This window comes from Symphodus melops (genome assembly GCF_947650265.1).
Source record: "Symphodus melops genome assembly, chromosome: 9".
NCBI lineage: Eukaryota > Metazoa > Chordata > Actinopteri > Labriformes > Labridae > Symphodus > Symphodus melops.
In genome coordinates, this window is record NC_136699.1 from 8993562 (window position 1) to 9137740 (window position 144179).

Genomic DNA, 144179 nt, shown 5'->3' on the forward strand with positions numbered 1-144179 from the left:
TTAAGTTAAATTAAATCTGTGCAAACATAGAAGTTTCATTGTACTGCCACACAAGAATAACAAAATTGTGCATTATTGAAAACCAGGACAAGGTGTAAAGCAGCAATCAGGTTTTTTCATCCAACTCAGTACCTCTGATTACTTGTTTACAATTACATAACTGGCGCTGCAGCCTGTTGACTTCTGTGTGCTTTAAGTGCCACAAGCAGATTTCATGCAATTTACCTCCTGAATAATTTCTAATTGATTGGGAATGAGGGAAAACTCGCCGTGATTGATTGTGAAATACGTTTTTCTTTTAGGCAGTGAATATATATGGAGTAAATGTCCTCCATATTTCATGTTGTCACTGCTTTATGCCAGTGGCTGTGTATCTGTGTACATTCCCAGAATCAGAAGGGGAACATAAAGCTGCGGCTATCTGTCACTTTAGAACCCGGCTGAAAATGGGAGGATGGAGGAGCAAGGGATCACAGTTTACCCACCTGGCCAATTAGAGGACAGAGAAACCTACAAGATGGAGTCTGCCTCCAGGAGCAGGTACTAGTCGCTGTTATGGCACTCGGCAGTTGCTAGGCAACACAGTCTATCTGTTATTGAGCAAACTTGTTGTGGGTATAGCTATTATATGTATAAATCACTGGTAATCTCTGCACTTCAGATAAGGCGGTGCACTTGTTTTTGAAGAAAAAAGAAAAAGAGAAAATGTGCGGTTTGATTTATTCTTGCACAGGTTGAAATTGATCACCTCAGACTCTGTAAGATCAAGTCCTGTAAATACATTTCCAATAAGAAGAAACGTGATAATATGAGAGTCTGCACATAAAACTGAAAGCTATGGGAAAACATCACATTTTAAGGGAGCACAGATTTATCAGCAGCTTCCAAATTGCCCAATGCCTCCAATTCAAGAGATTAATCTTATGTGAAATTCCAGGTAACAGTGCATAGTGTGTTGTAGTATACTACAGGAAAGATGAGCAATGGGTTTCTGTAAGGATTTGATGTATGCACCGCTTGGCAGAGGATGCGGTGTAAGCAGAAATGATGAGCGCGTTGACACGTTGGCATACATCACATGGAAAGTTGTAACAGCCCACAGAATCTATTTCAGATTAAATGGCTACTTTATAGCTATTATAGCAAATATTCAAATAAGGGGAATAACACTATTTAATACTATGGTTTAATGCATTTCTCTCTTAACTTTTAATACAAACAGGTCTTTGCATCCCTGTAACACACATTTCTATTTCTTACTAGAACCTACACTGAAAACTGAAAATTAGCTAAATCACTGTATGCATCAATATCTCAGCTTGAGCCAACTGGCGAAACCAAACTTTCAAATAAACATTATGTGATTTGATCATGTTTATTTTAGACCTGATATGGAACCAAGTTTTAAATTAAAAAGTTGAGTCTTCCATATCATTAATGTGACTGCAAACACACTGGGTTTAATGATTCCCCAGTAATGCTGCTGACAATGAGACTTTGCCCAAGGAAATAAAAAAATTACTGCTGGCACATATTGCCAACACTTTAAATTCTGGATTAATGCACAAATTTTAATATCAGAGTTGGGCTGGGTGTGCATTATACGGAAAGGGGAGGAGAGAGAGCAATAAGGGCAAGTAGCCAAATCATGTCTATTAGTAGCACATTCCCCCAGATCCCTAGCATGAAAGGTACACTCCCTAACCAATGCATTTCTCTCTGTATATGTAATTATTTCATTAAATATTATATCAGTCCTGCAGCCCAGAGCTGCTCGGTTCAAAGGAAGTTTGGTATCATGGCCTGGAGCCCGACTCACATACACACAGCAACATCCCTCTCCTCTCCTGTTTTCTCACTCTGTCTTGCTCTCTCCTCCTCTCTCACTCTCTCGCTCAGGCACAGTCCAGCAGTGCCAGTTTTGCCCCGGGCTGACTGATCACAGGAAGGGGCAACATTTTTGAATTCAGGGGAGGATTAAGTCACACAGTCCCAGCATCAGGCTCTACGTGCTATCCATGCATTGCTGTTTTTCACTCTTCCACACTGCGATGATTCAAATGGAGTTTTAATGGCCTACTCTGCTAAAATCGTATTATTGTCTTCTCCTGTTTGTCTCTGAATTTGTCTTTCGCTTGATAATGCTCTTTGTGTTCATTTTAGTGCTTGCAGTCGTTTCATGCCAGGTATGTTGGCTGGTGTGCTTTAAGAATATGAGAAAGATCCTTGTGGTAGTCCCACAAATCTTTTTTGTTTTTTTGGCTTTTGACCCATTAAAACTATGAGTAATATCTTCTGTTTGGAAGCTCCACATACCAGGCTGCACATGAGGGAGAGCCCAGCAGTACTGTCTATACCAAAGTGGTTATTTTTTCATTTAAGTTTGTTAGGTGGTTTGTTTGGGGGATACTAGGAGGTAGAGATGTTTCGTATTTTTTCTTCCGGATTTGACTGAGTAAAAAAAAAAAAAAAAAAAACCTGTGCTGATAATTTCTTGTACTTTGTAATTGTCACAAAATCTTTTTTTTTTCCAGGACCAACTTGTTAAGATATCAGATCGGGGCATCAACTGGCATTCACCCTGTTGCATCCTAAATTGCTTTCTTGGTAATCGGAAACAAATATCCAAACAGAAATCATAAAGCAGGTGGATCACACATGTAGTTTTAAACTTAAAACAAACAGCATCATATGAAAATGTCTTGGATCCCAATTAAAACTATTTAATTCAATGTTAAAAAAAACACCTTTAACAGCAACACAGTACTTCACATTATATGTGTAAAGTATGAGATTTTTTGAAGTGTTATTATTTAAGATGGCATATGCTGTAAAATTAGCCATATTCTTAAACTACACAGCTGCATATCAAGTTGCCCAAAATGTAGGTGAAAACTCCTGCCATGATAACCTTTAGAAAACCGAGGGAAATTACAATTCCTGTTTTATGCAGGTATTGACATTCTCAACCAGCTGCCAGGCATGGATGAGTTGTAATACCTTGAGGAGCTCACCTATTTATATTCATAGTCGTTCCCATACAGGAGGGGGCAGTGCAGTGAACCTCTGTGACTTCAGCCAGAGAAGGGATTCAGAGAGAGAAGCATGGATGAAGTGAAAGTTTAAATCCAGGGCTTATGCACACAGAGAACTGTAATCCCAACACAATCTCCCTCCACTATCCTTGACAATCAAGTTAAGGAGACGACCTTTGAATATAGTCTCGGTCACATACTCTTCTCTCAAGGACGTGTAAAACAAGCAACTTAATCAATAGGTAGAGGTCAAATCCAAAGGTTTAAAACCTGAGAAAAAGTCTCACAGAAAATAGTTGGTAACTGGCTTTAGTTATGCCCGCTTATATTTCACACAGTTCGGTTCAGTGAATGATTGACTCCTTACTTTCTTTGTCTGCTTGTTTTCCGTGTTGTTTTAATGCAAAGTTGGGAGGGAGTCTTGCAAATGAGTTTCACGCGTGTTATGCAAATGTTTTCATTTTGCATGAAAATAAATTCTCCTTTTCTTCTCTTCTCTCCCACCAGTGCAGACACATGACACCCAGAGATAGAAAATGGGGTTTGATTCCACCCACTGTTCCTCCTCTTTGCTACGAAGGCGGTCCATGTGTCTATAAATGAAGTGTTTCGGGGGCTCCCTGCTCCTAGATTCTCTCTCTCTTTTTCCACCCCCATTCAGCAAGTCCACAAAGACCAGACACTCATTTATTCTTGACAGTATTCAGCATTTAACAAAAAAAATGCACTGAACATTTTCTAACCATCTAACTGACACACAAAGTTAATGGAGAGCTATTTAATCACAGGAACAAACAAATTAACCTTTAAATACCAGTGGGGTGTTTAAGAGCCAGTTATTCTCATTTTACGTCTATTAGAACTCTGGTCTCTTGCTGTCTCACTGACAATCAACCCCCCACCCCAAACAGCCCTTTGCTGTTGGATGCAGCTGGAAAGCGAGGTGAGCCTGTATGTGGGACATCACAGAGCTCATTAATGTGACTGTGCAATCAAACCAGGTCAGATGGATACATCAGTGCCTAGAGGAGGGATTTGATAGCCAGCGCAGAAATGCCTTATAATAAGTTAATTAGACATTCACTTAATGGTCCTGCAGCAATCCTATCATAGATAGTTCCTTGATAGGGTTCCGGTCTTGAAAATTGAGTGTCACGGACGAGTGCCTTATCAGTCCAGTGAAGTAATAGGAGAGTCCTCATTAGGATTAGAAACAGCCTGCTTCTTAAAATCGAATTTGAGCGTCTTAGGTTGGCAATAAAACAAATGCAAATAAACTAATTTCAGTCTAATTTGGTAAAGAGTGAGAAATTAAATAATTAGGGTTTTTAGATTGGGGACTCTTTTGACCCTTGCATTGTGACCCGTATATGTGAAACTTGAAGTGAATAGCTGTTTTTGAAGCCAAGCACTGAAAATTGGTGTTTCCCTAGTTTCCTCGTTTGTTCTTTTATTTGAGTGGTGCAGTGTTAAGAAGCAGCTATTTCGATTCCAAGATACAATTGAGGATGAGTCTTTCAATGGAAGATATTTGAACACTGTATGATAGAATAAAAAAACCATTTTTTGGCTGTGGTTCCATTGATAGAGTTGTTGTCTTTCAACCGGAAGGTCGGGGGTTCAAGCAGCAGCTCCTGCAGCAACATGTCCTATGTGTCCTTGTTCAAGACACTTAGCCAAGAATTTCTCCATGAAATTGAACATAATAAATAAATAAAATGGATGTACGAATACAGTTATTGCAACAGTAACAACAGTCGGTCTCCCTCTCTGTCCTCCTCTCAATTGACTGCATTCCCAGAATAAGCATTCTCACTGAGCTGCTGCACTGTCACAGGGGTCCTAAACTCTGATACAGCATCAGTTCACAGGGGACCCAGTCCTTTTTCCCTAAGCTTTGGTTTCAGTCATGTAGGCCCAATCCCTCATGGTCGCTGTCTCTGGGGAAAATCCCAGACAAAGTGGCATCTGTGGAATTACAGGAAATCAAGGGTAACAAGATAACTTTGAAGAAATAAGAGCTGCTGGCTCAGTTGTCGCAATGGTAATTATGTAATTCCTTATGCAGAACACAGTACATTTGCAAAGGACCAGAGGCTCTCTAAATACTGAATGACAGTAAATGCAATCAATGAAAAATCAATATATGAGAACAGTAAATAAGGGCAATAAATTAAGAGTTCATCACCTATAGAAAAGACGCGTTGCACATTCTCTTCTTCATTTAAGGTAGAACCATGTCTTTTGCTGTAAATAACTTTAAAAAGCGGAACTAAATAACATAATATATTGAAGATATTGTGCTATTTTTACATGGACACATTTGCTCCATTCTTCCTAAAAAAAGGGTAAGCTGTAAAATGTAATTTATGTCACATTGTATTGCCACACTGTATTATGCCAATGTCTGGCAGTTGCTCTTTATTGATCTATGTTTTAAAGTCGCGTTCACTTCTTCTATGAACAGATGATAGAGGAGGTGACTGCAGGAGACACTGTCTTAATTACACAAATGCATTGGCAACATTTAATTGTAATACAATGAATCGGTAGTTAAGTGTACAAGACACAAGCATAGAATTGATTCATCACAATGGATAGACATCTGCTACTGACATCCATTCATGACACGTGGTTTGGCGATGGGCTGTTTTCTGTCAACAGGCCCTATACCACCTGATACCTATGCATTGGTCCATCCCAAATTGAAACCATCTGATTTTATTGGATTCCAATCTGTGTTTAAAGTTCTGGTATCTGTTGATGTAGCACTTTAACTATATGTCAAAAATGGAGGCTTTAAGTTCATAAAACAACATTACATGACAAACATATTACAACCCTATACCTAAAAATGAAGAAATTAATTCACACTCTTGGTTGCGTTTGATAACTGGCTGTAGTGCTAACAAATAATTCCAGATTATATTTATATCGTGAAGAATAAGGCAAACAGTATGGATGACTGTAAATTGCAGTGCAACAGGTGTGGTCATTATTTTGACATTAGAAAGAATTTATAATGACTTCAACAGCTTTACAAGCTTTAACAATGCTGTTGGTGTTTTTGCCTTTAGACATTTCCTTTAATCTGCTTCCCTTCTTTCAAGGCCCTTCAGATCACAGAGCAGCAAAAATATTCAGCTCACCTGGGACCAGTGGCAAGGTCATTGGAGATCAAGAACCCACCTGCTCCACTTTCTCTCTTCGGGTCACAGCAGGGTTTTGCCTCTGGCTGGCAAACGGCTGAGAGCTACTTTTGTTAGAACAGATGTGTCACTTGTAGAGAAACATTTTTTTTCAAAATGTATGGTCTACCATTTTCACTGATACTCTGAAAAATTTGTCACTGTCAGCTTTTAGGAAACACAGTCACCAAAAAGCTCAAAGAAGTTATTAAATCTAGTGATGCAGTTGCCAATTTAGGATCACTGCAGTGAGCAGCTCTGTTTTCTGTTTCTCAACAGTTCTGTGTTCAGACTGTGAGCATGTCACGTTGCTGTGTGGCAGTTAGTGGGTGATTTGAGTCCACAGATTGATGGCTGTAATGTCAGTGGTTTTGTTGCAGTAGGTGGGACACAGTGTGAAGCAAGTCTACAGCCTGTGATTGGCTGATGGTGCATGAAACTGCAGGTGTTTGACATTAATTTTTTTCTAACATGTGACAAAAAGTATTTGACACAGGCGAAGCTATGACACCCAAATGAAGCCACTTTATGAATTGCAATTCTGTCTTGAAAAGTCATGTATTGCTCATTTTACATATTAAAGTGTTGTTTCGGTTTTACATCAATTAGCAGATGTTGTTTTGGAGTCAATGCATTATGGGCTTTGTCAGAAAATTACCATAACCTTATTTTATTGTTTGTTTAGCAAGCATGTTTAGGGAATCATTTCAATGATCAATTGAGGAGTACAGCAAAACATTGCTTTTGCCCTCCTAATGTAAATTGAGGCGCTCATTAAGACTCATTGTAAATGCTTGCTGGTGTTACACTTTGATTTACTCTCATCAATAAATAAAACACAATCACTGCTGTGTGATTATACTGTGCCGGATACTCTGAAACGATGAGATAAAGCTGTGAGGAGGGTTTCTCGTGGTTTACTTAAAATTAATGTGAGACTGGATGGACATTTCTTAACAGCTGCATTGCAAGATTACATCTTTTATTTATTAGATGCCATACTGTATTGCTCAGCTCCAAGAATTGGCCTGGCATGGCGGATTCTAAAGCTTCAGCAACAGTGAAGTAAAAAAAAATCATTCTGGAAATGTTCTGCCGTGTAGAGTTTTTGTGTGTGGCCATTTTAGGGAACATAAAGAGCCAAAGGGAACATTTCTTAGAGCCACTTTCTTTTGTGTTGTATCAATTTCTTACGGCATGCTGTTGCTGCCCTCCTCAAGTGGTGCATAAAGCCCCTGAAAACATTCCACCAGGAGCCAACCTCAGGGGTTTTAAACATTGAGTTGTAAGTCAGCTGCAGTGGGATACTAAAGTTTATGGTGTTCTCTAATGCTTATTTATTATATTTTGTTTAGATGCTCATTTATATAGTTAAAGGGGAAATAATTTCATATGATTTGAAGGGGAAATAGCAGAGAAATGCTAACTATTCACATGCAAAACCCATGTGAATAGTTAGACTTTATTTGTCATGGACATCACAGTTACACTGTAGGAACCACATGCTAAAAGTGTTTTAGCATACAGTAGAAATATGCTAGTTCTCAACAACTGTCCACAAGAGGCTTTTGATAGAAAACCATTCAAGACAGGAAAAAAGACAGGGCGAAACATAAAGAGAAAATGACTCACACAATACAATGTGCAATATGACAGCGATAAAAGAGCAGCAACTCATTCAGAGTCAAATATACACATGAACTGTCGAGCAAAGGCAGAATAAGAAAAGAGAGAGTGGAAAAAAAATCCACTATACATGAATCTGCCCCCTCAAAAATGAGCCTATAAAGAAGAAAGAAGGTTCCAAACTAAGAATGATCATCTGAAAAAGTCAAACTCATCGAGCACGTCAGTCATGCATGAAGCCAAAGAAGTTGCTTTCTGTACAGAATACTATTTGTTTAGGGGGAATTATTGACTAACAAGGAAACAATCCTCACATACAGTATATGGTTTTGTTTCCCATATCTTCTAGGAACATTGATTATTAAGAAACCCACTTAAATCAGGATTTATTATATTTTCACTTTAAAATTGAAATGTTATTGTTAAAACAGGACCTATATGGTCTTTCTCAGTGGCGCCACATTGAATGAGAGCATTGCTGAGTAAATTGAACTGACGGTATCTAGCTTTAGCTAACAAAGTTATCTAATATTGATGAGGGACAATTACCCATAATGGCATACAGCAGTTTCTGCTCTGTGTCGCCTATTAGCTGTTTTAGAAGCCTGGATTATAGCGGAGTTTCACTGCTGGTAGCTCTAAATATTCATTCAGTTGGATCAGGGGTCAATAATCTATTTGAATTTGTCCTCACGGTAAACCATTGATCATGTAGCAGAGGCAGCAGTGGGAAGTGTTTCCTTTTGCTTCATCAAGTCTTTTAGAGCAGCTGACACATAATTCTTTTTTTCCATTTTTGTAGCACTTTTCTTTCACCTGGATGGAAACGCTACAAAGTCAAGGTGAGACGCAGAGCAGCATTCACGTGGAGTCGAAAAATGTTGGCCAAAGTGCTGAGAGAAACTAAACAGTCTGGGTGCAATGAAATCCATTCCTGCCTGCCAGAAATGTTTTCAGCGGAATCTTCATCAAGGACAAATAATGCCTAAAACAAACTATGTCACGAAACAAGATGCCGTTTCTTACCTAAAGACACTGTCTTAATCCTAAGTAAACCTGCCAAAGCCTTCTTTGGCTTTTGGTCGCATTTTTTTTTCTTTGAAAGGGAAAAAAATAGTCTATAACTGCAATTGCATAATAAAACTGTTAACAGTGGGGATAGAACCCCACTTTTTAGTTGTACAGCTGTTAAAAAGGGCCACTGCTATGGAACAACAATCTGGGGTAAATCTTTGTCTATAATCGGAATGTCAACATCGTGGCATTCCACTGTGAGAGACTGAAGCACTGAAACAACAGGATATGAAGCAAGGGCCGGTCCAGACAGTGAATTTCAGACAGTTTCCTCTTGACCAGTGACCAGAAGGTTTGGATAAGTTGGCTGAGCCAAAGGGCACGGAAGTAATCTTCTGCTAAGGTGGGACATAGTGGTGGCACAGTGTGAAGAAGTGTAAATATGTCGTGGCTGTGATGTAACCTTGAACCTCCCTCAGTGATAACAAAATGCTGAGCTTAATTATTATACATACATTCAGCTCCCTCCCATTGAAATATTCTGTCTTTTAAATCACTTAATTATCCCGTCCTATTATTTCCACACAGATATGGATATGGACGTTTCAGGCCTGAACTCTGATTCAGATTGTGGAGCATGCTAATTACTTGCTAACAAAAGGCTCCTGTGCAAGTTTTTAAATGAGTGTGATGTATGTTCAACTACAGGACAGCACTGATAAAATGAAAACAATCTGATTTGTTGTGGGCATTAAAAGTGGTGTCACTAGTGGCTACACGTTCAAAGTTTAGCTCCGCTTTTTGTTACCTCTCGAATTAAAAAACCTATACCTGAATCATAATAGCAGAAATCTTTATATTGCTCAGTTTTCATGGTTCATAACTTACATTTCACAAAGAGCCAATTTCCAGAACAGCCACTGAATGCATCACTGCCCTTGGACTTTGGGTCAAAAACTAAACGTTTGGTTTCTCTTCCAACAGTTGATTACCCTGAAAAAAAATGGAGCCTTGAATGAAAAGGTCTCAATTATTCTTAGTCAGGGTTGCTATTTATAAAAATCAATTTATATTATCCAAAAAAGAATTATGAACTCAACAAACCTGATCTAACAAAATCACACACAAAGAGGGGTATACATGCAGGTAACCTTTCACAAACATAAAGGACAAAAAATTAAACTTAACCTCGAGCTATTTCATAAACATCATGAACCCAACAGCAAACAATGAAAAAGAAGCATTAGAAATCGGTAGTTACAAATAGTGAAAATACTTATACTACCAAATCCTCAAAGAAATATTCACATGGTGCAAGTCTTCGGTAAAGTTTTTCTGATTCATAATTTCCAAATCAACGTTGTCAAAAGCTCCCTTAAACTCCAATTGATATTTTCAGCACTAGACTCAGTGGTGGCGATTTTTTCCGTTTTTAAGCAACATGTTTGTCCCCACATTGGAAAGTGGTAAAAGGTTAAAGGTTGGTCAATTATTTGGAGTACTAGATGTTTGGGAGCTTTTATAATTAAAAAGGCAATAATTGAATTTTGTATTTTGTAAAAAGAATTTAAATAGCTCAAAACTATAGTTCTTTTATATGTATTACCATTTCAAAATGTAAAGCAGTGACTTAAAACTTCTTGACTGAATCTGAATTTCTTTCAAGCCTATAGTCAGTAACCAAGGAAGTGAAGTTATACAGAGGCATGCAGGGCACAGGTCACCTTGATCCATAAAGGCAAACAAGTTTTGTATATACTGAAGCAGAGGAATTTCCATGACCAAAGGTCTGAGTAACTTTTTAGCCAAATGCTACGTTATTCAAACTGTCAGAGCTTGCATTAGGAGGAAAATTCATTAAAAGTCATGTCAGAAAAATATCCACTTGGGTTAGGGGAAACCCAGGCACAAAGAAATGTGCATGAATGTTTTTGCTTTATAAATGGAGTAGGGAACCTCAAGGAGATCTTCATTCTTATATGCATCACAAAGTGTGAAAATTAAACCTGCAGTAACTTGTGAAAAATGATATAACTAAAGAGTGAGTGAATGAAAGATAACAAAGCTCAAAGGAGACATTGCATTTTGATGTCAAACTTTACTGAATGGAAATAGTCAACAAAATAGCTGAAAGATAGATTTAATAGTAAACTGTGCTATTACAATAGAGTTGATGAGTGGCAACCAAGCATCAGACTGACAGTTTTGTCCTGGTAGGTGAGTCAAAAAGATCATTGACAATAATGACCGGGAAGACACAATCCCTCCCATTGGTCATTAAAAGCTATTGATTCATAACAGCCTCTATGAACGGCTTCAATCGAAAATGGCCACTGCAATTGATCCATCAGCCCCGTACAGTGCTGCATGCTGAGAGACCAATTCAATAGAAGTGAGAGATGTTTAAAGGTTCATGTATCAGCATGTATTAATGGATTTAACAGCAATTTGTTCTGATCGTATTGGAATCAAATAGGCACCTCTATTGTTTGAAAATCAAATAATCCTAATAGTCATTAGGATTACACTTTAAAGTGTTATTATCTGGATTAGGAAGTAGAAGCAAGCTGATATCATTTGTAATAATACATTAATGTGTTTGATTATTGACTGAATGTTGAAGCAGTTTTCCAAATAAACGCCAAACACTTGGCATTTAGAATTTGGTGCTCCTCTCGATTTCCACTGACTACAAACTGAATGTCTTTTCATATTGGACAGATGGTCTGACAAAAACTAAAGAACATTGTGATTTGTCAATTTTAACAATTAAAACGTCAACAATTTTATTTAATTTTTTTAATTATGAGCAGATTCGCAAATAAAAAATGAGCTAAAATTAGACCCAAAAGAACGACAACCCCTTCTGAGAGTCCAGCCGAGATAAAAGTATTGTTTATGTTTATACAAGCAACTCTAAGTCAATGCAAAGTATAGGCAGTCACTATAGGCATAAACATGAAACCCATATACTTTTGCAACATTTTAAGAAGCTATGTGTTTGTTAAATAAGAAAGTCTAACAATTGAGCTCTGTCAGCAGGTTCTCACTGTGTTTTTTCAAGAGACACCAATAGTAATGTGTTTGCTCATGAGGTGTCAACACTTTTGCCTGTTAATTTGTGTTTTGGTGGCTTGGGTTATCAAAGTTATGAGGACCAGAGAAGTGGAGACAAAGAGAGCAGGGCAGCAGGCAGGGGTCCTCGGGAAAGGGTGTGATTAGTGCATTAAGCATGCATCAGAGCCCCTCAGAGCTGTCTCAGCAGAGGCTCGGCGTCAGGATGAATAGCTTTAATATCCCTGTATTGCCATAGTAGAGCAACAGTTGTTTTCCATTGACGGCTTAAGGGTATGAGCGACGTAGACACCGACCTTTGGAAAGCTGTGTGACACCCCCCTGTCCCTTTTGACCCACAAGCCTGTGACCCGTTGAGACCCTGGGGACAAAGAACCAGCAGCACCAGTGGGAAAAGTCCATGTATGTCGGAGGAACAAAGGCGGGCTAATGCACTGTTTTCTCTTTTTATATCCTTGTGGGGGTAATCTGACCTTCTGCCTTTTGTATCAACATAGTGAAAGCAGCAGCAGTAAGATGCTGACCTCTGGAGCCGTGTCCCTTACGCAACCCCGCCTCATGGTCACACTTAAAGAACACCACTTTTGTTGTTCCTTCTAAGAAATATAGAAAAGAATCAGATATTATTGAAATGAAGAAAGAAGAAAAAAACAGAGGTTCAGTATGTTGAATACCCTCACATTTTAAAGGCAGAGCATGCCTTCGTTTTTGTTTTACTCGTGTTTGCTGTCAGTTTACCTAATTCAGTCAAGGGAAAGCTGCCTCTGTGTTATCAGCGTGTTGATATGCTTTATGAGAACAGACCATTTCTCTTCAAAGTGCCATGATGAGGCCCATCACTGTGTTTCTTTTGAGCACTAAGAATCCAACATGTGTAAAGGAAATGGAATGCATTGATTCCACATGCGGCCGCTTGTTCTCTAATACTTTTCCTTGAGTTCTTTGTACCGTATGTAGACATCATCGACCTGAATAGCTAGCTCTCTGATTTTAAAAATAAAACTTCCCTTTGAAGCCCAATTTACGTCGCTGCTGGGTAACTGCCATGTTGCTCACACCATCAAATGATTAACAGACAACCAAGCCAAGAAAGACCCAATCAATTTAAAATAGACACGTTTGAAGTCAGCAAAAAATAACATTTAACACAGTGGCACAGGCGGTTTTCTTCTCCTCCTTAAAATAGGCCGTCGTCATCCTAATTAGCTGATGTGACACCTTTGAAGTGATGTGCAAAGGTGTGTCTCGACAAATACTTTAAATTCACTATATTTTCAATCCTGCATAGTTTTAAAATGAGTTGTCCAGTGATAACTGATGATTGGAAAGCTTCCAGTCTTCACTCTTTCCAACTTCTGTCTCCAGATATTGACACTCGATAAAAAAAGGAAAGCAATCTTCGTCATCTTCCACTTTCTATATACCGTCTATCCTTTTCCTTTTTTTCCTTCACACAAGACAGATTTGAGTTGTTCAAGTGATGGCTTGAGTGATGGCCATCTTGGGAAATGAAATATTTGCTCAAACTCTGTGCCCTTGAAAGTTAATTCAGAAGAACACAGGAGGTATGGAGGAAACCGTGAACGATGGCAGTAATGGGTTTTCTGTTTTTCTTTTATCAACTTTGCTCTTGTTTCGTTCACTTCTAAGTACCTTTAATTTCATTTTCAGAATACAATTATCTTTTTTCTAAAACACTTATATTCCTTTACCTGCATCATCATGAAAAATACACCAGGATGCTCTCTATCCAAAACTAACCACAGCTTAAACTTGAATTCAATTTTTTCAGCTCATCTTGTTGTTTTATCTAGTTTTTTGCCTATCAGGAGTATTAACCAATTTAAAAATATGAAGACATCTATGAGGAGTTTGAAATGTGCATTGTTTACTATTTTTAGACAACATGACGTGCTGTTGAACTTAACTTTGACATTATTAAGATGGTGGTTGTTGTGTAATCTATTGTGTGACTGTTGAAAAAATGTATGTCTCTTACTGTCGTGTGGCATATTGGCGACAATCCATGAATTTGAGCGGAGAGAAAAACCCAGCAGCAGGGTTAGAATCAGAGGTTAAAGCCAGGATAATGAAGATTTGCACTTGTGCTGTCCACATGCTCTGGCTAGGTCAAATGTGTCATGTCTAAGATGGAGCTACATCTATGCTTTGTGTGTGGCATCCCAAAGCACGGCACACATGATCCTTTAAAAGCCCGCTAAGCATTTATGGATATGTCGGCTGTTTGATGTGTTATTCAAACCCCTTAAGCAGGCAAAAGAACACAGCATTTTTCAGGGCAGACACATTTTTTGACACAGAAGTGTCACAATATGCAGAGTGGGTTTTTTTTTTTTTTTTTTTTGAAGGAGTTTCCACTAACTGCTTTTGACAGGAGGGGGGAAGAGCTGATTTGACTGGTCATCAGTAACACCACACGATACTAACAATGGCACTCTTACACCAGCAAAGTAGCCTGCACTCACACTGCTCCAAGACTGACCGGGAGGTTTTCTCCATAATGAAGGTTGTCAACATTGTATACAAGCATGCTTGTGCATTAACTGTATATCATGCAGGAAAACCTCCCTTCCAAAGGGCAAGGGCCAAGGAAGTGTACCATGCTTGAGCATGGATCAGAGCACTCACACTAGTCTAACAAACTGGACTTCAGGCATGAAGCGTGCCTGGGCTTCTCCAGTGTGAGTAAATGGAGTTGGCGCCCAACACCAAGCAAACACCCAAGATCACAGGAGAGTAAAAGTAACATATTCTCCACCCGGAAGACTCACGCATGTTATGAGTCTACTGTTGCTCTCACTTTGACTAACCTCACTTTAACTTTCCCATTCCTTTGTACAGTATGTGCAAATGTACAAGGTAATAAAAAAGGATTCTGATTATTTTTTGCAGCAATCATCCATCATAAGTAACCAGCTGTTTTGCTCATCATCCAATCTGCTGAAACAAAAGTAATCACTGTCTACAGCTTGCCATTCGCCCAGGCTTTCTGTGAGACCTATTAGAATAAGAGGTGCACTTCAACACACGTCTCTTCCCTGACCCCCCTCACAACTGCAAGAACAAGCCCTCTCAGCTAGACTATAGAACTGTCAACACAAGCACTACAGGGAAAACGCACATATGTTTTCAAACCCTCTCCCCAAAGAACAAAGATCCAGACTTCTGTGACTCACCTACCACTCACAGATGCCCAATTTTGTTCCTATGCTACTCTGCATTGACATTGTCAACAACATGTCCATTTACTGCTATGAATGAAAATTGGGCTTTGCATTTTTATCTCTGTAGAGGTTTTATTCATCATAATTTAGTATTTCTGTACACTCTGCTACTGTGTACAAAGGGCTGAGTGCACTATAATGTTCACAGACTTGTATTAGATTAGACAAGGTTACGGTTATACACTCACTCTTGCTAATAATGTAATTGGAGTGTAAATGGCTAAAGCAAGCCTCCAGTATCTAACAGCTGAATCTGCACAATCACTTGGGATAAAAAAAAATAATTTTAATTTTGCATTCTGAACAAAACTGAGTGCCTTAACAACTAAAGTATAGATAACAGAGTCCATTTGAACCACCGTGGACTTACATTTACTTAAAACAACCACTGCAAATCTTTAAAAACCCTTTGTCTTCTGAATAAGTGCAGATTTTAATGAGTAAAAATACAATACATAAAAGAAAAAAGTGCTATTTTACTGCAACACTTTTTTTTGTTTGTTTGGTTAGAAATATTACATGAAACTATGAACCAGCACATGTTTGGTCTGGTGAGATATTCCAATCTGATTAATGTTTCAGGAGACGAAAACAAAGAATGTCTCTTAGAAAGGGATATGAGTTTTTTTCCCCCGATTTTTAAACCCCTGATTATCACAACATATCTAGGTAATAACTAAGTCTGCTTTAGACAGGCCCAAAGTAAACATGTGTCAGCAAAGATGGTATGGAGACAAAACAAACAAAATTTGATTTACTGTAGTTGGACCTCAATGATGTTTCACTTCAGACCCATTTTCTGTCTTCTAGACAGCCAATTGCAGACCACAGACATGAGTAATTGGCCAAAAGTGTCAGTGGTACATCTGAACTCCCTCTTTGTTTACACTTCTCTCCTGTCTTTACAGCCCTACAGATACAACAGGGGTGTGAAGTTCTCTGCAGTAATTGCGAGAGGTGAGCGGGCCATGGCTCTCTGTGAGGTACCTAGGTGGCTCAGAGGTGACTGCAGTCCCCGCAGTTGGAAGTGATGTCTGCTTGAAAGGGGAGTTGACCTTGACAAGACAGGAGCCTCTGTCTGCCTTGTGGGAAGAAACAGGGAGGTCAAAGGTTGCTTCTGTCTGACCACATTGCATTAAACCTAATGGCAAATTGTCACAATGGAACACACCTCAGCCGCAAAGACATGTTTCAGAACGGATGCAAAAGTCACCTCACCAAGGTTGGACAGTCATTGCCAAAGGGGAGCTTTGACTTGATTCCAACGGTAGTTAAGTTTATGATCTCAGGGCACAAACAATCTCAGCTGATGTGGTTATTTTCTCCCCCAGTAAATAAAAAGTGTAAAGAAAATGCCTGAAGCAGAGCCCTGGTGCTTCAGGTAATGCCAAGTACACAAACTCTAAAAAAAGCGTATTCAGGTTTAATGGGCTTAATGGTTGTTGACATAACAGGTCATTGAAAACACTGTCCTTAAAACAAGTTTGTCGTTTTTTTAAATTCTGTGTCATCCATTATGCCATCCATCCATTTAGTTTGTTTAAATTTGATGCTTCTTTTTTAAATTAGCCCAGGTCAGAGTTGTATTCCCCTAACAACATGTTGGTGAATTTAAAATAAAGCTATAAAAGGAAAGGCAGAGCTTTCACACAATTTCTGTGCCCCATATTAAAGCTCCTCTTTTTGCAATGGCAGTGAAATTACATGTGGCCAGTTGATATTTTTTTGTTCTTGCACTCTCAAATGAGTTTCTAAAGTGGTTGTTAGTGGTTGTCATCACTCGTCATTCTAGTGACATTCTGCATCAGTGGTAATACTGCCAGCATATTTCAAACAATAATTTGCTTCCCATAAATGTGACTTTTTAATTAGTGGCTTGGTTGAAATAAACTGTTGCTTGTGTGCCAGATTGAGAAAGAGAGGGGCTTGATTCGATCTCAGATGTGAATGAGCTCTGCATGGGAGCTTTAGCTTTTAATGTATGATTGTGATGTTTGCACTGTCTCTGTATCTGTACCTTGATGGTTTTTATTGTTTTTGTCTTGTGTGTAATGTCGCTTTGTCTGTTGTTTGTCCTATTGTTTTGTCTTTTTACACCAACTGTACAGTGTCTTTGAGTTTAATAAAAAGCACTTACAAATAAAATGTATCATTATCATTATTGTTATTATGTCCAGGAAATATATTTCTAACAGTGTGTCAACTTCTATCAAAGATGATAACATGATGGATTAATATGATGAGTATGGCCTATTGTTTTTGGATAACACTTCTGTGTATGTAGTCATGTGACACAATTAGAGGAACCTGTGGAGCTGAGACCTCCCGGTGCTCTCCTGATCACTCTGCCAAATATCTAATCTCTCCACTGTACAATCTGCTAAAACAAATGAAGTTCTTACGCAGGGTAATTTGCACTCACTCTTGCTACAATAAAAAGCGTATTCTCACTTTCTCTCAACCGCAATTCCACTGCAGTGAAATCCTCAGCAAGTCGAGCGTCGACAAAATGACATTGGCTGGACTTCCATTTCCGTTTGACCAAATGAACTGTGCTCTAAACGCACGCTTCCACTCCATTACAATGTGATTTACACTTTGCTGTTTATTTTGTAATTGAGGGTCCTTGTACTGTACTTCTCTTTAAACTGTACTAGTGCAACCCCTGCAGATGTGTGTAAGATGTTGTGTTTAACTGCTGTGTTAATTTAAGGAGCATTTAACCTTTAGCTGAGGAGTACTTCTGATAAGACTGCAGTTTGATGACATAATGCTTCTCGACGCATCCTAATTTCAGCATTTTGCACTTTTCTCACTGCCTGATCAGATGGCTTTACACAAGTCCCTTGTCAACACACCATGTCACCGTCATCTTTTGCAACTTTTCTCATTTTGTTTACCACCCTTCATCTGTCTTCACTCAGCTTTCACTTACAGAATCACCATGTTGTACTTTAGGGTCATGTATTTGCAAAAACTGATTACAGTCCAGCCTGCTTCTGACAGCTTGCTCAGATAAGCAGCTGCAGATTTTCTTCTGGTCTCTATTTTAATTTAGAACAGTCCCAAAATCAACTTATCAGAGTGCGAGAAACCAAAAGGATGATCAACACTGCAAGTTTCAAGCTGAATTGTGACTTAAAATATCAACTGTGACGTGTCAACAGCTATTAGAGTTATCAAGTTTAATGCATTAATAGCCTAAAAAGTCTTTCTCTCATAATTTTAAAGCATTTTTCAACACTCTTAGTCCACTCTGTCCGCAGCAGAGTATGAATAGTTCATCTACATTTTTATGTAAGCCTCTCAAATTTCCATCCACCTCTCCACTGTGTTGCAGAGTGGTTTGCACCACCCCCTCCACTGGTCAGGAGATCTAGCAGTTAGTGTAAGGTGTTTGGCCTTTAATATTTGTACATCATAAGCTAATGAAGTTAATAATAAGGTCACATTAACAAATAGGACACTCTTGAAAAATAGATTTTTATTCTCAATGAGTTGCTATTCCTGGTTAAATAAAGGTTAAATAAAAAAAATAACACACAGGACTTAGGTGGCACAGTTACCTTCCAGTTGAGTAACCATCTTGTCTTTGTTTTAAAACTGTATTCTTCTCCACAAGTGTTTGACAACTGCAGTGGAGGGCTCAATGCAATAATGATAATAATGGGTATATCTTTATCTTTTCACAGCCAGTTCAAAATCTGTAACAAAAGAATGATGGAGACAAGGAGTTACAGATGATCAATATATGTTTATTAACAAGACACCGATTTTCAATCAAAATAATACGGAGCATTGGGGAACAGCCTATCTCCCCATCAACTCCATGATCGATGAAACAAGTATAAAAATATGTCTTGCATCACTGTGGTTCCATTTGCTACATGCAAATTAAAAACAAGATTCAAAGATGAAAACGTTTGACACGACATTCAAACAACAAACAAATGTTCAGAGGCCTTCAACACACTGTGAGCTGGGATTCAGTTAATTTGAGGATTGAGTGGTTAGGTGTATAAAAGAGTGTTTCGCTCTGACCTTATTGAAACATGAGACCCTGTATCTCAGGTGTGACAGTAATATTTTCAAATTCTCTGTTCATAGCGTGGTTGGGGTCAATGGAGAATGCTGTTAGCCAGCCGTCGCATGTCTTTAAAGTAGGCGGATTCATAGTCTCTGGAGTGGTTTGCCTAAAATCTTTGATCATCTCAGACTATAATTGCACCATTAAAGGGTGTTATTGTTGCATCTGTAATTGTGACCCATGTATTCTCATATTCTGATTGCCTTGCCAATACCAAGCCCTCATATCCAATGTATTCACTTCAATGCAGATGCAAACTATTAAAAACTATTCAGCCAAAATGTTAAATGAGGTAAGAGCATGCACATCTAGCTAGTGTTAAGTTGCATGATTACATTTTGATGTGAAGCATTCTGAATAACAGCTACAGCCCACCACCACTTCAGCTTCTTTAAACTAAGCAGAGCTTCTCCACTTACTGCAACAATGATAACAGACTGTCAAAGAGCAATAGCACTGACCACGAGCACAACAACTGGCTGATATGTCAGTGTGAACTGCATCAAAACAATGTCACACGGAGATAACTCCATAGCAGAACTGATGTTCATTAAGCATCTGGAACAGCACAACCATGCCAAACAGAAACCAGACTTCATAAACACCTAATAACAAAGCTCTTAACATTGCTTGATAAACAAACATCTAACCACCAATCTGAATCACACTGCACAGTTAATGGAATAACTTACCTCAAGAGGAGTTTCTTTATTGTCCTTGTGAGTGCAAACTGATCCAATCCTCAAAGTTCATCGATCACACCAGGCTGGACTCTATAGCCAGCGCAGACAGCACACAGCCAGTCAGTTCTGCGCCTATGACAGAAATGCTTTGTCATTGCCAATACCTGCTGATGGTGATTAAATAAACAATTCTCCTGGTAGGCTTTCTTTAAAAGGCATGCAGACAAGGAAATGTCTTTTTTTAAGTCAGAGGTTTTTTTCCCCTTTACTCTCTACGAAAAAAGTCCTAAAGTATAACTTATTATTGTTACTAGTTAACACTGTTAGTATGTATTCTGATATCCTGGCCAAAAAAAACAGATGTGGTTGCCCAATTTTATACCCAATGTAGCTCTACTGTCTCCATATATCCTCTCTCTTGCATTGGGCTTCTGCTGGCCTATTTCTTCCTCGGGCTTGCCCCCTCTCATTTCTGCTTTATCTGTCCCACAGGAGCTGTCGTTCACAAGCCTTGCCAAGCAAACAGTACTTTTGTTGCTGATGACAGCCATGATGCTGGCGGCAGGACTAATGCGTCTACTCCAGCATTACCACTAGACTTGCTGCTGATGAAAGATTGTGGTGACTGTGTTGGCAGCGTGGCTAACTGATGAAAGCACCTGTTGCTCATGGTCCTGATTCAGAGGTAGTGTTTGGTCATAAAGTGTTTCTCCGACACTATGAAAACATTTCTGGAATTCTTTTTCTAGGAGTCCCTGATAAGGCACAACAGGATATTTGTCATGTCGTGGACTTTAGCTAAACTAGCATCCGGTGCTTATTAAGAAGTTAATTGTATGCACAGTTAAAATATGGACCCATTGAAAGGCAGGTGAACTCCTTTGAAATGTATATCAGGTGATTGCTTTCTATCAAAATGAGCACCTACACTATCAGAAAACAGGTCAATACTTACTTTCAATATAACCCAAATATGAAACATCACTCATTGACTGGAGAGTGCCTTGTCGACCAGTGCGCCTTCTGTTGTCAGAAGCAGAACATCAACAAATAATCAGTAGAAATGAATAATCTATTCCATTTTAGTACGCCAGCTCTAGGCAATGTCCATTGTCATAGTTTTAGGATACTGATGGCTTTCTTGAAAGGAATTAAAACTAAATTATATATTTCAAACATTGTTGGTGTTTTGGATTGCTTGGTCATTATATTACAGTCATTCCCCAATGCAATACAGTCTAGTAAAATTACACAATATATTGATATCTACTTATCTAAAATATCTTTATGTGTGTGTATTTGTATAATGAGTAGGCAGGCAGGCAGGCAGGTAGGCAGGTATAGGTAGATACAAACATGTCGTAATTTCTGGAAAGCTCATACACATTGTTTGGGTGCAATCAGATCATACAGCCCTTTTAAGGCTCTGACTGTGTCTCGCTCAATGAGACTCAAGGGACCTGCTTACCGTTGACTGAAAGTTTACAGTTGGCTTAAACAAGGTTTACAATCTGATTTGCTTTGGCTGAAAATACTTGTGTTGCCTGGGCTCTGTTTATGGTTATTGCACTCAATCCCTGAGCTCCAAAAACCTAGAGAAAACTCTAATTATCCATGGTTACACTACAATACTGATGCATCACAGAGACCAGGATTTTTTAATTAAGCAAAACACAACTGTTGCTCAGTTTGGTTAGGTGCATCACATTTTCGTTGTAAACGAGGGATGCTGTTTACATATTTTTGCTGTCTGAAATGTTTTGTACATGCACATGTCTCACTTGGATTACTTATGTGTTTTCTCTGTCCCTAGAAGGCCAAATATGATCTAATATACTGGAGAGGACTGAGCTCGATAGATCTCCTTTGAAAAAAGGACTCCAATGGTTCTTACCTTAGAAAAAGGTTTGGCTCATGGGAAAAGCTTTTTCAGAGTTTTTCAAAGACATACAAGATAAAGTTGTCATTAGCATCTCATTGGTGTGAGCTGTGACCAAGGATACTGTGCCTCTGAAAACAACACTTTCTCTGACATTCCACTGTTTGATTATCTGCAGTAACCTTGGCGATTGCTTCAATCACAGGGAATTAATTCCAGTCATGCCACTCCCTCCCCTACCTCAAGTTGTATTGGGCTCATGCATACATCATACTACTGGCCCTTGTTCACCCTGAACCTCATCCAAACCCAACGATTTGCAGGTCCCCAGGCCCCAATGGTATCTGTCTGCCTCCTCTCTGAGAATGGGCCAGTCTTTGTCTACACATGGTTTTAGCTGTCAGACAGTGGAAATGTCTGCCCTGTTTTAGTCAGGCTTTCTTTGAAAATGTTGCCTCCTTAATTATGTTTTGCATTTTAGTTCTTCCTGTAATGTTACCACATAATCCTTTCCATCAAAATATTGATAACAATTACAACAACAAAAAGGAAAACATATGCTGTTCTTCATCTTTAGAGAAAGCTCTAATGTAGATTGTGTTGTTTGTAGTTTACAGCAAAACAAGTAATAACTATTGTAAACCTTTTTTTTAATGCTTAAGCATGTTTAACTGACATAACAATAATGAGCTCTTCCATGCCCAATGCATTATAATTTCTTTACTTGCCAGTATCAGTTTAAGAGCAGTAAGGTAAACTTATGAAAACTTAAAGACATTTCTTTAAATGGAGTTACAAGAGGACTATTTCTCTGAAACTGAAAGTAATTGTATAGCAGCTGCCCTTTCCTTGTAATTGTACTTTCCTTGGCTAAGAAGGTTGGGCAATAGTTCAGACTCCAGTAGGCAAACAGCATCTGCTTACTCCCATTGTGCTGAGTGCAGCCATACTTTACCACGAAGCCAACCTATTCATGAGGACCATGATGTTCCCTCATCTGATGTAAGGGCTGCTGTGATGGCAGGCAGGTACCCGTATTTCCACTGCCTCAGCTTTGTAATGCACAATTAATGAGCCATCTCACAAAGGTTACACACGGCCTTTAAAATCCTGAGCTACTTTTAACAACACTCTTCCTCAGTCTTTTGCAATGCTAGACTGGCTAGGGTATCTGCTCTTTAATGGCAACCCTATTGGAAGCCATGATCCGAACCCTTTGCACGCTCTGCTGGGTAGGGTTTGGATTAATCATAATTGACTATTGAGGGCACGCAGCAAGAATGTCATGCCTTCAAACGGAACACAACCAACAAAATCCTTTATTGCTTTGAGTTCGTACGCATTGCTTGTGTCTCTGTGGGTCTTCAACAATAAAAAAAGTGGCAGAGTAAAGACACAGAACAATACATTAGAAAATAATATTTTGAATGAGTGGCCTTCAAAATTGACTCCACCCCTCAATGACCCTGAAAGGAGCGAATGTTGGTGGATGTACAATTGACAAATGAATCAAATAACTGATGCTTTTAAGATGAAGATATATACATGGACATTGAGTTTATGGTTTTAGCACTTGAGTTTTTCCCTTACATAAACCGTTTGTGTGGCTGTTTTCTCTGAAGAAACACATGCATTATGTATCTCCTGTATGGATTTGTGTCAGGATGAAATGATGTATGTATGCTCATGTACAGGAATGGTGACTGGAAGGAGGTGGGGGTTGAGTCTATGGTGGGAGGTTGTCTTGGACCAAAGGCATCCGTCTAGAAGTGGCTGTAATTGGCTGTAGTGTGGCGTTATCTCATTACTATGGAGCCCAGGGGAAGGAGACAGCCATCTCCCCCCTCTATGTTTGGTTGTTTGACTGTATCTCCATTGATGCTAAACGCAGTGCTCCTGGGGCACCCCATGCCTGTTGCCTGCTTCGTTAAAACCAAGAAAATGAATATTAATGTCATCCAGACTGGAAGGCAGGGTAGCGGAAGGGGGTCGTCAGTCTAAAGGCTGTTACTGCAATTTCTGGGTTTACTTAATAGGGTCTATTCTGGAGAGTCTGATCCTGCAGGAAGGGGTGCTCTATCAACATGCAAAGTGCTTTTGGTATCTTATTTCCCTGTCTACAGGGGATCATAACACACAGTGTCCCTAATCAAATACACAGGATAGATATGGAAAAAGTGGCAGACTAGGAAATTTGTGACATAAATATGTTAGGTATAGACCCCTTAATTCTCACTGGCTACATACACACTGCAGGAAGTTTGAGAGTGTAAATATATATTTATAGAACCCACTGGTGCAGAGTGAGGTAAATTGACAAAACTGTGAGTGCATGGGCAATTGGAGTAGCTCCACTCCTGGAGCCTTGATCTGGAGGAAGCAGTACATAGTGTCTGTAACCACCGCAGACACATTTATGACAGCTACTACTGCCTGTTTTCAATTTACATGACACAAGTAACACAAGAAAGTGGACGTGTCAATTCATCCATAGATATTGGGGAAACAGCAACAGACAGCAGCATCATACACTCTCTCTCCAACTGATGAATAAGCAGGACAGAAAACAGAGTGGCTCAGAAATCTGGAAATATATCAACACATTTCGAGTAGTTCTGATGTATCTACAAAAGACACTCAGACATAGAAGAACTGCTAAAAAAATATACATGCATTCAACACTTGAAGAATTTGGAAATATACTCATTTATTTTAGAAAGAAGGCTGAAAAGATGAACAGACTGACAAGATTTTCACTGAGAGTTGAATTTTGCTCTGAGGTCATACACTTGAAATCAAAAAATAGATCTGGTGAACTATGTTTCTCTGCTGCTCTTCTAAAGCAGACATAGGTTGCAAGAAGATGTGAAATTGCTTGCAATTTTACGTTATTGCAAACTTGAATTTAGTCCAGGTCTCTACAACTCCAACACAAAGTGATAACGGTAAAAAAAAAAAAAACAAGAAAAAAACAAAACAAGTATTTTTGTTCTAAAGTTATGACAAACTAAAATTCTATTAAAGGACAGTATTTGAATCTAAAAATAAAGATAATTTTGACAGTGGAAGAAAAAAACAACTCGGAAGTCAATGTTGACTTTAGTTCTGTTACATAATCAAGTATAAACACATCATTAATGATGAGTGAAGTGACTGTCCCTTACTAATGTGTCTGTCCCTCCTCCAGACTGCTGTCTGCCAGCAATGAGCTGCTGAATTATTAATTATGGAATACATAGAACTCTCACTAGGGAGCTACTCTGTATCCTTAGAGCAGACAACCGCAAAGGGACATCCAAGGTCAAATAAAATGGGCTTCGCTGCCAACAATGCATGGGTAAAGACACTAGAAAATACCCATAATTGGTTTAAAACACAGCGATGTGGAAAGCTCCCCACTAGCCCTGCGGTCCTGTCTGCTCTTTTTCCAGTTGAGTTTCAGCAGCATTAATAAAACTTCAATTAACCATCAGGGGTCCGTCTTCCGGCTCACCTTCCTAATCTAGTTTGATGGAAGCAGTTAAGGAATCAGCAGAGCCAATTTCTGCTGTTCCCACCAAAGAAGTGAGTGCAAGTATCAGATACTTGTAGTCAAAGCAGTGAACACCTTTCACTGTCAGGCAGTGTGCAGAGCTGCATCGTGTTGTGCCCATCTTTCTTCTCTTACTTCCCCCATCATTTGTGGCTCTATAAACGTTACCACAATGTAGACCTGATGTCACACTGGTTTATAGGATCTGACCCCTGATGGTTAAATTATTTAGCTACTTTGAAAAGAGAAACCATACAAGCCTCCCTAATTGATTCACTCACACACAACACACACACACCGCTGTGAAAGGGTGTGCAGATCCAACAGAAGTGCACGGGCCTTTTCGGGCTTATTGCCATTCTTCTCCCAGCAAATTGGAAGCTTTTAATGAGCGACCACCCTGTCTCTCCAACATTGTCTGCTGCACAGCAACAGCTGGACTTCAGGCTCTTAAAGACCTTCTTTATGTTTCCCCAGTAAATTAAATAAACTGCCGTAATGTTTTTTGTTTTGTTTTAGGCACAGTAAAAGACTTTAGTTTCAACGAATCAGTTGTATCAGTAAAAAAGAAAATCTTGAGGAATCTGTATTAATGTTTTGTTAATTATGTGTTAGACTGTGCATACATTCCTGAGATAGTCGATTCAAGTGCTTGTGTTTGAAATTGCTAAATCAATCAATCAATCAATCAACAATCAATGTCATTTTTAATGTGCAAATTGTACTGCTGTGTCCATCAATGTGACACTAATGCAAAATAACTAATGAAGTAGTGAAACATGCTGCAGACCTTTATTTTTTCCATGAGAAGCAGTGGAAGTTTGGGAAAAAGTAGTGCTGTGCTCTAAGTCTGCTTCCCTGTAGAAGTCCAAATGTGCTGAGCAAAATAATCATCTCATCAATAACATATCAATTTTGTTTTCCTGAGACATCATGCTGTAATTCCACTCCAATCTTTTTCCTCTGAGACTATCTTCAGAACATTTGAAGGACTTGTAGGACAAGTGGCCAGAGAGCAACAATGAGCAGAAAGCCATTTGTGAGCTCCATGGTGCGTAGGTAATAACATAACAGCATAATCGCTACACTTTCTTGAAAATAATCTTTATGTCTTTAAGGGGACAATTGCCCAGAAAATATCCTACATCAGCCAAAATTACAGTGAACACATTGTTGTTTGAGGTGTCATGACTTTTATGTTTTGTCTGGTTTAAGCAACAGGACTCAGATACGTTTTAAAAATAATGTTTCATATAGCAGGAATTGGTCATCTACTGTTGAATAGATGTATTTTGGTGGTGAATACAATACTTGTACACAAACACACCCTGAGAAAAACAAAACAAAAAAACAGATGAAATAAAAGGCTCAAAGAGTGTGTGTCTTGCTGTTTTTGATAAGAAGAACATTTGTATCTGTCAATTCTGGCTTAATTTATCCACGCAGCCTATATTTGTGTACTAGTCATACTTTATAAATGCTTGAAATGTTTCGTCATCTCTTTTGTAGAAAGTTTGAATGACTGTTTTTCTATTTGTTCAATACACCAGAAGTGTATAGGGATAACAGGGATCCCACCTGAAATTAATAAACCATCTCATAGAGCCACCAAATAATCCTTGAATATGATTGGCTGTCATCCAGGTGTTCAAATGAACTTTTTGGGCTGAATTGGAACTGTGTGAGGCTTGTCAGGGTAGCACACATTTTTATTTATGAGACTTTTGGAGCTTCTTTAAGAAAATCTTACAGAAGAATGTCGATGATTAAGATGTTGCAACGTTATGTTATTTTAAATGAAGAAATTGAAGCAAATAAAGTGAAGAAGAAATACTTTATTGGATCATTTATATGTTCATGCATACTTTGGCCCCTTAATAAATTAGGCCAGCCTAGTCCAAAAAGTGTAGACACAGACCTACAGAAATGAAACATACCGCTTCGTCTGTCTTTATCATTATAAATCATACTATTATTAATGTTGATTTGAATCTCTCCAACTGCTTCAAAACAGTGACTTGTGCCTTCTTTTTTATGCACTCTTTTTAATGCATTTTTACCCACACTGCTTTTCTCTTAGTCACTCCATCAAAGGCTAACTGCTTTAGCATTTCTATGCCAACGCCACAGCACCCATCTGCTGCTGACTTTCTACACAGGTTTAAATAAATGCTACATCGTCACCAAATACTTATTGCAAAAATGTGTCATTCGATTAAATGCATTAGCATCTGTCAATTTGATGTAATCTACATTACTAGCTTCTTCACAAACAGCTACAATGCGAATAATTTAGTCTGTAGGATATCCGTATTTCGCATAGCTGGAATGAGTAGTTGCTGTACGGTGTGAATTTATGATCATGAGAAGGGAACAATGAAGCATTTTATATTGATTCATGGTTTGTGTAATGCTAAGAGCTGTTCAGATGATGTGATGATGTTGACTAGCAGTCAAACCTTATTGCAGAGAGAAAATACAGCTGATCATCTCAGTGCTGAGAGGACTGAGGCGTCACTAAGAGATGCAGTTAATTCATTGTTAGTGTGGGTAATGGTCATGTTTTTGTTTAAGACAGTCAATCTTAATTTTTTGATTGGAAGCACTCTTGCCAACGCTTGCAAAGAGTGGTGATGGGGATATTGCAGCTGTCAGTTTGTCAAGCAAGGTAAGGGTGATTTAATGCTCTCTCCATATGCTTAATCATGTACAACAAACAAACATGGAGGTGATTTGTTGGTTGCCACTTTTCCCCACATCCAGGGTGAGCCAGTGGATGGATCAAGCCAGCTGGATATTCCAGGTCCACTTCCACTTTAAAGCTATTGATCCAGGCCTTTCTTTGTGCATTTGCTTAGTTCTTTGCGAGATATATGTACAGTATACATAAGAAATATTTCTGTCACCTGAATACTATACATTCTATTATGTGAATGAGGTCTTTAAACTAGCATTACAAATCCATAGTTCACTCAGTGGTTACCTTATTTACAATAAAAAAAGTGGGAATAATAACTTATATGCATGTTAAAAAAAAATATGTAAAAGCTGCACCGCAGTCGAGTAGCAAAAATACAGAACAATGGAGACTCTTGCTTTGTGGTCCATGTGCCCAACATGGACAAGAAGTAAAGTTATTTATTTAACCTGCAATCTTTTAAGACTGCAGGTTCATGTATGTATGCATATTTATGTCTTTCCTGTCTTTTCGGAAACCAAATCAGGTTAAACAAAATAAGTCAAGATGCTGAATGAGCCTACATAAATATGGTAGGTATGGTATTTTTATATTCTAGGTTCATGCCAAGTGTTAATATGCATGAGTTATGCACTCCAGCTCTATTGTTGTCCGTTTATGTAAAGTAGGGTGAAGAGCCAGGTTCAAGTGCCAGGTATATTTGAAACATATTTAGCTTTGGAGTATGGTCTAATATTTGGATCTCTCTTTGTCTTTATATGTCTGTATACACAACCATCTATACTATACAGGATTACATAAAATATAACTAATATACTAAGATGACAATAAAAGTGTAAATTTTTTAATTTTTAAATAAAAAAACCCAAAAAAAACATGCTGTTTTCATTTTAACATTTCTTGTCCATATTCACATGACTATGCTCAAAGTTCAGATAAGAGGTCAGTTCTTGTGGAAGATGTATAACTGTAACCAAAAATAACTGCCTTTATTAATCGCTGAAAAGTCTGGCAGCTGTAAATAGGATGTAAATATGAGGTCATATTTAGGCCGGGATCAATTGTAAATACCTAATCCCATGTTAATCTATTAATGTTTACTGGGAAAGTGAACATTTCTGGATGTGTAATCCAAGATTTGGAAAGGTTACACTTTGCTGCTGTGTGAGTGGAACAAATATCAAACATATTAAATGTCAAAGTTGGTACTCCTGAACAAATTAAATGTCAAGGACAATACCTCGGCCAAAGCACTCCCTCACCTGGAATATCATCTCTCAAGTAGTCATATTTGTCGTCCAACATGAGAGGGCAGACCAAATACTTTCCCCTTTACCTGACCTATTAGCTGCTTTTTATTTGAACTGCATGGTGAAAAGTGCCAGGGTCCCTTTAACCCTCCACTGAAAGTTAGGGTCACTGAGTAAAATCCTCTGCTACTTTCCCTCTGTCCTCTGGCTCCTGACTCTGCTTTCTCCTGTTTCCTCTGCTTGGCACGGAGCCCCAATTCCTCCCAGTGTGGACATTCTCCCATGCACCAACTCTGACTATCAAAACAACAGTCATTAGGCAAATTTGCTTTGGTGCAGGATTACGTTAATTATCATGGAATTATCACTTCATTAAAGCAGGCAGAGATAAATTATCTCTGATGAAATGAATGCAAAATGAGGAAATAATGATCAGGCCAGAAAAAAAGGGAGAAAAAATTAAGACTACGTATCAAAGAAAATCAAGTCATTGTTTTCCACAGAGTTGGTCCCTCAGAGGAATTACAGCAACCTGACAACGCTGTAGTGGCTTTCAATAGAGAAGTTCAAGGACCACCCACTCTTTTACCCAGTGCAGTAAAATTTTCCTCCCCAAGCCTCAAAAGAGCCCGTGCTTTTCCCTTCAATTGCAAGTATCATTAATCATGCCAAATACCAATTTTAATGAATGCCTGAATCAGCCCAGTGATGCCCTTTGTTTCTGGGCAAATAGCTCAGTTCTGCAGCACAACCAGGGTGTGATTTTTATATCTGTAGTGATGATTTTGTTTCCTACTCTATTGCGTTTTCACGGTCACAGTCCTTGCTCTGCTGACCTCTCTGCAACCATTTTGAAACGATGGCTATTCACATGACACTGGCCAACAAGGTCCATGTTATGTTTGTGAAAAGTGATTAAAATCTGAAAAGCTCATTGTGAGTGCATGGGTAAAAAGAAATCTGGCAAACCAGCACTGAGAGTAATTCATAATGCACTGAATTAATCTTTGAGTCAGCCTTATTAGTTCTTATTGTAAGTGAACACTGGAAAAAAGAAGCATGTTTACAGCATATTGTATTTTAAATGACATACATCTTGCCTATTTTATTGAAAATTTTGCATTGCACAACTTTTTTGCTCATTTCAGATCTTTTGAAAATGATACAAGAGAAAAATAAATTCATCAGCATCAGATTTATTCTCTTCTTTTTCCCTTTTTTTAAAATCCCACATGACTGCATCACAAGGACATTGGTCTTTGGTTGATTTACAATCACTAGAATAATCATATTTCTATGGAAACATTAAGCAGTAGCGAATGTAATTTTCTCTGCTAAGCAACAGCCACAGATAGCGTGTATGAAAGAAATATGCTCTTCCTAAGCTTTCGTTTGCACGTAATATTTTGGGAGAAACACAACTTTACATAAATATCTGAGTAAAATCTCACTCGTACAATTGTTGGTACTAACTAATGTTTTTTCCTCTTCCTTTATTATGTATTTTGCTGCTTATTCTCGAGACCTAGCACTGTAATCTGTAATGTCATGTTGACTGGCAGATTGTTACTCTGAAAAAGCCTTCGTCTGAATGGAGCATAACATTTTGTTGATATGAGGGGGCAAGAACAATTCTCGTCTCGTCTTGTCTCCTCATTTACTTAATCTAAATGCATAAAAGAATCATTTAGCAGAAAAATCCCAGTAAATAAAGAGGAAGCACATCTTTCTCAGACAAAAGATGTAGAGCTTTCTGTAAGTACAAATTACTGAATTGTCTTTTTCGATCGTTGTCTCAATACATATTTTTGTAAAAAAGGCAGATAATTATTTCTTAGGGTAGTGCAAGTTGGCTTATAGTGCGTTCCGTAAATTGGATGTCTGAGCTGGGAATGACATCAATACCAAATTTACCACGTCCCATTTTCCAGTTGGCAACAATTCGGACAAGCAACATGAACACCCAGGAGTACCTTTGTTTTGTTAACTAATATCTGCTAACAGTACAACAACACACTACATGATAGTTTATGTGTTAAAATAACATGACAACATGTCTGAGATCAAAAGCTTGTGTTTCAGTTCGTCTGGTAGATTGGTTATTATGTCCAACTGCATGATGTTCAAACATATTTCAATTTTCCCTGATAAGGTACTAGCTAATCAGAAGTATTAATCTTAAATTCTAAAATGAAATGCCTGACAGATGGACACTTTGAGGCATTTTTGTAAATAACCAATATGGCTGCTGCCAAAGTGGAATTTTCCAGATCATAAAAAGAAACTGCAAGTTAGTAACCTTTTAGCACAAACTGATAGTGCTGACAACTATTCACGTCAACAACTATGTATTTAAGTTAAACATGGGGTCATGGGGATTGGATATTGGAAGTTGCATCCTTGCCTAGAACACTAATTATAAACATGTTTTGACGCTATAATTGGTTAAGCATTCAGCATATTTTGGTCTCCATTCATAAGAATTAGGTTCAAGGTACTGGCCTCTTCACATTTTAAAATGTGTGTGACATTTCCTAAACTCTGTGGTTACACAGCTAAAGAGAGATCATTGATAGTAAAATAAAATGTAGGTCTATTATCATTGCTGCTACAATAACATTCCCTCTTCCATTGCAATTACCTACACCTGATGAACTGCACCACTGAAGCTGTAATGCACACTCCTCTACAGCCCCTGAGGACCTCTCTGTATAGGTGGCACACACTGTTCCATAAAAATGCTAGTTTGCTTTGTAAATTGAGGTGCGGGTTCATTAGGAGTATCCTGTTGAATTTCAAAAAAAAAAAAAAAAAAAAAAGGACTCCCAAGAGACAGTGGCAAAAAGAACAGGGGAGGGAAGCTCCTAACAAACATGGAATCTCCTTGTGGTTTTATGGCAGGTTTTTACCCTCTCTCCCTCTCCTGCAGTGTTGGTTGTATCACCTAGGCCTCCATTGTCTGAATATGGTGGGGGAGTGCCTCACACTGAGCTACTTATTCTTCATAAGGTCCCATTAAACAAAGACAAGTCCCACCCCACCACCCCCCGGGTTTTCTTTGACTTGTGGAAGCATTACATTGCAAGACTCAGCTGCATTGGCCAGGTGAGACACAATACAACTTTGCAAAGAGCATAGGAAATGTACTCGTCAGTTTAAAACCAGTCTTAAAAAAACAGCAGCTGGCACATTTAAACAAAGCCATTTGGAACACATGTATAGTGTTTAAAACCAATAAAAAAATATAATATACATAAACCACATGAAGATGTCTTGCAGGCAAACATGGCCACAAGTATTGGCAAATCTTCCACTATTGTATGCTGAACAAGAGGATTTTACAGCTACAATAGTCCCAGCATGGAGATATATACACTGCTGTGCTGACTATCCCGGTGTCGAGTAACAAATTATATAAACCACCCACAGGAAATCTGTGAAGATGTATTTGTGATGATACAGCTCCCCGCCACCATGGCCAGAGTGCACTCTTTCTGTTCGAACACTTTATTCCAGGCACTATTTCCTGTTCTTGTGTTGTGGAGAAAATCTGTATCCAACAATTTCTACAACTTAAACTCCAAAAAAAAAAAAAACATGTCCAATTTCTTCCACCAGCTTCAGCAGGAGCTACACACACCTGTAGTCAAAGCTCTAGGCAATCCATTTCCTTTTGTTCAGAGATTTAAATAACATAGAGAACAATAAGCAGCATGCACTCAACACACCGTTCCAATTTCAGCTCTCAGAGTAATCTCTCCTTCTTCTTAGCAGAATAGTGAAATCCATTCAGCCTTTTTTTGTGCCACTGCCTCTTAAAAGGAGTACAATGATATTTATTTGCTGCAATCTCTGTAAATATTGTGTATGGAAACATTTTGTTTGCATAAAGCTGACTTAATTAATTACACCATTTGAGAAGTATATTTGTATGTTTGCACATTTTTTATCTTCGTGTCTATGATGCATACAGACAGTGAAAGGACACTAAACGATTGATGAAGAAGTTCCCATGGGTTCTGAGATTGGGCCAGGATAATGTATTTTTTATATAAAAGTTGTTTTCTTTTATTCTCCCATTACATAGTACAAGACACACATTACGATACAGAACATTTGAAGCAGGATATAAGATGTTCCTTTCAGTATACAGTACATTATACAAATTCAAAGGGTTTGGTTACTTAATTGACATTTATAAAGATTTTGATATTTGCCTTAATGTAAGCAAATGTTTTTGCTGCATTAAATATGCAAACGGGGTTTGTTAGTTAAAGGTACCATTGGAGTTCAACGACATACAATACATGAGATCCAATTTGAGGGAAGCACAAAATTGTGCTAACTGAAAGCAAGTGTCATTGACAATGGCAACTGTATTTTTTCATTCATTAGATTCAGCATTAAGTTAAGATACGCAGCTTGAAAAATTATATTCACATGACAAAGGTATGTTTGCTTGCCTGTATTTGATTGGACAGGTTAACTCCTTACACAATGCACGAAAGCCAAACGTATGACTGGTTCAACATATTTACCCAATCCCTTTGCAATGGCACCCCTGGGGTGTCAACAGATTGGCTCCATTCAAATGAGGTTTTTCGTAAAGCTTTACTTACACTTAAGATTGTGATGCAAAACACAAAAAAAATGGATCAGTGCATCAATTATTTTTTTTCCAAACTATCTACTTGCCAAAACAAATGAATACAATTTATTAGAGGCTTTATAGGGACCAGGGTTGAATGCACAAGGACTGAAGCTAGATACAGCAACACAGTTTACTGTGTACCGCATCATTTTCATCTTACAGCATTGTCGAAGAATCAGTGTCGTCCCACATACATACTTCCTTCAAATTTCCTTTTTTTATAAAAATCCTTATATGATATATAGTGTTACTTGGAAGCTCCAGTAAAGCTTAAATCTCCACTGCTTCTGTTAGTCAAAGGATTACAGCTGAATCACCAAAGGCTGATAACACTGTCTGAAAGCAACATTTCATGTCAACAATAAAACAATGATGAATAATTTATCATAGCAAAAAAAAAGAAACCCTGTATATTTTGGATCAGATGTTAGTCATTTTTTCCTCCTCTGCTGCTCAGAAAAAAGCAGCCTTGTTCTGTCACAATGGGACATCACAGGGAAATTAATTAGGTGACATGCAGGACAAAACAAGTGTTTTTTATATTCCAGCTGCCTTCCTTTTATCTTTCTACAGTTTAAATCACTTTGTTTTCTCTGCCAGATGGAAAAAAAAACATGGTATATCTTTCTCAGCGCACCATATGCCTTTTGTACAATTGTCTTTTTTCTTCCCTCTTTGAGCTACATTACAGATCACGATAGGTATAAATGCAACCCATCAGTGCAGTGGGATTGGGTTTGAGGCAGTAGTGTGGAAGCTGAAAAGATAATGTGTTTTATGCTAATAGGTGATGTGTTTTTTTAAGACATTTAAATCACAGAGACAGAGGGAGGCTTTCCATCAATTCATTGCCAGCTCAGTTTATTTGTAGAAGTTATAACTGCAAAAAAAAAACCCTCAGAGAATAGCCAATGATCTTCAAAAATCTTCCCTCTGTTATATCTTTAAACTCATAGTAAAAAGAAGACAAACTAAATAATGTGCTTACCTCTGCTTGTCCAACATGCTTTGTCTGTTTTGTCAATTAAATTGTCAGTTAAATAGTGATCAGTATTGTTAGACTGTGATCTTTCACTTGCAGAAGGGGAGAGGAAAACACAGCAAAACGGTGCAGGGTGAGTCAAATCCCATGTTTACGAGGCTGCCTAGCCAGTCAGACAGCTTTCTCTCTCTCTCTCTCTCTCTCTCTCTCTCTCATTTACTGCCTCCACTGACAGTTCAATTCAGCCCGTTGAATCGGCCGAATGACTGCTGATGAGGGCAAAGAGGATCCGACAGTGCCGGACAGGCTGCAGAAACAGGTGTGCGATGGCTCTAAAGTGCTCATCCTTATTCACCATTAGCTCACAGAGCATTGAGCTTCACAGGCCTGCCTACCAAGCAGCTTATTCTCATTCTTCCCTACCTGCACACAATGGAAGCATTATTTCCGCTGGCACTCCACAGGCAAAAGGACGGCCGAGAAAACAAGCACTGAACCGTTTAAACTGTACCGCTTCCTTAAAAACATTATGCCATACAGTAGCAGAAAAGCAAAAAGGTTCAAATCAATATTTCATCAAATGCATAAAGTGGGTGATCAATAAAGGGGGTTAAATTGAATTATAGTTAAACCACCAGGTGCAGAGAAAACAAATAAACACTTGGAAAGCACTTTATGTTATGTCTTATAATCTTCACTCTACACAAGTTTACTATCAAAAGATCACACAAAGCAGGACAATAGACAGAGAAACTGAAAAAAAGACCTCTAACTCCTGCAGAGTTTCTGAAGATATTGCATATTTCAGGAAACTGCTCCCTTGTCTGCCTCAGTAACCATGAGAACTGACATTTGAAGTGACATGCTCCTTTGGTTTTAGCTTTTCACAGCACATTTTTGGTCCCACTCTGGACTGTAATCCATCTTTCTGGATTTCTGTGGAAGTGGAGCTATAAGTGATCCCAACTTTTTAAGTCCCCTGTATATTGCTTTAATGGGCTTAACTTCACAGAGAAAGAAGAACGTATTTTAGATGGACATGACAATTGGTTAGACGAAGTTAGAACTTAAAAAATGTCTCCAAGTTTTATGACTTGGTGTTTTCTGTCAATATGCTTGCTATCCAAAAGGGAGCAGGGGTCAGCTTTGCACCTGTACCAGTGTAAAATAAATCATTGGCAAACAGAGACTTTAGGTCAAATAATCAACCCTCGGATAATGCACGTCCATGAAGGGGACTGGCGAGATTCATTGCCGTGTTCCCGCTGACAATAATGGAGGCTTTCAAAGGCCACAGTCTTTAATTTCTCATCGCTGCTATCAGCGTTTTCATCCTCTGGAGATGGTGAGGGGGGGTTAACTTCCCCCGTTGCCCAGCCCTGAAGCCTGCATTCTGGGCATTAAGGGCTGAGAGAGGTGACTAAGGTCAGGCTGTGATTGCTGCTGGAGATGGTAGGGCAATGGGTCCTGGGGCTCATCGGACCCTTCTCTCAGACAAAGAGGCTTCACAAAGCAGCTCCCAGGTCAGTTTTATCAGGGCATCACTGATGGTTATGATATGATCTGTCTGGCATCGCTTCCAATTAAAGCCTGCTGGGGGAATGTGGCGGCCATTGCGTCCCAATCTCTCAGAGGACCGAGCAGTGGTCAGTGAATGTAGACTATTGTTTGAGCCGCTCATTTCAGTGCCGATCAAAGTTCCTTTGTGGCCACCACAAAGGGAAGTGGCCACTGGCCAGGCTTATTAGATATGTAGTTGTGGTGTGGAGATGGGGAGGGTAATCAGTCTTCTTACTGATAGCAATGACCAGCCCACTTCTCACTGTGACAAAGACTAACCTCTTCAACACAATGTGAGGCTGCAACAAAAGGTTATTCTTCTTGTCTGGACAGCTTTGCCTTCAGGCCAAGAAAAATACTTCTCAGGGAGTCTCCATAAAATCTACAAACTTTCAGTCTCCACTCTAAAGTCTGAACTAATTTCCTAGTCACAAAGCTTTTCACAGTCAAATTATTGGGACTGCAGCAAAGTCTCCACACAGTTTCTCCACAGTGCAGAGCACAAGCGTCCACAGAGGAGCTCAAATGTCAGTACAGGCCCAGACTGAGGACTGTGCAGATGTGGTGTGAGAATGCATGCAGGGCGAGGTGAACCCAGCTCTGGGACACTTTAATTTCTTTCCAGCAGGGATGATAATCATCCTGTTTAAAGGTGTGAGCCTGTAGAACAAACCATTAGCTGTTTGGCAAATCATGCTCAGAGAATTCTATACACTTTAGAAACAAAGACTCTCCACTTGAGGAACTTCACTTTTGGCTTGAATAGTTTTTAAGTTTTAGCAAAGTAACAAGTAAAAAAACAAATTTTTTCAATCAATTTTGTAACTCTGGAGTCCTGACAACTTCACCTGCCTTTCAGTGTATGACAATTAGAGAAGAGTTGTGTGCCTAAAGGGCCCTAAGTCAGTGTCTCATTTGCATAGCCGAAGTAAAATAAATTTGGCAAACCTCTGAACATGATTATTTGTAGATAGTGGGAGTGCAGTCATTGAAATAGATATACTATACAGTGTTATTGGAATTTACAGCACACAAATAAAAATCCTGAATCAGCCCATTTCTTCACAGCAAAAGGAAAAGAAAAAAAAACTTGACACAAAAATGTGGCTAAAATTGACTGTATTACTTTATCAACATTTTATCAAGCTTCTGATTCAAAGACTGTATGAAAAAAAAAATCTGTTATTTTGTGTCAAACATTTGTTGATTGACACTTAATCCCATCGTGAACCTCCACCAGAGGTTGTTGAATAGGAGTAGTTGGTCATAATGAGGCACGAGCAGCTGCAAGCCCTTTTGATAGAATGAGGTCACTGGAGCGACAGAGATCAGTGAACTGATTGGGGGTTGGTCAGGAGGAGGACCCAAAAGAACGGGCGACAAACTAGTTTGTATTGAAGGAATGCACACTGCAGGCGCCTCCTCCGTCTGTGTCAGAAATAAATCACTTTAATTGTTCTCTGATTCCCCCTCTCACCATTTTGCAAAATGATAATTGAAACATTAATAGGATGTTAATAGGATGTGTGTCCTGGTAACCTTTGATATAAATCTCGTCCTAATGGAGAATATTCTCCATGACCACCATGAATCAGAAGTCATTAAATATGCGTGGACAAGCACCATTTGGGGGATTTACAAATACGGCTCCTGCATTGCAAATAAGGTTTGACCCAAGGGGATAGTGTCGGTAGAAAAACTTTTACTTTCTTTCCACAAGAATTACTGCGATTTTGTGCTTCTGAGTCACTTTTCCCTGTTAATGATAATGAGTCTGGTTTCTTTAAAGTGGATTTTAAAATGCATGCTTTGCCCTTCAGTCGGAGGAAGGACTGTACCTTTAGCTCAGTCGGGTTTGTTATGGAGACCCAAGGGTCTAAACACAACGGAAAGGGCACGAGTAACTCGAACAAGGAGGGGGGAGGGCTGGAATATTGGTATTGCCCATGAGAAGAGAACTTAGCTGGAAGAAACAAGATCCTCCTTATAGACTAATGGATGTGTTAGCAAGTGCGCTTTCAGACCAGCTTTCATGTTGGCTCCACCAGAGGGTATAGAGGGAATGGCAAATTAATTATAGAAATGAAGCCAACCCTCCTTTTTTTTCTTATCATGGAGGGCAGCTGCGTCACTCCCTCCTCGCTCGTTTCCCCTCTTTCTCTGTCTCCTGTGGTGGAATGTGTTCTGTTCTACATCTTTTTTTCTGCTTCTCCTCGTCAATCCATACCAACTAACTCAAGAGAAAGATCCTCTGTGGCGGGAGGTGAAAAGTGGCGCCTTAAACTGAGTGAGAATGGCTTAGAAATTGTAGCAGACTTTTGTAGGCTCTGTCTTGCCTTTCAATTTCTGTCATAGCTTTTGAGCCTCCAACACAAGGCCACTAATAAATCAACGTTTCAAGTGGGATCTGGTCCTGCAGTGACATCATACTGTTGGTTGTGAAAACACAGTCTCAATGACAGGCTTTATGGCTCTGATCAGTGTCTGTATCGCAGTGTTTTCTGGAGAAGTTGAATGACTCAAAAAATGCCATGTGTAAGCCACTCAAGGAAATGAAAGAGTACCAGCATGAGAAACAGACACAAACACGCACTCACCTAACTTGTTGGACAATTCCCAAAGGTCTGCTTTGGAAATAATGGGAAGGAGCAACAGTGACTGCATGGAATATTAATGTGAAACTGGAGACAGCCTATAGACTGTTCATTTCCATTTTGTCATGACAAATAGAAGAGACATCACTCTATGTGTTATCATGCTGTTTTCAGTAACAGCCTTCAGTCTTTAACATCCTATTGCACATTGCAAACATGTTATTGCATACCTAGATTAAGTTCAAAATGGAAAACTTAATACATTCTGTGATAAGGCATATACACACACACATTTGTATCCATCTTAAAAATCAAATCCTTTTTTTTTTTACTTAGAAATAACTACACTCTGTCTTTGGTTTTTGTTTTGGCTTATATACTTAATACAATTCTAGACTTCCGACTAAAAACACAAAATGTAAGCTTAACTCTAAGCTTACAGAACATTACTATTACTACTGATAATCTGATTGGCCCAATATCTGCGTGTGTGGGCTAACACAAAAGCCCCCTTTAAATCACCTCCTTGGGCCACACAAGCAGGCCAGCTGGGGGGAACATGGTTACTCAATTACTTCATACATAAGTTGCGTGGGCTTGTCATACATACAGTTCATCACAAGAGGAGCTGAAGTTACACGCCTGTTGTTGATGTGATTTTTGATTGGGTCGATGGTTCTATTACAACATCAGGAAACAGTTATGGAATTAGCTTTACTGTCTGAGACGGTCGTGGTTTCAAACTGGATATCCTCACAAATATCAGTGGCATGTGCTCTTTTTTGTTCCACAAAGAAAATACATATTTAAGTGTTTAAGTTGTTTTCACTTTTTGGTTTTTGTTGTGCCAATGACAAAATTTTAAGTAGGTCAACCAACTTATATGCTTTTAATGCTCATTCTGTCAAAAAAAAAACAAAAAAACATCAGTAAAATAAAAAAATCAACAAGTACAGTATTGTTACTGTTGAAGAACAAGTGTGCACACAAGAACATGAAATACACTTGAGCAGCAGTTTGAAAACGAAACATGAACCATTTAGGAAAGACAGCTATGGCATTTGTGGAGTGCTGAGAATAACACTAAGTGCTAGCTTACGGTGACATAGCTTTAATTGGAAAAAAAACAACAACTCCATCAACATTAATTAGGCTAACTAGCTTCTGATTCCAAGTTGTAGCTAGCTAGACAGTCCTGCTTCAAGCATGCACGTGACTTGAACAACTTCATAAGACAGTGGTTGCTCTCAAATGCTAAATATTGAACATGATGATTTAAATAGCTGACAGTGATTAACCAACACTGTGATCTTGTAAAGTATAAAATATGTTGACATATGTAGGCCAACACAACACAAACGAATAAGTAAATCATTCATAAATTAACCAATCAAAGCAATGCAAGCCCTTAGGGAAAGAAAACCTAATTCCGGGCTAGCTCTAGCCAACCTAAAATTCCAAACAAAGATCTGACATTTACACAATTAAGTGTAAACATTTACTGGGAGTTAGATTGAAACTGTTTCAACTTCCAAACAGATTTGTGTTGAGTAAAGACAAGGAAACAGAAGAGATGACATTTAATAGTTTAATTATAAGCTGCTGTATACATTCAGTGATTATTCCAATTTTCATGTTGCCAGAAGCCATGGGTGAGACCAGCAAAACATTCAGCTACAAGATCTAGTTTGTTGTATGCAATTTGTCCATTGTCATTCATATTTTTCCACATTGTACATAGTTTACTGCAAAGCAACATTAAACCACATTGCTGATGTGCAACATGGTTCTTCCAAAACCTCAGTTCACTCAAATATGATTCCAGCCACTGTGCTGTGTGGTGTCGGTATAGGAGGGGAGAGCCCTGTTTGTACCACTCTGCTCTCTACTTTAGCTTTCAGATCAACTGAACACAGATGGCAAAGGGTGACAGCAGTGCTGAGCAAAAGCACATCTGCACGTCCAAATGCCCTCAGTTAAAGCAGAAAAGTCTCGTGATTGGGCCCAATATGAAGTCAGCTTCGACATAAAAAGGTGGATCCCCGTTTACCAGCTTGGGAACCGTTTGTTATCCTCCTTAGATACGAAGATTAAGCATCATCTCGCAATCTTTAAGGTTTAGTTTGCATCTTTTTTGGTATCTTTTGCTATCTCACTCTAAGCTTGTTGAACTGACACACTAATGTTGGTGCTGATATCGCTTTTTTTCTTGTTGATATACTTTTTTTTGTCTTTTCATACATTTTTTTAGTAGCCCACACAGAAACTTGATGGCACAAGAACTGACCAATAAGAAACTCTTTACAACAAGGTAGACTGCAACAGTAGCCAGGGGGGTCACACGTTTAAAAAAAATAATAATCCAAGTTTGTTTTGAAAACAAACAAAAACAAGGTTCAATATAAAAGCAAAAAGACAAATGAACAAAAAGCAAGTTAATTTCAAGTATAACTTACTCATAAAATAACTACACAGCATTAAATATTCTCATTATACATTTTTAAATTATTTATAAAATATATTTTGGCATATATGTTTTTTTTATTTTTCTGTTTGTGTAACAAACGCTACTGTAGCTTCAGTTGAACACCAATGTTTATTCATTTTTTCTCTTGAAACAAAACATTAAAGGGATTGTCACATAACAACAGGTTATTAAAAATGATAATAGTAAACCCTATGGAGAGTTTCACATAGCAAGACATGAGTGACGATCCCTTCTATCCTAGCCCCATAGTCAAAAGTCAAAAAAAGTACAAGACCAGAGCACAAAGTCCTAATTTGTGCTCCACTGGCTACAATCAAGATTGGGCACAGGAGATTTCAAAAGCAGGAAGTCTCTTTTTTTCATACAACTCAATTTGAACGCAAGGATGTGTCTGTCCCACTTCCAGTATTCACAGCGGCAGGGCAGATAGCGAGAGTTCATTTAGCTCCCTCCATGATAAAATATAAATACTGTAAAGACCTCACAGTCTGATGACACTAGGACGTCCTCAGGGATACGCAGAGAAAGTTTCTCTTATTAGCCAAGGAAAAAAGGGGCATGATGAGAGTGAAAGGCTTCCCATTGCTTCTCCTGAATGCACTGAAAACTGTTGGAGTAAAATGGAGGGTACTTTTAGATGAGTCCTGTGTGTGTCTGCAGAAGTTTATTACATTGATGAAGCTCACTATACAAAGGAACAAAGAGCGATTTTGGCAGCGAGAACAAACTGCAAAAACCAAAGAAGGCAAATTTCAGTTTGTGATACAAAAGTAGTTCAAAAGGCATAACTGTACTCAAGACTTGGCACCTCAGGTGTCCAAACACGTAGTGTCCTGCTTTGGCGCTGGAAAGGGCTGGAGAGCTCTGCCGGCGATGTCCATGCAGACAACAGTAACCTGCCTCCACACTCAATGCAGACTGAGAGAATGAAAACTGAACAAAAAGCAGACAAAGAAAAAGTACTGCGACTACAACAAAGCCACATCCACTACCTTGGCTTGAGCACACAACTAGCTGCAGCAAACTACAGTTCATCATTCTCAGCCCAGTCTGCTTCTTATTGTATACTGCAAATGGGTGTGCCAGTCTGACTCTCCTCTGTGTACACGCAGCTATTGCGGGGTACATATATGTGAGTTTACACTGTTTATGTGTGTGCATGTCTGTGTGTGTCAGAGAGAAGCTCGCTAAAGCACTATGTCCTTCAGACGCTTGCTGCTGGGGGACTCCTTGTCTCGCCCATCATGGAGAAGTGTGTTGAACTCCCTGACTGCTGGCTCACTGTCCTTGCCCTCTGGCTGCCGCAGCAGGCTGTGGTTGGCGATTCGCTCTGCGTCGCGACATTTCAGCGTGTTGTAGGCAGACTGTGGCTTAGACATGGGGCTCTTCAGGTGCACAGGGGAGGTGATGGGGCTGGCTGCCTCACGCCCGTTGCCAGCTTCACGGACAGCCCCTCCATTGGCCTTGGGGCTACACACCTGCGACTCCTGAGTCCGCTTTCCCTTTATCTCTCCCCGTTCCACATCCTCGGGCCCATCCTTGCCGAAGGTGGCAAAAGTCCTCTTGGTGGTGCCATCCTCGTAGTGCGGCACGTCCACTGTGGTGGCCTCAATGGACAAAGCGATGACGTTACGGGCATGTTCCGGTGACTTGGCGCGTGCCGGAATCGAGACGCGGGGCATCCAACAGCGGTCAGAGTGGCCAAGGATGCGACACTCGTCCTGGCAGTGGAAGCCTTCACCGGGATCTGTAGAGATGAGGAGGAAAAAAAAGATGGTTAGATTTTTCCAAACTGATCTTTTTCTTTTTCTTTTTTTCAATCATTTGGAGATTTTTTTTTTTTTTTATTACTAAAACTTTGCTTCACTTGCATTGGAATGGCTCCACAGATAGAAGTCCAGTTGGTTGGACACTGGGGCCACTCTTGATATGCCAATTAAATTATGTATTGTCAAATCAAAAGTCCATTTGCAGCTTTGGTATAATTGGGTATTCTGCAGTAACAGCAGATGAAAGGCAGGTTTAAACAGTGCAATCAGATATCTCACAGAGAGAGACAGCAGACGAGCTGCGGTATTGTTGCCTGGTTCATCGCTCACTCCCTCTCTGTCTCTGTCATCTGGCGCCGAGTTATAAATATGTAATGATGTTTAACGCTGGAGTGAAAGAAAGATTTGCCTGAGTCTGTATAACTGCACTCTTTTGTACTTTGTTGTGTTGGGGGGAATACTTAAAAAGAAATTGTAGTGTGTAACAACAAAACAAGTGTCATGCTCTCTTAATCAAACTGAAGTCATCCAATTTTGCTTTTCCTGTTTGTTTTATTCTATGTAAATGTACGTCCTAATTGCTGGAAGAGCAGCGTGCGAGACATCTTTTAAATACAAAACGCTGTCAATATTCATCAGCCCAAGAAACAGAGACATTAATTTCTCTTGCTTCTATGCCACTGTGCTGTTGTGTTTTCCACCTGCTCCAATCTCCAAAAAGAACCTGCCACAGATGACACATTTCTGCGCTTCCCTTCTGCTCGTTTCACTCCAAGCAAGAGCCATCCTGCGTTCCAGAGGCCCAAGGTGACAAGCACGGGATTGTGAGAGGGATTGCCATCGACCCAAATGCATACGCTTACATCTGGCAATCGCAGCTTGACAGATCACCTAATTAAAATCACTAATGATCTGTTTTTCTCCCTTCTTTCCTGCGCTTGTGAGAGGCACCTCCGCAAAGGCCCCAGGGATCGATATTTAAAGATCCAAGACAGGCTTTTCAGGGGCAGATGTGCTGGAGCTGTCCCTCATAAAGTATAATCTGATGAGAGTGACAGATAACATAGTGACTAAATGACTGGATGAATGAGTAAACGCTATCATGGGCTGTTCGGAACCCAATGTGGAGAGTTGAGTTGTGGAGGAATCATCACGCTCGAAGGCGGAAAACATGAACACCAGCTACAAGAATGCAGACACGTGACTGACCACTGAGAACATCCCAGTGAGTCAGAGGAGTCCTCGAACTACCTCCGTTTGACCCTGCTTGTTTCTGAGTGCACTGACACACGCACACAGACAAGCCATTACCTCCAATAAATGCATATGGAGACAACCTCTTTCTTACAAGGGACGACATTTTAATAAGAATGTAAATGGCTTCTTTTACTGTAAAAATATTAACTTTATGAAACATCTTTACATGCTATTACTCACTTTATCCATTTTACAGCATAAATCGGCAGTTTTGCACAATTTTAGTGCAGTCAAAAGGGTTTTATGGGGCCGAAAATGGGCAGATTGAATATATTTTTCACTCCTGTATGTATGTAAATTTGCATAAATGCTGATTGGTCGTAGACTCTGCACTGGCGGCAATCAAGGAGACAAAAGGCACAAAGCCGGAGGTTTTGTTTAAAGAGAAAGGATCCAATCAGAATGTAATAATGTAATCACAACAGGAAGTCTGCAGCCAGGTACGAGGGACATAATGGAGGGTGATGAATAATATAAAAAAAAAACATCCACACACATTAGATTACATTGTCCAGTGCAACATTTATTTCCAAGCCCCTTTATAAATCCCATGTTCTTTTCATAATCCTATGTAACAGCTTTGTCGCTAACCCTATTTGGAACCCCTTTTTCCTTCTCTTTGATAACTAGCAAAAACTAAAAACGCTGTAGGCAGTCAATGTTTCAGTTAAAGTAGCAGTGTCAAGATTATTTCTTTGAGCGTTGGATAAAGCCATATAATAAGTATTTAGAAGTTTGACCAGAAATGTTAAACTTGTACCAATGTGTTAGCCTTCAGCTCTATATTAAGTAATCAAAATGTCTCTGTCAATGTAGTTTGACATGTTCCACAAAGTAGATATTTTTTTCCAATGATTAAAGATTTACAAGCAACTTGCTAATGAATGCAATTTCCTCTAAACACTTTGGCTTTTTTCTATAGCCGCAAGCTCTTTCTAAAGCATGAAAAGCCTCGAGGCACAAAGAAATATACACAAGTTGTATGCTCTCCACTTAGCAGCGCATGCATATGCAGTGAATACGACTTTCTCTCTTTTCGTGAGGGGTCTATGGGAGAGCAACTGGGTTGTAAATGACATTGTTATGAAAGCCAAGTGCCATTAATGCTCTCACATCCTGCCTTTGCACAGAGCTTCATGAAACGCAGATGTTGCTTTAAAAAAGACACAAAAAAATGGAAGAGACTGATTTTAAATGTAAAAAGTGACAGGCCATCGACCTCTTACTAAACACAATCTCCTCCTTTTTCATAAAACTGCTACAGTGAAAGATCAATTAATGGCTTTTACAGCGGCGCTGGGATTTGAAAGTCAACAACTACGAAACACAAAGGCAGTGAAGGCATCTCCTGCTGTGAATGTGCATTCAAAGTCATCAAGAAAATAAGCTTGCCAATCAGATCCAGGACCAGGCTGAACGTTCAACACAGGATGTCATTGAGGAGATATTTCCTTTTTGCGGTTAAATCCAAATTAATCACTGAGGGCGTTCCACCGGGAGGTGGAGGCTGTCTGTATCTTTGAGTGATCCACGTTTAAAGAACAAACATTCACTTGGAGGCAAGGGTAGAAAATTCATGTATCAAGAACTACAGCACTACAAGGCCTATAAAATCAGTAATATTTTGCTTTACTTCTGGATAAAGGTTCAAAATCAGACAGAGGGACATGTTAGCACATTAAATATGTATGATGTGAACATTTTTTATTCAAAATTGAAGAAGCTTAATTCTCCTGATAATGGTGGCAATTTCTCAGCTTGTTCCATATCTGGAAAAGCATCTCTTTGCATCGGTAAAGGAATAAAACCCATGTTCCCAGACATTTCATTTTGAGTAACGCAAGCAGCAAGTTGTTGATTCAATCCTGTCTATTTTCCTCAATCAGATAAGAACGTCTTAACTACAACTTATAGCAGACAGATATTCAGCTGCAGCAAGGGGATCCCACAAACCGACAAGCTCATTTCTCAATCTCCCCTTGTGCACAGCGTATAATGATCCCTTCATGTCATACAGCTGGAGGTGCTATTTGTTTGTTGCTAATGTAGCAAAAACAGAGGAATCAGCAAAAGACTCAAATCCCCTGACACAAAAGGGAAGGGATGCGTTCACTGAAAGAGAGGCAACTCCCCGAAAAGCTCCCTGAGCCTTCGCCAGCTATTTTGTGCCCTGTTTGGCTAACACATGGAGCCTGGCTCGGAAAACAAAGGCGCTTTTCCCTCCAAAAGTAGCGCACAGCCTCGAGGTGGAATACAATGATGTAATCCTGCAAAATGAGCGTAAGCACTAACATGAAACAGGAGGGCAGACTGAAGGGCCGGAGACAAGACGAGGTGATCTGATCCCACGTCAGGTGACAAAATCTACATCGCGCATTTCTTAGTTTTACTGGGGCCACAAGGCGATGGGGAATTTCAGTTTGACACAATTCAGTCAGTTTGGTTTTACAGCAAGAAGAACTCGGAAAGAAAAAGCAGCAGTTTGGCATGATAAATCATCTCTCAAAGAACGTCTGCCACTTTGGGCTTAAATTTCTTCTTTTATGCTGACATTCTTGTCGTAGCTGAAACAATAAATGCGCTGATTCTGTTTGTCAGACAAAGAAACACGCGTCTTAACCGACAGCCAGACTCTTTAATGTAGATGTAGCTGTTATAAAAAGCAAATAATTTGGAGCAATTTAGATACACTTAACTCAGAGGCTGCATAGACTCCACTGATTGTGTTCAATCTATTTGTAATATCCTCTCTATCTGTGACATGAAACCAATGCTGCAACAACACCAACATGTAGCCTGTCTATAGTCTGAAAGGCAGTTATTTATCTGGAGTTCAAGGAGCAAAAAGACATATGATTTGTGTCTGTTTTCATTGCTGTATACGAGGACTGGTACAAAGTCCAGAAGAATTCAATCTACGGAAAGTTAATAAAAGTGACTGCAGTCCTAATGACCTTTTTTTTGAGGACAGCCTCGGAGAAAACGCTCCCTGCAATGTCTGAGCAGTGTACAAAAGGATTTTGTTTTCTGCGAAGATGCCGTCCACTCCTCTGCTCTCATCTCGGCCTATCTTTGACAGCGAGATGGCTGTTTTCTAATTGCTCTCCATATTAATTTTCCATCCTGGCAGTCACATGGCAAAGATTGATTAAATCTAAATTGTTACTACAGAGTCTTGATGGAGCCTGTGATGCAGAAGCTGAGAGGGATATCACAGTGGAGGGAGAAAAATCTGAAAATATGTCACCAGCAGAATGGAGGATGACTGTCTGGGGTTGTGGCTTAAAGTCCAAACTGTGCTTGAGAACTAACAGGCTTGGCCCCGTCTGATCCTAACACTAGGGACGGAGCTTAAACTCCACTCTGCCCCTAACTTCAGCAGAGGGCAGTTCGGCGGCCAGCTGAGGCCGAGGCTTGGCCGAGCAGCCTCCCACAGCACTCACCAGGGAAAGTCCAAGCACTGCTGTCATCCCAGCCAGCCAATTCAGTCTGCAGGCCATAAATCAGCCTGGAGGCCCGGCTCCTGCGGGAGCGGCAAGATGGAGTGTGATGGTCTTGTTTTTACAAACAGTAGAGGGGCACCCTTACTGCGCCACGCACAGCTATCACTCTCCACACAGCACAGAGTCCTCTCCTTCTCCCTGCAGCATCTGGTTCAGTAACATCAAGCTACCCACCCCCACCCCCCTCATCCACACTCAAACACCCCCAGAATCATCTTCCCTGTACAAGTCCCATCCTTTATACGTCTCCTCTTTCTGTCCTCCTCTTTCACCTCATCAGTGCTGCCTTCTCACGTACATTGGCGTAATTAAATTAATCCTTCACCCAAAAATCTCAGTCTTTCATTTCTGCCATTCTGGTGAGAATTCCTCCAACTCACTCATTCAAATATTAATTGTGGAGGAAATTAGAAGTACTGGGCAGCCTTGTTAGAGCTGTCGTACCACGCCAGGAGTTCACATGGCCCTGGTTCCTATTTCTGAACATTAGTACCAGCCAATTCATCAAGAGTGAATTCACTGTCTAATCCATCCATGACTGCATACACTGTCTAACAGCTTGTCACTTCCACCAGTCCAGCCTCTGTCCTCCCTAAAACTGATGCAAAATGAAACGTTATGTCTATGTCAACTAGACCCCAGTCTTACAGTCTTTATCATCACATGTCAATACATGTATATATATATATATATATATATATATATATATATATATATTTTATTTTTATTTATTTATTTTTTTTTTTTTTAAAGGAAGCAACAAGCAAATACTACAAATGTTTATTCTCACTCCGCTATCTCTTTACTGGTCCGTCCACCCAGCCGTCATATTCTACAGCCAGTCCGGGTATAAAGAATGAATTTCCAAACTGGTGTTGACAAACAAAGCACTAGCTTCTAAATTGGTACAAACAGCATCTGTTTAACAGCTGTGTAACAGCAGCAGGGGGAAAGAAAGCAATCGCTACGCTCTTTTATAAATCACTATGTCATCGCAATGCACTGTGCGGTTCAGGAGCAGGACTACTAGCCAATGGACTGCTTGATGTAGTGGAAACAATATGATGCTGGTTGTCATGAGGACATACATGAGTGGGCTGGTTTAAGAGCCCCGGCAACAAATAGTGTTTTCCCTGAGAGGATTCTCTCACCTTATTGTGCCCCCTCCTCTACCAGCAATGCTTCCAAGAGGTTGTAATGTTTCAGAAACAGTTTATTATATAGAAACGGTGAGTTATAAGATTTACAGTGTTCAGATTTTGTTTGATCTGGAGGTTTTTAAAAAAAAAAATGATGTCCTAGTTTTTCTACAGTAAATAAGCTAGTGATTGTTTAACACTCTCAGCAGGCACTCTGCACTAGATTTAACCCAGGCAGAAAGGTGAGAAGCCAGACTGCAGATATTAAAAAGCAACAATACAACAAACATATACATCAAAAAAAATATCAATAAGCTATTCTTTTCTATATTTTGGATTGCAGCTGGGTATGTTAGGCCAGAGGTTCCCAACGTGGTGGTCGAACACATAAAATACAAAAAAACAGATTTAAAATTGTTTAGAAATGTTTATTTGACTCATTGTTGTACAAATATATTCAAAAATGATTTAGTTTCAAGTAAAGCCATACCTTTTAGCCATTTAGTAAATGATAATGAAATGAATGCAAAAAATTCTCTACATTTTTTTAAATTGTTTTTAGGCTGTTTTCAGCACCTCCAAGGTCAGTGGCCGTCACTGGACTTGTGCAGCCATTTTTGGGGGTCACGAGCTGAAAAGTTTGGTAACCTCTGTGATAGGTCATTATGGAAAAAAATCACTTTTCTTTTCTTTTTAATTTAAACCACAAAAATATGAAGTTGGGCAAAATCAGACCTAAAAACTATAGAACTCTCTTCATGTAGCACCACGTGGAAAGGTTCATAATTAAGCATGAACTCGTTCTACTATATCTGATTATTCTATGTATTGTACTTTATTTCATCACAGCATTGAGACTGCAATAAAAAGTTATACTAAATGTCTTTGAATTTCAGTCTTTTTTTAAAAATTTTACTTATGTCTAACAATTGTTAAAGAACTTTTCAGAAGTCAGTCCTTCTGCTCTCCTAAAGAATAATGATGCCAACCATATCGCTGTCACTGGAACAAGAAATCAGTTTAATAACTTTGTGGTAGTAAATTAGATACTTCTGTGACCATATATAACATTACGGGAAGAAAACTAATCAGGGATGTAATTCAGTGAGAAAATTTGCCTTTGGGTTCTAAGTGTTTTAAAGGGATAATTATTTTAAAATATGAAAGACAGGATGAAAAAGTATGCAATTAAAGTCAGAAGAAACGGCAGTTTGAGCTCATCTTTCTCATTTAATTTGATGTATTTCAAGTTAAAATAGAATATCGTGGGGAAACATCATGCAAGGAGGAATCACTTTGATTGGAAAATCGGTAAGAGTGGTAATTTTACATGATTGATGAGGATTACTTTCTCAAATGACTTTCTATGGTGCTGTTTTATTTGCTTAACCAGTCACCACACTACCAACACAGATTTTGAGTAATCTACAGTTTTCGTACCTTTACTGGTATGTTGGTTCCCTGCCAAAAGTAATCTTACGACGAATAAGAATTATACAATTTGGTCACATGAGTCAGTGTATGTAGGTCAAATCTGGCACTTTCAAGCTTGGCATGTTTGTTTGTTTTTTTTTATCGTAACACGTTGTAAGTTTGTGTGTGGCAATGCACTGTGGTGTGATTTACTAGATAATGATGATGCACTCTAAGCATCCAATTTGCCCTTCTAATGACAGCATTCAAATTAACCTGTGCTCTGGCACTCCAGGCCCACAGCAGGAGTAAAATCCAACCACAAAAAAAACAGCGCAGCAGGCCGCTGGCGTCCTGTACACTCTGCCAGCCAGCAGACAGTCAGACTGCCTGCTTTGCCTGGCTGTCTGTCTGTCTCCGTCTACTTGGCTCATTTCCTCTACGATACATCGGCAGAGGAAATTTTTAAATACACTGGAACAAATACAGCAATTCTATGTTTAAGCTTGACCGATCTAGCACGCTAATTTGCTCCGAGACCCCTGAGCCTGGGAGAAATGAGGGGGACAGAAAAAGACTGTTAAATTACATCTGTGGTGGTGGTGTTGGTGGGATGGGGGGTGGGGGTAATAAAGTAGGGAGCAGGGATGGAAAGGAGAATTTAGCTGAGTGATGACAAGCCAAAGGAAAGAAGAGTGTTCCTGTCAAGTGACTAATTTGATTTTTCTTGTTCTTAACAAAGGGGTTAAATTTAGGCATTTCTAAGATCATGGGGTGCTTTTAGCTGGAATGTGTCCCTCATTACACAAGTGAGTTTTTATCAGTTTGAATGGTCTGGAAAGAGAAAACCATCTTCAAATGCCAGCAACATATAACATGGAAAGTATTGAGTGGCATGGTCTTAACAAATAAAAGGTCCATGAGAGATTAAAGATGCTTTACAGACACCAAGATTTCTATTTCTGAATCCTATTTTTCTTCCGTACAAGTAATAAACTCTGAGAAATTATATTTTAGAATTTAATGGTTTTGAGAGATCTATAACCCATAAATATCTTAGCTCAAGAAACCATTACATCCTCACATTTGCTATAAAGAGACATTTCTCTTGTTTTTCTTTTGAAAGTGCTATTTCTATTAGCCGTCTGAAATAAACACAATACTTCAGCACCTGTCAGCGTGTCCGGCTCTGAATAAGTGGAGACGGCACACTGGGCAGCATACCAATATCTAAGGACTCAGCTTTACCTCAAAAGAAGTGTCCTTACATAATTAATATAATGTGGCTTCTCATCCAGTCATGTTCACTTTGTGTCAGCCAGGACTGTGTGTTTTATATTCCATTTTATCTTCTCAGAGAAGCATCCACATGGTCCCTGTTCTCTCTCCCATTTCCGTCCCCTTTTTCTTTTTTTCCCTTTCTGTTAAAAAAAAAAGAAAAAAAAAATTGCCTCTTTTCCCGACAATTTTAACAACCTCTGGAAGTAGGACACAGTAACATGGAGAGTATGCAGAGTGATAGGCAGGTTCAGCTAAGTGTGCAGAAACATATACAGTAAGAGCAGGTGAACCAGATTGTGGATTTAAAAAACGGTGCCTCTGTTTCCCTATGAACCGGATTGACATTGTCACTCAGCAAAAAGAAAGCCACACACAAAAAGAGAAACACGGAGAGGCCCTGGCTGTGTGAAGATGCATTAGATTAACACCCACTGGGCAGAGGAAAAAAGCCAGAGGGAGGCCTTTCTTACACGTTTCATTTCCTTGTCACAAAGGCCATTCTGTTTGGCATCTGGGAGTCATGCTGCTTCTCTCCGAGCTTCTCCATTATTCACCTGAGTGAGGTCTGCACCGTGATACCACTTAATATCAGGCAGTCAGAGGCAATGTCCGTAGCATTAGCCACCCACTAGCGAGCGCTGCACTATATAGAGGATTGTCAATGGTGAGAAAGGTGCAGTATCTAAGACACACAGATTGAAATGGAGGTGGGAGACTGTGTCTGAGGAAAAGAGAAGGAGCTAACAGGCACATCTTCTCTGATTTGAGGAACATGACTATTGCATACATAAGGATGATGGCAGGGCTCTGACACAGAGGTAGTAATTGGATTTCTCAGGCCCTGTGCCCACTCAAGATAACATGCTGAGCTGTAACATGAAAAGTCCTTATGTGTGGCGAGGGAGCAAGGTGCAGCAGAGTGGAAGTGACAGGTGTCAAAGATCCAATTCCCTCGCTCCTCTCCATCCTCGAGTTCCCTTTTCTCCAGAGGAACAACCTACCCTGTGGTTAAGCCAAACACCGAGCTTGACATTCAGTTGCAAATCTGAGCTAGTTAAACCTATGTAGAAGGCAGCAGTGGAGGAGGTTGAAGAAGAAGAAGGAGGAAGGGTGGGGGGGGGCTGGCAGCAGTGTGGATATAAGAGGTCACGGCCTGATCGCTTGCTTTATTTATTTTCTGATGCTAATGTGAGCTGAATGCAGAAGGAGTGCAGGGTCGCCAGGATGTGCCGGAGAGCACACAAAGGAGCTGACGACCCCCGCTGTGGGTTCTTAGAGATGTTGTGAGGTATTGCAGAGACTGGCCACAGTACACCCCCCCCCCCCCACCCCACCCCCTCCTCTGTCCTCTGCATGCATCTTGGCTTCGTCTTTAACAAGGACTGCATGAGAACAGGCACATCATTAAAAAGAGCCATTCTGAGACTTTCCTGTCTGCCATTAAACTTAACAGCCAACCTCTCCCATTACCTTTTATCCTCCCCTTTAAAGAGGTGGGGGCCAGCAGGGTTTTGAAAAGTCACATTCTACTGCCAACATGCAGCCATTGAGTGAATCCTGCCCTCGAGTCAATCATGCATAAAGGGAACAACAGTAAAGTCTCCTTAAAAGTCACAAAAAGTTGTGTTTCCGCATACCAAATCAGATCAATGTAACTCTTACTGTGGTACTTTAATGCTTCACGCTGACCTGATTTAACATAATATACTAATGTGATATGATAATTACTCTAATGCTCACAAATACGTTGTAGCCTCAAGGAGGAGTTGTAAGCAGCACAACACAAGAAAAGAAAGGCTCTGGTGAATTTTGTGTTTAAGGTTGATATGAAGTTACTCTATATGATTTTCCACCACCGCCAGCTACGCCACACTGCAGAAACACCACTCTGCTTCCTGTTCAGCTGCTGACCTTTCTCACACATACATATGGCACGACCGAGGCAGAAATTCAAACATACAGTGTGTGCAGAACGCGTGCACGCACGAGTAAACTCAATCGTCGTGTTCAGGTTATGCACATATCACTTTGGATCTTCATTCCCCTAAAATAAGCTGGTTAGACATATCTTTAAAGCCTCCAGAAATGTATCTTGTAATGGTGAAACGGATTTATGATATCAAAGTTGAGAAGTGATTAAGCATAAGCCATATCTGAGAGAAGATAACCCACTTCAAAAACCCGCTCATGTTGACTTCTGCTCCTATTCTGCAGACATCAACGGCAAGTGACGATCATATGCGGCTCTTTAAATTCAAAGTCTTTCGTCACAAAATGGAAAGTTTAAGAATGCTCTGCTATCCATATCTCTGATTGCAGTGAGCATTTATGAATTGTGAATTTCAACCTTAATTTTAGCTTCATAGTGGGGCCTTATTCTCCAAGCTAAACTGTTGTGCAACCACAAATATAACATCCATGGCGCCAACTCTGACAGCCAAAAAGTAGACAACTGTGGTTAACATTTTAAACCGGCATGGCTTGTAAAAATCACCTGTGGATGGCTAAAGAATGATTCAACAGCAGTACAGTGCTGAATGACTGCTGAGTGTCTTTTCCAATGACACATTGTGGAATGATTTTTTTAAGACGAACAGCGACAAATTTCAACCACAAGGCAGAAAGGTTCACAGAATAGAAAGGCAATATTCAAAAACATATTTTACAAATGAGCACGGCTACATAGTAAGGAAGTGACTGTGGTATTTAATTTGAGATAAGAGTGTGCATTAAAAGGGGTTGACAGAGCACAGAGGTTTTAAAGACTCTTGAATATGAAGACGCGTTGAAAGACAAAATCCAAATAGGCGAGCCAGGAAAAGGTCGGGGGAGGCTCCACGGATCCACACACACCAACGCAAATTGATGAACACACACACATGAATCCTCTCTACGACACGTCTACACTAACCGATCAACGGCTTATAACCTGGGTCACTCGCAGCCATAACTTGAATCCCACTTTTTAGACCTTCTTAAAATGATCAAATTACAACACAGTGAGCTCATCCTCGCAAGGTCATCCAAAAGGGAGGCGGGGAAACACTGACACTAATTTGTGAATGAAAGATACTAATGATTTGGGTGATTTGGATGACTTCTCTTTAACCTCTGCAGAGTACAAATCCAACGAGTACATCCTGTCATGCTATGTTTTACAGTATTTACTCAGACTCTGTGTGCGAGAAATTCAGCATTTCACAAATAAAATGCTATAGAATAAATTATTCTCGCTGAATATACATGAAGGGAGCAGAATATGGAAATATTATCTCACCATGCCTGAGGTAATAACCTTATGTTGGTGCAACTGAGGAGGGCAATAGAACTTTACATATTCCTGCTACATATTCCATCCTCGTGATAATGTTGTCAGGAAAAACAAGGTGATGAAAGCCACGATAAAAATCACAGTCAGCGATGACAAAGGCATTGAAATGAAAGAAAAAGAGAATATCAGTTGCATTCTAAAAGGATGGGGCTTTTTTCTTTTGCACTCAGAAAGGGGAGTAATAGGGGTTAAAAAAAAAAGAAAGAAAAGAAATGCACATTGCTGCAGCACAGGAGACCCCCCTCTCTCCCCCACTCCTTCGTATTTTCTCTCTAGCTTCCTCCCTCACCCCAGCTGCAGTGATAAATGTCTCTTTGTATTCCGGACAGAAAACTGCGGGCTACAATGTACTTGTCAGAAGACAGCTGATTTTCCCCTTAAACAGAGCGGAGTATATTCTTAATCTTTCGCTTTCACCGAGGGAGAAGATAAAACAAATGCCTCATGCCAAGACACATAATGCCTGGAAAATCTCTCCCCGTTCACTACACATTTATGTTGCATGTCAGCAGCGCACCCCTGTGTGCGCAATGTATGCAGGTGTAGCATTAGTGTGTGCGACTGCATGCTATATGTGCTTTAAAAACTCCACAGCATCCTTAAGCCCCGCAGTACAGCCATGGCTCCACTATGGGGGCTCATAAATGGGAGTCAGTGCTACAGGTAATGGAGCTGATTATAGCTATCTGGGCTTCGGGCCAGCTGCCAGACTCGGCCCTGCCTGGAGGGAGCACAGGCCGCCTGGTGTCTGATATCCTGGGATCCCTGTAATACAAGCCTAGCTTTGGCAGTCACTCGGTGCCCACTTCCAAGCCACACACTGAGGCTCCTTTGAGTTAGTCTATGTGTATAGTATGTCTTCATAAGGGTGTTTACTCCACATGCTAGCAGTCTATAGTGGTAGCATTTCAGCAGCATGGTTGAGGTAAGGCGAGCTATTGTTAAAGGTGGAATAAAAAGTCTTGAGAGGAATTTAGTTGTCTCTGGAGGATCAAGATTAGGTCTGGGGCAGAGAGATCCTGGTTGCGGATTTGAGCACACAAATTGCATTCCTTACAGACAACAATGGCTAACCTGCCTGGGACACATTCCCAAAGAAGGATCAAATTTAAGTTTCTCTTATCTGACCGGCAGCCACAAGGGTAGCTTCAGTAGTCAAGCATTCTCATAACGGGCTAGAACCCCGAGGATTCGGCTGTCCAGACAATTGTTGGGAATGAAGAGTGCAAAGATACAATAATGTATCCAATTATAACCTTGACTGAATTGAAGGACCAATTGTCATTGGCAAAAGAAATCACTATTGAGTTGGAAAGAAACAGATAAACAAACCTTCTTTTCGAGCACAGTTTTGTCGTAACAACACATTTGAATTGAATGAACCATGATACAATAATTTGTCTTGGCGTTATATTCACTGCTGTAACTGTTTGTTACAAATCATTTTTTTTTATGTATAAGCCACAGTGTTCTCTCGTTTCTCAGATTTCTAAATGTCCGCAGTTTGTGTTGTTAAAAATAAACCTCATGTGCGCCTGTGCAAAAAAGATGCAGTAATCAGAGATGGGGATACTATTATTGATCATGTATACAGGGATCTGAATACCAGGTTTCTCTGTGAGCATGTAACCATCATATCCCAAATTATGATCAAAACCGGGATGAGGCTCATAACCATAATAAAGGCACTCACTGTAAATGTCATTGTTAGGATACAGTATTATGTTTGGTACAGCCTCTTTACTCACACGGTGTGTGTGTGTGTGTGTGTGTGTGTGTGTGTGTGTGTGTATGTGGAAAGGACAGTAAAGAAAAACATGGCAGAGCAGGCTTTGTTAACCCCTCATTACGCAAAGATACGATTATCTCTATTATACATGAATCAAGTTCAGTTCAAAACTATTGCAGCAATCCCACATCTATCAAGTGATAAGACAGCCTGGCCCATTAAAGGTACAGTAATAATAATAACTAATGAACATGTATATACTGTCTAAGAACATGAGATACCATATGTTTGCATGTGCGCATTGATGTAGTGACAGGCACTTCTATAAAATGACAGTTAATAAAACACAATAAAAACTAGCTTATTTTACAATTACAAAGTTATGACCCAAAGTAACCTGTTTCCATTAGGTAAGTTATGAAGGTAGAAATAGGACTGGAGATTGTTTGCTTTGTATTGCAGGGGAGACTGGGTTCGGGCTGTGCCTACACTTTAACCTCAAATAATTAAAAACACAATGGTGCGGTTAGGAATAAATAGCCAGTGCCTCTTCACCTCGGACTTGAACCAGAATCAATTGGAGTCACAAAAGGCGAGTACAGACCGAAAAGACAATGCTGCAGCTCTGACGCTTGAATTTCACACTATTTCCCTCCTACCAACAGTTCCTCTCTCTCTCTCTTGTGCCACCTCTTTATCTTTCTCCCTCCCTTTCTTCCCCCATGCTTTTCTGATTAACCCAGAGCCACACACACTCCACATACTGTGTACACACACTCTCAGGCAGATTTAAAATTCAGGTACTCTCCTCTCTCTTTAATACACACTCGGCCCCATCAACTCCTGCACATTACCTGTTCTTAATCTCCTTCCCTCTGTCTGGGCTCATCCTGATCCCCCTGTTTTCCCATCTGCTGTCGATTGGGGCCCAGCTTGGCTAGGTGTTCAACAAACAACTGTGATTCACTTGGTTTCTGTGGAGATTATTAACACACCTAGCATGCCACAGCGCCATGAATAAGCAATGGAGATCCGGAGCCTTATTTTCTCTCAGTCTCTGTGTTTCGTCTCTCTGTCTCTCTGTCTCTCTCTCTTGCCCTGCCGTGTTGTGAACTGAATGCCAGGATTGTCTAGAAAATGAGCTGTCAGTGGAGGGCCTGCAATGAGATACATCAGGCTCATTGTGAGCCCGAGAAAATAATGAACTATTCCCATTTCTCTCTGTGATATGTTCAATACGCTATCCATGACAAGTGCAGCGAGATAAGCAGTCCCCTCTTGAGCTGATTAAATACACTGGGTATATTCAGGAGAGCTTTGGCAGAATGAGGGTTCAAGGGATGCCATTATAGCATTATAACATTACTATATGTTTTCAGTCTGGGCTGGAAAAGAAAGAAACATTTTGGTTGCAGTTTTGTTTGTGTCTGTGCCGGCTGAGGAAGAGCAGCTAGAGGCGATGCTTGTAAAAACTTAACGGAGAATCAAAACATGTCAAGTTTGTTTAAGTCTTTCTTCACATCTCCTAACTTATTCCCTCCTGGGATTAACTAAAGAACTAAAAGGATGGGTGCGGGATGATTTCTCTAAAGAATCTGTTGGTTTACTTACTTGAGAACTGACAAACAAACACAGAGAGGCCACAGCCAGATTCTTTAAATTTAGAATAGACATTAAAGCAGTGAATTTTGTGCAGAAGCTGGCTTTCTCAACGTAAGATTTGTATAAAGAAAGAGTGCCAGAAAAAATGTTCTCTTATATGGCAATAGAGGACCCTCACTCATTATTCCAGGTGGGAAATCAGTATCTGGCAGCTTTGTTTTGTTACTTTAAGTGTAATTTCAATAAAACAGAGCCAGAGATCTCACTGCGTCGCTCAGTTTCATTCAGAGACGATAAAAGAGCCGAGCACAGATGGACACAGCTTGAAACAACGTTTTATGTCCTTTTTTTTTCAAACATCCTCAAGTCTCTACATTTCAGAGGCAAAATCTGCATCCTGGTTGTTCATCATTACAGACTCCACCACACCTGCTTGCAAGCTTCCTCTCGTGTGTTTGAGCTGGCAGTGTCTGTGTGTGTGCACTCTATCTTCCTTGTTGCTCGCATTGCACCAAGCTCTTTGTCACTGTCAGCCATTTTACCTCTACCCGAGGTTACACATTAGATTAGACAAATCCAAATCAAAATGGATGGTCCCAGCATGGAGCTTTTGTGTTAATCTAATCATAAAACATCATAACCCAACACATGTTGTTGCCAGTGTTGGATCAGAGTTCTGGTGTGTAATTCAATCAAATGTTGTCTGAGAATCAGTCAAATGCTCTGGCACATTCACACAAAAAGAGAAAACAGGGAGAAAAAAAAAAAAGTACCTGTCACAGAATTTGTTTCCTCTGTTTTGTATTTCCCCTCACTAAGACTGCTTACTCGACTCTCAGCTCATCTCTCCATCTCTGCCTCTCTCACACGCAGCCTCTCTCTCTCTCTCTCTCTCTCTCTCTCTCTCTCTCTCTCTCTCTCTCTCTCTCTCTCTCTCTCTCTGTGTGTCTCTCGTGTTGTCAGCAGCGCGGCCCTGTTGCCTTCCTCATTCTGACACCTGTCAGCATTTTCGTTAGTAGATCAGAGGACTGCAAACTAGAAATGTTCCCCGTGTTGAATTTAGGGCAAGTTTGCAGCAGAAACATGTGAGGTTGCTTTTACTCTTACTGCTTTAATTCAACGGGGAAGGGGGGAACTGCTTAACTGGCGTAAAGTTAGGGAATGTTTGCAGTCAGTGCATGGGAGCAGAGAAAGGTGACAAATGGAGGAAGAGGGAAAAGAAAGAGAGAAAAAAAAAGGTGGGGAAGGGGAGGGAGGGAGGAAATCAATTAGGAACAGTGAGACCCTACGGATCTGCTGATGGAAGAAGGGAATTTGGTGAAGTCTGCAGCCTGCATAGGGGGGCTTCCATTCCTGGGCTGCAGCTTCAGGCACACACCCACAGGGAGTGAGCAGATAGATGAGAGATATTCTCCAGAGGTGGAGGCCAAGGAATGTGTCAGAAATAAAAGAGGCCTGTTCCCTGCTCTGGCTAATTGAGCAGTCTTGAGTCCCTTCGAGTCTAATAAACCAAAAGGAAAGGCTTTTAGTTTTTAACACTTACATATTGACCTGGTAATAATCTTTAAAAACCAAGGGCACAAACCTCTAAACCCACAAATCAGACGTTGTTAGACGACATCACGCTCTCTCCCTTTCTGCGGCGATGACTTGAGCGATTTAACAATACATGAATCTTAATCCTTAAAAACCATGGCTCGTCCATATCCGGGAGGAATTAAAGTGTGAGTTATGACAATCAAAGGAAGTATAAAAAAAATAGATTTAGCTCTCTTTGTCACCAGCCTCCTTGGAGTCTTTTCTCTGGCTTCTCCCTTGACACTAATGGTTCTGCAGAGCCAAAGCCAGCATGTCACACATTTTAAACCCCCACCACCCATCCCCAAACTTCACAGACATGCCTATAAAGATAAAGAAGAATTCATTTTATATAGCTCTTCTTCCTCTCAGTTTTTACTTACAGCCATATCATCTATTTTTATTCTATTGGCAGATATGAGGGAGCTATTACATGTTTAAGATAGCCCGTCCTTTGTAGGTTTGAAGAGATTGAATGTAATTTACTCGTCAGATACTTCCTTAAATCTAATCCACTGGGTGAATAGATTTCAGGTTCGGTTTGAAAAAAAAAAAAAAAAAGTACACACACGCCTCTTTAGATTCCTGGAAGGGATTTCAACCCAGAAGAGGCAGTTTTATGCCGAAAAAAATCTCTTCATAATAATAATAATAATAATAATAATAATACATTTAATTTGAAGCGCCTTTCAGGTCACTCAAGGACACTGTACATTACTTCTGTTATAGTTACATTGAAGATGCACTGTTGTCTGAATTATGAATCACAGTATTGGAACCATTGAAGAGGACTAAATTATAGTGGACTTAGTTTAATAACAAGAACACTGATTCATACAGAAAATACCCTCTTTGTGGTTTCTTAGCAGCTGAGTCACGTCAAACAAATAGGTTCACAGCTAAAAGACCACAAAAGGACGTGGACGCAGAATCTTTTTGTAAAGGTAATGACTTGTCTCCTTGGTAAACAACACCTTTACACAACACTGGGAATGGTAAACATTTGCACTGTAAAAGCCTGAGAGTTTAACCCTTCCTCCTTTCCCCCACTCTTTCAGCCTTCCTTTGTTCTTGGCACTTATCAGCACAAGAAAACAGAACAATAAAAACGCGCGCACACAAACACAAGCCTCTTCTACCCTTGCCGTGTGTGTGTTTGTTGTCCTTTGGCAATTGCAGTCTCTCCTCTTCTTTTCTGCTTTAGCTGGCAGGAGAGGCGCACTGTACAACACAGTGACTCCCAGAAGACATCTTAGCAGCGGGGTGTTTAGCGAACATGCCTATTTGTTTTTCTGACAATTCCCTCTATCCGCCGAATAGAGCCAGAAGACAGTGTCCACTTTTTGTCAATTAAGACAGACGAGCTCAAAGTGAAACCGACGCTGTCACACGACTGTAACAACCACCGTTCTCGGATAATCCCAACCTCCACTATTCTATTTCTGCCTTTGTACTCAAAGCTCAGAGGAAAACTAGGCAGGGAAAAGAGGGGCTAGAGTTAAAAAAAGGAAAGAAAGATGATGTACAGTCCTCATGTGAGAGTAGAGACAGATTCAAGTGTGCGTCATGCTGAATCTGCCCATCTCTGTCAGCCCTTTAACCATGTAATTAGCTCGCCGAGATGGTAATAGAGGGATGATTTCATTTGCTATGTCGTTACATTTTTGCATGTCTCAGGCACTTCGGTCAATTCATTTAATAAGCATGAGCAGCTTCTCATTCCATTTTGGTGTGACCACTGCTGCTGACTGACTTCCTCCAAACAAAAGCAGGAAATATTCCAAAGGAGCCATTTTGTCAGGTTTATACAGAGGAAAAACTGCAGGCCAAAAGTGAGTCCAATACAAAGGAAAACCAATAACAAACCACCTAATTGTCATTCCAAACAGATCCTTTTGTTATCATCTATTCGTTCTGGTCAAAAGAGTGGACTGCACTGTGAAATAGCCTCTTGTTTCTGTTTACAGGCGCTGAGTTGCTGCATTACACATTCAGCAGGCGAGCGTCCATTTTGCTGAAACAGATACAATCATCGGTGGTGTTAATGAAAAAAGCTCAGGCCCAGAGCACTCTCTTCCCACTTGTAATATTCTTCATGTACATCATTTCTAATTGTCTCCAATAATGAGATGCCGCGACTGGAAGACCTGTCAGTGTGCATTTTTTAAAATTTATTGTAAAGACGCATGATTTTTCCACCGCTTGTAAGGTAATTTCAGCTGGCAACCAACAGTCAGCAAATTCTCTCTTCATTGTTCATTACCGTCTGTTGCCGGCGAGAGAACACATAGTTGATTCTAACGGTCGCCATACTTCCTGACCCCCATAAACGTCTCAGCTAATTCATTACAGTACGCGGGCGAGTGGCCATGAAGCCATATCGTGTGACTCCATCCTGGATTAACATAAAGTGCAGGTTGCCTAATGTTATTATCTCCCAGTCAAACAACATCAACGGCCAGATTGCTCCACGTGAAGCATCTGGTTAGTTAAATCTGCCAACCCAGAGCCTACACATGTCTGTTCCTCTTTCTTCAGCCACACCCACACACTTCACAGTCTGCTGATAAAAATAGACACACTTATTTGAAGAAGAAGAAAAGGATCCCATAATCTCCATTCCTTTTTTTTGCGTTTTTATAATGTGAGATTCCCTTTTCTTTATCTTTTGCTCATTAAAATTTCTCCCCTGTACAAGCCGAGAAGGAAAATAGTAGAGTCGGGAGAAATTCGACAGAATTACTGGGGCAATGCAAGGAAAAAAAGAATGGAAGTTTTGAAGTAAGAAGTTTCCAAAGAGCATCCAAAACGTTAAACTGAGAAAGTGTGAGTGATATCTATAAGTGCTGCCCTCCAGAGTGTGTTTTTTAAAATAAAATGTCCAGTGTTTTTCTCCAAACTCCATATCAAATTGCTAATGTGAGTCATCCTTGGAACGTCTGCAATTTTCACACAGCCTGCCTCTGCTCTGCTGAAGCTTTGCACCTGTGCATGCGGTGTTTCCTTTGAGCTGGGTAAATAACCTCCGGTGCATATAGTAACATTGTGGCCTGCTTTATCAGACAGTTTTATCCTGCTGCTTCCTCCTCTTTCTCTCTCTCTCTTACTGACCCGCTCTCTCCCATTGCTCTGACTGGCAGCAGTTAAGAACGAACACGACCCCGTGCGCTGACTTCTGCCAACAAAGTGGATGTCTTTTTAAACGGTAAGTCAGAAATGAAACATCAACATTAATTCCCCACTAAATGATCCTGCTGAATAATGGATGAGGGCACGTGGAGATATGTAGATTTCCACCTTCTACCTTTGTGAGCCTAATTGCTGCCATTCAGGCACATCTGAAGTCTGGCGCACTTCAGGAGTAGACATGGCTACTATCAGTCAATAATGTTGCCTAAGCCAGTATCAAAGGGGAGCCTTAGCTGTCAGAGATCCTGCACATTAGCGGCTCTGGCGGTACTTCAAAGACAAAAAAAACTATGCTGTTATTCATACTTGCACATCTGAAAGCAGTAATGCACCTTAAAAGATGCTCCGTTGGCATAAACACAGACTCGCAGACTCATGTTGGTCTTATCTTGAAAATGGCAAAACACACTCAAAAGGAAGGAGCACTTCACTGAACACACAAGGCACCCGCATAGATTTTCTTACCTTGGTCAGGCAGCTGGCAAACGTTAGGGGGCACGGTCATGTTCAACACGTCATTGACAGCCGTGTCAACATAGTGTCCTCTCTGGACGTCGTGTTCGCTGTCGGTCTGGTCGCTCTCCTCGTGCCCGCTGTCCTTCAGACTGTTCCCCTCCAGGTCCTTGAATGTCGATGTGCTACATGGGGGCCAGAAGGGGGGAGAGGGAAATGTTTATTAACTGTCACATCACCTTTTCTCACATGCACTCCTTTCATTTTGGTTTGACGGTCCTCTTTCTCTCCCCTGTCCTATATATGAATTTGTTGCCTTGTTGCATGATCCAACGAATTCAACAGGGCGAAACTTTTTATTTTCTTTCATGTTGTTTCAAGTCTTAATAAAATGCTATACTTTTACAAAGAACTAAGCCTTGCCCAAGCTTCTACACCTGCAGTAATCATGAAATAAGGAGGAAGTTTAGGAGAGCCTTTTTTTGGAAGTATACATTTTTAACTTCACAGATAGCCTGGGCTGTCTCAGATAGGGGACATTTGTGGATGGATGCACTGACTTCAAGGACATCGCATTGAGCAAACAGGAGGCGCTCACTCACTACAATCAAACAAAATACTGCAGTAATCAGGAATTCCTGGAAGGAAGATGGATGTAGGAAACACTGGAAGCATACAAACTGAGCATCTGTCTTGTTTGGGGCTCATAGTCAATAAAGAGGGTGGGGATGGGGAGGGTTGGGGGGGTTACAATCAACAGCTGCACACTAACAGCGTGATTTCCCTTCATTTGATTTTTATCCCACTGGAACAAATTCTGCTTTACAAACAACACTAAATAGGGGTGGATATATGAACATGTGTTCCTGCAGGAAGGGGATAATGTATGAATGAGGTCGTATGGGGAGAAAGGAGGTGAGATGGAGAGGAAAGGAGGAAATGAGAGTAAACAAATTTGTGCAACCAAAAAAAAAAAAAGGAAAAGTAAAGGAAGTGAAGTGAAGGACAGTACAAGGTAGCTGCATTCTCCAGCCAAAGCCTCACATTCTGCAGCCTGGGAGAGAGGACTGCAGGTAATGCTCGCTCTCTGATGTTATCACTGTAATTGCACCTGTCCCAGACCATAGGCTCCCTGGCTCCTGAGGGGATTTCTTTGTAGTGTGCTGCAGAAGGCCCCACACTTGAATGCTCTTTGTTTACATTAATGCAAGGGAATCTTTTGGGGGGAAATTGCCATAATGGGTTTTCAAAAGGGTTGGGATAGCCTCAAACAAAAGAAAAAAGGCTGGAATGATCCATGGCTGCAGGTAAAAAGGGAGTGATTGTAGTTTTGCTCTAAGTGAGCCTTGTGAAGAAAATCTCAATGGCTGGAGGCAATTATTATATGACCCCTATCCTGACCCCCATGCAACCTTGCATTCCTACGACCCTCTGATATCCCGGCGCAGGATTGAAACATTCATTTTGGAATCATTATTGGGAATCATTCTTGAAACTGCTCTGTTGGATAATGGTGCTCACGAAATCTCTCGAACGTTGTATTTCATTGAGTAATTGTTTTAACCTGATCACGCCCCAAATCTGCTAATGAACCAAGTTATAGAAAAGTAATGAGGTTATCTGCAAATGTGCAAATCATTACTCGCTCATACATTCTGCTTCTCTGTGCAATCAAATAATCTATCTAAGGAGAATATGAGTTTGCGCCTCATTTCAACAAGTGTCTACTAAACACATTATGGAGGAATTCAAATCATCCCCAAAAATCTTTATCCTCCCATTGCAATTACACTGAATGGAAAAACACGCAGGAACAAATGCTGCACCAGGAGCTGCGCGCTCATTAGATAAAACAATTACAGATAACAATGGTAACGAGGTGCTGGTAACAGTTCCTAATCAACACATACCTTTTAATGAGGTGGGCTCTGCTGTTCACGTAACTGGAGTCAATGGAGTAATTCTCCGTCTGTAAGAGAGGGTAGGGGTTGGGGGAGGTGAGCGAGTGGGGGTTGAGGGATGATGGGGGGGGGGGGGGGCAAACAGAGAGAGAGAGAGAGAGAGGTACTTTTAATAATGGAAGCAACCAAAATAATGTTAGCTTGTAATTGGCTTTCAGTAGAAATGTTATTTTACACAAAGGTCCCGGTGAGCAGCCCAGGCTTTCAAAGGGCTGAATCCTATTCTCTTTCAAAGCACACACACACACACACACACACACACACACACACAGGCTGACTGGGAGTCAAGAGCCGAGGAAGAAGAGGAGTGCAGCAGCGAGCGCGTGCAGCCTCTCTTCTCCTCTTCACCCTCTCACTCGCTCCCTCCCTCGGCTGCCGGTCAGCCCAACTTCTTTAAAATGGAGTCATTAGGGCAGACAGGCGATCATGCAGACTGAGGGAAAAGAAAAGTTTCCCTTTATTCTTCCCTGAACTCTTCACTTTTTTCCATGTTTGAAAAGACATTAATGTGGAACATATTAAATAAATAACTGCAAGAAAGAGTAGATGAAATTAAGAGTGTAGCGAGGGATTCTTAACTCCGCAATTGCAGATAAAAGGCTCTCAGAATATGCATACGATAGATCTCTGACCCACATTAGAGAACACAGTTCAAAGGCATCCCACATTCATTTTTTTCCCCCAACATTTATTTAGCGGAGAGAATGTCTGAGGAGTAAGAGCACATGGACAGATGATTTAGTGTATGCTGAGCAGGTAGCCCCCTCCTTCGTCTGCAAAGCATCTCCTCACACTGGGTAAGATGTCAAAGGGTATCAAAGCCTCTCAAAGGACTTCCCCAGTCCTTTGAGAGGCCAGGATACGATCCTTTCGACACAGTTTGATAAGATGCAGGTGTTTTCTACAAAATGAAAGCAGAGGCTTCACTTAAAATTCTACAACACAGATACGGTATCCTGATCGAAGTCAACGGCTGACTTCCGAAAGGGAAGTCTACAGTAGGGGTATCAAAGCCCTGTTGAAAAAAAAAAAAGTCCCGCCTATGATAAGAAAGGTTAATGCAGGAGCACCATCGCTGATTAAAAGGTAAGCTACACATTTGACACAGGCCTGATGATGAGAAGCGTATGTCATTCAAGGTGACCGAACTGATTTGGTTTAAAAAGCAGCGTGCAGAGAGTCATCTGTATTGGATGTTAATGGGGATGACCATTTTGAACTTTTCAGCGTCTGCACAGAAGGGAGAGTGTGTGAGCAAGGAGGACGGGGGCAGCAGAGGAAATGTCAAACATCATAGTCCCAGTCATCTTTGGATCCCTTTTGAAATAAAGAAATAAACGCATGAATAAATAAAAGCGATGCTGTCAGATCACAGAAGCCATTGCGTGATGTTCACCTCTGGCAAATAGCTCCCATGACCTGTTTGCCGTTTATAAAAAATGCAAGAGCTTGATCATGCTACCAATAAAAAAACCAAAAAAAACCCCACATGATTGTGTTTGTTTAGATTTTCGGGGTATTGATGCCATTTTCACTTGTCTTCAAACGGATCATGCAGCATTACATTTTCCCCTGATTTGCCTGTCTCTATTTTCTTTCAAACCTGCAAACTTTGAGGAACTTATTAACTTCATTGATGAACTCATTGTTTCATATTCTAAAAGTGCAAAGGTCTTACTTCAATCATTAGCAGATAAGCTGTTGTTTACCATCTCACCACCTTTACTTCTAATTATTTCTGCAAGAAAATTGTAGAATGATTAGCAACAACACAAGGCCAGGCCTCTGACTGGGATCGCTAAATTATGATGCAATGCGCTTGCACCGAAGGTTGGCATCATTGCGTCTCCTTTTTTACCATTTAGCCCTAATTAAACTTTTAACACATTACATAATGTGTACAGAAGATAATTTATAAAAGGAACTGAATTAACATTTTATTATTAGCCTTTCATTTGGAGCGCACCATGTTTGTTCTCTTGTTATTACCCCCCGACATCTTTTCACTTCATTCAGTTGGACTCCATTAAATATCAAAGGTAACGGCTGTGGCAACATACTGCAACACAAATTAATCATTAATTACAGATTAACACATAGCACGGGTTTAATTAATAAATGATGCCATAATTGAAAAGGGTACATGAGAAGCTTTTAATCCAAAAAGTGTCTTTCCTCTGAAAGATTTACAGATCTATAATGTGTCTGTATGCACTGTTCACCTTAACTCCACTTTGGTCCACAAATAAACCTGCCTCATCTTCTACAGTGGTTGCACACCCAGAGAGAGGGACTAATGAAAATGCAAGGCATGAGTAACAAGGGGAAAACTTCATTTAAAAGACAAGATAGAACATTTCTTGTGAATGTCACTCTGGCTGCAGCCTGTAATTGGTTTGGATGGCAGGTTGTGTGTGAGCACGGCCTAGAGAGAAAGGCAGTGTGCCCCTGCTCTCAAGCTGTTCCAGTCCAGAAATGGAACTGTACTTTCCATAATGCAATTCTCTCTCAGGGTTTTTACATGGAGCCCTCTTAAATGTGCAGTATCCTCTATGGTACTCGGCCATTCCTTGCTTTTGCTTCCCTCAGTTTCTTCCTCCACAGCCAGTCATTAATCACAGGATTCAGTGGAGAACCTCATTTCCTCTATTTATCAAATTGTCAGTGGAAATAAACAAACACCCAACATGTGAGGGCATAACCTTGGGCATTGATGAGTCACTCGTGAGTGCCTATTCTGAGGGAGAATCGGAAGCATTAGCTCAGTCTTCCTGTAAAGAAATGAAACATTTGCTCCCACATTTTCTGACTGACCTCAAATTGGAGGACATGTCAATATATCTTCCTGCGAGGTCAAGTTTCAGGCAAGAGGATGAGGCCTGCTTAACTACAAAGAAGACGCCACAAACGGCTCTTTAATCAGGTTGGACAATGTGTTGTTGTGATCTGAGCGGCCCCAGTTTGACGGCCTGGGCCACTCTATCCCTGTAATTATTGTTCTGTTTCATCCTGAGGACTGCAGGGAGGGAAAGTAGTCCCTGGTGTCGCCCGGTGACGGATAGGTAGTGTCAGGATGAGTGCGGAGGAAAGTGGAAAAAGAGTGGAGGGTGAAGATGGGAGGGGAAAAGGGTGAGAATTGACCTCAGGGAGACTTGCGGTCCGGCTGCTGCAGCCCAGAAGCTTTCCCCTTTTTCACCCTTCTGCTTCTTTCTCTCCAGTACAAAAACCCGAAGCTCAGGGATGACGGGCCTCGCCTCTCTGCCACTGAGAGGAAAAGCAATCTCCTCGCCTAGTTGCTGCCGTAAGATTTGATTTGCCTTTCTCCCAGCGTGACAATTGGTTCTGTAGTCTGGATGCAAGTGTATTCATTGTGAGGGGGCACTGGGAGCAGCAGAGAGAAGAGGAGGAGTGGGGTGGGGTGGTGGTGGTGAGGCGGGAGTGAAGACGCCAGTTGTTACACCAGTAAACACCCGACAAGTTCAGCAGATGTCACACAGATAGGAGAGAAAAAGAGAGAAAAAAAATGTCACACAGCTGCCCTTCTGTATGCATTATGGAGGCTGATAAAGCAACAATATAACATTTTAACAAAGAAGCAAGCTGCAAAATATTCATTGATGCTGCAGCATGCACAACATTTCATTTTAGAAATGGATGCGAACAACAAAATTATCAGCATTCTCTTTCCATTTCATAGTCTTTGTTTTTCTTTGGATTTATTCAAAGACAGTTGAGGAAATAATCCAGAATACTGTTATTTGTCTGGAATTAAGAAAAAAAACGGCACGATTTAAGGTAGTTTAAAAACATATGCAAACGGACAGTTTAAAGACAAACTTTTGAGCTAAACTGTCTTTTAAGCATGACATAATTTGCCTAAAATCAGAAGACATTTACGCAGCATAGATGGTGTATCTGTCTACTTGAGGTTCCAAATGTGTGCTTCATGTCTGTAATTGATGAACCCTTAATGTCATCAGTTTAAAGATTTAAAAAAAACAAAAAAACATCCAGTCATGCTTAAAATGCTCTCACTGCCACATTTCAATGCACAGTTGGAACATACAGGACAAAAGACGAGACAAAATCAATTAAAGCTGTCGGGACCAATTTTTGCTGCCTGCTTTCTGTTTGTGTAGCCTGAAGTTGTGCCTCAGCCTTTTTGTTTGTTGTTGCCGCAGCGCACTCATGGACTCCCCTCAGTCTCGGAAGGAAATGTTACACACAATGTGCCTTGTTATTGATATCCCACTGCTAAAGGAAGCCATGGGGAGAAAGAGATGAAGGGGGGTTTACAGGACAAGCCAGGTGCAATTAGGAAATAAAAAAGACTTAATTATGGGCCAACGTTGGATTTTGGTGGAATTAAAAAAGGAGTGATGCGTAGGAAAAAAATGTGCAGTAAAAGTATGTATTCCCCTCGTGTAACTTTGCAGTGAGGAGTAGTGTGTATGTGTTTTCGTCTTTGTCATCCTATCCACTGTGACTATGAAAAGAAATGCTTCACTCTGAGCTTCTTGCACATTCTTGCACACACTGACACTCTCTTGCTGCTTCTCCAACAAAAGCACTCCTCCAACAATCCCTGAGTCGCTGAGCTGGCGTGCTCCCATCATGCTTCGGGGGTCGGTACCCCAGCAGCACCTAAAAGCAGCTCACAATGGAGTCAGTGTGACACCCCATGACAAAGACTCAGGCCACCGAGGCACGTTCTCCATGTTGGTAAATGTGGGATGGAAAAAAACACTCTTTGGTAGCTTTTGCTGCCTTAACCCTCCACCTTCAACCCTCTTCCCCCAACGACCATCATCACCACCATCTTCCGCATTATAGAATTTCCCATAGCTGCTCTGCCATCTGCCAGATTATAGATTTCACTCTTCCTTTAGAGAGGGCAGGGCCCCACAGGGAGGATCAGCAGTAAAAAGGGTGAAAGAGTGCCTGAGGCACAGCCATGGTTGAGGATGAGATTACATTTTCTATTTCTGCCCGCTAAAGGGGGCCTGCCATGATGAATACAGAGAGTTGTTACCATTTAATATCAAGAGGCTCGCCTGCATACTCAAATTATACACAATCAATTGTGACAGAAGGGTACACGTGTGACAAATAACCTGCCACATTCTCTGCATCATTTCACTTCATCACCCATCAATTCACCCAAAACCTAGCAGCCCATTTGGGAATCAATCATGTTGTGAAAGTGAGCGATTCTGCCGGGAAAATAGGTTTTAAAGCTTCCTTAGCTCACACATTTCTGCAGTCTTGAGAGTAAGAGCATGGAAAAAAACAAACAATCTGGCTGAATTAAATGCTATTATGAGGTCACTTATGTCCTTGACCACATGTGTTAAGTGTATTGTTAGAACCAACCAAATAACATGCTCTCTGGAAACACAATGAACACAAGACCACTTCCTGCTGGCATTTCCTTGCCTCTCCGTGCAAAACAATTATTTGCTTTGCATTATGACCAAAACAATCAGCTCCCTGCTCTCATGAAGTGAGGAAAAAAGGGCCAAAGGCAATAACTTCTTCCACTGTTGCATCCCCCCACCATCACTTACAGAGGAAACTGCAGACCACACGGCTGTCTTCTATTCTGAAAGCATAGACGAATCTGCAGACCAGTCTCCATGTCACTCAGGCGTACAGGCTCCACACAAGTCCAGTTAGTAGAGATGTGATTAATTATACATACATTGATAGAAACAACATTCATTATTCATGAGCATCTCAACGTCAAAGCTATTTCCCTCTCTTTCAGCATGATGAAAAGATTTTAAATAATAGGCCCCCTCTGCAGACGTCTGCATTCCAGCGGAGTCGGCTGACGCTAAAGAGGCTTAAGTCAGAGCTGTTGTCTTACCAGAGATTCACAGCTCTGCGCCGACATGTTCCTAAGTGTTGGTGGCTGTGCAGGTTCCCGGGGTTGCTGTTTTTGTTTTGTCTTTGTCTTAAGAGACAAGACTGGTGCTTTTAAAGCCTTTCACATGGAGTTCTAGTGTCCACTAAGCGTGAATAGAGGTCTGCAGCATCACCAGGCACGCAAGGCAGGATCATGTTTCACTGAACACCTGTTCAGCGCTCAGGTCTGTCTCTATGTTTTCTAAGCTTATTCTATCTCAAAGTCAGAGAAGAAAACCTGAGTATCTCTACGAGATTACGATTCATGGTTTTACATAATAAAACGGATGGGAGGGAGGGAAAAAAGACTTTGCTATCTGCGCTGTTTCCTAAGAGAAATCGGCTTACTTCTCTTAAAGCCTGCAGAGCCTAATCAAACTCAAATAGCAGGAACTTCCCCTTTAGGCAAGTCTTGAGGGATTTTCTTTAATTTGGATGTCAGATGGAAAAGTTTTCACACTTCTCTCATCCCAAAATCCGTTAATGTGTGTATGCAGCCACATGAGAGGGGTAGGTAAGTAGGTGGGGATTTTTTTTTTTCTAACACACTCCAGAAATGTTGAGGGTAATGTCTAATCCAGGTAGACTAGGAAGTTTCCTGGGCCCTCTGGGAACGAGCGCTACTACAAACATATGTTTTTAGCAGCCATTTAATTTCTGTGAGAGAATCACAAGATCGCATTTTTCATCTCAGTTGTGCCCTATATTAGCCAGTGTGTGTGTGTGTGTGTGTGTGGGGGGGGGGGGGGCGGTCTCCCAAAGGGTTCTCGCGACTCCCCTGGGTTAGGTCTAGAAGATAAACATTCAGAAACAGTGCAGATTATGTAAACACATTGCTTTAAATGCTTACTTCAGAGCAGTGACTGATTTAATTGGGTGACTTTGAGTAACTTATAAAAAAAAAAGTGACTCCTTTTTAGTTTAAATCAATGCACAAGAGTGCAAAAGAAATTAGAAATCCGTACATTTGCAAGAAGTGCTGATCATCTTGTACTTTACATTTTCTCTTGGCGATCTCACTTTGGCTGCAAGTCACATCGGCAGCTGTAGTCTCCCTGTCTGTCTCCCATGTCTCCCTCCCTCTCTCTCTCTTTTTCTCCCGCTCCCTGTGACAAGGCATCTTTCCAGACATTTTAGTTGGATGGAGATTTGCAGCAGCTCATTACAGACTGGGAGGCTCTGTGAGCGGATGCAGTCACTCGGAGATGGATTGAGTGGGTCTGTTTATTGACATGCCTTAATCTGACACTGGGTAAAGGGAATGAGTCACCGCCTCCAGACACACTACCACCACAACACAGTGACTCCGGCAAATAGGCAGGCAGCACCCGGGATACGAGTGGAACTTCATCAGCGCTCATTAATCCAACTACCCGAGGCCACTCGCTCAAACAAACCATGTTTACACTGCTGGATGGAGGGGTGATGGAGCTTTTCAAAGGGCATGTGTGCAGGTGCCTAGATCCGCAATAACACACAAATGCACACACTGTCCCTGCACACAAACATAAACCCAAATGTGTACTCCAGACTGTACTCTAAACCTCACCCGCACTCCTAACCCACAGCCCCCTGAACATAATATCTGTGTGCGCCAGCTGCTAAAACTCAGTCGATGTACTTTGTCTCACAAATCAGGGCTGCTGCTGCTCAAATCAGGGGTGGACGCTCGGGCACGGTGCCAGAGTGAGTATCATAGAAAGGGGCTTTTTATTAAACAGATGGGCTCTGGAGATCTTTTAGCTTGCATCACAACAAGGCTACTGCTATCCAGCTATACGTAGCCTAGTTAGCTTTTTGATCCTGTTTGCTTGACTGTGAGGCACATCTGGTATTAATATTTGGGGCGGGCTTTCCAAGGCAGCTGTCAGCTTGAGATTGACAGCAGAGTATTAGCTGCTCACACATCATCAGCACATCTGTAAATCCAGCTTGTTAACAGGACTGAAGCTCAGCAGGGGAAAGGCAGAGCAAAACAACATCGAACTGTATGTGGTCCGACGCCGCTGTACGATGCTGTCTACTCCATTGTCTATGAGATGTGAACACGCGAATCTTCTATATTTTACATTGAGCTGTAAATATACCAACAACAATCAAGACCTCGGCTGAAAGAAGGGAAATGTGTGAAACGTGTAAGCCGGTCACAAACAGAGGTAAAGCTTTCCTCAAGAAATGCACACATGCAGACACACAGGCGCAAAGGCAAAACAAGCTCAAACGGAATCAACACAGAGTGAGTCAGAAAGAGAGTAACAATACAAATTTACAGTAGAGCACACGTGTTAGCACACAGACACACACGGGGCCGTCTGTCATCTCCATCAGGGACTGGGAGCCTGGCAGCTTGAGAGCAGGGCTAGTTTAGATGGGGCCAGATGCAGCGGGCTTGACCCACTCATTTGTGAGTAAGGGGGGGGGGGGGGGGGGGTGTTGTCTGTTCAGCAGCTGAAACACATAGGGATTAGCCGCACTGACTTCATTTAATTTAATTTGTATTAGGGCCGTCTTTGGGGGCAAACATCGTTTTCACTGCGGGGGTAAAGATACGGGGTCACAGGAAAACAGCAACAGACGGTGGATCTCTGCCTGGAACCACAGGGGAAAAAAAGACCTCCGACACACACACACATAAACACGCAAACACACATGATCCAGCATCTTCTCTCCCTCTAATTATGTCTGTATTATGAAGTCAAATCTCTTCCCATTGAAAAGCATCTTAGACCCTGAATCCACCTTTCCACAGTTTGATTTCTTGAAATGAATACCTTGAATCCTTTTGTTCTGCCACCACAAACAACATGTAGTAATTTTCTGTGCTTATCAAAGCCTCGCTCGGTGTCACTGTGTGTGTGTGCATGTTTGTGTGTGTGTGCATGTTGTTAACAGACACACACACACACTAAGCTGTTATCAGGCGAGAACATATCTTAGGGGTGGATGTTTATCTGTGCTGATGCAGATTGCAGTTCTCTTTGTCTCAGAGCAGTGGTACATAATATTATTTGTCTTTTTTTTTTTTCCCAGAGTTTATTTCTCCTAGGCTGATATGGCTTGATATCCTATAGTGGAGAAATCCTTTTAGTTACCGCCAGGCATCTAATGTGCTTTTACTTGTAATCTGGGAATTTAATAAATGAAAAGGAGAGTGAAAAAATCTGTACACAATCGAATAATTCAACTCCCCATTGTATTCCTTGGAACATGACTTGGGCTGTTAAGCAGAGGAGGAAAACAACTGCAGTGAGTGAGTGAGTGAGTAAGTGAGTGAGTGCCCAACATGCCTCCTCACAATTTACAGTATAGTGCCATGGAAAAACAAAAAAAATGTGGCAGCGATCGTCCATGAAGTGTGCTGTAGCCAAAGCCTGCGGTCATGTGAAAGCTTCCTTTCTGTCAACGTCTGCAGGTGACATAGTCTGCAAGAGATGTAATGTACCGTGCTCTGGAAGAAAAGTCGTTTTATTACAAAAACATCCAGAAAATAAAGAAATAATGTGGGTGAGCTGCAGAGGCATTGCTTTGTTTCTGCTACACACACACACACACACACACACATACGCACACACATAAAAAGACTTTTCTGCTGCAGCCGGTACACGACTATCAGCCGCTCACCAGCAATCTTTTTCCCACCCCTCCTCTCTCCCCCAGCCCCTATCAAAAGATGTTACTGTGCAAAATGTCAAAGAAAAAAGAGGCAAGAGAAGTAATCTCTTTCTCCTTTTTGATCGCAAGTGGAATAATTGGAACCCTCTTAGGCTCATTACAAGAGTTGCCCGCCAGCCAAAAGACGACTCCAACTGCCCCTCTTTATTCATGTCGGAGCTTTGAAAAATATGGGCTCCTCTAGTAACAATTCTTTGTAAAATACAATGACTAGAGGTCCTGGTACCTACACACTAACGGCTAATCCTGCAATGTCTTTGAAAAATATAGCTTTCAACTAGCACCAGTTGAGAGCAATAGAAAGGAAACAGCAACAATCCGTCTTGGTAATAATGTTATTATGCATCACGCAAAGCATTTCTCCCCCCACATTGTTTTTTTTTTTTGTTTTTTTTTTGGGGCAATGACGTTCTTCTCAATTATGCAAGGTATTGCATACAGGCCCGTTAATTTAGATCCCTATTACTAATAACCTTATTGTTATTACAACTATGCTTGTAAGTACTGTGACTCTAATTACTATTACTGTATTACCCAAATTAACCTTATTCAGGGTTTAGATCACCCCCACTGATGGTAGCCGAGACATGCCTATGAAGAATGGCACCAATGTCCCTTCAGATAAATCCAGCATAATTAGCTATGTGCCTTACAGGGCCTGTGTGATGGTAATAATTAGAGCTACTGTAGCAAAGGTCATGCAAAACAATTTAGAGAGGATGTGGGCTGCATGGGTAATCGGGGAGCGAGAGGGGGAGTAAGGAGTGCTTGGATGACTATACAGACTCTTCTGCTTTTCCATTTTCTCAGGTAGAGAAGACATGTAGTTGTTACTTTACCTCTGCACTCAGTTCATTTTTAACCAATGCTCTCAAAATAATAGAAATTGAAAACCCATTTTGATAGCAAGTAGACTCCCAGCTAACGTAGTTTAAATGGATCCGTGATTAGATTTGAGGAGAGTGCTACAGGGTGTAACTGTGAACTGGTATCAGCTGAAATCGATTTGCCGCTTTTGAGGTGTGATAGCTGCCTCGGCGCCCTGTTGTTGCATCTGTTCATTAGCCTGAGTGTAATGTGTTTATGCTCACCCTTAGTTATCATTATTAATTGTGAGACAGAAAGACAGAGGGACACAGAGTGAGCGATGTGTTGCTTCAATCAGGCGCACAGGTCAATGAGCAGAGTCAAAAACGTTGACACCGAGGTAAACAAGTGTTCACAATAAGCTTCTTCTATTTCTGCACCCTGCCCCTCCCCAGTGTGGCTCAGCTCTGTGTATAACTCTGAGAGCTAAGGGTTCACAGCCTCCATCCACTAGGAATTGGCTCCACTCCCTCACCTCACTGCCATGATCTCACCCCAGAGAGATAAATAGCAGCCTCACTTTCAAATATAGAATCTGAAGCAACACATATGCCGATGTGTGCTACATCAGTCTCTATTCCCTGTTGCACAATCAAAGGTGCTCACAGGCCCTCCAAGCTACCACTTCATTAGCAGTTAGTGACACAAACAGACTCTAACAAGCAACAAAAAAAAAAAAAATAGAATCTTAAGAAAAAACATAAAATATAAAATCATTCCTTTGAATAATTTAATAAATTAAATTTTAAAAAACAGAAAGTAGTGCATTTATTGTATGGTATTACAATGGATATAAGCAGAGTAAGTATGATCACATTAGGACTAGAAACAGAGAGTCTTACTTTAATTGTGAACATTTAATAGAGGCAAAGAACGCCAAACAGGAAATTGATTGTTTCTTTCATTGGTACTTTGTCGGTGGATTTCTGATACTTCAGTTGTAAATCCTTTTTTCACTGCTAAAAAGCTACTGTGTCAGACGGATAAAAAAACGTTTTTTTAGAATATGATTAAAGGCAACAACACTTATGAAGCACTGCTGGATATCTGATTGAGCTGCTTTATTTAGTTAGAGCGGACTAACTGATGAAAATGGCTGTGGTGGGAGTGGCTGTGTAAGCTATGATCCATATGCCTTTGTGACTGTGAGGCTTTAAAAACTGTAAATTGTGATTATCATTGATCTCATTCGTCAGATGCCTAATCTCTTTGACTCGTATCCACACAGGCCACGTTGGGTGATGATGAAGCATCCTCCCCCACATCTGAAGTCCCAAACAAGTGTTGAGGGGAGCAGTGATAAGCAGGTCCTTATCCTTTTAAAGACACTCCCGTAATCCAACAGCGGTGGGGGGACGTAGAGGGCTTCAGCTTTAAGGGACTTAGTCTGGATTATCGCTAGTCCTCCAAATTAAACCAAAAGTCAGCTTTCTGCAGTTGCTCATGCAAGCTGGCGACTGGCTTGTTACCAGCTTAACTAACAAGGAAAACGATGGAGGTCTAGAATTAGAAAATGCTTTCATTTAGCCAGCAGGCCAACAAACGGGGGTAATGCTGGTGCAAAACACAACCCGTCCTCACCTTTACTGAATATTCTGCCTCGCTCCTCTCAATTTTTCTTCCCAGCAGACATCCTATAACTCCACTCAAAATGTCTTCCATGCTGTGTACCTGACTCTTGCTGCCAACCAGCTTAGCTACAGACAAGCTCCTCAGCCAGGGCAAGGCTGCTCTGTCCCCTCTGATGCTGCTTCCCACAGCAAAACAAGGCCAAATCTGGGGCTTAGAGGCTAAAATAATCATTACTGGGTTGTGAACAAATGAAAAGTCAGAACACCACTCTCATGAACGTCCTCCCCCACAACCCCTGGTAGTTTGTCTGCCGTTTTAATGCACAAAAACAAAAATAGGGGCAAATACACACATAAAACATTCTGAATAGACAACATTTAGGAACTGAAAAATAAAGAAAAAATGTTTCAGCTGATATTTTCTGGGAAAATCTATAAATATGCAATAAATTGAAAGAATGATTGGACAATTTAGGAAATTATCTTTTGTATTTTGTAATGGAAATTAAAAAGGAAAATTGATTCCAATATGAAAAAAGGCATTAAATATTAGGCTGAATCCACGGGGTGATTTGCTTAGCTTAGCATGACAACTTAAAGGGAGAGGCCATCCAGGATTCATCCAAAGAATCAAAACTATGCAGTCTGGTATATTTGCCCAAGCAAAGGCATGTAGTAGATTCAATCACATGTCACTGCTCCTGAACAAGTATTTACCAAAATACTGAGAAAACACTTTCCACTCCACTTCGCCATTTCGCAAAGATATTTTCCCCTGCTTGCAGCTTTTCGATAACTTAGGCTAAACACACCCAAGAGTAACGTTCTCATAAGGACTCGCATATGTCTAGATAACTTTCCTAAATTCTTATTTGCAGTTGTAGTTCTTGTAAATGTGATTATTTAACATTTATTGTCCAAAGATAATGTTCTGTAGGAATTTCAAACAGTGTGTCCATCTGCACTTAAGCACTTATGATATCTGCTGATGCATTTACAGTCCTAACTGCCTGCTTTGGTGTAACAATCCTTGAATTTAAGAAGTGTGCTCAGACGCTGTGAAGTCATCCTTCAATAAAATTATAGGTGGGCTGCCATTCATTTATACAAGCTCCCTATGACCGAACTAGAAACAGCTCTCAATTAAAAATCAGGTACAGTAAAGCAATCTCAAACTAGAGGTTACTTGGGAAAGAACGGCACTCTGTATAGTCTGACAGAGGCCAAGTGCTTTTCATTCATTGACTTGGCTGCCTATGCTGTGGTATGTCAAAGGGTGGACGTGAGGGGAAAGTCAAAGCTGGTGTCCCATTGTGCTCCACAGCCAGACACTGACTCAACCCTGAATATTGTTTTCTAATGCCATAAGAGAGCACAAAGAGGCGGGCGAAGTCGTTATCAATTCCCTTGCAAGGCAATCATAACTATTATCATTAGTAGTGTCTTCATCCTCTGAGCACAGCCCAGAGAACATATCTAATCTATTCTCTGGAGAACATGCTTGTCTTTCCAACTTGACCTGGTATCACTCGAGCAAAGAAATGATTTCCCGCCTCCCTAGAAACTAGATATGGACATAAATAATAGGACTGGGCTCTTTCTGAAAAAGCCGTAATCCCAGGAAAACAAACCTGAGTGAAACAGGCCCATCTGAATTGCTTTCAGGAGAACTAGATAATCAAAATGCAAAACAGCTTTTGATAGAAAAATGAGCCGACTTCTAGCAACAAATCCCCTACACCTAACATCAGCACATTCTCCTCCTGAACTTTTATTTGTCTGCTGTGTTTGGGTTTTTAATGTAATCACACAGCACACGGCGCCTCATCAATGAGCTGCTCTGATTTATGTCAGCCTGAATCAGACTGACTGCTTAGAGCTTTGCAGACATCATGAATGAGAAAAGGAGCCACACATAGAACACATTAGGGGTCCCACCATCTTCTCAGACAGGGGGACAATGGGAAAGGGGAGCGGAGATAAAGGAGGGGGATAACAGGGTGAAGGAATGGTTGAGGGTGGGGAAAAAAGGGGAGAATGGGAGGAAAGAAAAGAAAAAGGCCTGAGACATTGGCCACACAGGGCAGGGGGAACATGAGGGCTCTGAGAGGCCTACTCGGTCATAGCCCATTAAGCTGGCTTGGTGAAAATGCTACAGCTCATTACATGCTCTGCCTCTGCTCTGTGGATGAACAATGCACAATTACGCTACCCTGCTGCTTCTCCAGCCATACTACTGCATGCCTCTAAGGCGGCCGATATTGCTGCTATAGTGGCTTGCCTGCCAACAGCGTCTGTGCTCATCAAACATCCCATATATGTGCTTCCTAATGCGCATCCAGGTTTATGTCTAGAAACAGAAGCATTGGGTGAGTTTGCAGAAATGAAAGGAGGGGAGAAAGAGGAAGGGCTGCTTCACTACCAGAGCAGACAACACAAAAGTATAAAGCAGCATTTGTGTGTCATACAATGATGTTTGCTCCCCTTTTGTCTGCTCTTTAAAAGGGACGACATGTGACAAAGGGGAATTCTCTTTTCAAGCTGAAAAGTTTCACTCCATGCTGCAATTAGTGTAAAGCCAGGTGCATTCCATATGACAAGAATAAAGACCATAAAGTGCAAACAAAGAGTACTGTGACACTATCTGCAATGCAGTGAATAACTAAGCCAAGGCTTCATCTATCCACCAGCAAATTGGTTCCCTTCAAGTCCTCCTCCTCTCCTACAATTATGCATGCAGAAGTTGACATTTAATCTGATGGGGGAAATGCTAACTAACATCCTCCTGCTCCCTCTTTGTTTTAGGCAGAAAACAGGACACTTAGAAAGGTCATTCTTCCCTGGTGTCAGAGTTTGCTGCTTGGAAAAGTTTCAATTCACAGTGTGTATTGTTTTTCTTTTTTATCTCACAGAATCCCTTCCCCCATTTCCCTGTCACTGAAAGAGCAAAGCATCTGCACTGAGGAAAGAAACCGTGACTATTAACAATGCAGCAACAAGTCTGGTAACCTGCAGTTCAACCTCGACCCAACAGTGGTAGTGGGGGGGGGGGGGGGGGGGGGGGGGGGGATGAATATTAATTACTACCTTTTCTGTCCCAACATCGGGATGGAATTAGTTTCTGGCACATTTAAATTATGTCATCATTAATAGAGAATTGTAATTACTTCTCTCTCACTTCTTTACTTGGAGAAAAAAAAAAGTTCATGTTTTGTTGTTGCGCAGCAGATCTGAAAAGAAAATAATAATTTCCCCAAAGACTGATTATGGCTCCCTTGTTATTCTTATCTGCAAGAGGGGACAAATATATTGAAGGAGTGTCAATGCGCTCCTACAGTGCATGCTAATACACAACACACAAATGCTGCTGTTTTCCTATTTTTATGCCAGAGGGACAGAGGTGGGCACATTCCTCTCAAAACAAGTAAATAGCATTGTGAGCTTCCACAGCAAATAGATTTCACTCCTGGCCATAACAAGTCTTAGGTTTGTGTTTTTAAATATGTAAGGTGACCTTTTCTATTCTATATTAAAATAACTACAGGCAAACACAGGCAGCCAAATCTGCATTAATGAGAGATGGGGATATTTCTTTATTCTCCTGGAGCCTTCCCTTGTCATAAGTTTTCCTGAGACTCGTCCTATAATTTTTCTCAAACTCCACCTTAGTTTTGGCTCAATGCAAATTTTTCAGGAAAATGTGTGAAAGGCTGTGTATGATCCCGGCAAAATGTCTTTATAAATCGATTTCATTGGTGGTAAATTTCCACACTTTAACTGCGGCTGTGCTGGTACTTGAGAGTCCGAGGAATGAAATCAGAACACTGCATATTTGTGTCAGAGAGTTTAATTTGAGAAATAAATAAAAAAAAACGCCGCAGGAAACTCATTTCAATGGGTAATTACGTCCACGCAGCATTGCTTGCAGGGCTTAACAAGGTGCGTAATGATGTCCCCTTCCCCAGCGATAAACATCATCACTGTGTCCATTTCCTTCTCCCTATCTAGCCGTCTCTCATTTACATGTAGACCCATCAACTTATACACCTAATACCATTAAAGCCCTCTTTGCAGACAAAAAAAAATCTTTCATCATAAATTCTTAGTAAAACTAATTATGTGTCCATCTTTGGCTCCACTATAAATCCACTTCCTTTGTTGTTTAGTAAGTTTACGAGAGAATAAATTATTTTTACACGAAGCAGCTTTTAAAAAATCTTCCCCTCATACTGTGCTGTTGTCTTTAACCAAGGCGTATTTTCTCAGGAGATGTATGAGTAATAGAACCATATGGTTTAACTCATTGTTTTTTTATGTAATCTTGAGCTAGAGTGTGTCATTCTGCATAAAACATGCCTATAGCCTTTCTAGTTTCAAGATTTTATCCACATTTTGAACCATTTGATGGTTGTATCCATAACTGTGGAACTTAAACGAAATTAGATGCTGCAAAACGTATACTCAAGCCACTATGCTTTGTTATGCCTTTAGATTTGGAGGAACAAAGAAATAATCACATTGTTTGTTCCTTTTCAGGAAGAAGAAAGCATCTTGTACTAACAATAGAAGCGCAGCATTATTGCTTTCTGTAGAGGCTGATGTGGTTTGTGCCATAAAACCTCTCCTCATCCTAACACTGCATTTTACAGAGAGAAATAACATATTTCAGGCAGTAGCAATACAGGTTGAGCAAAATCATTGGCATTCTATAAATAGCTCTCTCTGCCCTCCCCTGTTCCTCTCCGTCTCTCCTCGTTTTGCTCGGTCTTGCCGTTTCTCTACACTATTACTCCCTCTGTATGCATCTGCAGTCACATGCTGTTAGGGACACATACAGTGACATGTGTACATCAGACGCCGTCACTCGTGTGTTTTGACTCTTAAGCTCTTCGGCTGGATGCTCTGATCCCAACGAGAGGGTGGCAACCCGGCGGGCCTGGTTGCTTTTGACTGGCTGCCTTAGGTACTTATGTCATTTCATTGTACCTCCGCGACATCAGGAATGACATGCAGTGATGGGGTGTTGCGGGTTGGGGTCAAGGCTATAAAAACCCAACCAAGTGTAAAACTAGCACTGCTTGTGCATGAAGTGAAAAGCATCTTGTTGAGTAATGTCACAAAATGAGCCTCCAGCTGCAGTTCTGTGTTAAACATAAAGGGAGGAGCCAGCCGAGGAACGAAATAAGAGGGTGCCGTGTACATCACTGTCACTCTGTTAATTTATTTCTGACAGACTCAGCTTTATTTCACCTTATAAACACTGACACTTGAAAAGCAGAGCGTTTCTGAAGCCCGTGCCTTACAAATAACCTCTCTAAATAATTAACAGGTTCATCTGCCAGTCAATCAGCACGCAGCTGGAGATGAAACGATTCATTCTCAAACCCACTTCTGAAAGGAGGAGACTTAAAAGAATGCTACACACACCTCCCGCTCTGCCAACATCAAAAATAAATGTAAAAAAAAAAGGAAAAAAAGACAGCTTTTCAGATCGAGCAGCATTACATCCATTCTCCCTCTTCTCAGTATCTATCTGTGTATCGGTCCTTACTTTTTTTTAAAATAATATATGACACACTATTCCAAGGTGTAGATCAGTGTTAACAGAGAATCTGGATTTTTCTTTCCCAAGAAGTGTTTCAACAAGTCATACTACATGATTTTTTAGCTTTTCTTCCATAGAGCTGTGCGGAAAGAATCAGATGGGGTTTGATAATGCAACTTCTTTATTTACTGCCATTGTTATTCTTCACCCAGTTTTAGAAACAAAGATCATGATAGAAGATATTTGTTGAATCAGTCCTTCTGAAGTGTAATGCTTCAATACTTCAATTCACTTCCAAATGGCATTGAAAACTGAGCACAAAGCTGAGAGTCAGACCCTGCAAAACTAAAATCAAGCAGAGAGCTCTTGCTTTTTAACTTCATCTACCAGCCAGACTCCTGTCACAATAACAGGTGGGTTCAGTAACGTTGAAGAGCTCAAAGGAGACAACAGTTTTACATTCTCTTTGTCCATGTTGTCCTCCTCTAAGTACACTTTAGAAATGTGTTCTCTACTTCCTGTCAACTGCAGTTTAACACAAAACAAGGCTGAATGATTCTGCCACGGGTACAATGAAAAGAAAGCTTGAACTCAGGCTCAAGGCTTGCACAATCTATTGCTTCAAAATGTGAACATATATTCTAAAGTTTGGGAAACACATCAGCTATTTCTGTGAGTACGCCAATAAAAAAAATTAAAAAAAACTGTTTAGAAGAGAAGTAAATATGCAACATTTTTATTAACACCAGAGCTGTCCTAGAAAACCTTCCACTAAAGAGACAGCTATTAAGGGAATCTGATTAGCAACTTCCATAGCCAAACATATCTCAAACCACTGGGTGGGATGCTAACATCAGAACATCAGTGCTTTCAAAGCAGAGCCACAACAATGTTTGATTATCGAAAATGTCGGTTTATACTGCTCTGAGGTTCCTGAGTTGGTCATAATGATGTAAATGATAATGTCACTGCCCATATTTCAAACAAATGTGACACTCCGTAAGACGTGTTTGTGTGCGTGTGTATTCATGAGTACGTGTGGGAGGAGATTGGCACTTTCAACAGATGTGTAGTATGCACTGACAGCATGACATCTACTTTGCATGCTCAATATGACACGTCTGAATGCTCCCATGCATATTGTCCTGATGGGAAGTGATAGCGAGGGATGATCAGCCTCGCTGGAACCACTCCCTGTTGTCTCTGCAGCACTGATATCAAAACATCTCCTCTGCTAACAGGCAAAGACTGCTGCACAGAGATACCTTGTCAGATGTTCCGTTGCAATTTTCATATTCTCATTTAGGCTCGTTTGATTGACTCTGAGAAGTGAACAAACGAAATGTACAGTTGTTATCTTTTGTCGGCACTTGAACCTGACACTGTAGCATACAATAGAGTTCCTCAAGACTCGAGTACCTTTTCAAAGAACCAACACAGGGAGCATCTACAGGAGGATTGCATCAATTATCCCTTTACTTCACTTGTGAATATTTAACACCATGTTGAGTAAATCGTAAACCCCCTTTTCCTCTATGAATTTATGACTCTTTTCTCATTTACTTATTATCTGTTTAAAAGAGAAATCGACAATATCCAACCTGAATAAGGCTAATCAATAAAGTATGACCCCTTATTTTTCTGCTCTGCTCATTATCTGGAATCACAGGTGCGCAAAGCCTTAGAACCCATTACAAATTCAAAAACACACTCTAGCCAAAGGCCATTCCTTTACTGTATAATTGTCTCCCCCCTACCAAGTGATTCGCTATAATTAAGCCATGGAAGACAGCTCTATTCTCCTGTGAACATTCATATTAGTGCTACCACAGGCAGGTCTAACAAACATCTCACAGATGATGCGTCTCAAAACAATGGACAGCCATGTTCACAGAGGTATATGCTGCTACACATTCTCACGGGGGAGACGACAATATACACAATGCACTAGCAGGTATGAGGCCTTTGGGGAGGCCTGTCACGGGTATCTTGGCCGAGTCTGCTTTGTTTACGAGTGTGTGTGTGTGTGTGTGTGTGTGTGTGTGTGTGTACTTTGTCTGAAGCAGGAAAAGCTCGACTGTAGCTGACATAAGCGGGATGTTTCACTGGCCTACATAAGCTAACCAGGCAGGAAAACTTTGCATCGCTCAAACAGACACATATCCTCTATAGCTCCATTAGCAATGGGCTAATCTGACCTCCAATCCACACTTTGATTCCTGTGATCACTTTAATCTACATGTTAGCAAAATACACAAATACAAGGGCATAATTGTGCCACTGCATGCAAAACAAAAAATCTTTTCCGCCAAATAAATGAGTCATGGATAATTATGAGGTTTCCCTCAGGATGAGAACAATTTTATTTATTTTTTTATTTTTTTTTGGGGGGGGGATAAAGCAGCCTAAGTAATCACAGCAGTGCAGACACTCGTGTGTCCTCGCCAGTCAATGGGATATGGGTCGAGGACTTGTGGAGTCAAGTGGTTTCAAGCCCGGGCTTGCTCATCGTAACGAAGCAATTATCAGTCATTGCACTGCTGTTCATTTGCGCTATTAATGGCGTTGTAATTAAACTAAAAAAACTGTGTGTTTAAGAGCAACATTTGTATATAGTACTGCAGACTTTCTGTCCCTGCAAAAAAATGTCACAATGACAACTGTTGTACAATCTTCCCTCCTCGCTTACTTTCTGTATCACACACACGTTCTCTATTCTCAGTGCAGGGGAAGATATGCAAAAACCAGGGTCAAAGAGATGTTTGTCAACATCATGTGCAAGGCGGAGAGCAGTGGAAGCTGCATGCTAAAAAGGCCCGGCCTCTATCAAAGCCAATCAACTGGCTCTAAGAAGATGAGAGAACGTGGTCGGCAGCTCAGACACCTGGCACTGAGACTCATTCACCCTCGCTCGCTCACTTCATCCTCTACTTATCTCTCTATCTGCCCTCACACAGCTCCCAGCTTTGCATATGGAATCATCAAAATCAATCTTCGACCCCATTTGTCTCTCTCTCCACTTTTTCATTAGCTGAAACAAATAAAGGCTCTCCTAATCCTGCGGCAAATGGGCTTTTATTGGATGTTTAAGCCACAGAGACAGGATGCTGCTGGAGCTTTTCACAGCCGTCGTTGATTTCTTTGTGCAGCCAGATCCCACTTTCTCTCTCTCTCTCTCTTTCTCTCTCTCTCTCTCTCTCTCTTTGGCAGGGAAAAGGGTGGTGTTGACCTGTGCAGCGCTACCTACCAGCAAATACAATCACAGCATACGGGTCACTGCCTGTGCCTGCTGAATCCCCCCACCTCTGCCTCTCCACTGACTGGATAACATCACAGGACAGCCCACACTCCCTCCCTTGTACAGTGTTTTCTCATTCTCTCCACCTGTGTTATTCACACACACACACACACACACACACACACACGTACACTCAGTAAGAACCGGCTCAGACAGGCCTAGTAAATCAGCATGCCTGTAAGTAGGTCTCATTGACCCCTCAGGATCCATCGGTGCCTGGATCTCTTTGGATCACGCAGTCAATACATCAATATCCATCTTGTGTTTCTTGTTTTAAGACCCCCACTCCCAACCCAACCTTCTTCTCACTGAATGTCAAACAGAGATTGGAGTCATCAATTACAAGCCTGTGTGTGTGTGCGTGTGTGTGTGTGTGTGTGTGTGTGCGCGCAAGGAGCTGGAGCTTATTTGTTGCCGTCTATAGGAGCAAGCACATTCTTACACAAACACAAACGAACACAGATGCACATTTTCTTGCACACACACACAAACCTAAATGCCCCCCCTCCCCATCTCACATGGGATGAAGGAGAAGTGTGTGTGTGTGTGTGTGTGTGTGTGTGTGTGTGTGGGGGGGGGGGGGGGGGGGGGGGGGGAATGGAAGAGGTTGGCCAAACAATCCGATAAAGCAGTTCATACATACAGAAATCTATAACCTAAAGATCAGCTGGTCTGCATACACTCTGTCAGACTGCTTTCAAATCAGATGTTCACTGCTCTGCTGGAGCCATGCATGGTATGTCAGGAAATATTCGATGGCTGGCTATGCGGAGAGGCCATGCGCGAACACTGCAGCCAAATGGACAACACAACGGATAAAGCATTTGAGCAATGATTATTCCCTCTGCTAGCACCTGAAATGACTGCTGTGTGGTGGAGCTGATTAGCCGGGTCAATACACATCTGGCAGGTGCGCAGGCTCCTATTTGTTTGTTTGTTTTTTTGGAATAGGTCAGCACACACACGAATAAAAAGGGGAAAAACAAAACAACTGGTGTAAGAGAGGCCAAATAATCCACTTTGTCAGGCCTCCAAATTCTGCCTGGCTAAGCGCTCCGTCAGAGCCACAGGTCAGCATCAGTGTCTTGGACATTTCAAATGCCTCGAGAGATACAACTCAGATGGGCCTGCACAGCGTCACATGTTCCATTTCAAATACTTCAGCTTTCTATCAATAACAGACAGATTCAGTGTGACTCTATTCCTTGGCACAATGGAATGAAAGATGTCTCTCGACCTTGAGATGTGCCGAAAAGTGGGGCATTGAATATTTGAATCTCATTCAATAAGGCTTAACAATTCAACATTTTTATCCTTTGTTGATACCTCTTCTTATACCAAGACTTGAATATCGTTGATACCGGTTATCCCTCATATACAAGGAGTATTAAAGTAAGTTGGGAAAACAACAGCTGATGTGCAAGCAATGCATAATTGCACAGCACAGTACTGTTGCTATTTTTTGTTTTTTTATTGTTACATCATAACTAAGTAAGATGAATTGATTTAAGGGGGGGGGGGGGGGGTAGTAAATTATGGTATCAAAATGGTGCATTAACTTATGTATTAGCCGATAAATAAGGCACTTACTGAACTGCACAATTTAAGAAAATGATTGATACCAGTAATGGAATATAAGGCAACAGGTATGGATATTGATACTCCTATGAAATGAGTGAAAAAGAGACTCTAACAAAGGTTCCTTTTTGCATCTCAAGCCTCACATTTAGTGAGTGGAATCAATTTTCAAAGCAAGTTTCCCCTAGTTGAGTCAACAAGATCAGCCCAGTCAAATATTAAGGACAGAGCACGGCGAATTATATCTCACCTCTGGCAGCGGCATGCCGTTGATGATGAGGTCTGGCTGCTGGTGGCCCTGCCCAGTGAACGGGTGTTGATAGCCATGGTTGGGAGCGGCATTGCGCGAGTTCTGGTTCTCCACGTTGAGGAAGGTGCTCTCGGAGCGCCTGCAGCCCAGTGGCAGGCTCTGCTGGTGGTAGTCGAAGTAGTTGAGCGAGGAGGTGAGAGACGAGCAACTCACCACATTCATCTTGTCCGTCTCCTCGACGTCTCGTGGCACCAGGCGGATGTCATTCTTGCTCAGCTTCTTCTTCTTGCTGGATTTCTTCTGGTTGCCGTATGAGTACTCCGCCACCCTGCGCAAGTAGAAGAAACTGAACAGACTCAATAAAGCAGTGTTCTACCTTCCCCCTCCTCTGTCCACACAGTCAAAAAGCTCATCCGCCATGCCATCTAGGCCCACTGTTGAACCATGGGTGCCAGGTGAAGGCTCATTGCACTTGTCCGGGGATGGAACAGCACACTTAAGTGACTCTCAACTCCTGGTCAGCAATGGAGCCCTCATCCCTTGTTTTTCTTGCATTTGCATTCTCAACAATCGACATGTCACAAACAGGCAAACAAAATGCAAACATGCCAAAACCACAGAAGCAAAAAAAGCAAAAAAGGACACATGGGTTCTGAGCAGCACTACCGGTATATGCAATCTTATTCAAAGCACACAGCCCACACTAATTCCAGTTTTCCTTTCATTATCATGCTTCCCAGTAGTGAGATGGAAGTGCAGCAGAACTGCAGATTCAGATTCATTTAGCTGTTCTCCATGGCTGCTGAAAACTTGAGCGGAGTATTTTGACTTTAATAAGAGCAAATGAGCAAACCAGCCATGTTTTATCAAAGGAAACTTGGGGAAATATTCATTCTACGCACAGCCTTGCAGATTTCCACCATAGAACAGATGCTCTGTACTCCATAGTGATGACTACAAACTTCACTTGACATATTCCATATAAATGTGGATGTTTTTTTACCATCTGCATTGCTTCAAATTTTGGATGAGGCTCTTTTTTAACCTTCAGGCATGGGGTAAATCATTTATTTCCCACTAAAGCCTGAAACAGAGCCATCATTATCCCTGAAATTGCAATATCTGGAATGTGTCTGTTTCTGCTCCTTGTATTGTCTTGAACATCTCTGCTGCACCAGCCCCCACTGGCCTCTGTTCCTCACTAAAAGGCAGCTCTAATCCTCAGTCACTTTTCAAATCACACTGTTGAGAAGCCCCAGTGTACTTTGTCTTTTTCATTTTTCTTTTAGATTGCATCTTGGAAACAGCTTCCTCCCCACACCTCCTGATTTAGAGGAAAGAAAATGGGAAGCTGCAAGAAAATACTCCATCTCTTTTTCATTTATCATTTTAACATGTAGTGTCTCCACTCAGTGCCCAAATTGAAAGCTTGGAGGGGAAATCTTCAGAGTCAGACCGACTGACAGAGGACAAGCAATAAATTGGAGATAACTGCTCCTCAAATTCGAGGTGGCGACTGAGGAGCAGAGCACATCAGAGCTGATTAAAGCCCCCAGCAGAGAGAAAGGCTCACACAAGCAGAGGAAAGGAATGAGAGCGGCTTTGAATTTGGGATTTTGTTGTTATCGATCTTTGTTTCTTCTCTGAACAACAGCCTAAGACATAGTCAAAATAAGATTTGTGCATGAAGAATTTGTTGTCATCAGAATGTCGACACTCTGATAATCTTTTGGACTAGTTGCTCAGTGTTCTTATGGTGTAGGTTCTTCCTGTTTACGATGAACATTTGCTTTAAGAGATTTGCCTTTAAATAGAAGGCTTGCATCACACACAGAATGTCAAAAAGCACTGGTGAAGGACATTTTTCACAATTAATGAAGGAATTATCCATCAAGAAAAAATACCAAAATTAACGATATTTAGGTTAGAAAAAAATCTGAGCAATATTTGGGGATGTTTAGAATATTTATCCGGGGCTACATGCTTGAGATACGGCCTGAGTTTCCTTCAAATTAACACAATTATGTTTGGAGGAAAATATGATTATAGCTGCAGGTTAAATTCTCAAATCCAATCTATATGTAAATTCATAGTGGTGATGTGGCACAGGGAAATCAAAGCCCGAGCTGATGATCTGATTGATGAACAAAACTAAGTGTTCAATATGCAAGGTCCAGACAATAATCACCTTCTTCTTTCCAAGAATAAATAAATATGACTTCTTTGAATGGCTTACTTTGTATCATCTTAAAAAAAAGATATATATTTTTTTATCTTTAATTGTTTTGTTTACTTCTTGGTGCATATGAAAGCAAAAGTACATGACACACAGAGAGGGCTGCCCATGATCACGCCAGATTAGGGCTGATAACAGTCGACCAGCCACAGTGTATGTTAAATAATAAATGTCTGGGACTGCTATTGAGCCAGTAGGACGTTAATTGTCCAGCAACACGGCCGCAAATTGAACATGACAGTTGAACGGTCATATTTACGAGTCAATTGGTTACAATGGGTGGATTAAATCAATCAATCACGTTGTCCTTAACGCGGAACAGCGGGCCTCCTCAGCGGAATGTGTCTGATTTAAAACAGACTGCCTCACTTTCAGCTGTGCGCGTGTGGTTGTGTGTGTGTGTGTGTGTGTGTGTGTGTGTGTGTGTGTGTGTGTGTGTATGGGGGTGTTTGTGTGTGTATGTGTTTGAAAAAAAAATCTGCGTTCCTCACATTTGGGCCGCGACATGCTGCATGACAAAAGCGATGCACTGACAATTTGCATTTCAGCCACGATGGCGCACGCACACACACACACACACACACACACACACACACACACACACACACACACACACACACACACACACACACACACACACACACACACATAAACACACAGACACAGACACAGACAGATTTAGTCAGTACCTGCAGTTGTACGTCCGGATCTCCTTGTTATCCCTCTTGCATTTGACCGCCACGAAGATCATGGTGACGAACAGGATGGCAGCTATAGAGCCCAGCGCAATGATGAAGATGAGTGACAGGTTGACAGGTCCGATAGGCTCCTGAGCATTCAGGTCCGGGGAGAGGTATACCACTATGTAGGCCGAGGCGGACAGCGAGGGCTTGCCGTGATCTCGCGCCACCACCGTGATCTCATAGGTGGATTTGGCGTTTTCTCCAAACATCCGGGTGGAGCGCACCTCTCCGTTCACCTGGTCAATCTCGAAGAAAGTTCTGTCGCCCTCTGAGATTGTGTACGTTAGCCTCCCGTTCTCCCCCTCGTCATAGTCGTCTGCTTTTACCTGGGTCACCATATAACCCACCCCAACATTTCTGGGGATGGAGACCTCCGCTGTGCCATTAACCAGGGGCGGGTTTGTCATCACAGGTGTGTTGTCATTCACATCCAGAACAACAATACGTACAGTGGCGTTGCTGGATAACGACGGGTTACCATTGTCTCTGGCCAAAACTTTAAAATCAAAAGTCCTGGTGTATTCATGATCGAATGATCTCATTGAGTAAATGCGGCCTGATGGGTTTATGCTGACATATGTGTTTACATCCATGTGTTTAATCTCACCGGGGACGATGGAGTAGGAAACGGTGCCATTCATGCCCAAATCTGGGTCTTCTGCTGACACAGCCAGCAGACACGAGCCAGGGAGGTTGTTCTCCATCACCATCTCTTGATAGTGCGGTTTGAGGAAGTGGGGAGGGTTGTCATTTTCGTCTGTGACTTTTACTACCAGGGATTTGGTGGCGCGTAAAGGAGGGATGCCACTGTCCTCCGCTTGAATGGTCAGGTTGTACGTGTCCTTTTGCTCCCTGTCCAGCCTACCATCAACAAGAATAGTGGAGAAGCTCTCATATTCTTGCAGTCTGAACGGCACGTTGCCCTGCAGCCTGCACTGCACTTTTCCGTTTGCCCCAGAATCCTTATCTGACACCCTCACCAGCGCGATGACATACCCGCGCTGCGCGTTCTCGCTAACTTCCACCATCTCCGTGTTCAGGGAGAGTAAACTGATGACAGGTGGGTTATCATTCGTGTCCATCACGTTCACTGTGACTTTGCAGTGTGCTGGAATCGAGTTAGGACCTAAATCTTTGGCCTGCACGTCGATCTCGTATATTTGTGTAGTTTCATAATCCAAAACCCCGTTTACGGTGATGATCCCTGTTCTGGGGTCAATTTTGAACGCTTCCCTTGTTTTCTCAGTGACGTAACTGTGGAAAGAGTACACCACCTCTCCATTAGTCCCCTCGTCAGGATCCGTTGCATTCAGATCTATAACTAATGTATTGATGGGGGAATTCTCCACAACGTTTACTGTATACACTGTCTCGTCAAAAACAGGGTTGTTGTCATTAGAATCTATCACCTTGATATTTAACTGGACCGCGCCTATCTTAGGAGGGTCTCCTCCATCTTCTGCGCTGATTTCATATGAATAGTGGGACTGGGTCTCTCTGTCTAAAGATTTTTGCACAACGAGCTCAGCTATTTTGGACCCATCCCCTCTGGTCTTTATCTCCAGTCCGAAAAGCTCATTTGGGGTGATGGAATATGACTGCACTCCAAAGATCCCCGAGTCCGGATCGCTTGCCCCCTCTAGGGGAAACCTGGTACCAGGGGAGGCGTTCTCAGAAATCTCTATATCAATGTGGCTCGTTGGAAATCTGGGTGCGTTATCGTTCAAATCCTCAATTTCAACTTTGATGACACAGATCTCCATGGAGTTTGACATCACTTCTAGGGATATAATGCACTTGGGGTTCTGTCTGCAAACTACATCCCGATCTATTTTCATTTGGGTTGTAAGGATTCCGGCTGGACTCAGTTCCACCCATCGCGGCTCTGAATTGGAAATAACCCTTAAGTACGGGGGCTGCGGTGCAATCTGAAATCCCTGCTTTAGCGCGTCCTTTGTCACATTTCCAATCACGGAGCCGGGCTTCATCTCCTCGTTTATTCCATATTTCAGGTTGATGACAGCCTCAGCCCCGACCCAAAACAAGATGAACACAGCAATTAGTTGTATTAATTCCATCTCCTTGTTTTGCATTAAACCTGTTGAGTTTTTGCAATTAGGACCTTTATTTTTACGCACAAGGATGCACGTCAGAGAAAACAAGAAAAAGGTTCCAAATGAATCATGTCATTAAAGTGTCCGAAGAGTAAGTGTTTTGGGTGACGAATCGCTCTTGTTTATGCAAATTAAATCATCGTGTGGAAGCTATAATTTTTTGTGCCTAGCCTATTTGACTCTTCTCAGGCGCTGCACATCCTCCGGTCTGCTGCAGCGGACGAAACAGATCTGTGAAAACATGCTGAATCTTCTCACAACAGTGATTTAGCCGTGTAAATCAGCGCAGCTCTTATCAAGCGGCAAAAACATGATAAAGTGTTCATATTAAAGTGCGCAAAACGGAGGATGAACGCTCGGACTGCATAGACAAAAATGAGAATTCCTGTGAGCCAGAAAAGTCCACAAAAAAATCTTGATCAGGCTCAAAAGTCGGAGTATCAGTCTTCTCCCAGCTGCAAAAAATTAAGTCGCATTCTTCACAAACATCTCACTCTGCGATTTCGTACAAACAGTGATTTAAAACAAATCCTCTTCGTCCGGAAGCTATGGTGCTTTCAAATTGCACATCAGATTAAAAAAAAGGGCTACAAGAATCTGCAGTCACAAAATGATTCAACAGCTTAAGTCCTGATATCTTTGCTTAAAGAACAAGGGTGCAATTGCAGGAATCTCTCATCACATCACTGAAGTCCCGATTACCTTTTTCGTTATTTCCAGCCGATTTAGTCTTTCATTCCTTCCGAAAGTCTTCAAGCTTTTACTTACTAATTAATTTCCTCGTATCTCACTTGGATAAGGCAGCATGTATCCCGATAATTAGTCCATGCATCACACACAATCCGATGAAATTATAGCCAAAAGCCAGTGGCAGAAAAAGATGGGAGAGCCTAGTGTTTGTCGCCTTTAAAATGCCTTTTGGGCTGCAGCAAACTAGGAGCACAGACGACTATATCCAGCCTGGTGGAGGCAGAAAAAAAGGAATCACCACTCGTTGCCAGTAGGCTGACTATAGTTGACTCCAACAAGCGCTCCTCTCGCTTCACGGGTGCACACTGGCAGACGCGCAGCTCCGAGCCGAGCGCTCAGTCTCAGGACCCGCAATCCCCTCAGCCAATCAGGGGTTACACAGGAGGGCTGGAGCTGCTGGTGGGAGGGGCAAAGTACAGGCGAGAATACACCGCCAACTACCTGTTCTGCTACAGATGGACTACTCAACGGGCAATTATATAGTACATACCAATCCCTATGTGTACAAAAGGTCTCCACAATTTCCCAGTGTGGGATATATAAAGTAGCTATCTATCTATCTATTTTCTGGGGACTTATGGAGGTCTGTGAGAGAGTTAAATGGGTGCTGCAGACAAAAAATGAGCAAATTACTAATTTCCTTCTGCAGATGCATAGAGGAGATCCTAAGGACATATATCCCCACATCTTTTCTTTTTTGTAGCGCTTTTTTCCACTCAGGTCTTTTCAACAGGCGATCCTGGCGTTGGTGTGGATCTCTTTAATCCTTTAAAGTTTACTGACCTCTGCGCAAAATAAAAAGAAGCGTCCCTGAACCACCTAACAGTATTTTCCAGTGTCAAATGCAGGAGGGCCTGTTGATATAGTTGCAACTGTTCGCGTTATGTTACATCATTTATACCCCAACATGTGTGTGCACTACATCTGAACTGCACCTCAGCAGCAGTGTAGCAGCAGCATCCACGCAGGCACCATGGTGAAGCAATTCCCCAATAACACACGTTACATTGTAGGTTTTCATGTATCAGAATGCTGGGAAGAAATCACGTTATATCATACTAATATCATAATAACCAAACTATATTTCTATCTGCAATGATGTAGGGGAAAGGACACGTCATCAGTGGGCGTCAGACAACAGGGGAGTGAGAATAATAATTAGTTGTTTTAAAGCAAGTGATGTCATTCCGAGAAAAATAATAAATTCCCTTCACTTTATTGGAATGTATTGTGTTTTTTTAAGCTGCAACGTCCTTCTCTCTCTGCAGGTTAATGCTGAAGAGGGTGCACTTTGGCCTCCGGTCTGTCGTCCATCATCAGAAGAAAAAGGAAATAACACTTTTTTTTTCAATTCAGTCGGCCTCTCCTACATCTCAATAACTCATGTTGCCATCGTGCCGAGGCTCAAGAAAGTGTAAACAATGCACGCAGGTCACGTGTCAATCAAACTTAAGTACTAAAACACTGGAGGTAAAGGAGTGAAAATTCATTGTTTCACATATTGACACTTATCATCACCCTCCTCCCTGACAACTCGCTCTTTTCATTCAGTGGGAAGTGTCACTCGGTCACAGCCGGTCACTTACACACACACACACACACACACACACACACACACACACACACACACACCCTCCCATGCAGCAAGCCTGTCTATACAGCACGCGCTAAGTTGCCATCACTTCCTTTGGAGGGCAGGCCGATTTTAAAGTCACAAGGGTGACACCTAGCGTCCGCTTCATTCTGTGGTTTCAGTTTGTCTTTTCTTCTTCTTCTTCTTCTTCTTCTTTTTACCCGTGACTGCTTCACCCCGATGCAAAATAAACATTACCGCAAGATAAACAATGAAACACACTTTTTATAGGCTATTGGACAAGAAGTCCACAGATTCACTATTTAAAATGTTGCCCCCATAGGTGAACGAGTTCTGAGTTATATCCAATCATTGCTAATCAATAAAGAGTGATTAAACTGTCTGTTGAGGGGAGAATAAGGTCATTGTTATGAAATATGGTCATGTTAATTAAGTGTTTGTTACAAACTATACCATAAATAAATGTGCTAAAGTTTGTCTATATTAAAAGCTCTGAGAATCAATATTAGCCTAAATGACGTTTATAACCTTTGTATATCATGCAAAATATATGCTCAGAGCGATCCTCTGTATAGCAAGTTACAAAAGAGAAAAATAGATAATTTCCCTTAAAAATGTAGTCAGTCCCCATCATGCTTTTACCGAAACTTTTACTGTTGTGAAATAAATAAATGAAGGCCAAACTATCTTCTAAAGGAATCCCTATTTAATTCCTCAGATGAGACATTCTCTCAGTAAAAAAAAAACAACAACAAAAAAACATTTCCTTCTTCTTTTATAATGCACTGACATGTTGACAAAAACAAAGTATCAACAAAGCAACTTGTTTGCTCCTCCAGAACATTTTTAAAGACATGTTGCCGTCACATAAGGGAAAGCGCCGGAAGAATCTTTAAGCTCATAAATTCTTAATGTCACAGAGTTAAACAACCGTGGGCGGTGGCAGGGGACTGTCTTTTTCCTCAGGGCTTTCTGATGGCTGTATGTACAACACGGTGGATAGTACATGTTGTATTTCTATCAGTGTCTGATGGTGTTACAGATGCTTGCATTGCCTGCTGAACAGGTGCATGTTCTCCATGGTAATATAGCGTCAGTTAAAGTACTGAGCAGTATAATGTGCTCTTTTTTGCTTTTTCATGTCCACGAATATTCAGGAGGTGAGTCTTCTATGAGCATATTATACTGCAAATAAGTAATTGTACTGTGGTATTTTGTGACTTTTATGCATCGTATTCAGAGACCATTTAGTCTAATATAATTTATGAATGTGTTGACATAAACTTTTCTCATGTAGGAAGGGTCAAACATCCGTGGGGCCTACAAGTTTTGGTCCAATTTGGATTATCACATTGCCTGATGAGGGATGAAAACGTTGCAGGTGTTCTTATTCCTGCAGTTAAGTACAGCATTACAAAAAAGGAAACAGCAGTGCCTCAAGCTTGAACATAAACTACAGTGCCGTAATTTAGCCACAATGTATTTCTTTCTCTCTGTGAGTGGTGGCATATTTCATTTATGAGCTACTAACTCAATATATTTCCTGCTGTTTGATGTTCCTTTGTGTCTTATATTGATTTCACTTCTATGCTAAATCCTTACATTTTTCCATTGTGAGCAGTGTTGCATTGACTGTGCAGCATCAGTGTTTGCGTTTTCAGCTGCTGCAGTTATTTTGGTGGGTGGAGTAAAGAGGGGAGCTGATTGTGTGTGTGTGTGAATGTGTTTACTTGTCTGCTGATTCATTGAACTGTCAGTCAGTCAAGGTCAGGTAGTGTCTGACTGACCATGCTTTATGTTCTGGCTCGCCCTCAGTTTTTCACCATGGTACAGACCATACTGCTATGGCCACCATTAAAGACGATAATGGCAAAATATGATGTTTTTGCTTCTAAGATAGGACATTTTTTGAATCAAGATTTTGAGAGGAAAATTACAGTTAATTACAAAGTTGGTTCTGTTGTTTTAAACACTCACAATAATGTCAAAACCACAGAAAGAAATTCAAAAACATAATCTTAGCAAAGATAAAAGCTTGTTATCAATAAATATAAGGCAAAATATCCTAACATGATGCCCATCCACATTGTTAATCAACCTAAGGTAATATTTGCACACTTAAGGTGAGGATATTTAGATTAAATATATTCAGAGACATATACAAAGCACATCTGCTTGTGCTTCTTTTTTAACCCATAAGCAAGTCCCATTAAACATTTATCTACAAAGACGTTCATGAAGGGCAGCAACAAGAGAGACAGTGGTCCATCAAAGGCGAAGACAAGGATATATAATGGCACAAAAACCTAAAAAAAAAAATACAGCTACCACACAGTAAGCATTCTGGGGCTGAAAAGAATTTTTAAAAAAGCTCTTCTTCAGAGCAATAACATTGTTTCCAAGCAAAAAAAGGGATTTCAAAATATGTAGGTTTAGGGCTGAGCAGAAGGTTATCTTTAAACTTCTAGTCAAAAGGCAGAGCTGGCTACTTAGGTCCATGGGAATTTCACAACCTTGCACCGGTTTTTGAGCATATTCAAGGCGTTTGTGATGTAAAGCTTGAACCAGTGCAGTTGAAAGTACACAGAGAATGACTGATTTTATTTCATATCTTTTTTTCCCTCTACTGCCAAGGAATGGCACACGTCTGTAGTCTGTCCCTGCTGCTAGCTTGGAAAGGAATATCTAAGCTGCTCTGACAGATGCTGGCATTATCACCCCTATGTCCTGCCCGTCACTGGAAGTCCGCCTGTGCAGGGAAAACAGACTTACAGGAGCTACAACAAGGCTGCAAAGACAGACAGGCAGACAGTGGCATTGATTCCGAATAAGCAAGATGGCCACGCTTATTTTGGCTGGAGCTGAAGATGACGTTATTATTATTATAGAGCTCATCCACACAGATTCTCAAAGAATTGATTCCTCCTGAGCGTCCCTTGCCAGAGGCATAAAAAGGAAGGGGAACTGACAGGCTTAATCTATGGCCGTCTCGTCAATGACGATACGCCCTCCACTCCATTCCACACTGTGCCTGTCCATGATACGTCAATTAGTATCAATTCTTAACGTCCGTTCGGGGTTCACATAGTCCCCTGAGCTCTCCAATATGGCCGTAAGTAAAGTGGGCCTTTGCTCAACTCTTCTCTACTTTTTTTTCTTGATGCGCTGCTGGTTGTTGTTGTGCTACTTTTAATTTAATCCTGTTTTAAATCCTAATTTCCCCAAAGCACTGGCCTGGGACCCCCATCATGGTTGAGTTGCAGGAGGAAGAGTACAGTGGCTCCAGCTTGGCTGTGTGTCATTCAATCAGTGTTAATACCACTTAATACCATTTCTTCTCCTCCCCATCCCTTCTCTGTGAGCCAGTGAGTGGAAATAAAGTGGAAGCATTTGTGTTTGTGCATATTCTGGGTGCTGTCTTTTCCTCTATAATCTACTGGAGTCGTACCATAAGAAGAGAACTTTAACTTTCCTCAAGGCTGAAGTTGACAGATTTGTCTGGATCAAATGTGTTGTCTTTTAGCAGCACAAGAGCTTCAGTAGCTTTTTTTTTTCACATGATGTTTTCTCGTTGCTTTCCTGAATAGTCTCCCTCAGGTTTAATGGCAGCACGGGTCTCACCATGCATTGCCTGACACGAGCAGGAAATGGATGCAGATGGTCCCGTATTAGAATGGATGTGGCCCTTGATGCATACAAATGCAAATGAATGAGGGAATTGTTGAACGAGGCTGTTTGAAGTTGCATGGTTGGTGGCGGCTCCTGATCATCAAGAGCTTGCATTGATTTAATATGCAGTTTGTTGATGTTTAAACAATTAATAATTAGTAACCCAATGACCCATTTGTTTCTGAAATGAAACATGTTAAAGAGAAGCTTGTTTTATTTGTGCATAATTGGTTAGGCTATTTATGCTGTGGGGCGGCAATTAACAGACTTTTACAGTCCTCTCATGTTTTCAGCCAAATGTGTTCTCAGTCTTTTTCTTTGAATGTGTCTATGATAAACGGTATTTAAACTCTCAACTAGATATTTTGTTAAAGTACTGCCTTCAAAGTAGAAATTCAATTTTAGCAAATTAACAATTCACTTTATTTTCTGCTGTTTATTTTCCTGTTTTCTTATTTTATAACTACAATACATGAAAGAGGTTTAAAAAAAAAAAGACAGAGAAATCAAAGGCAGCTAGTAAACTTTTTTTCGAGACATTCAACCAGCTGAGCAGGATAACATTATGTAATATACCAGTGCTACAGTCAATAGAGTTGACAGATCGATAAACAGAAAACCAAAACCATAATCAGTAAACATTTCAGTCAGAAAATGAAGAACATTTGGCTACCTCCTTTTCCATTTCAGTCAGCATATCAGCTGTGTATTAACAGTAGTATTTATGTCATTTGAAAGGAATGACCTCTAAAATAGCATTCTTTGATAATCCTGAACAGGTAAATTGTACATTATACTCAGCAATGAGCGCTTAGGGCCACCTAACTTGAAAGAAACATTTTTTGAGGCTGGTTTTGACTGTCTGCTGTCTAAATTAGATTCTGGAGCTGTATGCTTTTGAAAGCTTTACTGTTTGAACCACTATAATGAACTCTCCTTCCCCATTGCCATAGCATGAAGGACAATAGGTGTAATCATGTGCAGGGAGATATCATTTTGAACTACTTGAAACAAAAAAAACTGGAAACAAAAAAGCGACACAAATCAAAGGCATTCACAAGACAATAGTCAGGATCTGTGAACACAGAAGTTTTTGTTCACCTGGCGTACGGTCAATTAGCTTTGTGTTGTTGTGTTTATTCAATGTCAGCTCTGATTAATAGGCACAACAATGGTGGATAGAACACCTGAAAATGTAGCATGGTGCCGGGGTGGGACATTGTTGCCTTCTGATACCATCTCCTCAACATGTTGCTTATCTCCCTGCCCACCCACCCCTTGGGGGTGTATACAGCTGTTTTCTCGTCAAGACAAATTAGTGCTGCACTGCACCTCCTTCACCCTATCAGAGTGAAGCAGTGAACAGAAACATCATGGTCACTGCCCTACACTTGGGATTTGTAAATACTGAGCCATGCTTTTTGGGATTTTACAGTTGGTGACATAAGTCAGTTTTCAATACATTTGTTTGTTGATCTTTGGGGATCCAAGAAGAGGGAAACATGTTTTTAGAATGAGTATTCCCTTTCTAATCTGTCTATTTATTATCTATTTTTTCCATTTTATTCAAGATCATTCCACAGTTTCATCATTTATTTGGAATTGAGTTAAATATGGCAATATAAGAATTTTAACAACATATTTGTTAAACAATTAGCTCCTTTGTCCTAACAGCTAGAGTTAGCATTAAGACACTTGCCAGTTCATATAACAGTTAGCAAGGACGTGGCTAAATGTAAGCTATAATACAGTGAGTCAACATTACTGAGCCTTGTGAGTTTCTAACCCTGAGCATGACAACAGAAATATATGGCAGCTCTCTTTATAAAATGAATTGACTCTTTCTGCAGCTCAAACGCACCTAGCTTAACAGCACACATTTCAGTTACACAACAGAAACCTTTGTGCCACTGCTGAGAAGGTTGCAGTCTCACTCTATCAAACCCCCGCTGATTAAAAAATCTGGTTTAGTTAAGAGAATGACATTTCCTTTCACACTGACCATGACAGTGTTGTTAGCAAACCACAGGCATGGAGGCACAGCCACTCCTGCGGGCACCCATATGTTGTCTGTGTGATCGATGCAGCAGGAGGGAGGGGGTCACGTTTATTGCTTTTCATAATGTGCCACCGGTGCCTTCACGGTAATGACGACTTTGCCCTATGATTGTGCCAGTTTAAAATGTTACACTTCATCACCTTAATACTGGGCTGCGGCAACATTTGATGGCACAGGCTCCATAAGGCTGGCCACAAATTAGTAGCTCTTGTTATTCCAACATTAGCTTGTCGACACCTCATCTTGATTTTGCAGCTGAACCACATCTGAACCGTATAAATGGAGACTTCGAATGCTTTGGCTGCTTGTGTATAAGGGTGATGGGAGGTGAGGGAGAGAGTGGGCGTAAAGCACACAGGCGTATTTGTGTCTCTGCCACTATGTATGGACGCGGGCATGTGCGTGTCAGCATGTGTCGAAAAGGCATTCTCCTCCTCAGAGAGATTCAAAATAACAGACACACGGAGAGGAATAGAGGGTGAAACACAGCCAGAGAGAGAAAAAATAATCTCATGCTATGTTATGCCTGCAAAAACCTGACAAACCACCCCCGAGACTGATCTGGCTTAGCATTCAGTGTGGTTAGGGGCTTGTTTGTGCTCCTATGATTGGAGTGGGCTGGCTAAGTTGGCCTCATAACAGTCCAGTCACAGAGGAGCCCCAGTGGAGTCACGCTGCCTGGGGATGGCAGGGCCTGTCTCTATCTGGCCTCAGATATCAATAAAGGCAGCAGTGCAGTCTTCTGGGAGGCTGGACAGTCCAAATATTCTACCCCTGAAGGAGGGTTATTAATTGTCCCCATGTTGTATGTGGTCTGTTTGCACAACATGCTTTTTTTGTTAGACATTCTGAATTCTAGGCATGTGTCCCAGAATGCAATTAGTCCTCTGCCATTAGATCAAGCGACACATGTCTCCCCGCCTCGTGTCTGGCCTGGAATTACGCTGAGGGGAGGGAGAAAAGAAAGAAATTAGTATGGAAATTAGCTGTCTTTAAAGCCTTTGGCGTTAAAGGTGGTGTAAGGTGCTACAGGAAGGTGGCAGTTTCCTTTGCAGATATCGGCGTACGAGAAAACGCAGGGATGCAGCGGGATTGATTTCCTCGGGAGACTCATATCCCTCTTTGCAATGTGGGATTAAGGAAATGGCACATGAAAGGCATATCATGCTGTTTCACATAAACTAATTGTGCATGTGGTATGAAGTGGTCTGGGCTAAGCAGATTGTATTTAACATCACATGCTGATTTTTGATCCATGGAGAGTTGCAGGTCCTTAACATTTTAAAATAAACACATTAGAGTTTGTAATCTTCACCCGAGCCCGATGGAACCGAGCCCAGGCCTGAGAGACAAGTCTGGTTCTCCTTCTGATGCTTTTTATATTCTGCTGGGCTTGAGAAATAGTGACAAACTGACACATGTAGAACCTCCTCTGCTGTAAACATGGAGTCCTTAAAAAGAGTCAGTCTTTTTAATCTTATACATCGTAACATTTCAGAACAGTATATAGGGTCACTTTTTTTTAACCAACATTTAATCATGTAAAACTTCCAATTGTCTCATATTCAGAGATGGTAATGGACTACTTGACTGTTTACTAATGAAGAAATCACTCCAACATGCACCTGCTGCAGGTGAGAAGAAGAGTGAACAATTTAATCCCAAAGGATTTCTACAAATACTCATAATTTACCTGTAATGAAACTATTTATGTCCAACTGAATCATAATTATTGGTGCTTATTCAGTGCTTAGTGTTGTTGAGCTGTTTCCTTATGTGTTAAGGTCAAGGCTCATTTTGAGTGTTATGTTAACAAGGATGTGCGAGAACATGCGAACAGTGATTTGAGGATTAACAACATCTTGGTTTATCTGCTGCTGTATCAATGCTGTAGTGAATATGTCTTTTATACGTTTCTATCTACTGCTTTACATACACAGATTGTATTGTTGTACAATGAGATAAAACATTATCAGGGTTCCCACTTTCTAGGGATCATATTCCAGGATTTTTCCAGGGTATGACAGAAATTCATCATGCCCATATACTATTCTATTTACACATTTGCATGCTTATCAATTATGTAAACTCATCATAGAGTAATACAAATTCACCTACAGATGTGTAGGTGAATGCAGGACAAGTGATGAAAATGCTGTGCAGTCGTGCACAAAGCAGGACACCTGCAGCCGTCTGTTAGACAGTATAACTAACTCCCTCAACAGTAAGGGAAATTTGTTTGTTTGTTTGTTTGTTTTTTTTCAAATCAATGAGCTGAATATTTGGTTAGGATTGATTGATCGATGTTTATTGGCTAATTTTAAAAGAAAACTTTAGAAAAGTCATAAGGTGATTTATACTGTATATGGGTTAATGTTTTTCTTTATTTCTTTTGACTGTTTCTTAGATTTCTAATCAATGTTCTCTGAGAGGTCAACTTCCTGGGAAGGGATGTTGCTCTCATTAAAGTGCTCTTGTGATTGCCCCAAACTGCACCACGTGTTGCAAAACTAGAATGTACGAAGTTGGACTTTGGGAGAAGGGAAGATGAATAGACTTTTTCTTTCTGCGTTTGTTTTTTAAACTTGGGTTAGAAGTATCTTTATGCATCATTTGTAGAGTAACTTTACATGTTAAAGACTACAGGAAGGTTTATGTTCCTAATATTTAGTTTGTATTACAAAACCTTTGCCAGTAGCAATGAAGTTTACAGTGTGATTAACTGGGTTTTGAAATCCACCATAACAAAGTCAACCCTTTTGTATACCCAACCATCCATTGCAACATCCAACCACAGAGGTTTTGATGCACCCCATCACACTGCACATAAAAATACCCTGTTGTACAACATAGCTCCTTTACAATTAAGGTCCAGAAACTGTTTTCACATCGAAATTATGTTCTATAGGTCTTGATGCTTCCTGTCTTCATCTTATACTGCCTATGCAACCTGAAGGCATGCTAAGGTTTTTAATACCTGAATGTTTATAATCATTTTTCTCTCACTCAGGCACCTCCTGGCTACGTTCTCTCTCTTACTATGTAGAGGGTCTGGGCGCTGCTTATTTTGGCAGGAGGCAATCTGGCCCTGAGGCTATGGGGATTCCTTTCCCCCATGTGTCAGCTAATGTTTACCCAGGCCTGAGGACCGGGGAGGGATCACAGAATTTCATAATCCACTGCCCGTACAGTGGAGCAAGGGCAAAAAAATAATTCTCTTTGTGTCAACAGTTGTTTCATTCATGGGTAATTTCCCCATAGCTTGCCTCACGCTGCAGCCAGAGATAGAGGCAGAGAAGGGAGGGAGAGATAGCAAGAGAGATGTCCACACTCAAGTGCACTGCTTCCCTGGAAACTGCTTCATGACTCGCCTCGCTGTTGATATTCCAACTGGGTTCTTCTTTCTCATTCGTTTGTTTTAACCAACCGTGCGTCTGAATTTATGAGATCCATATAAGTCAAGAGATGCAGATTATGTCAGCAGTTCTTTAGAGGAAAAGGGGGATGAGGGGGGCGGAGGGGCACAACTCAGGAATCGCCTCTCAACAGTTTTCTTCTTAGTCCCTGGGCACTGGCTGTTTTCCAATATGTGGTTCAGGATCAATGCGCTGTGGAAGTGAACTCTGAATGGCAGCACTGCAGGTAAAACTCACTCCTGCAGACCTGAGCACTGTGTAAAGTGGAATTTCAGAAATATTATGCCTGATGTGGTTCAGGGCAGCATTGCTTCTCCCTCACAAACTCGTTCTGTTATATCTTGACTCTGTAACTCATGTTTTTAACTTTGGTTTGTTTTATCACAGTTCATCAAAACACGCCTCAAACAAAGAACTACAATGAACATAATATACAATTTTTAAAAAATCATACAAATTCCTGAAAAGAAGCTTTAAAGTAAATGAAATTATAGTTGTATTAATCCCTGATGCCTTATAAACATGTAAACAAATAACGGACCTCAGTCCTTATAAAACGTGTTTTTCATAAATGTTTTACATTTTGCATTGCTGACCTGCTTGTGTGCTGGACTGCACCTTTCTATCACCTTGCCTTTTATGCAATGCTACGGTGCTCTGCATATTAACCCAAAAAAACGAATTAGTAAATTAGCATAGGGAGTGTTTCATCTGCTGGATGAGTGATGCATCATCCTACATGTGTATGATATAATGGGGGATCTATGCCACTCTCTATATGATACCCTCAAATAATGTACTCTATTACCCTCTAACATACTCAAGACATGAACAATTGTTCGTGCAACTGCCTACCTTCTTTAGGTGACTCACACAGCAGAGTGACCGGAAACAGGTTCCTGGTAAACTGTCCCATCAATATGTGTTTATCCTCCCATCAGTTCTCCACTTTGGCTCCTCCTCTACTTCATGCCCCGGTGATCACAAAGGTGGAACAACCCCCAGCCAATTGTAGGTGAGTCCTCATGGCCCTTTGCAGACCTCAGGATGTATATTCTTCACAAACTTGTGTACTCTTTCTCTCCTCTGCTCTGCCTGATATCTGCACCGAACAGGACTACAGAAGCAGGATCATCTTAAGGTGGATAAAGAAGGACTTTCTCTATCATAACCCTGTGGATTAACTGGTGCCTTCTCTATGCTGATATGAAAGTGCACTGCATTGCAGGCAGACAATGAGGACTGCAGGCAGAGAGTATGAGTCAAAGGTGCTTTGTTCGACTGTTGTATCAAAGTGAATGGGTGACTCAGTGTTTTTGTCGTTCACTAGTTTAGGGGTAGAGGTGTGCATTCAATAGTTTGATGTTAAATGGAACAAACGTGGGGGGGAAAATGATAGCTTTAGCTTCCATTCGGCCTCCCAGATGTTGCTATGTGGTAAATTTTGTACAGATGTGATATCTCTCACTCACTAGAAAGACCTGCTGATACTTCAGCAAATCAGTGTGGTAAGATTTCTGCAGAGCAACAATGTTGTCCAGTCTTCTAATTAATTAACTATTAGAAATATTTGAATCGATTACAATTGCTTAACATTCAGTTCATATGGTGTGGTCCTGTAGCTATAACTCTGTAAACATTCCTTTAAGGTGATGACGGGATGTTTGCTTGTGCTTCCTCTTAAAAGTAGCAACAAAGAGGTTTAGCCTTTGAATCTGCTGCTATTGCTGTTTGCACACATCAACATAAACGATGTCAGGTGAGCCAATGTGTAAACACAGCAGGAAATATCCAGAAAAATATTCACCACGAGGGAGTGGTGATGACATTTATATCACACAGCCAGTGCACGACTGGTGCAGTCGGCTAGTCTGTACTGAAGATACCTTATACTCTTTTATGTTCATTGATACTCTGCATGTGTCTAAACTGAGGTTGCACTGATATATAGGCAAACAACTGCCGTTATAAGGTTAAACTCTGTCGCTTCTTCAGCCTTGATGGATTTCCATAGTGTCAGACACATTTCAGCGGCAGGCTGTAATGAAGTTTTCAGGAGCCAATGCTTGAGAATGTGATTTTTGTATTGTTTTGGCAGAAGGTCTGGATGAAGCTGTTGGAAGGTGAAACACAAAGTTACCAGCAAACAGCAAAGTGACTCAGCATATTCCTTTATTTGCAGCTCTGACTTAATTTCTTTGTAAAGGTGACCTGATAAGGCACTGTTCCATCTGGACCTTATTGAGTGTGATTCATAACTCATATATCCGAAATGAATAAGTTGCAGGACTTCACTTCACAAGCTGTATCTCTGGGCTTCAAACTAATCTGCAACTTTCAGTGCAAGTTCACAGCTGATCACATTATTTTATTGTAGTGCTAAAGCTTCCCTATTCCTGTCTACAGGAGATAGTGGAGATATATGGAAGTCTGTTTTAACACCTCATTGATTTCACTCCTGTGTTCTCATGTGTTTCATTAACTTTTGCAAGGATATGATCGATTTTAGCAGTATGAGATCTAGTTCAGCTGCGGGCAGTGTTTAAATGGAATGTTTGTCTCAGGTCGGAGATAGTGTGGATTATTCGGCGTTCATTTTCACAAATGGATTTACAGTGCATGTCTGCTCATGATCGGCCCTCTGAGAACTTTGTTTTCTCACAATGGACTTTGCTTTCACATCCTGAACATACGACATCAAATCCTTATCCTAACCGAGCAAGAGAACCTGAAAGTGTAACACATCAGCAAATCCAGGGATAATGGACCAATCATCTGTTTTGGAGACTAATCTCAATGACCACAGCAACACTAAAAACCTTAATTCTAAACAAAAGGCAGTGAGGCCAGGGGCTGCCCCCACCTTCATGGAAGCTCACAACCCCTCAGTGTTAGCTAAGGTTGTAATAAGATATAGTCAAAGCTTGGCAACTAATCTGATATTTCACCACGGGTGTGAGATAGAAAAGATATGAAAACATATTAGGAGTGGGCTCTAAGAGGATTAGGGTATGGAAACGGATGTGTGCCAGCGTTTTTAATCCACTCATGCTTAACCCTTTCAAGCTGCCCAATCTGCTACACACAAACAATGATTATTGAGACGTGCTTTCACTGCAGACACTGCTTTTGTCAGACCAACAACTCGCTTCTCGCACTGAAACACACGCACGCACTCACTCACACGTGCACGCACACGTTCACGCCTACGCCCCTTCCCTTGTTTAATTTGATTTGGTGTAAGGGGAGGGAAAAAAGGTGAGCAGTGGAGTGACAGAGCTCAGGTTTGATTAAGATTCTCTGTCCTGTGACAACACAGCACGAGCTCTGTGTCTCCGCTGAATGACTCTGGATTGAAGATTGGCATTTGGTTGGTTTGGCAGCTGTGTGTGTCTGTGTCGCATTCGTTTACATTTGTTCAGCTTCAAAACTGTGTATTACGGGCAGCCACCCTCATAGCGGTGTGTGTTTTAATGTTTTACATATGTGTGCTCTCACTTAAGAGCTGTTCCTGTCTGTGTGTACACCAGGCGCTTAGTGGCTTAGTGCAACCTAATCTCACATAGCAACACTTTGAGGATGTGAGATTAAATACACACAGACTGTAGAGGGCAATTAATCTTCCCTCCATATTCAGGTCAGGCTGATCATAGTAGATGTGCGTTTTGTGAAAGGTAAAAACCCACACATTTGACCTTTTGACATATGTTAACACTGATATTAGTTTCAGGGGGGGCAATACCATGGAGGAGTCTTCCTTCCTTCCTTACTTCCTTCCAGGAGGAATCAAAATGAAGCCATCACTCAGAGAGAGACAGCTGTTACACGGGATATGAGCAGTCAAGCACAAGAAGCAGTTTTTTTTTCCTGTCTTACAGGTCGACCCTGAGGGGTGGGGCCCAGCAGCCCACCGGTCTATTGAGAAACGACCCTTGTGGCTGTGCAGAGAGCTCAAAAGAACAGCGTGCATAACCTTACAAAAAAGGGCATGGCCATTAATAAATCGTAGTCTGAGAAGCTTAAGAGACGGGGAGAAATAACAGGTGTCAATCTTCATTACCTGTGATCTGCAGCTTCTCCAAATTCCAAATTATTCACCAATTAAGAAGAAAAATGAAGGCTAGGATGCTCTGCACATTTGACATCCCAATTAATTACTTCCTTCACATGAAGAATTGACTCATACCTCATGTCACCTTGGAGCTCTCTCATGTGTTTCAAAATTAGCCAAGAGAACTCCAATAAAAAAAATAAAAAAATGTTTCCAAGCTGAAGAGGGTTTTCAAATGTTTGACGAGTTATATATTGAATAATTATAGTTTGTTTAAAAATGTGACCTATCTTCATAATGGTTTATGTCACTGTATTTTCTAAGATAGATTCAACACTGACGTGTAATGCAGCAGTTTTGGACTTACCACACACTTAATTGCGAGGAATAAAAGTCATGGTGACAGGCATGATGGCAGAACTCAGTGAGGACATAATTGGCTATACTGTGAAATGGTCTCAAGTTTTATTATCAAATCAGTTGTGGTGAATTAAAGCAGTGTCTGTCATCCTGTCCTCACATTTGTTATTTAGTTCCCTCATGCTATCCCGCCGACCAATCTATCCTGCATCGTAACGGGCAATTTCATCCTTAGAATCAATTACTTGTTGATTGTGAATGGTTTACTGTGAGGAAAGAAATGTGAAAAAATGACTGGAAGTAGGATTTCACTTCCATGGGTAATTGTGCCGATATGAAAGTAAAAGGGTTTTATGCCTGTCCTTCTCTTCCCATCAGTGGTGCACAAACACACACATACAAACATAAATCACCACAAATTCCTTTACAGGCAGCACGACAGATTTTTGCATAAATTTGGCGTTTTGGTGTAACTAGTGTCCTTGTGAACAGCATAGTGATAGTTTTGCAGCGTTACAGATGGCTCGATAGAAACACCAAGAGAAAAAAAAAAAGAGAAAAACTTCCCTCGTAACCATGTCTGCAACATGACAAGTGCATGGGAGCATAAAGCATTTATACAGGACTCCATTCCCTGTGTGTACAGTAGCACATCAGTAGGAGCTCCTCATGCATGCTGAATGTATGTCATTCTCGCTCAGAGCCAACGCCCTCCTTTGGTGCAATTTTTACTCTTGGCAGGGTGATTGACGCATGTGATGCACTTAATCTGGGTAGCCCAGAAAGCACCAGTGCTAGATAACAGTGGGACTCAAAATCCTTTCCATCTTCTGCCTTCTGGCTCCTCAGGCTTGTACTGTACTTGGATTTCTCTTTTCTTTTGATTATCGCCACGAAACAAATATTTACTCCTTGAAAGGACTCATTGCAGAGTGTTTGCATTTGTGGATGTTCTCGGAGCGCTGTGAGAGCTCCATACAGTAATTCCGTTTTTCACTTCCACATTTAAACTGTGCAGGTTAAATGGTTCTCATAACCTTGTAGACGGTCCACAGCTGCCTCTTGTTCTGCTAAGACACGGCACATCTCAGTTTTTCGTGTCCCCGACTCAACTGCTTAGCAAATTGTCAGGCAACCTACAAAGAGAATTATGGGCCCTGAGGGGTCTTGAGGAAATTGCACCACTGGCAGTTTTATCTGGGGGGGAGCTGCAGGGCCTAGACAATGCTTCACTTAAGTATGATGACAGACCAGAGGGGATGTGCCCTGGCCTGTTCTATAAACTTCACAAAAACCCTCGCAGCTGAAAAGTAAAACTCCTGGCATCCCCCCTGTTGGAGCTGTCGCTTTAGGGCAAAAGTCAACTGCCATAAATGTAGCTTATAAGTCAACTTGAAGACAGTAAGCATACAATAACTCTGGATGTGTTCAATTAGCAAAGTAAATTCAAATTTCACCAGGGTATAGTTTCGTAGCATTAAACAAATAGTGTTTTCCATTCATTTGAATGGTGACAAGCGACCTGCTCGACAGCCTTGATGAATATTGGGCGTTGGAATCATCCATCACGTACCGCCTCATGCTTGGAAACAAATCAAACTAAAATGCGGACAGTTGACTAGCACGGTGACAGATAGATCCAGCAGGTCGCTGCGCATTCCCCTTTGGTATGTTTACATGTAGGCTGCTGCGGGGGATCATAACAGAGGAAGATAGCTCTCTAAATGCATGCACAACACATTCAGGGGAGCGGTGTGCTTTGAAGTGGTTATTAATACACAGACGGAAAATTCCTGCAGGGATCAAGACAAGGCACCAGAAAGTCACAGTGGCGTTCTTCTGCTGCATCTAAGGAAGCTCATTTTTCTTCCTTTGCTGGGTTAACATGTTGGTTTGATGTTTCCCCTGCTTCTATGTAATTTGAATTAAACACTATCAAGGAAAAACCAGAGCACAGATATGACTGCTGTGTTTATACGCTGGCCTGTTTATTAGGGTGTTTCTCGCATGTCATGTTGCCTGTCTCATATTTGTGATGAAACTCTTCCTGCAGCTCCTCCGAAACACATTTTCCCAGTCATTTGTGAAATGTGTGCTCGCTGTGTGATCTGTGCGGTGTATGCAGAAGTTCCTCATTAAACACAGTAATGAACAGGAGTATCAGCGGCGGTTGGAGGTGTTTTATCAATACCAGGGGGTGGAGAAGTAAACCAAAGCTACACAGCCTCACTTTTGACACTCGAAAGAGAACTAAGTGAACATTGGACTTTTCCCTTATTTAAATACTCGCGAGTCAGGGAGATAAACTGAGGAATGAGGCCGACGCTGTGTATGCGCTGCTTGCAGAGCCTCTCGCCGCCTGACCCGTCCGTGCTGATGAATAATGAATGAGCAGGACAGAAGCAGTTACCATTTGGAGACTGTTTCCTGATGAATGATTACTGGCTCCATTGGGTCTGTATTTGCATAGGAGATGAAAATGTCGGGAGGAAGACACATGGCGGTTACAGTGGTGGAGGCTGTAATACTTCTGACTGCTGAGCAGGCAACTCTTCTAATGTTATAATCAAACAGCATGGCTGCTCATAAGAGACCACACATAAAAAAGAGAGAATAAGTGAAGAAGGGTGAGGGGTGCATTAGGTGACATTTCAAATGAGATGTATTTATCTGTTACGCTATTAAATGGGTTTGTCTGCTCCTGCAGAAATTCCGATTTATGCTCCTACCATTCTGTACAGCTGTTCCTTTAATAACAACATTCATTACCAGGCGACAGTTATTAACATTGCAAAATAAATAAATAAAAGAAACAACAACTCTGCAACTGAGGTGAGGGGAATTTCACAGGAAACACACACACGCACTGGAATAATGAGGGGAAAGATAATGACTAAGTTTTGCAGGAAAAGAAAACAGAACCAGTTGATTCATCCCAATGCAGACAGATGAAACCAGGCTGTCATTTGCTCTGCTGTCGCCGCCCCGCCACTGTGCAGCAATATCTGCCGGTGCTCAAGTGAGGGAGATAAGGATTTCATGGTCATCACGTCTCCTCCTCACGAGGTGGTTTGGGTGGTGGAAAGGAGGGGCAGGGGGGGTGGTGTGGCCTCCATTTGGGCCCCTGCAAGGTGATATGAAGTGTCCCTGTCAATGTCAGAACTGTGTTTACACCTCAGAGCAGCCACCTCTGCCACCGCTTCTCGTCTCGCCACGCTGAATCTTGTTCAGTTTGATCAGCTTTTTGAGTTGGCTTAATCTTGTCAGGCCTGACAATGAAGGCTGATCTCCTCTGTTCTTTCGTGGCGGCCCACAGCTCGCCCTATTCAAACAGAGCCCAAGATTCCTCCCCAGAATCCATAATCTTTACTACGAGGGGATTTTTGGATGTATCTAAGAGCTCTAAGTATAAGCACTGATCTGCATTCATCGACGCCATTGGCTGGCCAGGCTGAATCCAAAACGCCATTGCTAAATCGTGAAAATATAACGCATGGCTAAGATATGCATCAGGGTTGAAATAAGAGAGAGAAGTCTGTAAAGAGATGAGGATACAAGTGTGTTTTAGTGCTCTCGGGGTCGGTTGGTGCGAGAAAAAAGACAGAGTGGAAGGAAAACTGAAAGACAGCAGAGAGAGAGAGGAGGTGAAAGCCATCATTACCACAAGGCTACTTAAAAATCCTCCATTGAGGGCACTTAATAGAACCATTTGTAATAGAGGCTTCTTTTCACCGCACACATCGTCGGCAAAGCAAGGAGACGCTCTCCATGTGGGTGGGTGGGTTAGAAGAGAGAGCACAGCGCGACCCCCCCAGATGTTTGTTTCTTCGATAGGAAAAAAAGTCAAATGCATGGCACACACTAGAATTTTTTTAGTCTCTTGAGAATGTAATCAGTGTTACTCGTCTTGCCCACACTCTTGCTCTTTCATGTAGTTAGATGCACCTGCAGGCTACAAGGACATCAGTCACTGCCAATCTTCACTCTACTTATTCAAGTCTTTCTTTGAAAGTAAAGTTTAGGTGACATAATGAGATACTTATGTAATTTTTTTTTTTTTTTTTTTTTTTTTTTAAGATCATGGCACATCAGTTTGTTTGTCTGGCTTTATAGCATTTAGTCTGTATCAATAGGGATTCTACATACACATGCATGTATCACAGCTTCACAAACCTAAAATAATTACTCTCAGATGGTCTACACAATCAAAACATATATTCACAAATGTATCAAGATGAATGAATCCATCAAAATACAATCTAACACAATTGCACATTTATTTGCATTGAATTTCAATAATAAACATAAAATCTATGAAAAATGTTTCATTATGTCAAGATAGATCATGCAATTAACTCAAAAAAGGTAGTTATTTATATCAACATTCAAATTCAATTAAATAAGAACAATGAATTTAGACTAGACTTCTGCTTCAGTCATTTTCTATGTGAAATACAGCAAATAATGTGTATAATTTCTTGGATTGTGGCATATAAAAACTTGTTAAATTCAACCTTGTGTTTTTTGTTTTGTTTTGATGCAATGTTAGAATCTCTACAGACAAATGAAACACATGTATCAGAAAAAAAAATAAAAAGGTCGCTATCAGGTAGGTTCTGGGGGCATTTTTCTCGAAAGTTTCAGCTCTAAGTTAAAATAGGTTTAAGCTTTGCAAAAGGCTTAAAACGTTCAGGTTATATCTTTGATGCACAAGCAAGGGCTCAGAAATAACTGTCCCACTGACTGGATAGTCAAATGACCACAGGATAAAAACCTAGCTCTGTGATAATATTATATGTTGTGAAATCTTACTGACACCAAAACAGCTGCACCACAGAAATGAACTGTTATTTCAGACTTTTTTTTAAAGTAGAGGCACGTAACTTAATTTGAAAGTACATGGTTTCAAGCTTAACCTGATCCTGACACGAGGGAAGATTTGCCAAAAGTCAGCAGTAACTCAGCTCCCGCTCCTAAAATGTTTGCCAAGGCTCTTCTCTTCAAGAGCATATAAAGTGAAACATGGTGCACCTATAGCACAAATAAAGCCAGGGCCAAAATGTTCCAAAGAGTTATGCTCCATGTACAGCTTAAATAAGTCGCATTTTATCTCCTGTTTTCCTTTGAACTCACTGAAGGTTTAGTGAGTCATCTGGCACTCAGGGGCATGACATTTTCAATTGACATCTTTTAAATATTTGAAGCACTTTGCATCAATTTTACGTCATTTCACTTTTTGTATTATAAAGTATATGCACATTTCTACTGCAAACACAGCAGGTTCCAGCAATTACAGTGTAATTATAAGCATGGACCACTTTCCTGAGTTGTAGGTAAGGATGAAAAGAGCTCTGAAAGACCTCTTTCTCTCCACAAGATTCAAAACCTGCAGACGTGCCTGTTCAGGGTTATTTTTTCCTCTTCTCCTTTTACGATAACATCTGTGAAAGAAACTAAAGTGAATGTTCAATCACATTTATTCTGGCTCAACTGATTCTAGACCTGCTCTTAACAGTCAATTTAAATTTAAACCTGTTTACCACCAAACAGACAGATTCAGCTAATTGATGAATGAAGAAGTAACATTGGCACTCAGTACAAGAATTATATATATATATATATATATATATATATATATATATATATATATATATATATATATATATAAATAAATGCGTGTGTGTGTCAGATCAAAATGTGTAGGCCTGCCTCCAGATCCTTAAGAAGTCCTTTAAAAACATCCAAGGAAACCAGCTCTCCAATATTGTTGCTAATTTACAAATGTACAAGGAATTTGGCTCAATGTGTTTTTTCCTAATTTAAGAGTAAGGAATGTAAAGCTGATTAAGCTGAGTAAAATTTAATTTCAGATAACACGTTGACATATCTAATAAAAAATAAGTATGCAATGATAGCATAATTTATATGAATATGTGTGATATGAGCATCAAGGGCCTACACACAAATAAAAGGAATGCCTATACCAGTCAAATGTTATATGAATAACTATGTCAAAAGTGCAAAGAATATTAACGTTGAATATACATCACAAGCTACATGCAAGTTTTATTCTATTCAGATTCTGAGCGATAAACTGAAAAAGCTATTTGACTTGCAGAAAGTAATAAATATGTCATCCACTCATCCTCCTCAAGGACTACCTTTCCATTGAGCACCAACCCATTCAGGAACTTCACTTTGGCCTTTATTTGATCAGCTTCCTTCAGTTGGCTGTCTCTCCCGGCTGCTGCCGTAAATTGCTGGTGTGTTGCTTTGATTTCAAGCGAAAACTCCAAACAACAACATGTGTTTCCAACAACCTTCAGCCCCACGCATAAACAGTGGATGGAGGGTTTAAAGAAAGCAACCCTGAAGTGATCAAGTAATAGTTGTCCTGGTACAACTTCAACTTTTTATTTCTTTTCTTCTTTTTTTTTTTAAGTTTTATTGTTGGGTGTTTTTTGTCTGTATTTAATAGGACAGCTGAAGATGTTAATGAAGTTAACACTAGGAAGAAATATAAGGGTTGCAATAAAGTAAAGGTAAGTCGAGGTAGGATTCAAACCCACGGATGCTGCATTGAGTAAACTTCCTGTACTTTGGTGGGCAACATAACAACAGTCAGTCCAGCGTCCCAACTTTAAACATACAGATTTATGAAAATGTTTAAAGAAACCATTTGTGACTTGGAACATATTGTTTGGTATCATTTTCGTTTGGGCATTTCATTAATTATTTCAATGAAAACCTTGATGTAAGTGTCATTTCAGGTTATATAAGATGCAAGAATGGAATCTCCGACTTCTTTTGTGGACTACTGTTTAATGTCTTCATTCTGCATTCAAGTCACACTGGTCACACTCAAAGACAAGTGTTCAGCCAAGTCCATAATATGCAGTTTCTGTTCAGCTGTGTTGTGTCTAGAGCTGTGCTGCTCACCGCAGCTGGTTGCTTGTCTTTTAATGAGGAGTTAACTAAATCCAACGTGGTGCCAGCAGCCTGGTTTGGGTCCTACACATCCAAGCCCACTTTACACAGCAAAATGGCCACTTGCACAATAAGCAATGAAAGGGCGACATTTTCAAACAGGTCTAGCATGTATGAGTAGCAGGGTTTGCACGACTTCAGATTTTTCAAAGTTGATAGTCATGTGTTAATAGTCGAGTCAATGTCAACTAGTCGCTGTTGAAGGTCTCAATCAAACCATGGGAGAACAGGCCGATCAGCAAAAATATTCATTTACAAAACGTGATGCATATGTTGCTGAACTCCCATACAAGTGAGTGCAAAGAAAAAAAATCTAATTCGGAAAAGAAAAGAAAATCAGGTAACCACAGTTTTTTTGCCTACTCACTGTCATAGTCCTCCTCAGTAGCAGTTTTTAGATTCTGTATGGTTGATAGACATCAGGCATAAAGTGTCATCACACAGCTGTACCCTTTGTGGATGACCCTTCACAGACTGCTGTTCTGCAACAGCTGTAACGAAATTCTGCGGTAATTATTGCATCTGTAATGGATGTAATACTGGAGTCCTATAGTGTGTGAATTCACATAGTGTAACAGCTCTGCGGAAGTGCAAGTAGTACAACGTGTGAACAAACTACAGGAGCTCCACTCACAAACTTAGACATAAGCACACACAGCCTCATCGGCCTTCCACGTTACTTGTAGCCGCTGTCCTCTCCGCGGCGAAGAGCGCTGAGATGAACGGCACCCAGTGGCTTCAAAACTGAGTCAGCTGTGTATAGAGGGCAAATTGGCTGTTTGATCGTCAACCCAAAGCACAAATTGATAGATGTGCAGAGAACTGACTGGATTATTGTGGAGTAGAACCGTCACTAGATCCTGGGGAAGGAGCTCTCTGAGATGGCACAACGATGTACTGGTAGACTGGTCGCAGGGCAGACCTTCAAGTTCCTTGGATACATATAGTGCTTTTGAGTAAAGCGATGGTTGAAATGTTGGTGGGCTGCTCCTAAGGCCCACTATCATCTTTTAGTAATGCTTAATAAACTCCAGCACCAGAGGGCCACCTATTCAACATCACACCTGTAACCAGGATATTGGGAAAATGGTATAGTCTGCACATTTGTTTAGGAGTTAATCAGCTGAGTCTCTCAGGGTACAGTCAGTGTTGTAATTAGAAAATGGTAGAAGGGAGTAAACCCATGTCAGGGGCGTCCAGTGCTTTACGTCACCTGCTGCCTCATGTCTGTCAGGAAGATTTAGAATAAGTGCAGTGGTTACTACTTCCCATATATGGAGGCTGTAGTCCTGTAGACAGGCAACCCAGGTTCAAATCCAGCCTGTCTCTCCACTCCTGCATGTCAATCCTATTTTCATATTTAAGGTAATTTAAACAGTGTTTTCACTGGACACTTCTGTTTTATAGACTGGCAGGAACATCTGTAACCATAGCAACTGCACATCCTATTGAAAGTTGTAGCTTCGGAAGGCTTGGAAGACATACAAATGTTTAAGGCGAGGAATACTTCACTACATACAACAACAATTAAATGAAAAATAAATATGTCAAACAAGTCCAAAAGTGAATGGAACCATACTTCATATTTCTTTGATGTTTCTTTGATTTAATTAGTGCATGGAAATCTCCTTGATTTTTCCAATTGTTCTGTCTTTGGCATTGTTCCCCTTCAATTGATTAAATTTATCATCGGAAGAATGTTTTGGAATCAGTCTAACAACACCAAAACACAATGAGATCAGAATACGATACAGAACTGAATCAGAATGTATTCAGTGTGGGCAAAGACCTAAAATGACCAAAGGATACATTCAACTCTCTGGTTCACCGTCCCCTCCTTGAGTTTGAAATTCAGCTCTAGGAAACGCCACCTTAGCATCTCCTCATTCCTCTCTTTTGTGGACCATCTGTGAAGGCAATAAAACAGAGATGGTGAGAGTCAGGAGGATAGCTCGTTTTGGCGTTGGGGAAACAATCTGCAGTATGAGAATTTTGAATAGATAATTTAGATTAGAACAACTAAAGGTCTCCAAGACAGGAGGGATGAATTTCAACAAGCACATGGGTTGGTGAGGTGCTAGGATGTCAAGAGGTCAAGGTAATATGTTGTATAGCTGTATTGGACAAATATGGAGTTTAGTTTGGTAGTTCATCTTAAAGCAATAAAGAGTTTCATGCAGGAGATTATTACAGACCTTCAAATATATCTATCTTTTATTTTCCAAAACCTTAAATTTCTTTCCTAACCTTGACACGTTTGCCTTGTACATGTCACCAAAGAGAGATTTGTTTTTAATATGCTGGCATTGAACTTAATTTTTTGAAGGCATTTTTTTAAAATGTTTTGTGAATTTAACTTTGATTCCACTTACCAAAGAAATCTATTTGAATTCACACACACACACACACACACACACACACCCACACACACACACACACACACACACACACACACACACACACACACACACACACACACACACACACACTATATTCATAATAATATTGGTGGTAATATATTAACAAAGAACTGGAGCACAAATGGAAAATGTAAAAAGGTAACTCTAATAACAAAATATCCAGAATCTAAAATGGAAAAAACAAAAAAATCCAATAAAAATATTGACAAAAGGATGGAGCTATACTGTTACCATACCGTACAAACAGGACTGCGGAAAAGATCATTTGCTTTGACTTTCCCCCCAGCCAGGACTTATTCCAGTCCAGGGTCAGGAAAGGGGCCGGTCCCATTCCCTGCAGACCCTTCGACAGTTCAAGCTCCATCCTTCCGGAAGGCGATCACTGTATGCCAAAATAACCCGTCATAAGAACAGTTTCTTCCCCCAGGATGTCACTCTGATGAACGCTAAACAGTCACAGAGTGCCAGACCTGTCGCTGTGAAATAACCCTGGAACTAATCTTTCACTGTGAATGAACATAATTATTTAATTTCAATGATCATCTACGCACACTCTATTACCTAAATACTGTTAAAGATAACTACCTCCTTAGTCATCCTTTTGCACTACTTAACACTGAACTATTATCTTATTTAGTCTTGTAAATATTAGTCTCCAATTACTTGTTTATATTTTTATTTGATTGTTATTATTTAATGTTTACAATTGTACAGAGAGCACAGTCTACTGCAGTTAAATTCCTTGTGCGTTAAACATACCTGACCAATAAAGCGGATTCTGAATCTGACTCTACAGACTCTACACTAATAGCATTGACAGTAAAGTTGTGAAAAGCACATAAAAATAGCAATATTGTGTATGATGTTATATCAATATTGACTGAGAAGGTGGTTGATATCCAGGCGATATTAAGTTAAGTTAAGGCAATTAAGTTATAAAGGAATTTGTTTCATAAAACAGGTTTTCAAATGTGTGGTATTTTTCATACATTTTTTTGGGGAATCTCGTTTCTACAAACACAAAAAGAGTCTGTTCGCAAAACAATGACCTGAATAACTGAGCTTATAATATCGATGCAGGAAACAAAATGTGAACTGATGGTTGGCTTGGTAACTCATAAATTGTACATTCCCACTTGCCATTCAACCCATTTCGCCAAAATGTGCTTTGCTGAGCTTACTGTTGTACAACCACTTATCTTCAGGCTAAAACTGTTTCGCTCAGGCTGCAGAGAAGAAAAAGAAACGTATGCCACAGGTGATTTCTGGAGCTAAGGGGTGTGTCAACTGTTCTCCTTCAACTTTGGCCTTCGTTCTGAAGCCGAGGCGTCTAGCGGGAGCCGGCACCATAGGTTGAGCGCGGGGGTTAGATGTCGGAAGTGCTGGGCTCTTCTGGCTTACAGGCGTAGGTCTGAGCAAGCATGCAAAATTGGCTGTGAGTTCAAAGAGAATCAGTGAGAGTAGGGAGTTGAGTAGAAACCTGTTATTTCTCTCTCTCTCTCTCTCTCTCTCTCTCTCTCGCTCTGTATTCCCTTTCTGATTTTCTCTCGCTCTCTCTCTCTCTCTCAAGCCTTTTCTAATGATGACTTTATCTTCCTCCCACTGGAAGGCAGAGGAGCAGCGGCCTCAGGGCCTGCGGCACGAAGGTATCAGCATCGCAACTCGTGCTTTCCTTTAACTCTGCTTTTCATGTCAGCCCTACTTTGGATATTTAGCCTTGAATATGCACAAGTGGAATAATTTAAGGATGTCCAAAGTCCGAAATTTGCTTTCTTATACTCTCCTCTGGTTATCATCAAAAAAAGTCTTCTTTCAAACCTGTCAAATGGATACAGATATGAATGTTAGACGTTTGGGGAATAGCTGATAAACTAAATCTAAGCGTATATGAGCTAAATAAGATTCAATTTGTGTGCACACCTGTGATGAAGGTTCTCAAACAGGAATATGCTGACAAATGACAATCTCTTTGATCAACTGCTTATTCTTTGACGAGACAGAAAAAAATTATCCTCTCCACATGCAAGATGACGTTTGCTACAGGGCATACGCAGGCACTTAATCAGACTTCTTTGTAGAAGGAAAGTTTGGGTTAAAAACTAAATGAGTGTGAAAACTCGACTTCACAGGTGGAAAATAGGTTATGACACAAAGGTAATCCAGGGTTATCTTCTTTGCAAAGTAGGACACTTTTCACACTCTTTTTGCTCACTCTGAACTGTAGGCAGACATGTTCCTGATTTTGTTCATCGGCCATTTCTGTCCATCTCTTTGCAATTAGCTTCACTGGGACCCAGTTGGAACATTTGACACTGCGATTTTCCTCCTGAATCCAGCGATGCTTCTGAAACAGTGCAACTAAAAAGACAATAGTAGATTATAAACTAAATAAATGTTCTGTTCAAAATGAAGTATAGCCAATGATGGCCAAGATTTAAAGGTCACACTTTTTCAACCTTTTTAAATAAGTCTCAGAGGTCCCCAAAACATGTCTGTGAGGTTTATGTCCAAAAATCCACTCTGATCTTGTATTTCTATCTGTAAAGTCCTCTTTTTCAGGCCTGCATGCTAAGAACAGATTGTTTTTGTGTCTGTAACTTTAAATGCAAAAGTGTTTGACCGCACACCTCTCTGGAAAGGGCTTTGGCTTTGTCTGTTTTGCACCATGGACAGTTGTTTATGGTGGGAAGGCAGACTCAGAGGACAGTATAAGACACCTAGCTGTTTTATACAGCCTGTTTGAGCACACGTTTTCTGAAAAGTGGAGCAGTCAAAAGACGAAGAAGATGAACTATTCTCAAAATTTGGGGGTTTATAGACAGACTAGGGACACATATAGGGACGCTTTTTGTACAATGGGTGACCTTTAATGACACACAACAATTACTCTAGTTTTCCAATGAGTTAAAAAACTGTAGTTGAATTCAATAGCTTACAGGCTTCTCAACAACAAATTAGTAGTTTGCCAAAAAGCTGTTTTTCAATCCCAATACTTCCATTAATACTTACTACACGGCTATACCATCAAGTGGATTTACTGAAGCATTGTGCATACACCTTATCGGAGTATTCTTTTATTCCTGGTGCTCTTAAAATTACTAACACAACATTTGGCACCTTTCGCTTTTTGTAACACATTGCAAAAGGCGGACCACCTTTTGATGTGATGATCAAAATAATGATGATGTGTAACAAAACAAATGAAATGGAAAAAAAACAAACATGGATGTAGATTGGTCAGCAAGGACAGCAAACCAAAGACCACAACTGTATTTTCTAAGTATTTGGATAGACTGCCTTTTTGTTACAGTCGTAAGTGTAAAAGACAAAGAGTTATTAAATTGTCTTAGGATCTATAACTGGGAATATTAAAGAAAAACATTTATTAATTTGCAATTTTTTCAGCCATCAAAGGATGTGTAGGTTGTCCACTCCCTGTAATCAGTAAAAAGCAGGTCTATAAAAATCAAAGCTCTGCAGTGATTGAAAAAGTATGATAAGTTAGTGCACATTTTTTTATTATTTTTGGGGAACTGGTTTGAAGGGAAGAATACAATCCCACTGGAATCCTTTTAAAAGCTGTGTTAGTCCTTGAACTGAGGAGATTATTATAGTCCTGTTTCATATTTTGACCCACAGTGCAAAAATATTTTGAACCATAAAAATAAAGATCTTATGAAAGCATGGAAAAATGCTTGTGTGTGTGTCCTTGCTCCTTTCTAAGCCCAGGATTGATTTAGGTTTCTCCTAACTTTATTTGCAAAATTCTTGTGGCTCTAAATTTAATTGAAACCCATTTAAAATCACAGCATGAGAACTCTTATAATAGTCAAAGGTTCGTCTTTAACAAGTGAGGTTTATGGAAATTGTCTCTGCCCTTTAACCATTATTGAGTCTACATTTTGATTTAACAGAGGCCATGAGGTATTCAAGTCAGAGGAGGAATGCTTCCTCTGCAGCAGAGTGACAAACAAAACCGCAGCTGAAATCAACTTACATCTGCCAAAGCAGAGAGGTATGATTTTTCTGTAAGCCTTTGTCGAATGACCTTGCCAGCCTGACAGGAAACATTAACAGCAGGTTCTTGGTTATGTTATCTGAGAGCGTTGAGAAAAAAAGGTCCTTGTATTCTATTTTCTACAGTGACCACAGCTGTCTTGGTTCAGCAAACAACAGTTTTTCAAAGGTTGCTCTGATTTAAGGGCTCCCGCTCGGGCAGAGACCTGTTTGGCAAAGTGTGTACTCATTTTACTCTACACTCCTGACTTGCTCTCTCTATTTATTGAAAAAAAATTGCTAACAAATAAAACAAAAAAAAACTGCATCTGAGAAGAAATTCTGAGGACAAGACACTGCCCGATTCAATAGCCAAATGTATTAAAAATGTATGAAAATGAGTTGAAACTCCATGCACTTCACTTCATCTCTTTTGTTGATCCAATAAATATCTTTTTTTATCCACTTTAGAACGAGTTTATGACCTGGAGCACTGTGAGATTGTTTCTTTAAAGCATTAATTGTTCTTGATGTCAATATCTTTCCAAAAGGATTCTAAAGTGGGAGAGATGGATACAAACTAGCAGTTCTGTATCTGTACACAAAAACCTACCTAACCTTAGCCAGGGTTTATATGACTCTTCTGCATTCTTATGAAGGGACAATGAGGAACTAACATAAAAAAAATGCTTTTGTTTATCCATGGAATTATTTTTTCACAGAGCAAGGGGTTTCAATGTTATCTGGCATCACTTACATATTGCTTTTCTTTCAGTTACCAAGATAGATGGTTAGCATGCCATGGTAAATGGTAAACAGGCTTAAGCTTGTATAGCGAGCCAGTTTACCAAGTGTCCAGGGTAATGTGTCAATCAGTATTAACTAATTCATACACATTCACACACCATGCAGCGGGTGCAATTTGAACCACAGCCATCCCTTTCACATGATCATTTCTGGTCCGCTGGTAAACTGTTGTGAGTAGGTGTCAGAATTATCAGAAGTTAGTTATACATTCAGAAAGTTTACATGAACACCACTTGATGCTTTTCTGGAAGGGTTCTCTCTCTCACATGCACAATGACCTTGGGCAGTCATAAATATACCTACAGTAGGTGGCCTGTCAGAGTATGGCCTAAGTGTGAACAATGTAGCATGTTATGTCCACATTTATACTCATAAACTCATATATACAGATATATATATATATATATATATATATATATATATATATAAAGCAGCTAGCACTTTGCCCAGATAGTTCAACTTCCACTCCAAAGTAAGAAAGTTCAATCATCATTATCATTATATATATATATCATTATCATTATATATATATATACTGTTAAATACTTTAATTACTTAATTACAGAAATTCTGCTTCCACATGGACTGTTTTCCTACATACAGCCAAAGTGGATGTTACCTTTACTACTTCTAATATAATATATTAATATAAAATCTAAACCCTTTTGATATCGACGTCCAGTCACTTAAAAAAGATTCTTTTCTAATGCAGAATCTGCACTTTATTTTCTCTTCTTACCACTGATACCAGCCATATGATCCATGTGCATGCCAGTGAGCAATGGCCTAACCAAGCAAACTGAGGCCTGAGGTGAGGAAACAACACCAATATCTGCAGGAAAGAATACTCAACCCTGATGTGAACATTGGTTCAGGTGAGGACGTCTGACATTTACTTTGTGTTAGTCTGGGTCGTAGAGCACTGAAAGATTATCCCTGTCTGTATTTTTTTTTGTTCAGACAAACCCACTGTCGACATTTTCCCAGCTTTTCCTCCTTTTCACAAGCACAATGTGAGTGATAGGCTGTGAATTTTAACTCCTTTCATTTGCATATAATTCACACACAGATTGCACTTTCTCATTATTGCACATGTTCAAATCGCTCAAATTATTAGTTTTTCACATCAATATAATTGTGACAATGTAACATGGTCATTTAGCAATACTCCCACTATGGCCCAAACTCACTACTGATATTTTTCAGTATTTTTCAATAATTTTTCATCAATTTGTCTCTCTAAATCCTTAGAGAAAAGAACATGGTAGAAAATGATTTTCATAAAACATGGCCATTATTAAGCTCTTGTGGAACAAGTTCTTGCATTAGCTCCTCAGAGGCAGTCCAAGGTTCCCCATGTGATCATGTGAAAATAATGTATAGCTTCCTTTTGTATAATAAATATAGAGTTAATCATAGTGTTGACACAAGATATATACTTATATCAATATTTCCTGGAGTGCTAAGACCTAGACCTTATACATCACTACAATCATAAAGACACAATACATTTGGCGATGCATGTATCTTCCTTTAGAGTGAATATTTCTGTAGCAGTGCACTCCCTTTTGGCAAAATATAGGACATTGGTGTACTGTGCTGTGCTTTATATGCTGCTGTTTGATGGACGAGGCCAGCCACTAACGTATCTCACTTGAACCAGCGCCTGGGGAAAGCTGACTGTATTTCAGGCTTCACTACAAGGCACTTCCAATAGTGCATTAAGCAGAGCATATGTGGTTTTATGAAAAACATGCCTGTGTATTTGATTGTATACTGTTATGCACCGACCTCTTACTACACATCACCTCACTGCCCTTTCTCACATCCACACAAAATGCCATTCCACCCAAGCTTTTCAAAGCCAGAGGTTACAAGCTGCATTCATTACTAGCGCTTCTCAGACAGCTTGAGCAATTACCATGTGAAGGTAACTTGCGGTATTAACACACAACTCTATATGCATTGTGCCAGATAAAGTGGGTGGATGTCCTGGTTGGTTTAGAGTTGAGATGGCTCCCCTCCATGTTTGTTTTTTCTCAAGAAGATGAATGAAAATGAGTCCTGGTGCTGCAGAGAGGAGAGTGGATGTGTAGCTTTGAAGCGGAGCAGGATAGCTGTCAGAGTCAGTCATGGTTGAGATGTTCCTATCCACAGCCTATTAGAGAGCTGTTTATCAATGCTGCTGCCAATCAGGCCGACTCATGGTTCGCCCATTCTAATCTGGACTTCATAACCTGCTACATATGGTGCAAGTTTGACTCATTATGCTGGGCAAGGGCTCCCTCAATCCTAGTGATGATGTGATTCTAAAGGTGCTGCAGGTACATATTGAATGCCAAAAGGTTGAGACTGTGCATGTGTTGGCAGGTGTGTGTGTGAGTGTGCATGGTTCTGGGGACACAAAATATAGGAAGAGATCCTATATCAAACATATGATATAGAAGCATGTTTGGCATACTTTGAAGTGGAGACATTCACCTAATATGTGTCAAATAAATCTTGAACACACAGGTATGCATTGCTCTGGCCAATCCTAGTACCGCTTCAGAAAAATCCCAAGTGGTCCACATTGGACAGAGCCGTCTTTGAAACTGAAAATACCCATCCTACTGCAAGAAAAGCCAATTATTACTATTCAAATTTAGAATATGTATCAATTGATATTTAAGTCTTATTTACAATACATCCTAGAAAACCATGACATGTGCAGAGTGCTGCATAATGTGTAAGCAGAACCAAAAGCTCGAGAACTTTATTGGACTGCACTGGGGAAAAAATCCTAAGTTATATGCATAAGGCAGTGAGCGCTACATGAACAAATTAAAGAGTTTAATCCTGACCTTTTACCCTTTCTAAAACCAAAACTGTGTTTATCTGCTCTATCGTGACTTGCATCATCATTAGCATATTATTAAGTCTCAAACTTACTGCAGTGGGAAAAATATAGTTACAGTACAACAAAGGTCAGAGAGATCATCACCAACTTATATAATCTAAACTAGCCCTTCTTCAGTGCAGTACTTGAAATCTATGCTGCAGCTCATCAGGGATGCTATTTGGTGATGCTGTTTGGAAATGTGGTCATATTTCTTGCCCTACTTAAATGTTAAAATGAACTTATCAAGTGATCACACCATCAGAGTTATGTAAGAAGAAGATCTTTTGTTACATTCATTCTGATCACTATATGGTAATGTGAAACAGTGAAAAAACAAGCGATGCTTCTTTATTACCATGTCTTATATGAGACTGGTAACAGTTTAGTGTGATGTGATAAACATTACAGTATGTAGCTATCAAGTGTGCAAATACAAACTTTTTGTCTAAAGTCAAGATTTAAAAATGAAGGAGTCATTATGATTTTCTTTTTTTTTTTGTTCCAGCTTTATCACTGAATAAAAGCACTGCAAGTCCATCCTGTCTCTATGACAACAGCCTGTTGACAACGGACACTGTATGACCGATGCTGCTCCGTTACTTTTTACTGCAAGTTTTATATTTGAGTAGTTGTTTTCCCGATTAGACACGAAGTGAAGAGGAAATGAATACAAGACACGATCCGAAGGCGGGAAAACTTTAGGGAATATCATACGTTCTGAAAAGTTGAAAGATTTTCCACTTGAGCACTCGGAGCGGCAGCACCGAAGACGCAGAGCGTTCAGACGAAAAAACGGTGGGCGCTTATCCAGGCGGTTACTTTCTGCTGCGAACGTTCTCTACTCAATGAAAACAGCTGAAAAAAGACACTGGTTCACCTTTCTTGGCATCGCTGTTAATAAGCAGGGTCATGATGTGGTCTTAAGGGAGAGCAGGACTACAATGAACAATCTTGTATTTTCATATTGGTAGGTTTGGCATGACAGGAACCAAAGAAAAAGCTGTGACTCGTAGCCTTCCAGAACGTATTCACAATCAACCGGCATGGCTGTCTTTCTCTTAGTGTTTGGTTACAGACACAAATGAAATATGTGTCTGTTTTATATCACAGCAATCAAACATAATGAATCAATGACACCATGTACAGAAGGTGTTGGTGGATCGCTCATTCTTCTTTCTGTGTTTTTCCACTATTTCTGTTTTCACAAATGAACTGTCACCAGTGTCTCTTGTGGAAGGTGTAATTACATCAGGGATTTCTCGAATTTCAGCTTGTGTTGTTTCTCAACGTATTGGTGAGCAGAGACCTCTGAATGTAATCTCTGTAGGAATTTCAGACCAGGCTTGCACTGGTTAATAATTCAGCCGTGAGCTGGGGGCTTTCATTGAGGTGAACTATGCAGCAGTCTTGTTAAACATTCATGTTCTCAGCTATGCCTCGCCCCTGGAAGGCATTTGACCGCTGGAGCGATAACTCAAAAGGTAAAGGCTTCTCATTGATATTAATATCAATTTGATGTCTGTGGTGTCAGATCTGGCCCTTTTCAACAATATGCCTGTGCGACTGAGGGCCTCCATTATTTCTTTATTTCCATCTTTTAAAGACAGCCTTTGTTCGTTCGCAGGCTTTATGTACACTTGCTTTAATTGTATGTTGGTACAATGCAACTTTTCCAGGAATATACCTTCAGATTTCTTGGTTAAAGAGGAGGATGAACACATGCAGATGTTTTTTAATGCCCCTGTTTGACGACTTCCTCTTCCAGATCTGACACTCTTTTTTTTCATCCGACTGATTAAAGAATGTTTATTTCTGTTTTATTGTAATCGTGCTTTTTGCAGAAATAAAGATCAGCAACCTGCACGACATCTTTCAAATGACATCAAAGCACACAAATACAGTAGTGAACCATAGAAAACAATAACAAGAAAATCTAATGTCCACTATAAATTGATTCATTCATGAATGATCTCAGCTTTTTTTGACAGTTGTTATTTTCGAGGAAGGCGGCTGCCCCTCTCTCGTGTGGAGAAATATGAATGGAGAATAAAGAAGTTTAGCTTCCATTGTAGTGTACCACATTAAAGAATCTGTTGGGTGGTGACAGTGTGGCTGGAATAAATTCAGACTGCACAGTCAAGAGTGACAGCTGTTGCACATAATTTCAAGGTGAGGCGTTTGACAAATCGTAGTTTCTGCCACGCTGAACACAAAAAAACAAGAAGAAAAACAATAAGGACGATGATTCTTTTAGCTTCTACCTGGGAGGATTTTTTTTTTGTTTTTTTAGGTAAAAGTAAGGGTACATCAACATCAATAATGGATGTTGGTTGCAGAGATTAAAAACACTGCTTTTTTTCAGAAGATGTGCAGCACTGGTGAGCTGTGTGTCTCCTTTACCGCAACCCCGAGCATACTCATTAATCATGCTCACAGTACAACAACACAAATTAGTTCTTTTTGGGTGGCAGTGATTTATTAGAATGGCAGCTGGATATGCATGACTAAATTGTTTTTTTTTGCACTTTCATAATTCATTTAATTCTCCAAACAACAATCCTGTGGCAGGTCAGTGCTGTGCGCGGGGTCTGAATCTTTCAAAGTGGTAGCTGATGTAATTGTGTTTTGTACTCCTTCACTAAAGAACTGAGCCTGTGGGTACGAGTTCGAACTGGTAGTTGAGCACAACTAATTGACACACTGCTCCCTGTGTCTAAGGAGCCCTTTGCAGCCATCTTGCAGTATTTTTTTTGTTTCTACACAGTCAACAGGCAACTTTTACATCTATTAACGGCAGCTGCCTGCACACCAGCAGGTAGTGACCCAATTAGAATCTTGGCACAGGTGCATCAGAACCATGACAAGTACAAATGACTGCTTAAGATAATTGTTTATAAATATAAATATGTGATAGGTTTTTGTTTTCATATTTGCATTTCCCTGCTAGTGTGTGGGCATTTTCTAAAACCATTGTTATTTCTTTAAAAAAAAAAAAATCATTCGTCGGTTTGACCTTCCTGAACAGCCTGCAGCATTGGCCTGGCATTGCTTTCAATTACTATTCATCTTTTTAGCAAAATATCTTTTGAGTTAAACATAATTTGAGGCCAGAATTTGCTAAAAATACAAGGTCTTGCCCTTTGAGGTGAGGGTTTGCATCATAAATCCCACCTGTGGTTACGTTAAACTGTTGCTACAGCTGAATGTGAGTTTAAGAAGACAATGAGTCCAATATTTACTTATGCAAAACCTTCATTCTAACTCTAAAGGTGAGATGAAATGGTTATTTAAGAGCATCAATATCCTCTTTTATTATATTTTATATAATGTATTATTATACATTATCACCCTTATCTGCTTATTCTATCTGAGCTGATAAGGGTGATAATGTGTGGGGGAGTTTGATTTGAATGTTTGAATAGAAACATATGTTGGTGAGGTTACAATGTCTTGTGCCTAAATTGTTATCCCTTATAATTATAAAATAAAAAAATAATTCTGGCAACAGCTGACAGCATACATATAATGCTGTTTCCAGCTAGCAAAAATAATAAAGGGTGGTTGGATGTCATTATGATTTTCAGTGAACAAAACTGGCATATATAGTTTTTCTGAAGGAATTTTTTTATTGTTCTATTACACTTAAATGGTCCAATGCATTATTACTTGCAAACAACAACTTATGCCTGAAATGTTTCCAAATGAAGCACTTCTGCTCTTCCTGTTTGAAGACACCTGTTTCATGAAATTATGAAGAGTTTCTTGATTTTTATAGAAGATTTTTCGTAGATTCAAACTGACTTAGTCCTGAAAGCAGCTGGCATTTAGTTAAGTTATGAGAGATAAACTGATGCATGTTTGCTTTATGTCTCTTTATGGGATTTATTTAAAAAATGTATTTAAAAAAAAAAAAGGAACGTTATTACCGGCCTCACCCTCTCAACGCAGGTGTATTCTGTCAGGCACCAACAGAAAGATCAAATCTGTCCAGCATTGACTCTGTACAAACTGTTCATGTTCTTAGCTCCCTGTGTTTGGAGTGTGTTAGGCTCTGTAGGAAACATGTTGAATGGAAAAGGTACATTATAATAGACATAATTATCATTATACTGCATAATGGCCCGTAGTTAAGAATGAATTCTATTCAGAATCTTTTTAACAAGGATTAGAGGGGGAACAATGATTGAATTCATATTAGAGAACATTACACTACCTCTCATTATCATCACCTTAAATTAATTCATCATCTCTGACCTTTGTTTATCTCTAAAATTAAACTAAAATTCTTCATCTGAATTAAGTATCTACAGCACAACACGCCCTGATATATCGATCAAAGACGTGCATTCTTTCATCTTAAATGCATATTACCATATGTTGTATATTCCCATGTTGCCGGTTTAGCTTAGCAGTGACTTAAAAGTCAAGCATCAGGATTACAGTGAAACTGGAATATTGTGTTTATGTATTTACTGCTACTGTCTTCATTTAGAAACACCCCCTGAATGTAAACATGCCAAAAAAAAACATGCTGAGGCTTTGGAGATTTGTTAGTCTGATGCACGTTTTTCATTAAAATTTTATTACATAAATTAAAGAATCACAGATGTAGGCTATCAATGACGGAATCCGACCCGAAGAGACGCACGTTCAGCGCTTGTGGACAGGACCATTTTATGGAAATGCCTAGAAGGCTGCATTCTAACACCCCGCCTGTCAGCTCTAGATATGTAAACATATGAGACTTCACACTGCGACAAGGGCACGAGGGGAGAGATCTATCACATGGATGACACCCCAGGATTGTCTTTAAGCTTTCCTAGTGTTGCACACATAAATTAGCACGAGCCAAACTTGCATCAGTCAATTATGCTGGGGGCAGCGATTAGTGTTTGAACACAAACGTTTTGGAGGGGGGGATTATCCCTGTCAGCCCAGAGACCCCAACCTTCACCCCCACAAGGTGAAAATCCTGATGAAAGCAGATGGTGGGGTTAAAAATCTGTTCCAGTTTAAAGATCAATAAATGAAAAGTGGAGATTACAAATGTATTGTTCATGGAGTTGATTGTAATCACCTGATCACCTGATGTCAAATTGAGCTCAGAGAAGTAAAACATTCAGTAACGTAAACATTAATCAAAACTTGTACAATTTCAACAGTGACATCCATTCAACTGAAGCGAACCTAAATATACCAGTTTACATTCTGTCAAATATTATTTTTAGCTGTAAGGTTTTTCACATCATTGATCAGGCTTTTGGCAGAAACGTTATCTGCAACAATTTAAATATTCAAATAAGAAATATTGACAGTCACTTTAAACTCGTTTCAGGGAGAACTTGTGTGAAGTGTTTATATATGTTTAGTCATTGCACAGTACAAACGATGGATTTGAAAAAGTACTCCCTGAACAAGAAAAACGTAATTTGAAGATGTCACCATAGCAACGCTCCATATATCTGGAATATAACTAATTTAAACTTTTACTTCTGTTTTAGAGGCTTTTTGGTATTGACATTAATTCAATTTCTCAATTTCATTCTGAGGTCTGGCTCAAACTGTTGAGAAGGAGAGATTGGACCTCAATTTAGCCTGATTATTCCACATTTGGGTCATTCCCTCGACTCAAGGCTCGCAAACCGATTATCTGCCGAGATTATATTGTAGTGTGAGTGGTCTAAAGAGCAAACCTTAACCCCGGTTTATTTCAAATATGTTTGATATGTTGGATCCAAAATCTTGATGATTACGTCATAGATGCGTCTGGCAGCAGTCGCGCACGACTACAATACAATAACAATATTATACAGTATAACCTCTAATTCTCTCTGCGAAACACACAAACCTCCAGTCCTCGTCTCCTCAGCCCCCTGCGAGTCCATCTACGCGGGCGTTTCTTCTTTTTTTTTAGGTTTTGGTACATAGGACGGCGCAGTGTTAGCTGACCTACCACCCCAATGATGATTTGGTCATTTACATTCTGTCATTTGCAGTCATTGTAAAGACAAAATAAATTCTGTAATAAAGTAAGCCAACAGTTCAAAAAATTCAGTACATTCCGTGTGAAATTGTTCAGTTCGACATGTTTCTATTAAACTTGTTGATCTGGAACTATTATTGGGTTTTACTATCCTGCATGGTGTCATTGTTACCATTAAGTGAATCATAGCAGTGTACATTCCCTGCCCTCCCTGCTTTACTAAGCTCTACTCTACAGAGATTCTTTTTACAGCAGAGTCTATCTACAAACAGACTGCTAAAGACTCCCTTTGTTTCATACCATATATGGATTACCATTGATTATGATGAGCGTCAGTGTGTGTGGAAGGTGGTGCAATAAGACTAATTATTTACCAATACAGCACATAATTGTAACATCTCTCTCATTTTCTTTTATTTCTGTGCACCTCTTTTCTTCACTTCATTCCCTCTCCCCCTCCTCTTCCTCTCTTACACTCATCTAATGCGGTTGATTTTTTTAAATCTATTGTATGTGTTCTTTGATCGACTAACTTGTTCAACCTTTACTCGCTAACTGATGCAAGGCGAGGTAACTCACGAGGGAACTAATGGGTGAAATGTATGCTCTTTATTTGGAGCTCTACTAGGCTGCATTATGCACTACTCCCATCACAAAGCTGAACAATGCCGTGCTTGCAGAGCACAAACAAGAAGTTTATTTCATTTAATTTCTAAAAAATTGTTGAACCAACTGTACATTCTAGAGGAGGAGATAATCTCCACCTCCCCTCCCAACTCCAGAGGATTAAGGTAATGACACAGAAAGACAGGAGGAGACAGGTGGACTACAAGACATCTCCTCTTATTTCATACATTAATGAAATTTAATTATGAATCTCCGCTAATCTCTTTCACAAAGGTCTGGAAGATATTTCCTCGACTGCAGGTGTGCCAGAGTCCACCAATCAGCAGGAGGTGAAAGTCCAATTTGCATTTCCTCTCTGAAACGTACTCCTGGAGCTGGTGCAAAGCTGCCTGGAGTGAATACAGAAGGGAATAGTGACTTCTGCTTGTATCCGGAGATTATTTTTAACTCCCTGTCTATGTATTGTTGTGCACGGAGGTAAGAGGACTCTTTACAATAACACTTAACAAATGCAATAAGTAAGACTGCCTTTAGAGGAAGAATGTGCAACATTTTATACACATATAGAGCAGAAATCAAGTATATCCTCTATAAATGTCTCTCTGAGTAATGCGAGAAGAGCGAGTCACCGTTCAGTTGCACCTCAACACTTAAGTTAATGTTCTTTCAAATCAATGTATTGGCCTTTGACAACATTTATTTTTTTAGATGTTGTAAATTATGCTTTTTATTTGTTTTGTTATTGCTCTCATCGACATATTATGTTGTTATTGTTGTTGCTGATGGTAATCCAAATAACCAGATAAACAAAAACAAGTTGCCCTGATAACATTTTGTATACCACCTTTAGTTCATATGACATTTTCTATTTTTAAAACATTAAATTAAAGTCAGAGTGATTTTGATGGCGTGAAACAATAAAAACCCTGCAAGTTTAAGGCTTTCTTGAATCCAAGCATACTTTTTTCATCCTCATGGTAGCTGAACAGAACAGTTGCAGCATGATTACATCCCTGAGCAACAGGTGATGGAATCCGCTCTCGTTCATACAATGGACTTCTCCCCACACAATCATAACCATTTCACTCACATACACAAAGCTGCATTCTGGTAAGTTTCTCTGCTATATGAATCTACAGGGGGGCTTCAGTGTCAGGCTGCATGATTCTCTAAATTTAGATCAAGGCCATGCCAGTCAAGCTCGTATCTGTCAGAGCCTGTGAAAGAGACAGGAGAGCACACATAAGCCTAGAGTCTCTAGCTGCATTATTTTGTATGGAAGAGCCCCTCAGCGTGTTTATGCTCATTCAGTGAGACAGCTGCGGGCATCTCCAGCCTACCACGGCCTATGTTTCTTCTAGGCTCTCTAAGCCAGCCCTATTCATCATGCTCCAACAGCCTTGCTCTAATTGGGCTGCATCCCCACCTGCTGTCACTCACCACCTCCTCCACACTGAGCTGGAGGAGATACAGATGTACCTGGTCCGGCACAGCCCCTGTCGCAGCACACCAGAATCCACATTTGAATTGCATATGTGGGCAGCTGAGCCCCGGCATCCACACTGAGCTGATCCCAGGGATGTCTCTCCTGTTTCTCCCTCTTGGTACCTGCCTGCCCTTCTCTTCACAGTGGTGTGGAAGCCTGGTAATGATGTGGCCTATCACTGTAACTGGAGAAGAGGCTACATCGCTGCAGGGGCTGGGTGCATCCCCCCCCCCCTCAGTATTGGAAACACCATTAAACATTCCTCTTCCATGGAGAGCGTGTGTCCTAAAGTTTTCGAGGCCTACTTTCATAATAGCTTGTTTTATTTAAGAGGAGCCTGCCACTTCACATAAGAATTGCAGATACCCTTTAGCTGCCAAGCAGAGGCAGAAGACATCTAATGAGCCTTTGAGATTTCCCTGCTTAACCTACCATAAAATGCTCAACGTGCATGGAGACATGGAATTCCACAGTTTCCAGTTTCAGCGTAATAGACAAGGCAGCAAGCGGAAGTCTCATTTGCTCAATTTGATTTTATTAATAAATAAAGGATTACCACTTTTGTTCAACGGAAGATTGAGTTTAGATTTGTATGGGCTTTGCTTAGGCTAGTTGGACTAACCAACGGGGAGATTTGCATGTGTTCACATTGTTTCCAGTATACTTAAACTCTCCTGTCAAACTTAGCGAATATCCTCGCCCAAGGCCATTTATGGCTGAGCGAAGCAAGGGTGGAGAATTTGATGTGAGCACAGCCCATTTAGCCCATTGTAATTGACACTGGTGGATACAAAATCCTTGGACTTTCTACATATCATTGTACGCAGCATTTCCTGCTGTTCTTCAATCTGTCAATGTATGGTTTCATATCTGTTCAAGAAGTGGCTAACAGCTGTCACTCATGCCAGTCCCACAACAAACCACCAAAATTAAAACTGAACACAATAGTAAGACTTATTAAGTCTCTTTGCATGAAACGACTGAGTGACAAAACCCAACAGCACATGAATTAAGCAAGTACAGGTAGGTACAAACTACAAAATAATCAGGCTGATTTTAGGCCAAGGTCTCCCCCATTTGACTAAAAGGTGTGATTATCTGATGGCTCCAAAGAATATCTTGCTAAATTTTCCTGTGCTGTGAGATGTGTTAAGAGATACTTTACCTATCCCAATCAGCTCAAAAGACAGACACCCCAATTTTAAATTATATTCATGATCAGAAATCGTACTGTGCGGGAAGCACACCGAGGAAAGCCGAGCAAGCACTTTTTGAATTGTCACATGGAATAGAGCAAAAGCCAATCAGGAAACAAGCTGACTCAAGCAGGAAGCACAACAAACATTAGCATGGCGACAACAGCAAAGCCTAGATGGATGTCAGATATCGAGGGCCAAATGGAGTCCAAAAAACTACCGACATCAATTCCTTCTGCTCGTTGTCCTCTTTTTAGTCGTGTCTGACTGCATGAGATTACAAGTTTTGGGAGGCAAGACTATGGTTGTTGGTGAATTCATCTGTTTGTGTGTGGTGTGCTGAGTTGGTTATTTCATTGCACATCACACACTATAGGAACACAACTGTTAAATGTGTCATTATTTGTCATCATGTGGGGGTCTCTCACATTCTCAGAATTGTTTAAAATCTTCAAAATCTTTTCTTGTGTGCCTCAGTGAGTGTTAATGTTGGCTCGGCATTATAGCTTTGGTACAGAAAATAACACGTTTTTTTAGAAATAAAAATGTGTTTCTGATAGCAAACACGCTGAACCTGAAATAATACATTTATAAGTTGTCTTTCTGTTGTGTTGACCTACTTCCCTATGTATCGTTTCTTGCTGAAAATGTGGCTACCTTACAGCAGCGAGTTACATTAGTAGTATGCAAACAAATGATTTTAAACACGACTGTCACTTTTAAAAACCAAACAAAAAGAAACAGGAAGTGAAACCCAGACCGTAAGTCTAAGTGAATGAAGCCACATCTTTTAGTTCTCTCCCTACTGCTGAATGGTTCATCTGTCTTTTGTTTTCACTGACAACAAACAAGATGTTTATATGTTAATCAATAGAAGAAAGAAAACAGATTTCTTTGAGAAGTACACTGCAGTTTATCTGGCTTTAAAAGAGCTGCAGTGACGAGGCTCACATACTCCTCCTATATCCTATCAAAAACACTCTGTCTCATAGACCGCCATATGCTGCTGTCATATCCTGTCTTGTAACTTTTGAGACAGGAAAGTTTGAAATGTCAATTTTTATGTTTCAGGCTACATAAACATGATACTCGGTTGCTTCCTGGAGACAACATTATGGTTTAAGTGATCTAACCATAATGAGGCGTCAGCTGTACAGACAAAACACAGGATGTTGACTTTGATTGTAAAAACAGGGAGCAGTCATTGGAAGCTGCTTTATATTGATACCGAGCGCTCGGCAGGCGCTGGATGATGAATCACAAAGCAAATGCAGTCTCTGGTTCTGTATAAATACCCACAGTTGTGGTATTTCCTACTAGTCAAGTGTCTTCTTGTGAGACATTTGTCTGTTAATTGCAGATAGTATACAAACACATGTTGAGGTTTCATGTAAGTGAAGCATTTTAAGGACACACTTTGTTAATGAGGCCAGGCTGTCAAACCAGCTTGGTGATTTTTATTTTATTTTCACATCCAAAAAACAAACAAACAAACAAACAATGTAATTACGGATAACTAATTAAGAAACACAAGAGCAAAAAAAAACAAAAAACAATCTGTTGGTGGAAAGAGTAGGAAAACAATGCATTTGCATGTGCTGTCTGAATGTTTTAGTATAAATAAAAAAGCGAGGATGACAAATATGTGCTGTCTTTTCAACAGAGTTATATCATGAGGTAAAAAAAAAAGATTTCATTGAGCAGTTATTTAATGAATTTAAGTAAAATATTAATTAAGATGACAACATTTACTCGACTGTCAACCGTCAGATTAAAGCAACACTGTAGAGATTTGACTTGGTGCGCTTTGGCACCCAACGAAGGCCTCTGAGTGTAACTGCACGTCACACACACACAGCGTCATTACTCCTACCTGCTTTGAGAAAATATGTTGTTGTTTTTTTTTTTACAAGCAAAGGGTGTGAATCTGGAAAAGACGTGACGAGAAATAACCATATCTACTGAGATGGTTCAGTAATATTACCAGTGTTGCGCAAACTCTCTGTAAAGACTCTGTAAACATCTTCAGTCAGTTGTTTGCACATGGAGTATGTATATTTCTATTAAACTGCTTCCATGATAGGCTGTGGCTGTGGCTACATTTGAGAGGGTTATTAATTATGCTAGATGAGATTGGATTGTAAGGGTCCAAACCTAAAAAGCTCACTCCAATATCAACAAAGAAAGAAACATCTGTTTGATGGGTATATTTCTTGCTGTATAAAACATGAGACATATGGGTTAGATGACTTTCTGCTGCCAAACATGAGACAACAACAACATCAACATTACGTGGAGATCTGCAGGCACACTCGGCTTCTCGCTCAGTCACCCTCTCTCTTTTTCTCTGCTTTGCTTCATCCATCACATTCCTCATCTGGCTCTTGGACTCAGCCATTGTATCAAACCGTATACAGACGGGCTAACAGGCTTCTTTTCCAGCTGAGTGCTTGTGTGTGAGTTAGAGGTATTCTCACAAGATGACCTATAGGCCCACTTCCAGATAGACATACTGCAGTACGTAAACTTGCGATCAGGCCATGCTGTGGACATGGGAGAGACACCATTCTCCCTATTAGGATGCTTTTAAATGGACTTTTAAAACTAATATTTAAAGGAGAAAAGTCTCATGTCTCTTCTTTAATAAAGTTTTATTTGATGGTTTATGTAACAGTCTCTTCACGACACTAGACACAAGGTTTTATTCACAAAATTGAATAAATATAATACTGAAAAAGTTCATCATAATTCTTCTACATTGATATTGTTCTATTTAAATGTTTAGAATAAGTCTTTTTTCATGTATACTACCTAGTATGCTTTTTTTAAAGTGTTAATCTTTCTTTTAGATGAACATATTTGTTGCCTTTCATGACTGCAGTTGTCATAACTATTGGCTATGAAATACATTAATAAAAGGGTTCTTTAATTCTCGGCTCCTCTTGTCTTATCCTTTAACTGGCCCTGATTAGATATCATTACATAGAATACAAGAGATTAACATGTACCTCAGAGAGCACATCGTTGTACTCAGACTGAATCCAACTCGTGGTGAACAATTTACTGGTTTGAATTGGGATCAACAGTCTTAGAGTTGGAGTATGGGGCATTTATTAAGAAAAAAAATAGCTTTTATTTTCTGTTTTGGAAAGCTATAGATATGATCGTACATATGTTCAACTATGTTCACCTTCTCTTTCATCCATTCACTAAAACAGCAAATATGATGAATGGAGGGACTGTATTTGGTCATTGGTTTACACACACAGCAAACAGTAAGCAAAACAAATATACCTCCTAATCATCTGTCTTTACCCCTCCCAGATTACACACTCAAATGCAAACACACACACACAAACAGCTGTGCAAGTCTACCCCCCCACCCACCTACACTACAAATACACACAGACATACACACACACACACACACACACACACACACACACACACACACACACACACACAAAGCAGTAGTGCAAACTAAAACCATAATCATATGAATAAATTAATGTGTGACAGTAAGACTGAATACAAACATCACACGTGAAGCAGATTTAGTGCCAGCTGTTGAACATGTTAACAGGAACAAAGGATTGCTGAAATGTTGTTGTTTTGATGTTGCGTTGCAGGTTTCTGCACCTCTGACGCAGCTCTAATACCTGACGAAGATGATGAGCGGGTCATCAGAGCAGATGTAGCAGACTGAAACACTTGCTGCTACTTTACCTCCCACTGCATCGAATAAATAGTTTTACTGCCGCATGTCATTAGACATCTGTTTGATATTCGCTGTGAAAGCTTTGATACAGTGATTATTTTTAATCTAATATAGTCAGTTTTTGTTGTTTGTTTTTCTCTGCTTTAATCAGAATTGTCCCTTGGTTAAGTGGCTCTGGGAATAAAATATTGTACTGGGTCAGCTTTGAGTAATTATGCAATGCAAAAATGAGTCGGGGTCAGTCATCACAGGGAAATTAGACCCTGGAAGAAAATCTTGGGTTTGAAGTGCTGGTCACTCGGAGGGCAAGTGTTGCATGTGCTGAGATATGCTAATGAGGACATGCTTTGATTGGGCCACCCACGTCAGTGACTCCAGCTGACAAAGGTGCACAAGGCTGCATCCGCCAGCCTTATTAAAGCCCTCTCCAATTATAGAATAGTAATTGATCGTCTGCTTTGTGTGTTTCTGCCCTCTCTCCTTGTCTCCAAAGTATGCTCGAGGTCAATTTAAAATGCATCAAAGCTGTAACATGGTTAAATCCCCACAGACAGCTTCTGGCCTTCCCTGGCTTTTTGTTAAGCTCATCCAAGCACCTGCGTACTAAATGTTGTCCCTGTTTTTCCAGTTTATCATTGCCTCAGCTTGAATCGTCAACACGGATCATGATGCTCCTGGGATTGCACTGGGGGAAATATGAAAGGCCTCTGTTTCACTGCATGTGATGTCGAGCATAATCTTGTTTCTGGAGACAAAGCCAAAGAAGAAAAAAAAAACGTTTTATTCGTGTCCCAGAAATCCTGCACAGTCATTTAGGTAATACAACAGTTACTGACCGAGTCATCTGATTGGACGAACATACAGTCGAATATTAGTTGGTCTGTTGTAACATAGACAAGGTGTGCAGGAAAAAAATGCAAATGCTTGGCAACATTCCATTTCCAAGCAATTAGCTGAATTAATTTGTTGAAAAAAAACAAAAAACGATTAAATAAAAACAACAAATATTGATATTTACTATTTAAATGTACTACTATAGTCTGCCTGTGGAACTGTTGTATACAAACTTTGTCACATTGAGGTTGTGATGTTATGCGGAATATCAACATGGCTAATATTACTCTAAATCAAAGCCTCATGGATACTGTACAATATGACTCTCATGTGACATTTTCTGAGATGAAAAAGTCAGAATAAGCAATTACACGATGACATAATGATGTGATCATAGGTCGGCTGTGTTTGTTTATAAATCTGGGGACTTGTAGCGATGATTTTATGTCAGTCAACAAAGCTGAAATGATGCTTAATGTAAATATTTACAACTCTAACCAACGCTTCTGCCGCGCTCTTCTTTCAAAGCGGTAGAAAAATGATTTGTTGTTTTCTTCTCGATGAGACAGGGTGGCTTGGGATCCTGAACTCTTCGGGATAAAATGCAGAGAAATAGACAACAAAGTGCATCTGTCACAACCACAGACAACCACCAGGATGTTGCAAAAACCCAGTTGCACACATGCCGGTGCCTTTAGGATCTCTAGTTTTAGATATACATGTGCTGTGAGTAGGCAGGGACTTTTAAATTGAAAGCAGCTAAGTTCAACGGATTCCTGAGTCAGTCAGTCACTCAGTAGCAAAGGTCTAATTTATCTCTCAATTAGATCTCTTGCTGTATTGCCTCGGCCCCGCTGTGATTTGTATGCCAACCATGATGGCTCCGCTGCTGCCCCATTATGAATAGAGACACTGCCTTGTGTGGTCTCATTATTAAATAAGTAAGGGGATGGAGGAGGCAGACAAACGTTTTTAAGCCCTGACAGAGAAGACGCCATGGCCATTAGAAGCTGAGCATTAACAACAGCAAGAAACAACACGGGGAGTGGGGGCTTGATGAAGAGGAGGAACGAGCAGCACAAAGGAGCTTTAATTATGCTAATATTGCCACCTTGTTATTATTGCATGTATTGCATGTAGAGCATGTTTGAGGTGCGGCATAATCAAAAACATAACGCCAGAGTTACAAAATAGAAGAAAAACGTTATTTTTTATCGCAGCATCAAAAAGAAAGAAGTGAACGGGTTTAAAAATCATCGCTACACCTCTGGGATAGTCTGGCAGGACGGCAGACAGGACAACCTCAGTGGCTGCATTGAACGCATTCAATGTTGTATGTGTTATCGCTTTAGTGGCACTATTTATTACAATGATTAAAGCCCTTGGTAATTATCAATTTTGTTTAAGCACAGCTGAGAGCTTTGTGTGGCACGCTAATGGACGCCACCGGTGAAGCCGGTCGCTCAGATTTGTGTCAGCGAGTCATTAAGCCGCCTTTGAGGGAAGTCAGCAATCTGATCCATCATGACAATAATGAGACGGAGATGAAGTCATCAACTTCACTCTCCCCAGCTCAGTCTGTGCACTGCCCATGGAAGGAAGCTGCTGTCTGTTCTCCGGTCACTTACTCTATTTGCAACCGTCTTTTCGACGTCTTTGTAACATCCTTACCTCTCCACCGTCTGCCTTTTACTCTCCATCCTCCCACTTCTCTTTTAAGTCAAACTTTATCGCCTGACCCACTTCGCTTCTTCGGTCCTCTCCCTTTCTTGATTCTTTTTACCCCTCCCTCGCGGTAAAAGCAAATGGATGCATCTCCAGCCAACGTGGCACCAAAGTTTACCTCCTCTTACAGCAGCTCACAAATCATGCCAGGCCTTACTTCTGAAGCATCTTTCTGAACAGTTCTTTCATTCAATTATCATAAATTTCATTTGATGTCATTGATGTTTTGCTGAAGTAATGTATGTTGTCTGAGTAAGACTCAACCCAGTGTAGTGAACGTGCGACAAAGAGGAGAAAGGTTTTTTTCCAAAGTGATCTTGTTTTTCCATGTATCATTTAGAGATTTTTTTTCCCTCTAATATTAAATAATCTTCCTTAAATTGCTTCTTTTTTTGTAAGGAACTTTCTCTTACAGTCAAAGAGTATTTAACTCTGCATAATATGCTCACACCACCTGCCCTCAAAGGGTACCTTAATACGCCATTGTTCATTTAGCCTTTAAGAATATTGTTACCACCTATGACCTCGGGCAGCTCCTGCAGTTTCCATTTCCTCAACCTGCAGTTCATCATGAAGCCGGCTGATCATAAGCAGCACTTAATGATTCATGAACAGAGGAACTAATGGAGTACTTTACACGTTGTAATCGAATGAGGCCATTATGGAGAAACTAGCAGCTTACTGGGGGCCGTTGATCAAAGAGGGACTCTGGATGTGATCATGAGATGCATCAGATGTGCAGAGATGGCACAGGCTGACATCAAGCTTTTGGACCGAGGTCCACATTAGCATGTCTTTGAAAGAGAGGGAGCACACTGGTACACATTTACTCTCGGGAGCCAAGGTCATAAAACTGATGAGGACTTTCCAAAAGCAGACTCTTCAACTTGCCAAAAGCTTTCCAAAAGCAAAAATAAGAGAGTGTTTTTTAGAAAGCTCTGTTCAAAATATTAAACATTGTTCTGAAAAAATAAGAGACAGGCTTATTTTCGTAATGCGTCGGTGATTCTCTTTGTCATTGAAATCTTTTGAAAGATACATTAGAGCTTAAAAATCAGAACTCTTTTAATGACTTTCACTATTGTTAAAGTCATAAAGGCTTCTTCATTCAGTCTGTTATTTTAAAGGAATTGGATAACGGTCGTGGAGCAAATGGCCCAGTGATGAAAGCCCTTGCATTTGCAGATTAACAAACTGGGTGTTGGTGTCAGAAGTTTCTGAAAAACATCTGAAGTCGTGTCTCGTTAGTGCTGCGTTTTTCATCAATAAGCAATGGTTGGTTTACATGAGATGGTAAGAGTTAAAAGCATCTGACTGGTACTTCAGCTTATTTTTATGTAAAGTGTGCACTATGTTTCAGCCTCTGCAAATGTCACTGCACATAGCTACAACAGCTGAGATCTAAAAACACACTTTACAATTACTAACAAGGTACAAAAGTAAGATATTTACTTCAAGCTAAGTTAAGACAATTAAACAGCTTGGTTAAGATGAATGACTAATTCAACAGAAAATGATAGAAGGCTTCCATCCCCATCTCAAGTGTCAGTCTCTCTGCCCAAGTATTTTCTCTGCACTATTACTTCAGTCACATCAGTGTGAATTAATAGTAGAAAAAAAATTAACCTGACATACTTAAACTTTTTTCTGCAGAGGACAATATCTTCATTATGTAGATCCACTTACTGTAAAGCATGCATGTGTTTAACTCATTGTATTGTAAAACCTTTCATGTCAAACATTTACATCAAAATCTGAAATGTTAATCGTAACCTTTTTTTCCATATAAAAGAGAATATATGAAGTCCAGTGTTGTTCTTCGTTTCTCAATTCTACCTGAATCCGATGTCTTTGATTTATGAGATGAAACATGTGCAAACACTGAAAAATTCACACACAACTTGTCAAATGTCATACATCCTTGATACAATATACTGACACACACCAGCCCTCACATATGTAATCATGCCTACGCACACAAGGACATTGATTTCTTTCGTCCTGCCTCTCTCCCTCTCTCTCTCTCTCTCTCTCTCTCTCTCTCTCT

The 144179-nt window shown here is 40.5% G+C and overlaps 1 protein-coding gene across 6 annotated transcripts; it reads right to left on the bottom strand.

The window, feature by feature from the left end:
• Positions 1 to 40673: 40673 nt before the first annotated feature.
• On the bottom strand, positions 40674 to 94647 carry pcdh19 (protocadherin 19). 6 transcript variants are annotated; one of them, XM_079352015.1, is made up of 5 exons: positions 91406 to 94647; positions 88481 to 88808; positions 65741 to 65800; positions 63844 to 64027; positions 40674 to 43334 (listed from the first exon to the last, which is right to left on the bottom strand). In XM_079352015.1, the coding sequence occupies exons 1-5, from the start codon at positions 93550 to 93552 to the stop codon at positions 42775 to 42777; spliced, it is 3279 nt and encodes a 1092-aa protein (XP_079208141.1). In that variant the 5' UTR covers positions 93553 to 94647; the 3' UTR covers positions 40674 to 42774. The 6 variants fall into 6 exon arrangements, with proteins under 6 accessions (XP_079208141.1, XP_079208144.1, XP_079208143.1 ...); XM_079352018.1 differs by having other exon boundaries at positions 63844 to 64016; positions 65742 to 65800; positions 88694 to 88826; XM_079352017.1 differs by having other exon boundaries at positions 88694 to 88826.
• Between the last annotated feature and the right edge of the window lie 49532 nt (positions 94648 to 144179).

Excerpts from the sequence above, each read along its gene's own strand:
- pcdh19 (XM_079352013.1), bottom strand. The coding sequence starts at position 93,552 with ATGCAAAACAAGGAGATGGAATTAATACAACTAATTGCTGTGTTCATC. Across the intron at positions 65,801-88,480 it reads ACGGCATGCCGCTGCCAGAG|ACGGAGAATTACTCCATTGA; the intron begins GTGAGATATAAT and ends CCTCTCTTACAG. Across the intron at positions 64,028-65,740 it reads GAGCCCACCTCATTAAAAGG|CCCCCATGTAGCACATCGAC; the intron begins TATGTGTTGATT and ends CCCCCCTTCTGG.